This window comes from Oreochromis aureus, linkage group 4, assembly GCF_013358895.1.
Source record: "Oreochromis aureus strain Israel breed Guangdong linkage group 4, ZZ_aureus, whole genome shotgun sequence".
In the NCBI taxonomy this organism is placed as follows: domain Eukaryota; kingdom Metazoa; phylum Chordata; class Actinopteri; order Cichliformes; family Cichlidae; genus Oreochromis; species Oreochromis aureus.
The window spans coordinates 26,338,362-26,472,398 of NC_052945.1; the positions used below are offsets into that span (position 1 = coordinate 26,338,362).

General features: G+C 43.9%; 4 protein-coding genes, 1 long non-coding RNA gene and 1 pseudogene across 9 annotated transcripts; 4 read left to right on the forward strand and 2 right to left on the reverse strand.

The window, feature by feature from the left end:
- The first annotated feature begins 1,616 nt into the window (after positions 1–1,616).
- On the forward strand, positions 1,617–11,642 carry wipi2 (WD repeat domain, phosphoinositide interacting 2). Of its 2 annotated transcripts, none has more exons than XM_031749488.2 (12): positions 1,617–1,882; positions 2,678–2,760; positions 5,756–5,925; positions 6,045–6,141; positions 6,861–6,958; positions 8,021–8,113; positions 8,260–8,330; positions 8,428–8,541; positions 8,648–8,812; positions 9,691–9,798; positions 9,887–9,984; positions 10,202–11,642. In XM_031749488.2, exons 1-12 carry the CDS (start codon positions 1,809–1,811, stop codon positions 10,312–10,314), a joined length of 1,284 nt encoding a protein of 427 aa, XP_031605348.1. In that variant the 5' UTR covers positions 1,617–1,808; the 3' UTR covers positions 10,315–11,642. The 2 variants fall into 2 exon arrangements, with proteins under 2 accessions (XP_031605348.1, XP_031605349.1); XM_031749489.2 differs by having other exon boundaries at positions 8,428–8,535.
- Positions 11,643–13,381: 1,739 nt separating this feature from the next.
- On the reverse strand, positions 13,382–41,387 carry LOC116327837 (annotated as a pseudogene).
- A 3,609-nt stretch (positions 41,388–44,996) lies between these two features.
- On the forward strand, positions 44,997–46,876 carry LOC120439762. Of its 2 annotated transcripts, XR_005612741.1 has the most exons (4): positions 44,997–45,056; positions 45,762–45,920; positions 46,261–46,344; positions 46,551–46,876. It is a non-coding gene; the product is annotated as an uncharacterized LOC120439762 (long non-coding RNA). The 2 variants fall into 2 exon arrangements; XR_005612742.1 differs by lacking the exon at positions 46,261–46,344.
- A 2,470-nt stretch (positions 46,877–49,346) lies between these two features.
- smurf1 (SMAD specific E3 ubiquitin protein ligase 1) lies at positions 49,347–65,136 on the forward strand. 2 transcript variants are annotated; one of them, XM_031749498.2, is made up of 18 exons: positions 49,347–49,642; positions 56,187–56,225; positions 56,740–56,848; positions 58,486–58,619; positions 58,732–58,797; positions 58,932–59,007; positions 59,237–59,448; positions 59,539–59,623; positions 60,807–60,953; positions 61,159–61,393; positions 61,517–61,620; positions 61,794–61,908; positions 61,990–62,168; positions 62,291–62,428; positions 62,563–62,683; positions 62,859–63,060; positions 63,344–63,428; positions 63,522–65,136. In XM_031749498.2, the coding sequence occupies exons 1-18, from the start codon at positions 49,588–49,590 to the stop codon at positions 63,619–63,621; spliced, it is 2,202 nt and encodes a 733-aa protein (XP_031605358.1). In that variant the 5' UTR covers positions 49,347–49,587; the 3' UTR covers positions 63,622–65,136. The 2 variants fall into 2 exon arrangements, with proteins under 2 accessions (XP_031605358.1, XP_031605359.1); XM_031749499.2 differs by having other exon boundaries at positions 63,353–63,428.
- Positions 65,137–72,490: 7,354 nt separating this feature from the next.
- rnf216 (ring finger protein 216) lies at positions 72,491–94,080 on the forward strand. 2 transcript variants are annotated; one of them, XM_039610897.1, is made up of 17 exons: positions 72,491–72,637; positions 73,663–73,796; positions 74,556–74,686; positions 74,795–76,144; positions 76,299–76,375; positions 77,456–77,564; positions 78,544–78,705; positions 78,795–78,903; positions 79,028–79,161; positions 80,481–80,531; positions 82,805–82,942; positions 83,359–83,507; positions 85,122–85,200; positions 91,030–91,127; positions 92,039–92,261; positions 92,670–92,739; positions 93,159–94,080. In XM_039610897.1, the coding sequence occupies exons 2-17, from the start codon at positions 73,730–73,732 to the stop codon at positions 93,566–93,568; spliced, it is 3,357 nt and encodes a 1,118-aa protein (XP_039466831.1). In that variant the 5' UTR covers positions 72,491–72,637; positions 73,663–73,729; the 3' UTR covers positions 93,569–94,080. The 2 variants fall into 2 exon arrangements, with proteins under 2 accessions (XP_039466831.1, XP_039466832.1); XM_039610898.1 differs by lacking the exon at positions 72,491–72,637 and adding an exon at positions 72,683–73,067.
- Positions 94,081–100,390: 6,310 nt separating this feature from the next.
- Positions 100,391–118,459, reverse strand: fscn1a (fascin actin-bundling protein 1a). Its single transcript, XM_031749542.2, has 5 exons — positions 117,241–118,459; positions 106,491–106,647; positions 105,278–105,399; positions 103,151–103,318; positions 100,391–102,847 (listed from the first exon to the last, which is right to left on the reverse strand). The coding sequence occupies exons 1-5, from the start codon at positions 118,079–118,081 to the stop codon at positions 102,639–102,641; spliced, it is 1,497 nt and encodes a 498-aa protein (XP_031605402.1). The 5' UTR covers positions 118,082–118,459; the 3' UTR covers positions 100,391–102,638.
- Positions 118,460–134,037: the final 15,578 nt, after the last annotated feature.

A 134,037-nucleotide genomic window follows, 5' to 3' on the forward strand; every position in this document is an offset into this window, starting at 1 on the left:
AATCTTTGTAGGTATACAGAGTAATTCATTACACTAAAAGTCTGTCACAGTGGACTGATTTCTGGTTAAGGTATGTTTAGTTTACTTGTGTTCTTGTTTTCTTTGCTTTTACCCCTTTTGCCAACCAGGTGACAGTATTTCTACCTTATACACTTCCTTTTTGTTTTCCCAGGAGATCCTCACTGATAAACTGTCTGGATATACTGTCTCATCCTGGTGTTTCACTTTACCTGTCAGACTTGCGTGAGTGAATAATTTCCACTCCAACATGCTCAGACTTACACCTGAAACTCCAGTGAAACCAATACACACACAAAAATTCTATGACTCATGCTCTAAATTACATTTCAGTCAGCGGATGGGATCACTCGCTGTTTCCTTTTCATCCCACGCCTTATACTTTGTTGTTCCAACTGCCAGAATTTGGGACTTTTGTCATGCTATGTGAAAGTTTTTAGTCCGGTGCTCCCACGTGAGAATTTACAGAGGAAAGAGAAAGTTGTTCATTTGAAGTCACTGAAGGCATTTGCAAAAGCACAGAAAGCTCCAAATTAGTGGCGTTATTAAACCTCATTTGCTAATTTTTCAGTAATATGGCATACTAAAAGGAAAACACTTGGGCTACTCAGACATATATGTAATACAATTTTAATATCTGATGTTCACATGTGTTGAAAGCTGCTCTACATGATCCTTTCAGCATTTGTTCAAATGTTGTAAATTGTGGCACATTAACTGAAGAGGCAACAAAAAAATGCTGATGTATGAAATGTTGCAACTCTTTTTTTAAGGCATTACTTAGTTTGTACTCACTTGCCTCTCTCTAACACAAAGATCTGACTATATGAAAGTGAAAGTGTCAGTAAATTGAGTTTTTCAAATCTCACACTGAGTTGTGTAAAACACAATCAGTGTTCTTTTAGTTATTTGGAGGCTTGCTTTGCAATCGAGTGTAGAGCAGTAACTGCACTCAGTAAGAAATAGGAAGTGCAGAAATTCATTTTTAAAAAGAAGTGAAAAATAAACACAAAATTTGCACAAAAATTGTAGATTGGAGAGGGTTCAAACTGGGGAAAAAACTAACTTTTTATCGTTTTAAAAATTCACAATAAACGATCGTCATTTTAGGGAAGGGTCGCGTTGCCTCGATTGATGATTGTTTATATATATTTAATAATGTTAAAAAAAGAATAAAAAGAGGTTAAAAATTTAAACTAAATTAAAGCTAAAATAAAGATACAATAATACAATTTTTCATGCTGGTGTTATGAGGAGATGGGAACTGTAGAATAAATACTTGCTGGCAGCGCCTCCATTGTAGATGACTTTTACACAAAGTAACGGTGGGGGGCGCTGGTTCTCTGAAATCCTCAATATACAGTGAATGCTTCTGATAGAGCCGTGATTGGTCCTGTTTTCTGTCTCCCTATTGGCTTAAACAGGACGGAAACCGAGATACCAGTGTGTTTACCATTGTACCATATTTTTGTTTGTGGGGTTTTTCTTTATTTAATTTTTTTTGTTTTTGTTCATTTCATATTTTTGTTTCGTATCGTTTCCTTTTTAGAGTCCGGGGAGCTCATTTATTAAAATCTGTCATGGCCCTTTAAAGAAACTGCATGCTGTGCGCATAACGCATGCGTATTGGGGGTGAGCAACAGCTCCTGTGGAAAACAACAACAATCGTTAGAGCAGAGCAGCAAACAGAGATGGTTCCGTAAAGCTCAACACTTCTGGTCCTTACCACTGTATTCAGTCCAGCTGCTGCTATTTCTACTGAAGCTTTATACGTCGATGGTGCCGAACCCATGAACCTGGCCAGTCAAAGCGGAGACGCTGGCGGAAGCCAGCTGCTCTTCGCCAACTTTAACCAGGACAACACGTAAGGCAGGGCCGGGGAAAGTGGCTTGGGATCGGATGGCCTGTGCTGTGAAAATAGCTAACGCTAGTTAACACAGCTTGGACTTGTCTGGACGCCTAGCAGGGTCACAGGGTGTTTTTTGTCATGCTAGAAAAGACTATCGGTAGGCGTAGTGTTTTGGGTTAGCTACTCTTTTAAACTATCCAGTTACCTTTTATTTTATCAGATGCTAGCATAGTTTGCTAGCTAGCATAGTGCTTTGTGGTCCGAGGCTAACTAGCTACATGTTCGTAAATTAAGTGTGCTGTAGACGCATATTTGCTACGATTGGTAATTGTAATTACTTATTCAGGCTAGCCGTAGATATAAATAGTAAAAGCCAATTTGATTTTTTCTGTGTTTTGGACTCAGTGCTGGCGAACAGCTGGAAGACTGCTGGAAATTGTTGTAGGAAATTGTTAGCCTCGAACTGGGTCACTGTATTTGTTTTAATATGATTAAGATAGACATGTCGAATTTAAACTCGGTCATACACTGAATTTGCCGGTGTTTGCTCTCAGCAGCAGAGGCCTGATATTATTGCAACACAGCGTTAGTCGTGTGATCACAGTCACACTGAGACCACAATGACCAATGTATCTAGGTACGCAGAGTTAGCCGAGATCACTGAAATTAGACCGAACCCCCCTGTTTTTCATTGTGTAGACGAATACAATGTGGCTGTAACAACGACCACAGACTGCATTGTTATTCAGTGTGTGTCTGTGTGACACCGTGCTTGGTCACTGCCTCGCTTCCTTTCTGTGTTATGTACAGGTCCTTAGCTGTTGGCACCAAATCAGGATACAAGTTTTTCTCCCTGTCCTCTGTGGACAAATTGGAGCAGATATATGAATGTAGTAAGTATAAACTGACCTCTGTTCTGGCTTTCTACTACCATCTACTCACCCGTTTGTGTTTCTTTACCTCATCCAATCACTAAATAGACTGCACACAAAGTAGTTGCATGCAGTTAGCTGTTTTGTGTTTTGTTTTAAAGGCATGCATGTTTTTTTTGCTTTGTTTTTGTGAAAGTGAGACTTGGGTGTAATGGTGGTGGTAATGGTGCACGAGGCTGCATAACATGAAACTCTTTCCAATAATTTAACCACACATGTGTATGCTAATGGCGTAGACAGAGTAGGCCCCTGTTGCGGTGGTCCTCGATGTCGCTCTTCCTCTGCCTCTCCAGTTAGTCTGCACTCCCAGGCACAGATTCCATCTGTGCTGCCTATGACTGATGCCAATGACGGCGATCGACTGCACACTGTAGAGCTGAACCAACCGAAACGTTCAACAGGTAGATAATCGGTCCATGCGGCGTAACGCGAAAGGCTGCACAGGGGAAGGAGGACACTGCAAGGTTTGCCTGTTATAAAATGGCCGACTACCTTTACCAGCTCCAGTCTGAAGCAGTCCTTCTGCAGGACAGAGACTTGCTGGAGAGGCAGCCAGATATACTTTTATCTAGTTGTCCAGATGTAGTTGGCCATTGAGGTATTTGCAGTGGAGCAAATAATTTGTTTTAAGGTAGTTGGCTTTAAAGGTACTTGTCTTATGAAAACTGTTACTTCATTGCTTAATTATATTTTATGAGGTATTACTGCATTCTTTCCTGATAGGTTGGAGTCACTATACCACTAGTGCAGTGCTTTTACTTTAAATAATTAATGAAGTATGTCTGCCCTTTCCTCTCACTAGTATGCTTAAGCATCAACCTTCCTCCTCGTATATGGACGAAGGTTACATATGATTTCTGCTGCGTCCCTTTTATTCACTATATGTTGTATTCTGACCTTTTTGCTAATTATTTTATATTTAAATACCAAAGAAGACAGGAGTAGGTGATTTTAAGTTTTATAGTCAGCACAAGAGAATGGGAAAGCCATTGCTACAATTTCTGAACACCGCTCGTTCGACTCTTTCATGAAACAAAGTGTTAAAGGCTAGCTTTTTGTTTGTTTTTTGCACCCTAGATAAAAGAAGGAAAGAAGTTCACACAGTCTACCTATAAAATGCATAACCATCCACATCTGTTCTACCGAATCTTCTTAAGCAAGACCAGACAGATTACAGCCCACTCTGTATTTTTGGATCATTCCCTGGAAGTCCCTTTCTGACCACTGGAACTGTGCACGCTGCAATTTCACCACAGACCTCAAACTTGCAATCAGATAAACACTGACATTTTTTCCCTTTTCTTTCTTTCTTTTTTTCTGACAGAAATTTTGTTTAAGAAATCATTGCTCAATATTCCTAGGATCCTGCCTCATGAATTGTCCTCCCTCTGCAGAGCTCTGCACTCGGAGAGAAAATGTTTAGATCAGGGGTGGAATACTCCAGGCCTCAAGGGCCGGTGTAGATTTTTGATAGCACCCTAGGTCAACACACCTTAATCAAATGATTAGTTCATTACCAGGCCTCTGGAGAACTTCAAGACATTTTGAGGAAGTAATAAAGCCATTTAAATTAGCTGTGTTGGATCACGGAGACACCTGAAGCCTGCAGGACACCGGCCCTTGAGGCCTGGAGTTCCCCACCGATGGTTTAGATGAAAAGCCCTGAACTCACCCAACCAATTTTCACTCACTACGTGGACCGCTTGGCTTCCTACAGCTTGTTCCACTCTTCAAAATGAAAATAAAGTTTTAAGGATCACGTTTTGAGACACTGGAGGAAATCCAGCAGGTATTACAGAGGCGCAGATGCAATGAGACGTAACACGACTTCCATGGAGTGATCTAAAAATAGCAGTCACACTGAAAATAATCAGGTTTTTTTTTTTTTCCACCAATATCCCCAGTCCCAGAATGTTTTGCTCACACTTCATACACACTGTTACATGGTGCACATTAAACATGGTCAAAGTTTAAAACTAGGAGTAATCTGTGCACGTAATAATTTTTTGCTTTTGTACTTGCTCTGGCTTTGAGACAGCAACCCATACCGGCGGCTGTTGAAACCTTTTGTTTTCAAATGTCACCCAATCAGAAGACGGGTGGCATGTCCCGCTTCCACAGCTGTGCCCTATATTCCACAAATGTTATTAATCATCACTAAAACAAAGAATCCAAGCTGAGATTTAGCGAGATTAAGTTGAGTATGATAGCAGTAGAAAAACATGAATTCAGCTTTCCTTCATTTAGTAGTTCTTTCAGTTATCAGTGATGCTACTGTGGTTCTTTGTTCCACTGTAGGTGGATATGTATATTTTGAAGTCTGAATCACACAAAATAACTTGAGTAGAGTCCAAAAATAAAGATTTAGGGTAGACACATTGGTGTAAGTCTTTAGCTATGAAGAAAATCAGCAAGTGAAGAAGCAACAATGCGTAGCTCAACAGCAGTGACTGAATGTGTAGGTAGAGGCTGATTGGTTGAAAAGTTAGCTTAACTAGGAAAGGGAAACAAGGTAGAGCTCACCACAAAGAGGAATGGGGAAAATGCACTCACTGGGAGCAGATATAAGTTACTGTTTTTAACCTTTGGTTTCACTTCACTGATGAGAAGTTTTTTGTTATTTCTTCTGGATGGCACGGGCTATGCTAACAACAGCGTAGCTCGTATTTCCATTGTTGTATTTTTGACACTGCCCCCTGGTGACAGTAAACGGGTATGTGGGTCTGCACAGCGCTCTATGGCACCTACAGGCTACAAATGCACTATCATGCTTGGAGCTTTATTCCTTTATTCATCAGCTGATTACTTATTACAGTATTGGAGTTATTATGGGATGCTTTAATGTTTAAGCCCAAATTGTAAAACTGTTTAAGATGATCTAGTCCTTTAATCACATAAGTGATTATAAAATGTCAAAGCACTGATGAAATAATAATTTTGTGTCCGTCTCCTGCAGCTGACACTGAGGATGTGTGCATTGTGGAGCGTCTGTTCTCCAGCAGCCTGGTGGCTATAGTTAGTCTGAAGGCCCCCCGGAAGCTCAAAGTCTGTCACTTCAAGAAGGGAACTGAGATCTGCAACTACTCCTATTCAAACACTATACTGGCTGTGAAGCTCAACAGACAGGTAGGCCAGGGGTCGTTTGCAGTGGCAACGTTCATGAATACGAAGAGGATTATTTACCCTCTAATGACGACTTTGTTTGCTAAGTACACACAAGTTGATGTTGTGTGGTTCCTCCGCAGAGGCTGATTGTGTGCCTGGAAGAGTCGCTCTATATTCACAACATCAGAGACATGAAAGTGCTGCACACTATTAGAGAGACTCCACCTAACCCTTCAGGTGAGTCTGGAGAAACAGTCTATCATCATCATCGTCATCATCATCATCATCATCATCATATAAATAGGAAAATATAGTGAATGTAAATTTTTTAATATGTGCTTTTTATAAAAGTTTACCTTTTTTTTCCCACTTTACATGTATGTGCTTATATTGGGCCTCATCATGAATATTTAGAAATGGACAAATATAGTTTTGTCCTTTTTGTGTGTCAGTGAATCAGAATCATTTTAAAATGAAAGGGAAAAAAATCTTGGGCTTGGGCCTCCATGACTGTGTATGTAGATCTGGACTGTGGCACGGGTTTAAAAAATAAAAAAATAAACCAGATCAGAAGAGGATAAAGAGCTGGAGTAAAAGGACCATCTGTTCAGTTAGCCCAAGATCATACGTAGCTATTCAAAATGTGTTTGCAGAGTACGACTCAGATTTGCATGTAACATGTGTGCTCACGCGGTTTGTGAGTGAGGCCCACTGAAAGCAGTAATATGCCTTTCTCATATCAGCAGAGAAGTGTCTCCTCTTTCATTTTCTCAGTTTATTTTGAACAGTGTTGTTTTGTCTGCCACTCTTAACACTAAGACTTTTCTTTTCTTCCCCTTTTTTTTTCCATTTTCATGTTACGATACTGTTGTTGTAGTTGGTTGGTTTGACACGTTTTGTTTTTTTCTCTCCATCTTTTTACTGATTAGTTTGTCTTTGTGCTCGTATCTCTCCAGGATTGTGTGCCCTTTCCATCAGCAATGATAACTGTTACTTGGCATACCCAGGCAGTGCTACGATAGGAGAGGTCCAGGTGTTTGACACAGTCAACTTGGTAGGTGAACCCAGACAATGATACTTTCTGTGCTTCTGTTTTTAAATAAAGCCATCGTCAGGATTTATTACAAAGCATTTTCCTATTGGGGCATACGCTTGCTGTGCCACAGTAGCGTTTCAGTTTCTGAAGAATGTCTGGGTAGATACTCAGTCGTCCAGGTCATGGTAGCTTTGAGTGCTTGAAAAGAAATCAGCTGGATTTCTTTAGGTTCATCAAAGAGGCTTCCCCAGTTTTAAAACTACTCGGGCTGAGAGGTGTTTAACACCTAGTGGGGGTTTTCCACTAAGGGTTGTTGTTAATCATCAGCCAAGCTGTGAAAAAAGACTGGGTCATTACCATCACTGAGCACCAAGTGTGAAACCTCTGTGAGACATTCCCCCGCCCAACCATTGTGTGGCTGCTGAGGTCTCCTGAGGCACAGTGTGAGTGCGAGCGGGGGTTGAAGAGCCTGTAACAGCAGATGTAGTCGCTCTAGTCGGGGCACAGAGGCGTCTGCCTGCAGAGAGCTCTGTTGTCAGATGGAGGGGCAGTGCTGTTATTGGTCCGTCAGCCAGCTGCAGTGAAGAACCACAGTTATAACCTTTAAAAGTGTTGCTGGTGAATTCAGCTGTCGCTCCTTGATCTAGTCAACCCCACTTGTCAACCAATCACCATTCAGCAAATACTTAACTCAAGCGCTTCCAGCAACACACAGTGATGGAGTCTTGGAGGACTGCACGGCCCCTGTGTCTGACCGGAATCACAGACATCGTTAATAGATGGTCTTTCATAGTGGACGTGGATGACCTCCTTTACTTTTCCATCTTCTCAGCCTAAAATGCGAACATTTGCATCTTTGAAAGAGCGACCTTTGTCTTTAAAGTGCAGGCTTAGAGTTGAGTCTTTTCCTCTTCAGCTGGTTCTCCTGTGTTGTGCCATGTGTTTTGTAAATTGGTAGTTTGGCTTCTATATAAAGGTCTGAGCACTACTGCATTGTTGTGTGTTTGGCTGTTTTTGTCTGAAGGTGTTTCTGGGCCTGAAAGCAGGTTTGTAAAGTAGTTAATCTGTGTCGTTTTCCAGAGAGCAGCAAATATGATTCCAGCCCACGACAGCCCATTAGCAGCTCTGGCTTTCGATGCTACTGGAACTAAGCTGGCTACAGCATCAGAGAAGGTAGTTCAGCTGCTGTGCAGGACATTACCCTGTCATCTCCGCAGCTAATTTTGTTTTCCACATGAGGAAATGAGGATCTTGATTCGTGCATCCTGTAATAGTGTTGCAACTCTGTACATCTTGTGCCTTTTTTCACTTCCTCTCAGGGTACAGTCATCCGTGTCTTCTCGATCCCAGAGGGACAGAAGCTCTTTGAATTTCGACGAGGAGTCAAGAGGTAGATGGCTCATGCACTGCAGTTTTGATTCTTCGTAACATCTGTGCATGCCTTTGTACGTGTTTACCATCTCCTCTGTGCACGCTTGTCTTTTCAGGTGCGTGAGCATCTGTTCGCTGGCGTTCAGTATGGACAGCCTGTACCTTTCTGCCTCCAGCAACACAGAGACGGTCCACATCTTCAAATTAGAAACACAGAAGGAGAAGTATGTGTACGTAGCTGTCTGTCTTTGGATGGCTTCTTTCCTAGTGACTTATTAAACAGTCTGCTTCCTCCAACGAAAACATGCATCTCACATTCTGTGCGTGTACGCTCAGGCCAGCCGAGGAGCCCACCACGTGGGGAGGTTACCTGGGGAAGGTCTTGATGGCGTCCACCACCTACCTGCCTTCCCAAGTCACGGAAATGTTTACCCAGGGGCGAGCCTTCGCCACCGTACGTCTACCCTTTTGCGGACATAAGAATATCTGCGCCTTAGCTGTGTGAGTACACACTTTACACACTCGCAGTTAGACATTACAAATTGTTACTTTTCTTATCACGCCAGAGGAAGAAAAAAAATGTGATGAAGTAGCGGCGACTGAATTTACAATCACAGGTCATGCAAATTTTCTAGCACATTTTATTTACTTTGCACTTTGTGTGAAGTTTTAAAATATTGACTGATTTTAATTTTTAGTCTTTGGTCATCTTTGACCTACTTTTTTTCAATTTAAAGTTGTAGCGAGTAGATCAAAAACAGAGGTGGGTAATGTTCCTTTTAAAAGTTACTTGATCCATCACAAGATTGTTGCCATTAAAAAGGAATCTCTAAATTCCAGCATTACCCCCTCAGAAAAGTAACAGCACTTTAGTATTAAGATAAGATAACCTTTATTAGTCCCACACGTGGGAAATTTGTTGATATTAATAATAATCCAAATAAACCCACCCCCTCTTGCAAGTTTATACAAGGTGGTTTTCCTGAAGATGTGCAGGCTTCTGTAACTCTGCCTTTGTACCACTTTGTATAGAGAGCTGAAGTTAGTAGCATTTCCATAATAGGTCCTGAGCTCCTGACAGGCACTTAAAATAATGCAAATACTTGAGTAATGTAACATCCGTTATCTCTGCCACTCCTCATCTGTGTGCCAAGGAGTCAGCTGAGGAATCATTGTGAATATTGCACCTGCTTTTGTCCTTCAGTCTGAGAATAGGAAACTGGAAAATATTAATGAGCTTGTAGGATTCTTATTAGCTGCTTGTTATATCACATCTGGTGCTGAAGAAGAGAAAATGCTGAAGAGGATAAATGTGATCGATGTGTTGGATTGGATTTGTTGACCTTTCATGAATCTCCATTTTTATTGTTAAAAATTAGGATTCAGAAGATTCCCAGGTTGCTTGTAGCAGCGGCTGATGGCTACCTGTATATGTACAACCTGGATCCACAAGAGGGAGGCGAATGCACACTAATGAAGCAGCACAGGTAACACAGCATTGGCAGATTGTGGCTCGCTTTAGCTGGTAAGGTAAATTTTGGGAGTTAAACTGAGGATTTCCGTCTTTGGCTTCAGGTTAGACGGGAGTACCGAGCCCCCCAATGAGATCCTTGAGCAGGGGTCACATGATCGCCCACTTGTGGCCCAGACCTACAGTGCTGCTGTCTCAAAGGGTAGGTGACACAGTGTTGATATCTATCTTTCTTTTTTCTGATTGACTAAAGGCAATAAATAAAAACTAATAATAAAAACTTTTTTCTTTTTTGTAAAGATGGCTGTTCTGGAGAGACTGTCAGTAATTAAGTTGTGCAGAAAGGCGGGACAAGTTTGGAAGTGATCCAATCAGAAGAAATCTCCTCAATGTTTGACTTGTGAATTCATGTTTCCTAGGTTACTGTGAAGAACAGGGCGCTGTGGGAGGGGTGGGGCTTGACGACGACCTCAGCGACCTACGCTTAGAGGAAGACAACGAGCAACCGCCGCTCATCCTCGAGACCGAGTGACTGGACTGATGGCTGTACCCACCGATCAGAGGGCTCCTCTGGTGCTGCTAGAGACACGTGACCCCGAAAGGGGCGTGGACAGGATCAAAGATGGAGGCGGGGAGGGGGGAGTGTCTTTGTTTTTCTTTTAAAGTGTTCAAGAGCCTGTCCGCCAGTTTGTCCGTGCATCTGTCCGTTCACATTCACGTCTTCTTTTTTTTTCCTTCTTCTTCTCCCCCCCTTTCCCTCCTGCGCTCCCTTTTCCCTCAGTTTAGCCTGAGCAGGCCAAACTGAAGCTTTGCATGTACATGTGCCAAAAGCTTAAGTGTGAAAATGAGTATCTGAGAGTGTGATTGTCATTTAAAAAATAAAAAATGTAGCTGTGTCTCCGTTAAAGACACACTCTCACACACACAGCGAGCCCTGTGTGTGTGAGTAGAAACCGATTGTGTAAGTGCCTCTCTGCCCCCGCTGTGACGGCTTTCTTGTGTTTGAGAGGGGCGACCTCTTTTCATTGGCTGAATAAAATCTACTTTCACTTGTTCAATCTTAATCGAGGGTGTGTGCTATCTTTTCTGACCCCTTCCCCTCTCTCACGCTCACACACACACTCTTGTACACTGTCCTGCAGAGGGCGGGGCATCAGTCTAAGGTTTTTGGCATGAGGCAGAGGTGTTTGCGAATATGTGTGCGTTTGTTTGTGTGCGTGCGTGTGTGTGCTCGGGCATGTACATTAGCAAACCATCTAGTCATAAGCTTTTACACCTGCCCCTGCTCACTTTACCTCATCCAAACAAGAGGCTCAGTGGACCTTCTCCTGCCCTCTCCTCCCTGTCCTCAGGCCTGCAGTCATTGGTTAATTTTTAAACTATCAATCTTTTTTTTTTTTTTTAAACTACATAGCTAATCATAACCAATGATGTGTCATGCGTATGAAAACATGCATGGTGTTGTTGATGTGGTACTGTGTCCATACATCTAAGATGTGGTTGGTGATGATCGATGGAGAAAGGCAGGAAGCTCGCCGGTCTCCTCTTAACAACTCATCCTACTGTATCTTACTCTGTACATTATTAGATGTGGCGAGATATCACTGTATCACGCAGGGATAGTGAGTGTTTGGCCAACGAGCAAGCTGGGCATCGTCATTCGATTGTGATCTGGAGGTCGGGCTGAGCCTCATCTGGTCCGGGATGCTGCATAATTCCCCAAATAATCCTTTTCAGTGTGTGAAGCCACCGAGTAAGGATTGGCTGTGGGAGTTTGGAGTGTCGGGCATTTTCTAATGATTTTGTATAAAATGTGAAACGTTCATCTGAAACTAAAATAAATTCATGTTGATGTATGAAGTTAGGTGCCTTTTGTTCTTGTTGCACTGGCATCTTGCATTCATTATAAAGAGCATCTTAGGCCAACTGAATGGGAGGATGTGTGTTAGCCAGCATCACTGTTACTGTAGCAATAGAAGTCGGATAAAAACCAGCTTTTTTTATTTTATTTTTTTAAGCATGGGAATTTTATACTTTTAGGTGTTACCACATAATTTCAGACATCATCTATGCCACACTGTCCTATTACTACAACATGTATGTGAAAGATTTACCCCTGTTAAGCAGAAACCTTTGACCTACAGACCAGAACGCCTGAGTGAGAGCAGTGTGTTGTAACATAACATCACATCTAAAAAACAGGCATGCTTCCCATCTCAGTTTTATGCCCTTCCTACTAAAAGAGCATGGGAATGTGTGCATGCTCTGTACATGTCAGTGCTGACTTCATGTGGGACTCGAGCCCTGCCCTTCTAGGTGAAAAATAATTTTTAGCTTTCCATTGCACAACCACATGTGGCTTTGTTTTTTATAGTACCCCATGTTGCTCATATGTGATGTGGGTTCCCCTTTCCAACTGCCTCAGTCAGAATATGCTTTTTTTTCTTTTTTGGTAATGCCGGATTGGTGCTGCGGCTGCAGTGATGCGGACGCTGCACCGGTCCGTCGTGGTGAAGAGGGAGCTGAGTGTAAAAGCGAAGCTCTCAATTTACCGGTCGATCTACGTCCCGACCCTCACCTATGGCCACGAGCTGTGGGTAGTGACCGAAAGAACGAGATCACGGATACAAGCGGCAGAAATGAGCTTCCTCCGAAGGGTGGCTGGCCTCTCCCTTAGAGATAGGGTGAGAAGTTCGGCCATCCGGGAGGGGCTCAGAGTAGAGCCGCTGCTCCTCCACATCGAAAGGAGCCAGTTGAGGTGGTTCGGGCATCTGACAAGGATGCCCCTGGGCGCCTCCTGGGTGAGGTGTTCGGGCATGTCCCACCGGGAGGAGGCCCAGGGCAGACCCAGGACGCGCTGGAGAGATTATATCTCTCGGCTGGCCTGGGAACGCCTTTGGTGTTCCCCGGATGAGCTGGAGGAGGTGGCTGGGAGAGGGAGGTCTGGGCTTCTCTGCTTAGGCTGCTGCCCCCGCGACCCGACTTCGGATAAAGCGGATGAGGATGGATGGATGGATGGATGGATGGTAATGCCAAGAGCCATATTGTCAAGTTATACTGACAATACTTTGAAGTTCAAGGTAGTCCAGAGTTAAATATTATGCAGCTGGACGATGAGCTGAAGAACAGCAGCAAATCTATAACAGGATGGTGCTGCAGTGGTCCAATGAAAGTCCAGACCTCAACCTGATTGAAATGTTATGGTGAGACCTTCAGAGAGCTGTGCATGAACGAATGCCCACAAACCTCATTTTTCTCTGTATTATTGTAGGCACCTTGACGCAACTGTTGTTGTGATTTGGTGCTATATAAATAAAATTGAACTGAATTAAACATATTTCATGTAAAATTTCAGGACGTGAAGGACCCACATTTGTCAGGATCTTTTGTAGACACTTTAAACACCACTTTAAAGGAAAGTCGACAAGCAAAAATAGATAAATACAATAAAATACAAATTTTCTGCTTCTAGAGTAATAATGTGCTCGAAAACTTGCTTCATTGCAGTTTATTGAACTTTGCAGCAGGTCACACACACGAGGGTGGACTCTATCCTTGATGTTAGACCAGCTTTACTCTTTCCTCGAGGGCTTATGCACCAACACTGAGATGATATAAATCACATTCCACATGTACAGAAGAACATTTCAAACATTTTTCTGGTATGTTAATCGACAATACAAGAAACAAAAGCTTTGCAAAACTTTAAGAGCAATAACCAAAGCCCCAAACCTGGTGTTCCACATGTAAACACATACAGGATATTTACAGCACATCAGCAGAAAACATCAACAGCATGCAGGTTATTTCCTAAGACTATACTGATTAAGACTATCAGTGATGTTAAAGACTCTTAATGAATTAAGACCTTTTAAGGACTCCATCAGAGACTTTTTTAAGACTTTCCTCTGGGCTCATATTTTCTCAAGCGAGTGTCCTCTGCTGGTCCGAGTGGGTGTGTGTGTCACTGTGAAAACACAACACAAAACAGAGTAGATAATCTTGTCCATGCCAGTGTGTACAGAAGCATGCGAAGATGACGTCTAGCTCCGCTGTTTGTGTTTAAATTCCTACCTGCAAGCTGTGAGCATGTGTAATTCACTCTCTCTCTACTCTTCCTGTCCGCCACTTCCTGTCAGGGCCGTCTCTGCCACTTCAGCCCGCTCCTCAGCATCGTCCAGGTCATGGACGGTCTTCTTGTATTTAGACAGGCTGCTGTTGGCCTGCTCTTCTTACAGAAACACACAAATTTACTTTTTTTGTTTGTTTTAGATATTCTTTTGCAAATTCCTTCAACCATTATCTAAAAATAGAAAGACAAGTATCACTAGTCCTACTCACAGTTTCCTCTATCTGTCGATTGTAAGACTTGAGCTTGTTCTGGAGTTTCTCCTCAATCTGGAAAATCAGCTCCTTGAGTCGGCGCTCCCCCTTAAGGAGATTTTTCACTGTCTCCATGTGCCGCTTCTTGTCCAGCTCATTTTCCAGCTCCTTAATCTACTTGAAAGAAGAACGAACTGACACAACAGGCAGATCCTGAAGCTGCTGTGGGGTTTACATTTAATAAAACTGACCCCAGGTTCCAGTTTCTGGATGGCGCGTCTTCCAGCCTTGGTGCCTGCTGCTTGGCCCCCTCCAGCTTCAGCGTGAGATCTCTGAGGTTCTGCTCTTGGTTCTTCTTGATCTTCTCGAGGTGGGAGCTCCATTCCTGCTCCTGCTGAAGCTCCTCACACGGTCGCGTCGCCTGGATCCAGACGTATATCTTTCAGTTTCAGCGCATCACTTACAGCAGGTATGTTTTGGTTTATTTTTGTGGTCGTTTACATCAGTCACAGCCTTCTTGGATCTCTCTTCAGCAGCGAAACGCTCTAGTTTTCCCTCAGGATGCTCAGACTTTGACTCTGTGATAAGAAAAGAAAAGTGCAGCTGTAAGAAAACAGCCAGTGTACGTCCGTCTGCATGTGTTAATGTCTCTGTGTGAGAAAGAGGAGGGTGGCCTCCTCTCATCTCCTCCATCTCACCTCCATGAGACAGAGACGGCGCTCCTGCAGGCTGTACTTCTCCCTCAGCTCCTGCTGCTGACGGGCGTCCTCATCCATCTGCACCTGCAGCTCCTGTCAGATTGGAACACCAGGATTACTGCCGTGGCATTTCTTTCAGGATGGCCGTAGTCCTCGTCATAATTTTAAAAATCCTACTTTGATCTGCTGCTGCAGCTTTTTGAGGGTTTTGACCAACTCTGCTTTGTTCCGGATAGCATGCTCAAGCTGAATCTCCACATCATTCAGCTCTCCCTCCACTCTACTGCACGTGCACAGTTCTGTCTACAAACAACAGAAAACTCAGGTTAGTGCTTGTAAAGTGGAGTAAAATCAGGTTGGTGGTCCAGTCCATACACTCATTTGTTTAATGTTGAGGAAGGGTTGTGTGGATGTTATTACCAGTGTTAATGAATACTGAGGTTGGATCATCTGCAGTTATGAATTAAATTATTTACATGAAAAATAGTGGCGGGAGGTTCAAGCAAAGAAATGGAGTTATTCAGGAAAATAGTCGTTAATGACATTGGGAAAAAAACAGTGTTGTGGATGTGATTGTTTTGGTTTTCTGTACTGAAAGGACAACAGCCATACTATCTTGTATGAACATCATGTAAGTTAGCAGGTGTGTAAGGTGATCGTGAATGTGCTTCTGTAAAGTTACTAGAGACTGAAAATTTTACAGCAGAGCAAGAGCAGACCTTAAAAAAGGCATCAGAGCAGCAAAACTGGACTACTCAAACAAGCTATCAGATCACCTCTCTGATAACAACTCCAGGAAGGTATGGGAGGGCCTGAAACACATCACCACAAAGCCAATGGGACAAATATAGATAACATGGACATCTCGTTAGCGGAGGAACTTAACCACTTTTTTGCCCGCTTCAAGAAAACTGCAGTCACCCCCACCATGCACACCACCCTGCCCACAGCGTCCTCTGAGCACAGCCCCCACACATTTAGCCTCCAACAACATCAGGTCCGCAATGTGTTCAGAGCAGTGACTCAGAGGAAAGCTGCTGGCCCCGACGGAATACCTGGTAGAGTGCTTAAAGCCTGCGCCGACCAGCTGGCTCCTGTGTTCACCAGACTATTCAACCTCTCCCTGACACATGCCACTGTCCCTCACTGCCTGAAATCATCAACAATAGTCCCAGTCCCCAAGTCCACCACCATCAGTATCCTCAGTGACTACAGACCCATCGCACTGACTCCAGTGGTTGCAAAGTGCTTTGAGAAGCTGGTCCTAAAACACATAAAGGACTGCCTCCCACCCAGCTTCGACCCCCACCAGTTTGCCTACAGGGCAAATAGGTCCACAGAGGATGCAATTTCCACTGCTGTCCACTCTGCTCTGCATCACCTGGAGAATCCTGGGACATCAGTAAGGATGCTCTTTGTTGATTACAGCTCGGCCTTCAATACTATCATCCCAGACATTCTTATAGACAAGCTGGTAAACTTGGACTTCCCCCCCCTCCACATGTGCATGGATCAAAAACTTCCTCACAGACCGTTCACAATCAGTCAAGGTTAGCAACCAGCGATCATCCACCCTGTCGCTCAGCACTGGCTCACCACAGGGATGTGTGCTGAGTCCACTATTATACACCATCTACACCAGTGACTGCACCCCTACGCACCCCTGCAACATCATCATCAAATTTGCAGACGACACCACTCTGATGGGGCTCATCACCAACGATGATGACACCGCCTACAGGGATGAGGTCCAGCGGCTGTCAGAATGGTGTAACTACAATAACCTCACCCTAAACACCAAGAAAACCAAGGAAGTGGTCATGGACTTCCGCAAAACAAGGACTGATCCCCCCCCCCCCCCCCCTCTCCATAAAAGGTGACTATGTGGAGAGGGTGTCCTTCTTTAAGTTCCTCGGCACCCACATAGCCGAGGACCTATCCTGGTCCACAAACACATCAGCCCTAGTAAAGAAAGCCCAGCAGCACCTCCATTTCTTGAGGGTTCTGAGATGGAACAGGCTGCAGACTGAACTCCTAGTGTCCTTCTACCGTGCCACTATGGAGAGTGTGCTGGTGCACGCCATCCCTGTGTGGTACGCTGGTTGCACAACAGCTGACAAGAAGAGACTACAGAGGATCATCAGAACTGCAGAGAAGGTGATCGGCTGTCCACTCCCCTCCCTGGACTTAATTGCCAGCTCAAGATGTCTCTCCAGAGCCAGGGCAATTATAAAGGACCACCTCCATCCTAACCACCACCTCTTCAACATCCTGCCCTCTGGAAAAAGGCTCAGATCCATCAGGTGCAAAACCAACAGACTAAAGAACAGCTTCTTCCCGTGGGCTGTCAGAACTATTAATGCAAACTAACAGTGTGTAAAGACTTCGCCAACACATCCACTCTGACACTGCTGTTGATCATCTATGTGCAATATCTCAGTCTTTCCATGTTCTGTGCAATATTTTTGGCTCAAGTGCAATTATTTTGGTCCCAGTCTGTTTCAATGTTTCCTACACATACACCATGTATATAGTTCCACTCACACATGTACATATATACACTGCTTTTTAATTAATTTATTTTATTTTATTCTATTTATTTATTTATTTATTTTCCACCTTCGATGTATATTGGTTTCTCTTTTTCTTACTTTAGCACCTTTGTGGTCAAGCTACCCAATTTCGCTGTGCAAGAAACTGCACAATGACAATAAAAAGCTCTAAGTCTAAGTCTTAAAAAATACTCTAAAAAACAAGTATATTGCAAAGAATATATACACTAAAATACATTAAAAGGATGATTTTTTTAAATATATATGCATAAAGTGCAGCGAGAACAATAATATATGCACATGTACTTTTCTTTAGTGGATCTCTATCCTGTGTGCGCACTGTTCAGTGTTTCTGCTGTCAGGATGAAGGACCTGTGATAGCGCTCCTTCCTACACTGTGGCTGTAACAGTCAGAAGGAGCTACTCGGGGCCTCCACAGTCTCACGCAGAGGGTTAGAAGTGATTTCTATAATGAACATTAGCTTGGCTAACATCCTGCTCTCACCCACCTCCTTTATGGAGTCAAGGGGGTTGGCCAGGACAGAGGTGGCCCTCTTCAGCAGTCTATTAACTCATTTCCAGTGTTGTGGCAGAAAGTGATGGATGTTTCTATGTGTGTTTTTTATGTGTAGTATCTTTGCCTATATCGCAAAATAAGTTGTATTCAACAGGATTTATGAAGGGGTCATGATAGGTTTGTAGCTTAAACCTATTCGCTGGAACGTTAAAGGCAATGTAATAACACAGCAAGCAAGACACGAAGTAGGCAAAGTTCTTTGTGTCACTCATGCATGAGGGAGGCCTGCCTGGAGCCAAGTGTCGTTCCACCTACTTGACCTCCATCAGACTCTCAGCCAGGTTCCCCATAGCACTCCTTTTATTGAGGTTACTTGAATATGCATAGGGTCATTAACATATGATGTATACATACACAAAGAGTACCTTGCCTGTGGTTTTGTAAGTGCGTGTGTGTGTGTGTGTGTGTGTGTGTGTGTGTGTGTGTGTGTGTGTGTGTGTGTGTGTGTGTGTGTGTGTGTGTGTGTGTGTGTGTGTGTGTAAACTGCTGACCAAAAGGGTCATAAAGCAGGAACAACATTCTAGGTCATAAAGAGGGTAACCTCCCCACACCCAATCTATGGTTCACCCTAGATAACACAGTGAAGCCATACAAAGGGCAGGAAGTTTTACCACATCAAAAGAAGCAGATCTTCCAGATAGGATGTATCTGCAATAAAACACTATAGCCCCTCACCCAGAACCTCGAGAATCTGAGGAGGGGAGAACAAAAGAATTCCTTTCAACACACAGTTAAAGTACAAATGGTAAGAATAAAAATGACAAACATTTAACAATTCACTCTAACAGGTCATATGTAAAATAAAGAAATGACCAATTCACTACTTTTTGGCCAGTTCAAATATATTTATAGAACTATTACGTTATATTTCCGCTGCGACAGACTGGTGACCTGTCCAGCGTGTGTACCCTGTGGTATACTATCTATATACAGTATATATCTATATACTGTATATTTCTTTCTTGTCCATACCAACAGTATGTTGCCTTTTGTTCTTACCTGGTGACCTCAAACACTTCTTCTTTCTCGTGAATTCTGCGGTCGTTGTCAGCCTTCACCTGAGCCAGCTCCAGCTCCAACCTTCTTCCACCTGGAAACACACACAGTGTCTGCTTTTTTGTCACATGTCAAATCTTAAACCTTTCTAAATAATGTCATAATATTTTTAAAACACTGGGAAAATAAGGCACATCCTCATCTTCCGAAAGAGATTCTTTGTACCTCCAGTGAAGCTTCAGCCTCCTCCAGAGCCATCTGCAGCTCCTCTTTCTCCACCTCCAGTTTCTTCTTGGCTCGTGGACGCCTCAGCCTCCCTCCCCAAGCTGACAGTCAACCCCTTGATCTGTGGGGAAAGGACACAGAAATAAAAAGACAACAGTTTGCCAGTTATGATCAGCTGTAACTGGACAAGTTAGAAAGCATCTGAGAGGGTTTTGTTCTGCTTGCAGACAGTCATCAAGTGATCCTGGCTCTCCGTCTCCAGCATGTAGATCTCCATCATGTAGGAGCAGCTTTCCTTCTGGCTGTTCTCGAGTTCCAGTTGCAGCTCCTCATTCATCTCATTCTTTGATATATCATTACAGAAAGCATTAATATAATACACAAGTGCATTATCCACACAAAAGATGAGGATAACTGGATCAGAAATTAGTTGGGTAACTAAGTTTCTAAGTAATAGCTTTGAATAATCAGACGCTCCAGCATTGCTCTTGTTTCCAGTGCCTGTGAAGACATTTTGCTTGTTTGTTGGATTTTTGCCTCTTGACTGCTCTCTGCTGGATTTGTTTGTTAACAACTAACCTCATGTGTATGACCTCTGCCTGGTAATAGCCTCTGGTGCTTCTGTGTCCTGTCCTGCTTTGTTTATTACAGCTAGTCAAAAACATTAAGTAATATTAAGGCATTATTTAGGGCTGTACACATTGAGATTTTGTTTTTGTGCATGTGTACCTTCTCTAGGTCTATAGTGAGGTCCTCCACCTCTCCCTGCAACCTCTGCTTGACCTTTTCCAGGCTGGCAGCTCTGGCCTGAGCCGCCTCTGCTGCCTCCTCAGCCTCCTGGAGACGCACTGCAAGTTTGCGCCTGGGAGAGAGTGGGAGGAAAGAACCAGAGTGGAATTTAAATTAACATTTTATCACCATCATGATTCATAAGACTCTTTCTTTTTTTTTAATTCTTTTGAACCTACTTGGTCTCCTCCAGCTCCTCGGTGCGGTTTATGGCATCTCATACTTGCTCCTCCATGTGGTGACGTCAGCAGTGAGCTTGGACACAAGACGCTGTAGCCCCCCCACAGGATTCTAACTCCTCATCCAGCTGCTCCTTTAACACCGAGAGATCGTGCCGGGCATTCACCAGGGCCACGACGGCTGAGTTATGAGCCTGTGGATAAAGAGGGGAGAGACGTAGTCTCGTCTTAGTTGTAGATTTTATATCTAACTGAGGTCTGATTGTCATTATTTTAGTAGGCAAATGCATGATGCATCTAGCTCAACAGGGAACAGTAACGCATGCATCCACCTTCTCACCAGTCAGATGGATTTTGGCAGCACTGAGCTCTGTCTGAGTGCGCTCCATCTCAGCCAGGCGAGCGTTTGCCTCTGCCACGCTGTCCTCCACTTTGCAGGCATGGGCCTCAGAGTTCATCTATAAGAGTGGTTGAGCGTCTATGTTTGTGGGTGTTTTATTTTGAAAGAGTTAAGCGCACACGATTCTAAAGATCTAGCTTTGCTTTCTGAGCAGCTTTCACGCTGATGTTGAGATCTCCCACTTCTTCCGGTCTGTCACTGAGGTCCACCAGATCTCGTGACAGCTCTGCTCTGTGCTTCTCTACCTAACATGAAAACAACTTCACTCTCTAGCTGTAGCATAATGTCATATGCCTGCGTATTTATACTTGAATACGTATGTGTAGTGGTCAGGTTTGTATCACGTTTGGACTGATATAGCCTCTCAAAGATGAAACTGCTGGTTAAAGCTGTGATACAAGCTGTCCGTGTACCTTGGCTCTCATGGCTCGTTCAGCTTCCAGCTCCTCCTCCAGCTCCTCAATGCGTCCCTGAAAGAGGATAGAAAACGAATCAACGCGTGCATAATCACTCACAGCAAAAACCTTGCGTCTTTAAAGCCAGACTATTAATCATCACTGCTCTTTATCCTCTTTTGCTTCTTCCACTTTCCTTTTTCCAAATTTTCACATTGCAATGCTTCTTTGCTCCCATCATAGTAATTTTAGCCATCCGGTTAGCTTTCATTTGCTTTCACCAAGCTTTAACCTTTTTTTCTCTTCACTTCCAATAAAAGTTCACTTTTATCAGTGTATTTATTAGAATTTATCCTGTAGGGTGAAGATGCTATGATTCTTTTGGTGACCAGGATGGACAGAGTTACATCAGAGGGACGGCTACGGTTGACTCCTCTGGAGAGAAAGTTAGAGAGGTTTAGAAGAAGGTTTGGACATGTGCAGAGGACAGATAGTGGATATGTGTAACAGATGAGGATGCTAGGGATGGGGTGAGACGGAGGCAGATAATGTGTGGCTAACCCTAATGGGAGCAGCCAAAAGAGAATGAACAATCCTCCAACTGTTGGTAAGACATTTAATGGATAAATAGAAATTTAAGCTTCATTATGATGCCGTCAGAGAGGTCAGATGACCACCAGACTCAGAGTGTTGGAACTTGCTGTGTAAACAATAGACCAACCAGTACAGCCATCTGTGCTGCTAAAAATAATTTACAATTGTAGTTCAGGTTTTGCATAAAAAGCATCTACAACTGCTAAAGTGTACATCTTATATGGTGCTTCTGACACCCTGTTACCCCTGATAGAAGAAGGAACAGTTTCAAATAACCCTTATTAAGAATATAGTGAAAATAAAAAGCTATTGTAGTTTCACCAACCTGGTGTTCTTCTTTGAGTTTCCAGGTGAGCGTGGTGCTCAGAGCTCGCTCGTCCTCCTGCTTTGAGTTCATGTTGTTAGTTTCAAAGTCTCTCCTTTAAACACACAACAAACAGAGACAGCAGAACGTGAAAGAGGGTCCACTTCCACTGACAGTTTGTAGACAACAGGAACATACACAAATATATGTAGAAAATGGTATAATCTTTTTTTCCTCTATGTTATACTTACAGATGAGGTCAATATGATGAGACAAAAAGCATGTCTCTATAATGTCGGGCTTTAAATTTTGAGATGAAGACAAATTTTAGGTTACTTTTAGATTAGCCTTTCAAGAAAGTAGTAGTTATGTTTATCAAGTGCAAGTGTCCAGGAAATAAATGTAAATCCGCGTGTGTGTGTGTGTGTGTGTGTGTGTGTGTGTGTGTGTGTGTGTGTGTGTGTGTGTGTGTGTGTGTGCACTCTGCCTCCTCTCTCACTTTTCATATGCCAGCTCCCATTCGTTAAGTGGCAGGGTACACTCTGGACAGGTCACCATTTAGTCATAACCTTCAAATTTTGCATCAAATCTCCTGGTTTTGTGGTTATTTGTCCAAATGTCTGCAGGCACAGAAAATGCAAATGAATGGAACAAATGAGCTACATCTCATCAGCTGCTACATTCCCGTTCCCTGTGCCCTTAACCTGTTTGTCCTTCTCAGTCTTGGCCAGTGTAGACTCCAGGGAGTCCAGGTCTCTCCTCAGCTCATGCACTTTCCCCTCTAGCTGCCTTCTCTGGTTGTGAAGAGACGCTGTGTTGCCTTCTTCATTCTCCAGGCGCTCATTTAGATCCTAAATTCACAATTATTTGTCCAAACAAAAAAAAGGAAAAGGACTTTTTTGTGGATTCCAAGAAATGAAAAGCTCTAAATAATAATGACCTCGTAGTTTTTAATGAGTATTCGACCTTGTGTATGTGCTAAACATACACAAGGCCATTTTGCTAGTTATCCCAGCATTAAATTTTACTTCATTTATATTCATATATATACTGGTGATACAAGTTATTATTACTGACAAAAAATCCCCTTTATCCTGTTTGCTGCTGTATTACTGCAGATTATACCAAATGGCCTCCACTGAGCTCTGCTGGTAGATGCTAAAGACGTCTGTAACACAGTACAGTTCCTGTATTGCAAATTACCTGCACAGTCTCCTCCAGCTGGACCTTCTGGTGCATCAGCCGTGTGCAGCGCTCCTCTGCATCACCCACTGTGTCCTGCTCCTGCAGAGAGACAAAGGCACAAGAGAAACAAAGCAATTTAAAGATGTATAATATGTATTACCCTGATGTAACGGTAACACATGGGAACCACAAACATTGGCTCATAAGCATCCTTTACACTAAAGAAACAACAAACGCATCAGCCTTTTATTGTATTGGTTGTTTTACTGCGCTACTTTGCAGAAGAAAGATTTCCAATATACTACAGGAATTTAATTTGCAGGACTCTGAATGTAGCATAAATGCACAGAAACGTCTGCTAAGCAGTGCTGTGTGTAGACATAATGATCTACTTACTGCAGCCAATGACAGGGCAAGGTCATTCTTCTCTTGTGACAGAGTGACAAGCTTTGCTTCCAGATCTTTAATCTTGCTCTCCAGTCCCTTCACCTTCTCCTCTGCCACCCTCAGCTCCTCCTCCTTAGCTTTGAAGGTGTCTTCCTGACGTGCAACCATCAGCAGGGGCTTCACCTGTTGGCACAAAGCAGGAAATATGATGATGAAAATATAATGATGATGATTAATCATTTGTCAAGAGGAGTAATTTCAAAATTTGACCTTAGTATAGAGTTTCCACTAACCCCAGAAGCGTAACTGGAGGAACTTCCTCACATTGTGCTGGATACCCATCAGTGCAATTCTGTGACACACACACACACACACACACACACACACACACACACACACACACACACACACACACACACACACACACACACACACACACACACACACACACACACACACACACACACACACACACACACACACACACACACACACACACACACACACACACACACACACACACACACACACACACACACACACACACAACAGCTACAGTACTGTGCATGCACGCATATACAAACAGATGCACACACTGAGGGTCGATCCAGCATCTTCTTAAACTCAATCCTCATCAGAAATCCTCTAAGCTGATCCTGCAACATGGTTATGATCTTTGCCAGCCGCTCATCACGCATGTCCTCCAGCTATGCCAGGACGCCCGCCTTGAAAAAAAATCCTGGCAGGATGGGAGGAAAACACGGACAAGCAAAAGATGGAAAAAAGAAAGACAAAGAAAAAAGGAAATGACAGAAAAAACGAGGGCCTATGGTCAGTCTTTAGATACACAAACAGTTTGGAACTGTCATGAAACGCTGTGTGGCAGGCAGGAGTAGGACCCAAGGTGCAGACACTCAGACTCGAAGGATGAACTCAAAACTCAGCTTTATTGCTGGCAGGGGGAAAGCATACAAAACTAAACTGGGAAATATAAACTTACATTTGACGGGGAGGCACACAAGGAAACACACAGCTTGAGGGACGACGCGACACAGACTCAGAGAAACACAGGGTTTAAATACACTGGGAAGTAACGAGGGGAATGAGACACAGAAGGAGGGCACAGCTGGGAGAAATCAGGACTGACGAGACAGGGAAGCAAAGCAGGACACCTTCACATAAGACACGGACCTTCAAAATAAAACAGGAAAACACACACACACACACACACACACACACACACACACACACACACACACACACACACACACACACACACGCAAGGACACAGACTCGAGACGGGCTTCACACAGGGACCTGACCACACTAGAGGGATACACAGGCAGGGACGACAGAAAACAGAGGGAGCACAGAATGAACACTTGGGAAACCAAAACAAACTGTCATAATTCATAATATCAAAAATAAGAGTACAAAATCAAAAACACTGGGTCACCGACCCAGAACCATGACAGTACCCCCACAAGGGCTGGCCCCAGACAGCCCAACACAAGAAAACAAAAAACGACCAAAACAGAAAACAACCCGACCAGGGCGGGCGGCGGGGCCCAGGAAGGAGGGCCCGAGGCGAAACAAAACAGGAGCACCACGAGCCCAAAACGACACGCGCACAAAAACACTGGCGCACAAAGAACAGTTCAGCAGGAAGTCAGGGGCCCCACCGTGCGGACGGCAACGGCGGCAACAGAAAAACAGGTCAGGGGCCGACCCGAGGTCGCCGCACAAAAGTTCATAAGTCAAGCGGTCGGGGCCGACCAGGTGGGTGGCACAGGCGACAGAGCCGGTCAGGAGGCCGGCCATGCAGAAACCAACGGCCGCTGGCGACGAGAAGCAGCTCGGGGGCCGACCGTGCGGACAGCAACGGCGGCGACGTGGAAGCAGTTTGGGGCGGCGGCGCGGACGGGCGGCGACGTGGAAGCAGTTCGGGGCCGGCGCGCGACGGGCGGCGGACGTGGAAGCAGTTCGGGGGCGGCCGCGCGGACGGGCGGCGACGTGGAAGCAGTTCGGGGCCGGCGCGCGGACGGGCGGCGACGTGGAAGCAGTTGGGGGCGGCCGCGCGGACGGCGGCGACGTGGAAGCAGTTCGGGGCTGCCCTCGACGGCCATGATGCCGACTCAGAGGCCTGGAAAGCGGCCGGCGACGCCGAGGCGGCAGTTGGTGACCTGAGAACGGCGAGGCCCCGCAGCTCCAGGCAAGATAGAGGCGGCGGCCGAGGCTGATGCAGAGGCTGATGCAGAGGCTGATGCAGAGGCTGATGCAGAGGCTGATGCAGAGGCTGATGCAGAGGCTGATGCAGAGGCTGATGCAGAGGCTGATGCAGAGGCTGATGCAGAGGCTGATGCAGAGGCTGATGCAGAGGCTGATGCAGAGGCTGATGCAGAGGTTGATGCAGAGGCTGCGCCAGGCGGCCGGAGCCGATGCAGGTGAGGCTGCAGCAGGTGGCTGGACGGGCTCCTCGGGCCTCCAGCTGACGAGGCAGGAACAGGCGGGGCGTGGCAGCCACAGGACCAGGCGACGTTGAAGCCGAAGCAGAGGCTGGACCGGGCGACGTTGAAGCCGAAGCAGAGGCTGGACCGGGCGACGTTGAAGCCGAAGCAGAGGCTGGACCGGGCGACGTTGAAGCCGAAGCAGAGGCTGGACCGGGCGACGTTGAAGCCGAAGCAGAGGCTGGACCGGGCGACGTTGAAGCCGAAGCAGAGGCTGGACCGGGCGACGTTGAAGCGAAGCAGAGGCTGGACCGGGCGACGTTGAAGCCAAGCAGAGGCTGGACCGGGCGACGTTGAAGCGAAGCAGAGGCTGGACCGGGCGACGTTGAAGCGAAGCAGAGGCTGGACCGGGCGGCGAGGCTGAAGGCTCAAGGCTGGACCAGGTGAAGATGAGGCTGAAGGCGACGGCATGGAAGTCGGAGACTGTGGCGCCGCCGGAGACGGCGGCGCTGCCGGAGACGGCGGCGCTGCAGGCGACGGCGTGGGCGATGCAGCTGATGAGGACGAAGACTCGGAGGCTGCTGCGGACATGGAGGCTGAGGATGGCTGGACGGGCCCCTCGGACCCTCCAGCGGAGACAGGCGGCTGGACGGGCCCCTCGGACCCTCCAGCGGAGACAGGCGGCTGGACGGGCCCCTCGGACCCTCCAGCGGAGAAGGCAGGTGGCGGCATGGGAGCCGCGGAGTGCTGGATGGGCCCATCAGAGCCTCCAGCAGGAGCTGATGCAGAGCCAGAGGGAATTGGGACCCCTGGCTCAATGTTACGCTGGCCAGAAAACTGAACTGCTACGGAGAACTGGGCCAATGGGTCAGGTGCGAGCTGAGCTACTGGTGGTGGTGAAAGAGGAGTGGGTGGTGGAGTTGATGGCTTCACAGGGGAATGAACTAGGGGTGACTGCACAGGGAACCGAACTAGAGGCGACTGTACAGGAGACTGAGCTAGAGGTAGTAGTGACGGTTGGGGAGAAAGTGGAGCTGGTGGTTGAGTGGAAGACTGCACTGGGGAAGGCTGAACTGCCGGAGACTGCAGTGACGGTTGTGGTTGAGGTGCAACGGGTGGAAGGGTGGCTGAATTGGCTGCGGGCCAGGCGGCTAATGGCTCAGCTACCGAGTGCATTAATGGCAGGGCTATAGAGTGAATGACTGACTGAGTGGTAGCCTGGACGGCTGAGTGTGGTGATGATTGTGGTGGAAGAGAAGCAGGTGGTAGTGTGGATGATGGGGCTAAGGGCAACTCAGTGGCAGGCCGAACTGAAGGAGGCTGGGCAGCTGAGTGAGCTGCAGGAGGCTGGGCAGCTGAGTGGGCTGCAGGAGGCTGGGCAGCTGAGTGGGCTGCAGGAGGCTGGGCAGCTGAGTGGGCTGCAGGAGGCTGGGCAGCTGAGTGGGCTGCAGGAGGCTGGGCAGCTGAGTGGGCTGCAGGAGGCTGGGCAGCTGAGTGGGCTGCAGGAGGCTGGGCAGCTGAGTGGGCTGCAGGAGGCTGGGCAGCTGAGTGGGCTGCAGGAGGCTGGGCAGCTGAGTGGGCTGCAGGAGGCTGGGCAGCTGAGTGAAAACAAATGGTTCCAGAATGAACAGTCCCAAATTCAGGAAACTCTTGGATATTGTCTCTTTCTTTTACCACAGCTGGCGACTCAGAGGTCACGGGGTCTAGCTGTGGTGATGGACGTCGGCGGCGTGATCGCCGCTTCCTTTTTGATGATGACTCCAATGGGCCGGGCAGCTCCACGTCCGGCCTGTCGGGCAGGTGAGTTGTAGCAGCTGGGGGATGAATGTGGAGCTCATTTAGGATAAAATCCTGTTCGAGCGGGTGGAGCGCACCGAGAAGCCAAGGGAGACCAGAAATCAATCTCTGTAGCTTAGTTTCCAAAGCGCAATGGAGCTCCTTCCCCTCATGTTCTAACCAGAGTCTAAGGAGTCTCTCCACAGAGTAAATAATGTCTTGACGCAGTTCTTCTGGTGGGTTGAGTGCTGCTGGGTCCATGTCTGGTCGCGTCGTTCTGTCATGAAACGCTGTGTGGCAGGCAGGAGTAGGACCCAAGGTGCAGACACTCAGACTCGAAGGATGAACTCAAAACTCAGCTTTATTGCTGGCAGGGGAAAGCATACAAAACTAAACTGGGAAATATAAACTTACATTTGACGGGAGGCACACAAGGAAACACACAGCTTGAGGACGACGCGACACAGACTCAGAGAAACACAGGGTTTAAATACACTGGGAAGTAACGAGGGGAATGAGACACAGAAGGAGGGCACAGCTGGGAGAAATCAGGACTGACGAGACAGGGAAGCAAAGCAGGACACCTTCACATAAGACACGGACCTTCAAAATAAAACAGGAAACACACACACACACACACACACACACACACACGCAAGGACACAGACTCCGAGACGCGGGCTTCACACAGGGACCTGACCACACTAGAGGGGATACACAGGCAGGGACGACGGAAAACAGAGGGAGCACAGAATGAACACTTGGGAAACCAAAACAAACTGTCATAATTCATAATATCAAAAATAAGAGTACAAAATCAAAAACACTGGGTCACCGACCCAGAACCATGACAGGAACATATTACAGACAGTATTATACTAGTACTATAATATTATATACTATACTATATCTGTACCAGATGTCAATAGTAGATAGTATTTAACCGTCATAATCATCACTTATGCTTTTTGAAGATTTAAATCATAAGGAAATATAGCCAATGTATGATTTTATTGAAGTGAAGGAATATTGTAGCAAATTATGACAAACTTTACCTTTTAATAAACTTGATTTATACAACATACACATCATGTGTTCACCACTCTGTTAGTCATAATGCAGGTGTGTACTTGCAGGTGTACCTCGGAGTGGCTCCATGTTATCTAGGCCGATGGAATTTAGGATGAGCTCAGAGGCCTTCTTGTTGTCAACAAATCCCTTGAGGATGATGTGGGTGTTGAGGATATAGTACCTGGACATATTACAGAGAAGACCAGAGAGGAAAAAGAGTAACAAAAAAAATGATCACGCTCAAATGATTGCTTTATTTTATTTATATAGCAACAACAACTTTCACTTCAAGGCGCTTTATATTTTAAGGTAAAGACTCTGCAGTCCAAGATTGAAGTGCTCTGTTGGGATTGAACTAACTAAACTGTAGTTACATTGTGTATGTGGGATAAATACAGATGTAGTTAGACCTTGGTTTGAACTCTGGGTACTGTAGTCGGTTAGGAAATCCTTTCCCTCTAACACCCCACTACAGGCATGCTGGTGCAGGATGAGAAGACTGTCTGTCACACCTTTGCAACACAAACAATAAAGAATGAAATCACGAATACCAAGATCAGATTTGGAAACTAAAATTATTCACCGATGTCTATGACAGAGTTCCCAGATTCATCACTGTTTTTCACATTAAAGCAAAACTCACAAAGACTTTTAGCCACTGACCTGACTTCTTAAACTCAATGGGCACAATGCAGCGAACAAAGTGGGGAGGAGTGCTCCACAGGGTGCTCATCAGCTTCTTGAGTTGTGCCTATTGTACATAAGTAGTTAAAGGTAGACTATGAGCAATCTATGACATTTGCATTGTTCTTATTTCTTGAATTTTACGTTTTGTATTGTCCTTAAGTCCTTTTTTACCCTCTCTTACTTTATGGTTATCGTGCAGTATCTGCAGATGTGTATGTGTTCCTGTGGATGTGTGAGTTGCTCTGTAGAATTTGGAGACGGTTTGGAAGGAAGACCCTTTTTTCTGTTTCTTGGATCCTCCAGAAGTGTCCTCTTCTTTGAAGAGAAGGGCCAGCAAGGGCATTGACGACTTCTGGAAGAGTCCCACCACTGTCTCATTCATGGGGGGCTTTGTTCTTATCCAGCCACCCTGTTATATTGTAGCCCACCTATGAGAGGTAAAAACAGCTTAAAGTCACACATTAGCATTGATTTCACTGACAGAAGCATTTTGAAATAACTTCTAATCAAAGCTTTATTCCATCACATACACATGTTTGGAGCCATTCGTGTATTTACCAGCCAGTAATCTCTTAGGAAGTACTTGCAGTGCCAACATAGTGCATCAGTGGGCTTTGGCCAATTTCTTCCCCCCTTCTGGCTTGAGGAAGCTGGAGGACTTGCCCAGGTGGTTTTCATACAGACCTGCTTTGAAAGTTGCATCAGTTGGTTTTAGAAACACACACTGTTCCTCCAAGATGGAGAAATTCCCAATAGGCTGGAGGGGGGATAAAATACATTAAGGTGGAAATAATGCCCCCTGAGTGCATACAGCTTTTCTGAGAGTATGTTTGTGTTACCCTCTGCAACAGGTCCAGGCCAAGTCGATAAAGGCCCTCCTACTTGTACTCTTCCTGCTCCATGTGGTGGTTAAAGAACTGATGCAGCTTCTTGTTGGTGAAGATGATGCACAGCTGCTCAAAGCTGTTGAACTGGAGACAAAGCACAGAGCACGACCCTGTGAGCTGACAAGGGGACGTAGCACATTGTAGCTTCTGATCGAGACCACTCTGCCAAAAGCTTACTTCAAAGATTTCAAACCCAGCATTCTCTAGCACTGTGAAGAACTGCCGCTGCATCTCGGTGTCCAGTGTCTTATTAATGCGGGTCACCATCCACTTGAACATGCGGTCATAGGCGGCTTTTGCCAGAGCATCGATGGAGTACACACACTGGTCTTGGTTCTGACTTGAAAATTCAAGCTCAAATTGGATGGTCTTTAAAATGTGAATGAGTCCATCGGCACCTTTGTTAAATAAGTAATTACAAGGACCTTTAGTACTGAAGTGTTCTCATAGCTTTGGTCACAAACTCATTGCCAACCTTGACGCGGGGACATGTTATGCCCTTCTGCAGCTCCCCGGAGTTGATGGCCATGAGGTGGGCAACTTTGTCAGCCACTTTAGAGGAGAGAGAGGACAAGGATCTAATTACACAGCTGAAAAATAGGCTGCTGCCAAGACTGTGATTAATGGAAGCAACAAAAAAAAACAATATGCAGTGGATGAAAAAATATTTGGTTGTATGTCAAAATGGAAGGGCATGTTTTAGGAGCAGGAGAGAGCTAAAAAGAAGAACTGGGGTAGGCTTGAGAGAGGGAGGTAAACTTTCTCTACCCTCAGTGGAGTCCACATCAGCCTGCTCCTCTCTGGGTTTCTGTTTGAGCTTCATGTTTCCAAAGTGCATTACACTTCCGATCAGTTTGTAAACGCTCATCTTCTCCTCAGGAGTGAAGCCCAGGGCATCAGAGTCCTCCTGTGGACACACAAGCAGAGAGAACAGAGCGTACAGGGAACAGAGTATCAGAATAAAGCTGTACAAAAAGACGCAACAGCACCATCAACAGGCCAATACGTTTGAATAACCAAATGTTGATACAAACTCTGAATGAAAGATAAAAGCTTTCGGTGTGAGCACAAGAGTGAGCGCACGTCAGTGAGCAGCAGCTCCTCGCCGTCGTCCACCAGAGTGACTCCCTGACACACCCACACTGTTTCGGGTAAGGTAATGATACTTTACCTTTTTGTTATAATGAAAAGAAACACCACAGTTACTACACTACAAGATTTTATAAAATATTGATTTCTTAAACTATGTCCTTTAGACTCAAAAAACAAACTTAAACTCATCAGCACACCCAAATATGTTTAGCTGTACCAAAAAATAAAAATAAAACTGTTTATGGCCTGGTACAAAACATCCTTTAATTAAAGTTTAACAGGGGTGTGGTCACTTTGATCAGCAGGTATATAAAAACAAGGAGGCTAGCTACTAGCTGTCTGCAGTCCTTCGTCACAGATAAATTAGGCCACTAATTGGTGCTTTATTTGCCTTTTTGAGTTTTTAATGCAATTACACGATAGTTAAATAAATGGGTCCATAGTGTAGTAAGGTTTCTACATTTGCTTGGTTCAGCTTCAGTCAGCCACACAAGTCCACTTTGGGGTTCTGTTAGCGTGAGCATTGGGTGCAGGTAGCCAAGACTAGCTGCTTTTTCTTTTTTTTTCTTTTTTTTTTGTCTGTCCCATTTGGTTCTTAAGCCGTCAGAATTGTTGTCTGAAGACCAACAAGGATACCAAATGGATTTATTTTGCCAAATGGATCATCATGGCATTGCCGTATTGGTCCATTTGATCAAACTTTGTTGTTATTATTTATTTTATTTTCAGTTGTTACAGATGGGACAGACATGACTGGGGGATAGGAAAGGAGAAAGAAAGAGAGGAAGGAAAAGAAAACAGAAGGAAAAGGGACAGTGAGAAAGGGCACTTACAAAGACAAAGAGAAAGAAAAAAAAAAAAAATCTCCTGGATCACCTGTTGAGAGAAAAAAAGAGAAGACAAGCAGAAAAACCAAACAAAACAAAGCAACATACTAAACACAACACCATCACGTTAATCTAGCTGAGTGTGAACAGCAGTAAATACTAAATATTGAAAGTTGTTGTGCAGCACGCAGGACAGACAGCGCACAATGTGCTTTGAAGTAGCAGCTAAGAAAGGTGTAGTTTATGTTCACGAACAGTGAACACCCGTGTGCACACCTGTGTGGATCAACGCGCTTGTATACAAAATGTTTTCCCATGTAACGGTCTGCTAGAGGGTGTGGAGGCCCATAGCCCCGTCCCCAGGGCATGAAGCAGGCATGGAGGAGATCCAGGCTCCAGACATCCAGAGGACCCAGAGTGCGAGAGCCCAAGGAGGACCACCGGAGGGGCATCCGTGCCACCTTCCTGGGAAGGGCTGAGGAGATCCCCAGACGAGGGGTCACCCAGTAGCCACGGAGCAGAAGCCAGAGGGGCTGCACCGGCGTGCCCGCCGGCTCTGCCGGCAGCCAGCTGTGCCAGAGTGAACCGAGTTGCAGGCCCCGAGGCCGGAGGCCCGAGGGCCCCTTTGCCCGGAAGAGGCCTGACCGAGCAACAGGCATCGGGCCCCGCCAAGTAGCCACGGGAGTGAGCGGTGCATACCTGAGCGCCCAGCCCCGGACACCAAGAACCACCAATGCACCAACCCCTGAGGGCATCAGTTACCAGCAGGGAGTGTGGTGAGGGGAGATAGGCCTCCACACTTGGAGGGCCTGGGAGTACCCAGGAGGTGGAGTCTAAGACCAGACCTGACATATAGACACAGACAAACAGGCACATACAGACATAAACATGCTTTCCCACCCTCATGCACACATATACAAACACTCAGCACTCACCCAACGTAGGGATAGACATACATAGACATGTACACACAATCATACTCCCCAAACATACTCTATGCCCTGGGTCCAGGTACCCTCGCCCAGAGGGGAAACGGCACCAGACCCAAGAGATGTGACCCTTTCCCCGGGGTGGAGGCAAGCAGACCGCCCCAGGCTCCGCAGCAGCAGGGAGGCCAATCGGACAGCCAACACCTCCTCCCAGCCCCCGCCCGATGGCTAGTAGAGAACGGGGTGTGTGAAGACCCCATACCTCCCTCCTCCTCCCGCCGTGTGTAGTGTTGCTGCGTGTTGTTCTAAAGTGCATTTAAAACAAGGAGGGCATGGTGCTGCTGCCAGACAGCAGCAGGTGTTGCACGGCCCCTCCCGAGAACCCTCAATGTCTACATGGATTTAAAATTGAGAGGTGGGCACGGCGCCAGAGGTAGGGTTGAATACACAGACCGTCCTCTGGACGCCGTTAACGTGATCACCCTCAAGGCCTATATATATATATATATATATATATATATGTGTGTGTGTTATGAGAGTGTGAATAATGTGGATGTCTAAGTTGTGAAATAAAATTGAGGCACAGGTGGCCAGAAGGGGACAGAGGGGGGAATGCCTCCCCTGCACCCTGGTGACACACCCGCACCCCAAGGCCCTACCTGTGTGGGTGGGTGTGGTGGAGCGGGAAGAGGGAGGCAGCCGGGATGGGAGGAAAGAAGGAGGGGCAAGATGCCCCTCCTTAGGGCCAGCTCCCGGCTGACCCCAGTAGGCACCCCCGTCCTCTAGTACCCACCAAGGCAAGGGAGCCCAGGCCCATCCCGATCGGGGCCCACAGCAGCAGCACCGCTAAGCCCCACAGGACCTGGGGAAGCCCACCCCACCCCACCGCAGAGGAAACTATACCCACCCCAACATTCAATCATCTCCAGACTACACAAGACAACAGACACCCAGGTTAGGTTTATTCTCCACCTCTCCTGTGTCTCTCCCCACCTGCAGAGTGGACTTCTGCAAGGATGGAACAACCTCCCTGCCAGTTGAAGAGTCCCCAGTTAGGTCGATGCACCAGAGGCCCCTGCGCCAGGGCTGAGCCCCGTGCACCCACCGGCCCACAACCTCGGCGACACACCGGCGAGGACCGAAGCCCCCAAGGCCCAGCCAGAGCCCCATCACGGAGACGGCACCCCGAACCCCAAGCCCCCGCCTGCCCCGGATCCACTCAGGGGCAGCCAGGCTACCAGGCCAGTAACCCACGTCCGCCAGTACAGACCATCCCCAGCCCCGCTGCACGCAGCCACAAGGAGAACACCCTCTAAGAGCGACCAGAGCCACTCACCAGGTTATGACCACAACCCCCCGGGTTGTGCCCTCCAGGGATAACGTCTCTAGGGGTTCTCCTGGCGCCCTAAGCCCATCCCAACCTCCACATCAACCACAATAGCGAAGGCAGGACCAAACCATGACCCCCACCCCACTAGGTGATGAAGCCGATCAAAGGAGCCCAAAGGGATTGATCAAATGTGGTGGCAGAGGCTGTATCAAGACTAATGTGATCTATTAGATGGTTTTTATATTGAACTGTTTATGGCCTGGTACAAAACATCCTTTAATTAAAGTTTAACAGGGGTGTGGTCACTTTGATCAGCAGGTATATAAAAACAAGGAGGCTAGCTACTAGCTGTCTGCAGTCCTTCGTCACAGATAAATTAGGCCACTAATTGGTGCTTTATTTGCCTTTTTGAGTTTTTAATGCAATTACACGATAGTTAAATAAATGGGTCCATAGTGTAGTAAGGTTTCTACATTTGCTTGGTTCAGCTTCAGTCAGCCACACAAGTCCACTTTGGGGTTCTGTTAGCGTGAGCATTGGGTGCAGGTAGCCAAGACTAGCTGCTTTTTCTTAACTGATAAGTAAATACCCTGTTGTAACTGCCCCTAAGACATTTGTCCTCCAGGTTTGGTGAATGAAACTGCAATTATTCAGTCTTTTAATAAGTGAAAGCTGCAAACAGTGGTTTTGCCTTTTCATGAGGTATGCTAGCTAGATAGCGCTAGACCCTCTCGGCCAAACATAGTGACTTCTGGTTCCAAGTAAAGTTACTGGTTCAAAATGTAAAATAAGTGTACAAATCAACAGATGGTGTCACATTGGCTGAACTGCTGAATTTACTTGTATTTCAGTATTTTTCAGACATATTAAATTTGTGTTAATATTAATACGCATTCTTCGCTGTTTCCATTCATATGTAATTATTCAATCGTGTATTGCTTTACTTTTAGTTTCAACCTTTAATCTACTGCTTTTGGCGGGTTTCACTATTTTCTTTTAGCTCCCTGAGTCTTAAAGCTAACATAATTAACATTACTCCAACCATGTTACGTTATTGAGTCAGCAGTCTACTCACTTGCTGACTACTTTTCATTTACTAAAGCTACAACTTATTGAAGTAAATGCATTTAAAATTCATTTTAAATTTATTCCATTGAATTAGCTGAGCTACACCTCGAACTCTCCACATGCTACCTTACAGCTGCACTGGTATCTCCTACAAGTTTTCATGTTGGGAATCAGTCATTCAGGTGACACTTTTTCAAAACTGGGACTCTAGAAAGCTTAAAAAACTGATCCTATTAAAATAGATTTGGTGGCTCCACAGTCAACACATTTGACTAACACACAAAAGACCCCTGGTTTGAGACCAAGAAGAGGAACAAATCACAAGATAGTGTACTTTTTTTGCTGGTCTTACGCCTGGATAAATGTATGTTGTGTCACAAGGGCAACTGGTGCAAAATTTGACAACTCAGACACGTGGATAAATTCACCACGGTGACCCCCTGGGAAAACAGAGAGTACCCACAAGAACATATCTCTGTGACCCAGGGATAGTCTGTCCTTCATGATATCCCAAAATGATTTAACGTAATAATATTTTCATTTTTTTTCTGGTAACATTCCTTTTTATTTTATGAGCATTAAAACTGTGGAAATTAAAAATGAAAGAAACACATTTCAATACACACAAAAAAAACTTCTCTTAGTCAAGCTTTTTGGTTAAACTGCATTCAGCACCTAACAGGCACCTGAAGCTGTGCTTTTATGTCACCTCACCGATCACACTAACAGTGATTGTGCAAGATGTGACAGAGGGCTGAGTGAGGCAGAAAGGATTTTACTCAGAATTGTGGAAGGTGAGTCAGACTTATTGCTGTCAGGGGATGGGGTGGAGGAGGGCCAAACATCAGAGCAGGAAGGTTGGAGCTCAGAGGAGGACATACCAGCTTTTGAGAAGCCTGAGCAGGAACAAAAACGTGACACCGGGAGTCCATTATAGATAAGACGTGTTGTGTAAGCTACGGTACCTGGGTCTGGATCGAGGATATCCGAGTCATACTGTGAACATACACATGCTAAAAATGCTTTCAGTTTTAAAGCTGCCTTCAGATAGCAGCACCTCCTTGTAGTTTTATGTGCTGTGACTTGTTTTGTTTTTTTTCCCACAAACCTGGTTGCTTATTAACTGTTTGATGTAATCAAAGAGCCTCCAGTTTTGGTGGCTGTGGGCAACATTGTCCTACTTTTAATTTTTCATACTGTAAACTTTTTTTAAACGCAATTTTAGGAGGTTTGAAACAGAATTGATATGGAAAGAAGAGCTGGGGTTTAGAGCACCTTTGGGAAATATATTAATTATATAAATCAGCAAAGCAAATAGTTTAAGAAACCAAACTTTTATTTTATTGTATGTGTGTGTGTGTGTTCCACTTCTACACATTGCAATGTGAAAAAACTTCAGAGCCCTAGCTTACACGATGCTTTTTACCTATAATGAGCAGCGAGCGTTGTCGCTTTGTCCCTGCTCAGGCTCCTTGAAAGCTGGTATGTCGTCCTCTGAGCTTTCACCTTCCCGCTCTAATGTCTGGCCCTCCTCCGCCTCATCCCCTGACAGCAATAAGTCTGACTCCCCTTCTACAGCTCTGACTAAAATCCTTTGTTCCTCACTCAGTCCTCTGCCTTCTGAAGCATGGACATATTGCAATGGGAATTAGTAAGTCCTGCTGTCCACTGTTCAATTAAACTTTATTTATATAGAGCCAAATCACAGCAACAGGTGCCTGAACTTGCTTTATATTGTAAGGTAAAGACCCTACAATAACACAGAGAAAACAGTGAAAGAACGCTACAAAGAACACCGATTAAAAGCTTTGTTTTGAAAGCGTTATAATTTCTGTATATTTCTGAAACTGATGTTGGGAATCACATATAGAAGAAACAGATTTTTAGCAATAGAAACATAATATTTGCAAACACTGTATCACTTAACTTCCCTTGCTGCTGTAAAATGTGGAAGCTGCAATGCCCGTCATTTTGAAACCTCCACAAATGTGGCATCAATAGGAAGCCCAGGATCTCCTCTTGACAGTACAGCAGGAATTAATGATGATTGATGCAGAAGTCAGAGACTCATGTCTACTACAGAGGACAAGAATGAATTGCTGGATCTTAGGCTTATAGGATTAATAATCTCCTAAGAGTGGAACTGCATATATCCACACAAACGAAGCCTTTGCTTTTAAAAATGCTACAAGTGTTTTAGTTTTTAAAATGTTGAATTTTAAATTATTTATTCATTTTCTTGCATATTAGCATGCAGCATGTGACAATATTAAAACATGTTTTTTTTTTTCCAGTCTATCGTTTCACATTTTCAGTCATTTTAATTCCATCCACTGCAGATTTATCTATTTTACCTATGAGCTCTGGCTTCGTTCCAGAGAGGAGCTGGTAGAATATGTGAGATCCTCTCTCGGCAGCCTGCTGGGAAATCAGTCTTGATTTTTCGAGCAGATCTACCACTAAGACAAACGCAATTCATAAGGGCCCATTTATCCAAATTATTTTCATTTCTCACTTGATGTTTTGTCACGGCGTGACATCTTCATGTCACGGACGACGGCACATAAAAAGCAAGGCGTGTTATTTTTAACAAGGCCCCCTGACACTGACAAGCCTGATCAGAAGTAATGCAAGAGTAACATCCACTCACAGGTCTCAATGTCAGCGCCAGCCGGCTTAGCTGTCGGGCCAAAGGGGATGCGGATAAACTTTTCCTGGAAGGAAAACAGACAAACATATTCATACAGTTTTTCTATTTCATTTCATGCGAGACATTAATCGTTTATCTGATTATTTAAAATCTGATCACTGCAAAGTGCAAGGAGTTGTTGTTCCTGATGGCTTTACCAAATGCCTCCAACACTGAGTTGGCCTGTATGATCTGGTCCTCCACTGAGCCCTGGAAGCAGCTACATTCAACTGCCCATTATTTGAGCCTTGGAGTCTGAGGCTTTGCTCCCAGAGGCTCCAACATTGGCAAAGTACTGGATAACCTGTTTTCAGTCTTGCCTGCACCAATTCTCCACTGATAGGAAAGGACCAGAGATCAAAAGAACAGTGTGATTACACGGTGTACATGATTTTGCAGGGAACTCAAACTCGAAAACAGGAAGACACGTGTTATCCTTACGTGATCAGCATAGACTGGTGCTCGCGCTCTGCGACGACAGGACATGAAAGGGGGCAGACAAACAGAGTGTGAGAGAGGAGAGTAATTGCTGCTGATTTCCCTCTGAGCAAATCAGACGACTGGCGATGTTCTCCGTCAGCACTGTGAACAACACAGACAGCTGTCGGCTCTCCCCCGATGCCACATAATGGCCGCAAAACCTTTTTCTACTCCCCGAACGAATCATCACATGGCACACTGATTACACACCTCCAGCAACTACCGTCTTAAAACATACAACTGTCTAACAACAGGCCACTTGCACGCTTCTGCTCTTTGCCGACTTTGCCTCCCTCTCACCCACCTCTCACTGGCATATGGCTGATTAAAATGTCCTCTTTCCCTCGCTTGCCCCTGCATCTTTCTCCCAATTACTGAACTAGATTTTTCACAGCAGCCACTTTTTCCAAATAGCAGATAAACTCAGGTGTTACTAATTAAGGCTCTGAAACTAAAGAAAGCAAAACGTTCATTAATGTGATTGGTAACATCCGTCTTTAATGGGTGAGCCACTTATATGGATTGACTGTCACACAGAAGAGGCCTGTGTAGGTCTAGAAGTGGGTTTAAAGGTTTAGGGATGCTCAGTCAATGATGTTAAAACATGATGGAATCTTTACATGGCATCTTTACACATTGATGCTATTTCCTGTACTGTGTTAAAAAATAAATCTTACATTTTTAGTGTAATTTAACCTCCTGCATGTAAAACCTCATGTATCATATCTGATACATGAGGTTTTTGCATACTTTCGATTCTTTTAAATCATCAATGTATCATCATAATTGCACAATTTATTTTTTTAAGCAGTAAATTGCAAATGAAATGCCAGATGTAGCAAATATGACACAGATTAAGACCTCTCTGCATTGAATCATATCTGTTATTAATCTCTGTCTTTCTTCCACAGCATGTCTTTTATCCTGTTTTCCTTCTCTCACCCCAACCAGTCGCAGCAGATGGCCCCGCCCCTCCCTGAGCCTGGTTCTGCCGGAGGTTTCTTCCTGTTAAAAGGAAGTTTTTCCTTCCCACTGTCGCCAAAGTGCTTGCTCATAGGGGGTCATATGATTGTTGGGTTTTTAGCGTCTACCTTACAATATAAAGCGCCTTGAGGCAACTGTTGTTGTGATTTGGCCCTATATAAATAAAATTGAACTGAATTGAATTGAATAAACATGAAATTAATGTATACTGATACTTGCGAGGCAGATGCAGATGGGCATCAGCTAGTTTAAGGGGGGAAAAGAAGTTGTCACGTCTTACAATTTTTGGCATTCTTAAATTAAATCCTAATTATTCTTATTAGTAGTAGGAGGATTTTATAGTTCACAAATAATACATCACAAACAATCGTGTTTACTAATCAGTTATTATTTGGTTGTAATCATCAAACAACTATTATAACAAATATCAAATGGATATGGATTTTTAAATCATACATGAATATTATTTGAGTCTTTGTTAATGAAGTTACATCTGAAGTTGAGCTTATTAAGGACTTTGTAAAGCATAAATATGCCTTTTGGCCCTCATCCTCAAATCCACACAGACTTATGGAGCACTGCACCACAAATAAACAGGACGGGCTAACGATTGATCAGAATTGTAATAACAATAATATAATAACTAACATAAGGTAAAAATTGTTTTTTATTTTCATCACAAGTTCGGTTTCATTTTTACTAAAGATAAATAAAGAGTATAAGATATAATTCCATTGTTTGTTAATGAAGTTTAATTAATTACAAGGTTACAATTTATTAACATGAGAATTACATGGTGTTACCCCTTTTAGGCATTCTGGAAATTTTCAGACTTTTACTAATTGAAGAAGCAGTAGAAAGCTACACGTGTAGATTTAATGCTAAATGTGATAAATTACAGTTTGTCATCAAAGAAATCATCAGTTGTATGAATAATCTCAAGTGACTTTAAGCTTTCATAACCCTTATGGCAAAAGAAAAGGGGGCGGGGGATGCGTCAACTACATAGCTAAACATAATCTTTATGATTGATGAGGGAAACCAAAAGTAATAAATAATGGTGCTGTGGATTACTCAGTGCTGTGAACCTGGCTTATGTAGATCCTTGTGCTGTGGAGGTTTTCCGAGACGCTGGCTTCGTTGAGGAACGTGTGATCAGCCGTGTCACTGGCTTGGTAGAACTTAGGCGGGTTCATCTGCTGGACATCATCTTTCCTCACTTTCACCATCTGGTTAGAGAAGATGATAACAATAAGAATGCCGTCCGTCATCTTTGAGCAGGGGCGCTTGATGTCATATGGTTTATTCATGGCATCCAGCCCTCCAAGGAACGGCATGGGGTCCACATCATCCCCACACTCGCTTTTATACACACCAGGCATGCTTGCTGCCGCCAACACACTCAACCTAGTGACTGATCACTAGCCCAGCCCACTCACCCACTGGCCTCAGCAGAGACAGACTGGGCAGTTTAAAGAAAGCAGAAGCAGAGTTGTTAATTGGAGTGAGAGAAAGGACAGTAGATGTTGATCCAACAAGAGCTAGTGTTTGACTCAGGTACTCACCAGTGCAGGAGGTAAGCTCAGGAGCACTATAGGTGTGTGCAACTGGGCTGCATGGTTATATATCAGGCTGCCTCCTTCCTGATATGGTCACAACTCAAAAACCAGCAGTAACCTCAAGGTCTCATCCCAAGATTTGTCTGTGAATGTGGGATTTGGAAATTCTTCAGTCTGCCTTGGTTTCCCAGGGTTTCCCTGGAAAGCCATCAAAACCATCTCCTTTTCTCAGCCCATTATTTTATTTATCTTCCCCGATCCCTCTTGAATTCCACCCCTCCAATTTCATTCCCCCATGTGTCTGCTATTAAGCAGCTATTACTTTATCTCTGTGTGTGCCCTGTGTGAATTAGGATGAGCAAGGTATCTTAAACTGAAACCACTGATGTGCCATTGGGCTGTTTTCGTCTATCAAATTCAAATAGACTTTTGTCCATCTTGATTATTTTGAAATACCTGCAGCCAGATTAAATCCTTTATATTAAAACAATGATTCCCTCAGTGTATTTTGGTGTGTAAGTAATTACATTTTGATTTTTTTCAGCTAGGAACAGCTCAGGGTCAAGTATAAAAGAGCTGATGTTTTTTTTCCCAGGATGTGTAAATTCCAGGATGTGAAGAAATATTCCAGAGTATACCAAAAGTTGCCGCGCTGCTTTCCCATGAAGCTGAAATTTTCTGACATCACTGCTTTGTTCTCAGCGTGTAGCCTCACTCCCAACTTCCTCTGAGCTGAAGTAGCCGTTGCTCCGGTTTCCCAAAGGGGGCACTCACACAGCGAACTGACACAAAGACACAGAGAATGAGCCTCAGGGTCATAATGCTTTGACTGTGTTCCACATTCTTCATCATTTGCTTCACAGCATTTCAGTCATATTATTTTTTCCAGCTTTCTAAATTGTGTTTTTGTTATTGTTTTAAATGACTTAACAGATTCTGAGGAGCCTCTCTTTTACGTCTTGGTATAATTTCATCTTCTCCCCCGTCTTCTCATGTCTCAGCTTCTGATTTTTATCTCATGTTTTGGCCACCCAGTACTATTCACTGCTCAGTTAAACAGAATGACTTCATCTTTGTTAACTGTGTGTCTGCTTGTCCCTGCGGTTTTATTCTGTCTCCATGATAGGAATGATTTTGTTGTGAGCACACTCAGCTGGTCTCAGGGGCTGTGGAGCCCCTGAGACCAGCTGAGTAAAAGATACACCCACATAATCACATAATCATACTAACAGCTGTACACGATGGCTGGATGGATAGACTGATTTGTGTGTGTGTGTGTGTGTGTGTGTCCCCAGCGTGACTACAGCCACCTGTGGAGTGTTGACATAGTTAAACAGACAAATACAAACATCATCTGGGAATTAGACAGATTAAAGGTGGAGGAAAAAATGGGGAAATACATTAAAGACATAAAGAGGGGTGCTCATATAAAGAGGAAGGTGGAAAGGTGTATAAATTATTGGTTCCACCTGTATCTCTCTCTGTTTAAGGGTTTGTGGCCAATGGGCAGAATATGAAAGAGTTGAAACTGCAATCTGTGTTTGTGTGTCTGGGCCCTGGGACGTGTGCGAGTCATGCTGCTCTTGCTGCTTATATGGATTTACTGTGGTGTGTAAACAGGACGGTGAGAGGTACCATTGTTCCCACTGCTAATACTGCAGCCATGCAGTTAACTGTGCCGCCGCTAAAGAGCCAAATCCCAGCAGCTATAATCTCAGATCACCCAGCTTTCCTTCAGTCTTTTAGTGTTTTAGCTGCCTGCACGCTTCATGTTCCTGCTAAACATTTCCTAAAGCCCGTCATGCTGCTATGATGCAAATGGTGCATCCACTTGAACTTATTTTTATGTCACGTCTGCCATGCCTTTATTGTCTCATTCCTATTCTCACCAAAGTTATAATTCTGTATAATTCTGTTATAACATTTGTGGGTCTGAGTGAAATATCTTAGGAACTAAGGATTATAATGAAATTTAAATATTGCTGGGGTGAACAGCATTCAAGACCTAAGTTTAGAGGAGGATCATCATCCATTCCTATCAGTATATATTATCATATATTACCTATTTTTCCACAGCATTTGTCTGAGTTTTAATTAAAATGGGAGCTCTGTCAAACATCTGCAAAGCTGTTACAAACGTTTGTTGTTTGCTTTTTTTATTAGTGATATTCATTGATTTTTGAATAAGAAATGTAAAGCAGAGTTGTCGAAGGGTTAATTTACTTACTACGTTTTTTTAAAAGTTATTTTTAAAGTGAGCAATTATTGACAAAAACCTAATCAACTAGGTTTGGGTTGATGAGGTTAGCGATAAAAGTGAGTGATTCTATGTAGGGATATTGTTAAAGAAGAAATTAGGTAAAAGAGCGCTATATTAAAAAGTAACTGCTATGACATTCCATAAATATATTTTAATGTAGGCCTATGTCTATCTATTTATTATCATATTTGATTCATTTTTCATTAAGTAAATATAAAAAAGAAAGAAAGAAGCAGAATTAAAGCTGCAAGCAGCAATGAGAGGGCCCTCGCACCCAAGCGCGTCAAGCCAAGCCCAACACCTACGCCCAGCAGGTGGCGATGGAGATTACCGTCCAATCTGATGTCCCACTGATGCATATCATGAGTAGAACCACCAGTTAAATATTCATCTCGTTCAATTATGCTTATAACCCACTTTGCATTTCCTCTTCCCACTAGACACTGCTCTAACCATTGATGATAAATGGCACATTAATCAGTTCGGGGCTGGACTCTCCTACTGCCTGTGAAGTTTGAGAAAGATTGCCCAATGTATCTTTTAGTTACAGTTAAATGCTTCTTCTGATCGAAGGTCGACGTGTTGCCATGACCACCTGGTTTCACGAAACGTGAAAAGCCTTGCAATTTAGCATCACCAAGGTCTTTAGATTCCACTCTTCGAAGACCATGTCAATGTGATGAAATCCCTAGGAGGAGTTCGTTAAAGTATGAGGCCTGAAAACATCTCTCAATTTCAGACACGTAGATGAAACATAGGGCAGGGCTGGTCTTCTGAAATTTTGTAGGGGGTGCTGTGGAGCTATTTTGCAATATTCCATGAAAACGACCATATAACAAGAAAGCCTTCCTCACGTTGGAGGTGTGTTTCAAAATTCAAGAGTTTTCGAGCTTTCCAAGCCCCTCAAAAGCTACTTTCTGTTTCATGGCGAATCACCTTGCCACCAGGGTGCGCCAGTCAATAAACTCACAATTTTAACACTGAAGCACGATGAGGGACAGATGTTAATCCAAACTCCAGATGCTTTTCTTTCCAAGTTCCACCAATGTCCACTGCTTTCACGGTGGATGGGCTCAACCTTTGAGGAGCAGTGCACCAAAGTATAAGACATGACATTTCCTGTTCCCAATAGGTGGCGCTCTGACTATTCCTGACAATGGGCATAGCAATCTGTTCTGGGTGGGAGTGTTATCATGCCTGTGAACTTTGTTAGCGATCGGACTGGATTTCTTTTAGTTATAGCAGTTTTGTTCTTCATGGCGAAACATTGAATTTCGCTAATCCGCCGGGGTCACGCCGTTTGACGAAAACTCACAGTTTTCAGTGTAACCCAAGACCAACTCCTTAAGGCTTTCCTGGACAATTGTGAGGTTGCTGGGGCCACCCACCTCTATACTGTACCCCAAAGTGTAAAACATGACATTTCCCATTCCCACTAGGTGGCGCTGTTGCTGATGTCAAATATAGCACATGAAATATCTTCAGGGGCGGAGCCTTATTATATGTGAGATGTCTGGACGAGATCGCAAAAAGTATGTGGAAATCAGATGCTCGCTGAAAACATCTCGAAACAAGTGGAGCACTGTGAGTATGACGGTTAAACTTCTCACGTCAATAAGCCCGGGCTAAACTAGGCTAACTTTGTGATAGCGGTAGTTTAGTGCTCTTCATTATGGGGCGACGTTTGTAAACTGAATCATGCTGAAATTAATGGCAACATTTTTCCACATTTAGCTCAAAACCTTACAAAAACATGTTTTTTCGAGTCATTTTTTACAACATTTACCAAAATATTTGTAGCTTTTCACATTTAAAACACAGTTTTAAATGTTAAATCTAAATGTTAAATGATAAATCTAATTATTATATTTACATCTAAATGTCACGGGAAACTAAATATTTAGCTAACATGCAAATTTATTGTACAGGTACCAAAATAATAGGAAAACCTCCGGCGCTGAAGTGTGCCGTGTAGTCAGTTTGTGTGTCTGCTCGCCCCTGACGGTCACTTCTCACCACCATGAGCAGCCATCCAAAGGTTCAGCAGTAGTGCACCCTCAGCAGCTGCAGTCTCCACTTCATGATCGCTGTGTTTGTAAGGTTTTGAGCTAAATGTGGAAAAATGTTGCCGTTAATTTCAGCGTGTTTAAGTTTACAAACGGCGCCCCTACTTCATGCTAAGCTTTACGGTTCATTGTTTTACTTAGCAGGTATGAAAATCCACACTGTCGTCTAATTATTGTTAGAGCAGATGAAGTGTACGCCATTTCTTTATGTTTTTGTTTATAGTAAGTAAAAAAGACGTTGAGTGCCTTATCTGAGACTTTAACATGCTTATGGCGGAGTGTAACAACTCTGGAAGAGCAGTGCACGGTCTGGACAGAGGGACCTTCCTAAGCATACTACACAGGATCTTTGGGCTGACTGATGACAGGATCACGGGTAGAGGTATTCAGTTTACAGTTATTTATATTTATTTATTTATTTACAACCCAAGTTCCAAAAAAGGTGTGACGCTGTGTGAAATGTAAATAAAGGCAGCATGCAATGATCATTTTGAATTTGCATAAACTGCAGATGCAATTTTTTTTTGTAGATTGGCAAACCTCGACCCATCTTTACTTCTGAGGAACTCCGTTTCTCAACGATACTGTTTTGGGTTTTTTTCAATATATATCCAGTCATGTATCCAGTCATCCTCTGTTGGTAAAACCCTATGCTGACTTTTGTTAGTGACCTACTGCCAATTAACCTAAAGTTGCAAAATGTTTCTCTGTTTCTTTTTTAGTACCACTTACTTTTGCACCCTACTGTTGCCTTCTCAGCTGTCTTGAGATATGTTGGTGCCATCAAATTCAAACTATTAGGAGACGTGAGTCGTCGACCCAGAGTTTTGAGTTTTGTATTGTACTTTGAGTTCTGCCTTCTAGTTTCTGATCTGTGTTCCTTAGTTGCTTTTTCTCCCCTGTCTGCTGTATCCCCTCGTCAAGTCCGCGTCTCTGTGTTATGTTTCCTGTTTTAGTTTGAAGGTAAAGTTGCATTTCAGTTCACCTTTTTACTCCGTGTGTCTGCACACAGCCTCCACATGACAGAAGATCGCATCCAGAACATGGACCTAGCAGACCGTGAGCTGTATGAGCGTCAGGAGGCAGCCTTTGGCCAGCTGGAGGAGGAGCTCCGTTGGAAGCCCTGGCGTGCTCCTGACTATGATCGTATCGTCTATGGTACTCGTGTACTTAAGCCCTGTGTTTTTCTTTGGTCTTTGGTCCTCCACATGACACAAACAGAGCTAATATTGTTTTTGAAATAGTAAAATGTCAATAAAATGGTGGCAAGTAAACTAAATCTCCAAATTATCAACAACAATTCAACAATTTCTTCAGTACGAACAATTAAAATCTAAAATTAAATCCAAGACATGTGGTGAGTGTAACTGTCTGTCATTCAGTCTTCACTACATAAGACAAAGACGGCGTTGTCGGCATGGAAGAGTGGATTGAGGGACTGTCTGTTTTTCTTCGAGGGACCTTGGATGAAAAAATTAAATGTAACTCCGCAATCATACTTTTTTTGCTTAAGCTCACTCTCACACCTTCACATATGTAGCTTATCTGCCTAAAAAAAATTCCTGTGTTTGGCTGACATGGTAGTTTTTTCTGTCCTCTTTCTGTTCCTTTTCTCTCACTTTGCAATAATAAAATGAGACAAAAAAGTCTTAACAGATGAAATACAGCTGAAAATAAGTATTCTTCAGAACTCGAGTGCAAAAATCCACATCATTTAAAAATGATCCTAGTCAAATTAAAATAAAAGTGCCAAAGGGAAATTGTGAAAATGTACAAAGAAACAATGAAAAGATGTAAAGTGACTAGTTGTGTGTGTGTGATTATCTTAACTTAGGTTTGCTTGGACTAAGGTGGAACTAAGTTGTTGTTCATTGGAGTGGTGGATTTTGTGAGGCAAAATCTAACCTATAGATATAAAATTATACGGACTTAGCACACATGCAGCACACCACCATAGAAACTTTTCTCATCCATGTGTTGCTTTGCTGAGCAGAAACAAAACCAAATTATTCCGAAGGTTCTTCAGACTTTGCCAGTTAGGCATAATGAACGGAAGGAACTTTACAAAGTAGACCTCTGTGAACTCTTCGGCAGGATACTCGTCCAGGGGCCGGTACTCCTCTACAGCTCCATAGAGGGCACACAGCTGAATCAACTAAGTTATAACCCCAATTGCTGGGACCCCTTGGACCATCACGTAACAACTCTCTAAATTTATGGTGTAAACCTGCAAATAATGCAACACTTGACTGTGGTACAATGGTGCGAAAATGTTTGTGTGAAAACTGCAAATAGTGGCTATATTTATCGCCCATATCATACATTTTAGAGTGGTGGCACATTTCTGTGGAGACATTTTGGACTGTTTAACCCTTCTGAAACTTTTGAATGTTTTCCCAAAGTTTTGGGGATCATCAAGATGTGGTGTGGCGGATGTGAGACAAGGCTTTTTGTTCTTTGTGGTCAGCAGTGGTTTTCTCATTGGAACACTTCCATGGATGCCATTTATGCCCAGTCTCTTTCTTATTGTTTAATCATGAACTCTGACTGAGGCGAGTGAGGCCTGCAGTTCGTTAATGTTGTTCTGGGTTCAGTTGTGACCTCCTGGATGAGTCGTCGATGCACTGAATGTTGGTAGGCCAGCCACTCCTGGTAAGGTTCACCACTGTTACAAGTTCTTTTCCAATTCTGGTTAATGGCTCTCACTGTGGTTCACTGGAGTCCATAAAATCCAGAAGGGAGCAAATGCTTTTTAACAACAATGTAAGTGACGTTCCCCTGTAGCAGGGGGTGTCTCACATCTTAAGATACCCAATTTTGGTCATATATTTCTAAACAGAAGCATCTTCTTACCTTAACTGCTTTGGCTGCTGGCCTGGCACACACAGACCATATCGATCGACTATGAGTTTGTTTGCTAACACACTTGGTGTTAGCTTGCTTGACGTGTTGAACACGAAAAAGAAAACTATGTGAAAATTGTGTTTAGTAATCCTGTTTAATCCATAGCTGTCACTTTTAAAAAAGCAAAAAAAATGCTTTTTACACCACCCCTTGAAGCTAATATCCCTGAACAAGTTGAGACAGCCTAGCTAACAAACCACCTAGCAGTATCGTTTCAGCAGAATTATTGAGTTTTGTTGAGTTAAACGATTTTTAGCTAAATGTTGGCCCGTTCTGTGTGTTGTTCTATTTTTGTATTTTTTTAACAAAATGAATGCTGCTGTAAATTAAATGGCCCAGGTGTGTAGTTGACACTGACCAAATATGAAGCTGACCTGATCAAATCCCTAGGAGTTCGCAAAAGTATAACGCCTGGAAATGGCAAAATCGGCGCCAAAATCTCACATTCAATTCAAAATGGTGGACTTCCAGTTGGGTTGCCGTTGATGGGCCCAATTATTTTTTTCTTCGTCTTGGCATGTTACACGTGTGAGCCAAATTTCATTCATGTAGCTCAAACTATATGGTCCTAGGACTTTATTTAACAACTCATAGGTGGCGCTCTAGAGCCATTTTGCACCGCCCATATGCGAAACTATTAAAATACCTTCTTTTTTTTTTACCAGACCTGAAACGTGTGCAATATTTCTTTATTTTTTCTCTATTTTTTTGAATATGTTAAAGCCCTCAAAAAGCCACTTGTTTTGTCTGAATAATAATAAACGGAGCAATTCCAATAGGGTCTTCGTACTTTTAGTCCCCGGGCCCTAATTATTTAAGTAAAAACCAAAACAGAATGTCTAAAGACTTGAAAGAATCTGATCACCACGGGCACGCCCACGCTTCCCGGAGCGAGCACGTACTGTACAGACACTGAGAACAATACGTCAGTACGTGCTTGAGCCTGCCCGAAAATGTTCTCCCGTGTTGTCGGATTTCGAAGGAGCGCAAGACTTTGCGGTGAAATAATACATTTTTATCCGTGAGGAAACCAAAAGCAAACCGCATGTGTGGAAACTGAAGTTATTCGCAGTTCCATTACTTGGTGAAACTGTGATATTGGCTGGCTCGAACGGGAAGTTTGTGTGATCGTTTTTCCCGGAGTGATGTCGAATCCTGGGAGTCGGAGGAACGGGTCCAGCATCAAAATCCGACTGACAGGTAAAAGCGAGAGCGAAAGAAAGAGCTTACTGTGCACGTTTAAACCGGAACTCAGTGTTTGCTCGGTAACGTGTTGATTTTAGCAAACCTAACGAGACGACGCGAAGTGTCTTTGAGCCTCTCGAGTCTGCTGTTCGCCCAAACATCCGGTTTTTGTGTGGCAAACACCAGCCGAGTGCTAGCTCGTTAGCTTAGATGCTAAGTAAATTACCGAGAGGACAGCCAAGGAGCTGTTCACTGTCCTGTGAGTTTTGCAGCTGAGACAGGCGACTAGTCCACTGGTCTTGGTGAATGCCGACGCTTGAAAGCCACGTTCAAAAACTTTATCAACCACTAACAGTGGCTTCTTAGCCTGCTAGCTAATAGTAACATTGTGGTTAATGTTGACCGCTAGCGCTTGCTAGCTACACCCTTTTTTTGGGGTGCTGACCACCAGCCGAAACCTCCGCTTCAGCCGAATGCGGCGAGCTCTGTAACGCGGGGGGGAGAGCAAATGTCGAGCGGCAGCCTGTATGAAAATTGATCTCCCGCTAGATTTGACATCCTAGTCCGGATTACCAATGAGTATCGATTGGCATTTCGCTGCTGTGTCAGCTGTAGCTGCACAAATGTCGGACTCGTTGAACTTGTCCCCACTGAAGGAAGTGCAGCATGTTTGTTCTTCAGGGGTCATTTATTCAACCGAATTGAAATATTTTTTATTTTATTTTTCAGTTTGTGGGTCGGAGTCTGCCCTGTAGGTCATATAGAAGTTTCCTCCTCCGCTCCACATACAGTCACAGCTGGAACAAAGGTTCCTACTGTTGATAATGTAACCCCACTGGGCATCCAGGGCCCTCTATTCAAATGGAAATGACCCATCTGAGCCACTGAGCAGACGCCTTGTCCCTCTGAGTCAAAAATGAGCAATAACACACACTAAAATTTGCTTTCCGTCAGACTAAATATTTCTTTGTGTGGTTTTCATGGAGCATTGCAGCAGTGTACTGCAAAGGTATGATTGTGATGGATGTCTTTTAAAGCAAATGCCTGTCAGCACTGATGAGGTGAAGTGCTGGCTGAAAATGCTCCCCACATGCTGTTTACTTACTGACTATTCCTCTAAGAGTGGATTTCAAGAAATAAGGACGGGAATCAGACTAACAGATCCAGCACACTTCGTCACTTATCCCACTGTTTATACATTTCAGTTTGAGGTTATCTGCGCTTGACGTTATCACCGAGTCTCACTTAGCCACGTAGATCTGCAAAAGAACAGTTCACCACTTCTTTTGTTTGAAATAATAACAAAGGACTGATGTCACTCTTAACATTCAAGAGTGACACTGATGTCACTCTTGACATTCAAGAGTGACATCAGTGATCAAAATAGATTATATCATTGTATCTACTGTAAGCGGGTATTTTATATACTACTAAGATTGGTAGATTAACTGATAACAAATCGTTTTAATCAGAATCAGTTAAAACACTGCAGTCATCTGGGATTATAATAGATCGTGTCCTCTTATGGTAAAGTTTACTGTAAGCGACTCTGGTAAAATAAGCTCTACAGGAAGTATGTTATCATAAAGTGTTTCATCAGATGAGTTAAGACAAAAGCAAGCAAAGAAGGTATGTGTGTGTATACTAGTCAACCATTTTTCAACTTGTATGCAACCAGAGGTTATTGCCCCTGACTGTGCCCCGCCTCCACAGGTATGAGTGGAATTCTAATTGGGTAAGGAATGTGCAATGAGCCAATGGGAGTGCAATGCTGCCAGGCTGGCCAGCTCTGTTTAGTCTGCCAGAAAGAGTTGGTTGTTTCCCCCCCCCAACATCAGTATATCTGAAAAGCATGCACGTGTGTTTGTGCAATAGGGACATAAGCATGTTTGACACTGGCTCAGATCTGAGGGACTTTGTTGTGTTTACAAGTGATTATTGTGTCTTCCTGTCTTCGTTATCTTTTTCTTAAGCTTAGGTATTGCTTTGAATAACATGGAAGAACAAAGGAAGTCAAATACTTAATGAAAAAGAAAAAAAAATTAAACTATTTTGAAACTTGTGTAATGCGGTATAGACATTAGTTTAGGAAGCAAAAGGATACTGGTTGAATTCCAGCCAGAGACACATGAATCCCTGGGGTTGCATTATGTTGGGCATCTGGCATAAAACTCTACCAGATCAACCTAGTGCATCCACTGCTTGTGAGAAGGGAACAGTCAGAACTAGCTTCTGTACTGAAACCAATGTAACCAAATTATTTATGTCGTACACAGTGTTAAATATTTTGAAAAAAGCACCATATGTTTGATCATATGCTTATTTTGTGAGTTTTGATACCAAAAACTTGCAACTGTAGTAATATTTTTTTTAAAAACACACTACAGCTAGCTGTTTTTGTTTATCTCTGGTTTTTGAGCGTGTGAAACATAACATTTGAATGCAAAAATACGGTCAAGGCAAGATGCAGAACATAAGTAGGTCAAAAATAGTGGAGAAAAGGGTGTTTTTGTTTGTAAGTGAATGGCGTTTTATTGTGGAAAATGCCATGAAAGGAATTAAAGAATCAGTCATTCAGTAGGATAAAGTTAGTGGACGCAACACGTGCTGCTCAGGTTTTGGTGCCAGTCTGTCGGATTGAGCGCTTAACTTGCCCGAGCTGCAATACAGGGCAGCGTCGGGACAAGAGGTTACTTGAGAGGGAAGGGGTGAAGGAGCTGAAAAGAGGAGGACAGAAGGGTGAGGGAATGAGGAACAATCAAAGAAAAGGGGGGAAAAAGCAGTGAAATAAAAATGAGAGTGAAAAGGTGTTTGTGTGATGGATACAACAGAGGAGAGAAGGGGGGAAGTCAGATTCATGCTTACTTAGGAAGCAGCATAAGCATTTCTAATCCCCTCACTTACTAAGCTTGCAGTATGTGCAGAAAAGCATGCAAAACAGGATGTAGAAACATGGATGAAGAGGTTAAAGAGCCTCGGTGTCCACTTATTCTTCATTACAGAACCATTGTCTATGTGTTTTTGCAGTACACAGACGCAGGACAACAGAAGTGTTGTCCTGCGTCTGTGTACTGCAGGCTACTTGTTATTAAGTAGGTGTGATATTTGCTCACATGTCCACCAACCGCTGCTTTGCCGAAAGAAGGAGGTCATACAGGAAATGACATCATCATAAGCTCACGAGTTGTTCTGCTTGTAAGGCTGCGGGCGCTTGCCGAGACAAGAAAGTATAGACCGCTCTAAGTTTGTCAGCATTCATCATGTTTTTTGACTCGAGCTGTGATCAAAGTGCAAAGCGATTGCACTACCTTGGAGCACTCGGGCCATTGATGGTGATTTAGGAAGCTTTAATTAGGCGCTGCAGTTGTGCGTTTCTGGTCATTATCTTAAGAATATCTGCTGTCAAAGAAGTGTAGAGCAAGTTTGCTAACGTCTGTAGGGGATCGTTGATTTTCTTGAAAGGGTGATGTGATTTTTATATTCCTTATGTAGCTGACTGACTGGTGCAAAAGAGGCTCACTTTTTCTTCACCTCTCTCAAACTGTTTCTGCTTGTTCCATCAAGATTGGATGAATAGAACCCCCGCCATCACTACCCCACTGACTGTCTAGCTTTTTCATACTTTTTTTTTTTTAAACAGAAAGGCAGTAAATGCAAATAAAAAGAAAGGGAAATGACACTGGGGAAAGAAACTGAGAACCAGCTGAGCTGTTAGGCTGTAAGCTCTGTGTGTTTTTTACCAGCCATGACCTTCGCAGAATGAGGAATTTCCTGAGATGCTGAGAAAGGTCCTGTCACACATTCAGGGCCACAGAAGAGCAAGTCAGAAAACACATTGTGGGAAGAATTGGTGAATAGCACAGCAGGGACAGCGACAGAGGCTTCCTTTACTTCCAGTCTGAAATAGGTGGCAGACTTTAGAAACTCGATTCCCTCCCTCTCCTCACACACTGCGTTTCTTTCATTACGTCTGTAGAAAAGATGAAGTCTCAGTGTGGAATGTGTGAGTCAGGAGGAGAGGATTGGAAGAGGTTGACAGGGAACAGGGAAGGATATCCTGAAGCCATTCTCCAATGGTTAATCACAGGAAATGGACTAGGCAACACCAGACACGTACGTGCCACTCTGGTCACCACATCCGAAACCACTGACTGCCTGACTAACTTCCTAGATAGCTGTCTGGGCCAAACCGAATCAAAAGGCAGTTTAGGTGTGTAGCAGATCAGTTAAGATCTAAGGTTGTTTTCCCCTGACGGTACCAGCAGTACTTACCTCTGAAATGTTCCCAGTGTCTCACCAGCATTGTTCAGTTAGCGTAGATTGGATGGAGGACTTTTGAGATTACCTTTATTATTATGCAGAATACTTTTTTAAATCAGTTTCTAAAGAATTAATTACACTGATCTAGTCCAGTGCCTGGGGTAATAAATGAAAATATTGCTTTATCAGGTCAGCAGCGTGAAGCTCAAAGATTAAATCTATTAATGGACACAAAACAAGAAAAGCACCAAATTTACATGTTGAGGAACGCAAATATTTGGTCATTTGGGTAAAAAAAAGAAAGAAGGGAAATAATTAAGGGATCATCAAAGTAGACTAAATGCAGAGTCAGCTTATTTCAACTTGCCATGAAAGGTAATTTAAAGTTGCGGTAGATGTGTAATGGAGGCCACAAAAATCCCTTAGATGTGTGGGATGACTCTCCTACCCACTTCAAGCACCCGTTGCTCCCCTGCCAAGCTCCATGCAGGTGATTGATTGGGTTACACATTCTAACTCAGATCTGATTTTGACCCCCCCAACCCAGCCCAATTCATTTTAATATGAAAATGAACAGCAGAGAAATGAAGCCACATTATTTTTCTAAGGTTCTGTCAGGCTGTCTTGTTTTTGGCTACAGAGCAGGCCGTTTATCTTAATTACTTGTCATGTCAAACAGTCTGAGCTGAAACTTTAGCAAAAGAACTCATAAATACTCTCTGGTGACATTTATGTTGATCCACAGTGGTGTGTATTTTTAATATTTAAAGAATAATCAAAAAATAAATAAATTGTGCTGACATCGCAGTCCAGCTCAAGAAATGTGCTGTTCACGTTAGATTTTGCATTTACTTCCTTAAAATATCGGTGTGACACTGAATCACCAGACTGACACTGATATTCTGCACTAACACAGGAGTAAATGCGCAAAATGACACCAACGGAAATCCTACTTTATCCACACATAACCTATATGTTGTCAATAACCCAGTACAGTGGCTTAACTGTGTGGTTTTTTTCTGCATTGACAGCAGTAGCTAGAGGCATTGTGACTGCTGTGTTTGCCTGCACGTAGTCACTTTCACTCAAGCTGTTAGTTTTTAGTTGTAGCTGTTAGTTAGTGCAGCTTTAGTGATTTCCACTCTTCAGTGCCTTCCAAAGCAAACGATTACTGATTATGGCAGAAAGTGCTGTTTGTATATTTGTGCTGTTGCCCACGTAGTCATGACATAGAGTGTGTGGATTCTTCTTTTCCTAACAACTAAAGTTAAAAATGACTAAAACTAAGTTTAGATCTGTCGTCGTCTGTGTCAGCATGAGAAGCCAGAAATACTACAGTGTCTTCTGGACGCTGATGGTGACTAAATGAAGCTAGCCCAATACATTCTTCTTTTTTTAACCGTTAGAAATGTTAGAGCACCGGAAGAAGATGGTAATCTAATCTTAAGTATACTGACTGTTATGACACGTTGAAATAAGAGATCAAACATTAGGACAGTTAACTAAAAAAAGCCGAACTTTGAAGCTCCTTTTTAATGTACCGTGATCAGCTGATCTTTACAGATAAGTGTGTTGAACAGCAAACACAGAGCTCACATGCAGTCAAAACAAAAACCTTACTGTTTCTTTAAAAAGCAGAGCTCACAGGTATACACCCTACATTTTACTTACCAGCCCAAATAAAAACAATGCATATAAATTTGACAAAGGCCCGGTGTACTTGATTATCCGTGTTGATTACAGCTTACCTTTTGAATTGCATTGCATCAGCTGTGAAAACCAACATGCAGCTTGTTTGTGTTCTGCCGTGAAACAAACACTTAAGTGTATTTCTAAAAAAGAAGAAATAAATAGCTGTGAAGTTGTTGATCTCTTGTGTTTTCAGTGTTAGAGGAGAGCTAGCCTAGGGTGTCATATGCCAGCTGTCTAGGGAAACAAATAACCAGACTTTGTGTACGCCCACGTACACGATAAACAATACTTTGCACACACTTACAAATTCTCAGAGTCTTGGTCAGATTGAGCTTTGCTCTCTGACTCTACAAAGATGGTGTGGGTATAGAAAGTGGTCTGCCGCTTTATCCGTGGGTGGTCTTTGAGCGTGTCTGTCTTTGCGCATTTTGCCTGACACTAGCCTGTACTTCTCTGTGAGTGTCATATCTACTTTCATGACCGTCCTCTGGTATTCATACATTTATCCTAACCCACATTCTTTCCCCTCGGATGGGTCCACTGTGTCAGCCTACGTGCTGTAATATTACATATATTTGTGTAATTTTTTTTCTTCTTTCTCTTGCAGTATTATGTGCCAAGAACCTCGCAAAGAAAGACTTCTTTCGTAAGTACTTTGATTGTGATCTTTTTCACATGCATATTTCTGGCATTATAAAGAGCCCGTGTGACATAGGAGCGACTGTGAAAACAGAGTGCCATTGATGTTGCTCATTTGCTGTTCTGAGGGATAACTGTTGACCTGTGGTAGCGCTGGAATACAACAATGACCCTGACTGTCACCCCACAATCAGGGGTTTGTTTAAGGCTGCAAAGCTTCTCCGAATGTGCCCAGTTTTGTTCTTGGTCAGAATTTGTTAAACGCTGCCTGGATTAGAGTCTTCATTTCCTGTCAGATTAGATGGTGAATCTCAAGTACTGTTAATAAGAATGGCAAACAAACTGAATTTCCTGTTTGTTTTTAAACTGCAGGCCAGAATTAGTCTAGATACAAATACAACAACTCCATTTACGTTAAATGTTTTATCATGGAGATCATGTTATGAGAAGCACCTAAGCCACTTTGGATTTTGAGAGACTTTATGGGGAACAGATTTTTAATTACAAGTTTTTGTGTGCAGGTCTGCCAGATCCTTTTGCCAAAGTCGTGGTGGACGGATCAGGTCAATGCCACTCTACAGACACAGTAAAGAGCACACTGGACCCCAAATGGAATCAGCACTATGACCTGTGAGTCTCCTCCACAGCTCTAAAAACAAATCTACTTTAATTTTACAATAAAGTAATTTCTGCTCAGGTATAGATATTTAAAATGAATGACAATAATTAGTTTAACATAGCTATCCATCCATTTTCTACCACTTGTCTGTGTTCAGGTCACGGAGGCAGCAGTCCTCTGTCGTGCTTTTTAAACAGAATAAAATGAAACAACAGTTTTTGACTTCTTATCTTATATCAGCACAGATGTGGTGGTGTTGTCTGAGTGGCTACACCTATCATTCATGAAAAGACTGTAGCAGCTGCCTGTGCCTTATCACAGGGCATGAATAGAAGTGACTGTTAAAGACATTACCGGCAGCACACAAAGCGATAAACGCACCAGGTATACTGGGGACTCAAACAGAGAGACCCAGACTTCCCTTGCCCTGGCCACCTCTTCCCAGTCATCACCAGGCGACACTGAGTTATTCCCAAGCCAGCAGGTTGGACCCAGCAAGTTCTGGGTCTAACCTGAGGCCCGGTCTCCAGGAGGCATCCTTTTCAGATGCCCGAACCATTTCTTTCAATGTGGAGGAGCAGTGGCTCTATTCTGAATCCCTCTCAAATGACTCAACTCCTCACCCTGTCTCTAAAGCCTGCATTATGCTCTGTTGGGGACACGGACTGCTGGAGACCCTACAGCCAAATATTCATTCCTGTTATAATTCTTTGAAGTACGCTGCTTTGATGGGATGCGTCATTGGTGGATTGTAATGTAAATTCTCTGCAGATGAATCTGTGCGGTTACAAAAAACAGGCAGGTACGTGGATGCCTGAGCCGACCCTCACACTGACTGTCTGATGATGAATTTGAAACTCACAGACACAGAAAGTATGAAATCTGTTTAAGTGAGAGCCTAGCCACCCTCGAAGGAAACTAATTTCTACTACTTGTGTCCGCCACCTCATTCTTTCGGTCACTACCGAGAGCTCATGACCATAGGTGAAGGTAGGGGCATAGGTCAACCAGTTAATCAACAGCTTCAGTTTTAAGCTCAGCTCTCTCTTCATCACCACAGATCAGTACAGTCTGCCCCCAATCCCTGCGTCAGTCTCACATCTCTGGCTCTCTTCCACAGCATGTCTTTTATCCTGTCTTCCTTCTCTCACCCCAACCGGTCGCAGCAGATGGCCGTCCCTACCTGAGCCTGGTTCTGTTGCAGGTTTCTCCCTGTTAAAAGGGAGTTTTTCCTTCCCACTGTCGCCAAAGTGCTTGCTCATAGGGGGTCATATGATTGTTGGGTTTTTCTCTGTATGTATTATTGTAGGGTCTACCTTGCAATTTAAAACGCCTTGAGGCGACTGTTGTAGTGATTTGGCGCGATATAAATAAAATTGAATTCAATTTAATTGAATTGAACTCGTGAAGACCTCAAGACACTTAAACTCCTCCACTTTTGGCAGCAACTCATCTATTCTTTATCATTTTTATTGATTGCCAGTTTCAGTTTTATGTAAATGTAACAACTCATTAAAGATGCAGAAGATCTACAGATGTTGATTGTTTCATTCATTCCGATCTTTGACCTGTAAAATGGCTCTCCTTCATACAAAGCTGGATTAAAGAGACCTGTTGCATGTCACTTGTTTTTTTTCTTTTTTTTAAGCTACATTGGTAAAACAGACTCCATCACCATCAGTATATGGAACCACAAGAAGATCCATAAACGACAGGGGGCAGGGTTTCTGGGCTGCATACGACTGCTTTCTAATGCCATCAGCAGGCTAAAAGACACAGGATGTAAGGCCGTCGTCTTTATCTGCTGCTCTGATTTTAAATACACACATTTTCACACCATTTATTTAGTGCTGCTCTGTCAAGAAAATAAAAATGTATTTGCTTCCTGTTTCAGACCAGCGTCTAGATCTATGTAAGCTGAACCCCTCTGACAGTGATGCAGTGCGGGGGCAGATTGTAGGTAAGGCTGGACAGTGATGGAGCGTATGTACAGATTAGTCATATTGTTGCTTTTCTTTCACTGTGTGCATGTTCTGCACTCCCCCCTCTAACACGGCGTCAACTCTCTGACCTGTCCGTCCTCCTTGTTTACAGTGAGCCTGCAAACACGAGACCGCATTGGCAGCGGAGGCCCTGTTGTGGACTGTAGAGGACTGTTAGAAAATGATGGGTGAGTGTCACCAGATGTTAACCCTGCTAATATCACACACTAACTTTTAAATACAAGGCTGTTGTTTGGATCTCATGTGATGTTACACAACGACCTGTTTTAGGTCAGAGGATTATTTTAGTGCTGTTTGTTAAGTATTTGTCCCTCCTGCTGTCTTTGTTGCGCTGAGTTTTAAATAAAAAGCAGTTGACCCGTCATGTGATTCCAGTGTGTTTCTCTTTGTGTGTAGGCCTGTGTTTGAGGGATGTTTCAGTGAAGAACCGCTGCCCTACTCAGACTCCACCGGTGCCGCGGGAGGCGGGAACTGTCGGCTCGACTCTCCCAGTCAGGAGAGCCGTCTTCAGACCCAGCGAATCAGAGGGCAAGACTCCAGAGGTCATGGCCACACCCCTCAGAACAGACCACATGGACACCAACCGCCTGACCTGCCAGAGGGATACGGTCAGTGATGAACTCCTGTTGTGGCTATAGATATTTGTTTAACCTAAACCTCACAGTCCATTGAATGGTTTTCTTTTCTTGTTAAAACAGAGCAGCGAACAACAGTGCAGGGCCAGGTGTACTTCCTCCACACACAGACAGGCGTCAGCACCTGGCATGACCCCCGGATACCACGGTATGACTATGCTGCACTTCATTTAGTCCAAGCATAACTGGAAAAGAGGTGAAAGCCCACAAAGAGACTTAGCCATTGCATCTGCAGAGAGACTTAACTCTTAACCCTTAAACTACTCCACTCTCAGCGTTATACTCAGGATTGTATAAAATGTTTGGCTTAACAAGAAAAGCCTGTTTCTGTGAGTGAGTGACTGCATTCACATGTAGGTTTAGAAGTAATTTAAATATGTAAAAATAGGCCCTTTTCTTTGCATGTTAAGAGGGAGTTCTTCCTTCCTATTTTTGCTGAGTGCATGCTCATAGAGGACCATCAGATAGTTATATCCCAACCATAGTGATATGGTTGACTTGACAATACACTAAATTTAATATTTTAAGCATTTGATTTATACACTCAGGCTAGCATTTTAGGCCTTATCTACATCTTATATCATACTTTATCTATGCGTTATACTTTGTGTAGATACATCTTGTTTTATGACCTCATAATTTGTGCTAATGGCTGACTGTGACAGTTTTACACCACTTACAATTCTTAATTAGTAAGATTTATGGATGGTTTTGACAGTACAAACTGCCCCCAGTCATAAAAATGTCAGCAATATTAATTACTGCTTACTATAAATCTGTCATAACAGACCATTACTTCTGACCCTATATGCTGACCTTATTCATAAACATGTCAAAATGAGTGTGTTTTAAAGTTTATGATTGAAGGGTTATGTAAAAAGTGCCAAAAAATGAAATTCAAGTGTTTTGTTTCACACTGAAGGAAAATGCAAAATCTGTTATGGTGAGGTACTGATCACAGTAAACATGTACAAGTATTTCTTCAACAAATGTTTTGGTTTTAATAAGGTTCTCAAAGTTTTCAGCCCAAAGAGGTTTAACAGTTTCTTCAAATTTGTGACCCGACTCTAAATATACAGTTCGACCCTGTAATGAGCAGCGATATCTAAAATAAATGCACAAACACTTTGCTCCATGTGTCTTTAGAGCATGCCCAGTGTCTTTTTTAGCTCTTATTTAGCAGCAGATAAATAAAATAACTCTTAGTAGCTTTTCATGGGCCTTTGGGGTCCAAGTTTAGTTCAGTATGAGGATTTCACTACCTAGTATGCATGCTCAGAACAGGTGGAAATGTGGTGCTCTGTCTCACTGTTTACGTGTTACTGGTGCAGGGATTTGGCCAGCGTGAGCTGTGAGGAACTCGGGCCTTTACCTGTAGGCTGGGAGGTCCGAAGCACTGTGTCTGGCCGGATCTACTTTGTGGACCACAACAACCGAACCACACAGTTCACAGACCCACGCCTACACAACATTATCAGGTAAAACATGGACCAATCTAATCTGCCACCGACCTACTAACGCTGCTGACTTGTGTGATGTACATAAACATGAGCTTATGGTAGATTTCACTGCTTATGCTGAATGGGAGGACTGTGTGTAATCCACTCTGCTCTCCAGAGTATCGTTCTTCCACAACTTCATATCTCTCTTCTGTTCTCCTCCTCTACTTCTTCCCACCTCCAGTCAGCAATCGCAAGTGAAGGAATCTTCCCAGGCCCCCCAGATGGATGTGGGGGGTGAGGAGGGGGGCGGTGGAGGAGTAAGTGGTGGCGGTGGAGGAGGAGGGGATGGAGATGTGGCAGCGCGATACGAGAGAGATTTGGTGCACAAGTTAAAGCTGCTCCGCCATGAGCTGTCGCTGCAGCAGCCTCAAGCGGGACACTGTCGCATAGAGGTGTCCCGAGAGGAGATCTTTGAGGTGAGTGCAGGTGGAAGCGGAGGAAACACAGAAGCACTGGCTGTGAATATTAATTAACCGATTAACAAAGGAAAACTGATCTAAACCTGATACCCTGTAATTAAAGCTGTGTGCGTTATACAGGAGTCATACCGGCAGATAATGAAGATGAGGCCCAAAGACTTGAAGAAACGACTAATGGTGAAGTTCAGGGGAGAGGAAGGCCTCGATTATGGTGGAGTGGCCAGGTAATTTGCTGCGCGGTGCTTTTATCATGCCTGTTTTTGTTTATGTTTGTTTTTGTTTTTTGACAGGGAAAATGCTAACCAAGCCAACTGCTTAATAATCAAATGGAAACTCACCTTTTATTGGTGGATTAGTGCTACTTCATCTTTGTGATCATTGTGGTGTCTTTCTGCAGGGAGTGGTTGTACCTGCTGTGTCACGAGATGTTAAACCCCTATTACGGCCTGTTCCAGTACTCCACAGACAATATCTACACACTACAGATCAACCCAGACTCCTCCATCAATCCTGTGAGTACACACAATTAAACCCACATACTGAATAATACTAATAAGTCCAGACTCTGTGTCTCACACTGTCTTTCTTTTAAGGACCACCTGTCATATTTCCACTTTGTTGGTCGTGTGATGGGCCTGGCAGTTTTTCACGGTCACTACATCAACGGGAGCTTCACGTTGCCCTTTTACAAACAGCTGCTGGGCAAACCCATCCAACTCAATGACCTGGAGACCACCGACCCTGAGTTGCACAAGAGCCTCGTCTGGATATTGTGAGCAAAAGCACCAATAAACAATCCTCTCAGCCTGGCACAGGCAGACTGCTTAGTTTGTATCCTGCGTGCTTGTGTACATAGTTTCCGTTTCAGCTTTTACTTTGATGTTTTGTGTGCAGGGAGAATGACATCACTTCAGTACTCGATCACACGTTCTGCGTAGAGCACAATGCCTTTGGGAAGTTCTCACAACATGAACTCAAGCCTAATGGCCGTAATATCCCCGTCACTGAGGAGAACAAGAAGGAATATGTAAGGTAAATAACCCACAGTAGCCCTCTAAACTCTCTGTCGGATACAGAGTGTAAACGTTGCTTGCAGACATCTGCCAGACGTATACTTATTTGACCTGTGTTTTGCTGAATTTTTTATTTTATTTGATTCATTTCAGACTTTATGTGAACTGGAGGTTTATGCGTGGAATTGAAGCCCAGTTTCTGGCTCTGCAGAAGGGGTTCAGTGAGCTCATCCCACAGCACCTCCTCAAACCCTTCGACCATAAAGAACTTGAGGTACGCGTTTGATACGTCAACAATATACTAGTACTTATTAAATATTTATATGACTTTTACCATATCTGCATGTTGGATTGGTAGTTTTGATTCATTTTCTTCTTCTAATCTATTATCTAATTCATTATATCCATCTCAAACCCCTACCCACCACCCCGTCTCTAAATCTCTTCAGTTGATCATTGGTGGACTAGGAAAAATAGACCTTGCAGACTGGAAGACTAACACCCGTCTGAAACACTGCACAAGTGAAAGCAATGTGGTGCGGTGGTTCTGGCAAGCAGTGGAGGCCTTCAGTGAGGAGAGGAGAGGACGCCTCCTGCAGTTTGTCACAGGCTCCACCAGGGTCCCCCTACAGGGATTCAAAGCGCTGCAGGGTGGGTCATGCACTGGTTCAAACACAACATACACCTTTTGGTTACACTTTGCTTATGCTATTCATTTGATGGTAACATTTAGTTCAGTTTTTCAACACATAACTCATATACAAGGCCTTTAAATGCAAACATTTTAACCCAAATTAGAACAATATTAGCTTCATGTGAGAACGGTTAGATGCAGGTTTCAATCTGAAACCCATTAAAAAGTGTTGAGAGCTTTTTCTATTTAAAGTCTTTTCTGTGTACCAGAGCAGTGATAACTAGAATGTATGTGTGTAAGGCTCTACAGGTTCTGCAGGACCAAGACTCTTCACCATCCACTTGATAGATGCTAACACAGAAAACTTGCCCAAGGCTCACACGTGGTAAGAACCAGTTCCTCTTAGTGTGTACATATTTGGGTTTTTTTGTTTTGTTTTGTTTTTTAGGTAAGTAATTCACTCTTTTTCTGCCTCCAGTTTCAACAGGATAGACATCCCTCCCTATGAGTCTTACGAGAAGCTTTACGAGAAACTGCTGACTGCTGTGGAGGAGACCTGCGGCTTTGCTGTGGAGTGATGAATCCACGCACACTTGGCCCTTGCACGTGCACACGGACTATGTGACATTTTACATATATGCACACACACACAAACCGAATATCAAGTATACACCAAGTATACAGAGCAGCCAAGCATCACAAGAACACACTCACTCTCCTGCCACCCCTTCACCTCCCGAACCTGTTGGAGGTTAAAGGAGGAAGCACAGCGGGAGGAGAAAAAAAAAAAAAAAAAAGACCAAAAATAAAAGGACTAAAATTTTTTCAAATGTTTTGAAGAAGCATTTTTATCCTTCAGTTTTAACAAGCTATGATGTCATCCTTCAGAATGTTTAACCACCACAGCGAAGTCTCGGGACGGAATCAGCCAATCGCATACGAGGCCGGGAACATAGAAATCAGATTTGTGAAGAAGACGACAAAACAAAAAAAGAAAAAAAAGACAGAGCCTGTTTGTCTTTCTGCCTGACGAGTCGATTGATTGACTAGTATTCACGCTTCGTGTTTAACCACTGTCGTGTCTCAGAATGAGCGCATGTATGTACACGTGTTTGTCTGGGTGTGTGTGCATGTGAGCGAGTGCAGATCCATGTGTCTGCGTGTTTTTGTGTTTGTGTCAGGCATGACACTCGGTTACGCTGTAAAAATGATCAAATGAGCCTGCTTTTTTTTTTTTTTTTTTTTTTTTAATCTTAATTCCTTTGTTTGTATCTGCGACCACTCTGATCCACTCTATTTTATTATTTATTACTAAGTGATTACTGACCAAGCTGCTATATGCTCTGCGTGGAGCCCACACTAATGTCCTCATCACCCCCTCCCCCATAGTTGAAGGGTCAATTCACATGCAAGTAACCCACAAAGTGGGTTTTATTGAATTTTGTTACATTTTTTTAACATTCGTATTACTGCAGAGAAATACTCCTTGTCATTGTATGAAACCTGCTACTGTTTTTGGTGTTTTAAATGCCCTGTTACATCTGTTAAAAATGAAATCAAAGTGGCTTTCCCAAGCCTTGATTTAAAAAAATTCTAACTCTACTGATGTTATGGAGAGGTCATCTGGATTTGTTTTTTGTTTTTTTTAAACCGAGGATTGAAAGAACGTGTTTCTGAAATTCTGTATAGTTACATCTCCTAAGCCTTTTATACAAGTTTTAGCCCTCATTTTACCTGCTTTTTTTTTTTTGTGGCCCTGATTTTTTTTTTTTTTTTTCCCCACACCCCCATTTCTCTCCATAGCCTGAATGTTGGCAAGAAGTCATCTTCAAGACCACCATGAATGAGTTTCTTAACAGTCATTAATGCTCCAAATTGAAAGAAATCAGAAGCTTAGAAGTTGAGCAAGCAACATAGAAAGTTATGTTTTAAATTGAAGACTGTTAATAAGCAGGACCATTTAAGTCTGTATTATCAAGGGTATGAGTTCACTGTGTAATGGATGCAGAAGTATTGTAACTTACTATGTACTAAACATTTATGAAAAATGCGTTGTAAATAAGATTATATTAAAAGAAATTACATTGAAAATACATTGCTTGTGTCTTGTGTCTCTATGGCTACGTTCACACTGCAGGTCTTAATGCTCAATTCCGATTTTTTGATCAAATCCGATTTTTTTGTCTGCGTGTTCACACTACACATAAAATGCGACATCAAACGCGCTCTAGTGTGAACGCTCAAAGCGGCCCGCATGCGCAAAAGAAGATGTCACACACAACTCGCTCTGTTTAGACCCAGAGCAAACAATATTGTTTGACTGATTGCCCTTAATATAAAGACTTCGGACTTTATGTTTCCAGATTTTTGCTTTAAGTTATTTTGTTATTTACATAATAATGTAGATGACCTAATAATGATCCTTTTTGCTGTTTTAGAGGAGCGGTGCTTCAAAGGATAGTTGCAGATTTCTGTCAGAATCTGCAGAAAATACAGTAAAAATAAAATGTTCACATTTCTCCAACGTTGTCTTCCCAACAGTTTCACCGGATGGTAGGAAATCGTTCGCGATGTCCTATCGGGCGCTTCTCCGGCGCTGATAATTGGCGTCTGTCTTGTGTCAGTGACGTAAAAGACGGATTTAATGCGACTTGACCGTTCACACAGCAGTCGCTTTCTAAAACATCGGATACGTATCGGATTCAGGACCACATACGAAAGTGACCCAGATCGGATTTGAAAATATCGGATTTGTGCCGTTCACACTGTCATACCAAGATCGGATACGGGTCGCATAGGGGCGAAAAAATCGGATTTGATGCGCTTTCGCCTGCAGTGTGAACGTAGCCTAAGTCGACACTTATGGGTCTAATTAAACCAAACACATTTATTATATATATTCTTAAGCAGGTTTCCATCACTTCAAATATTAACATGAATCAGAGTATGTAGGCAAAAGACCCCTGCTTTGTTCTTGGACTTTGCACGAATCACAGAAATCGATTCAAAATGATTAATATTTGCAGTAAAGTTTAAGTATTTGGACATTTTTGCCTCTGTACACTACCACAGTGGATTTTAAAGGAGCTGTGATTGAAGAGCACGCTTTCAGCTTTATTCAACATGTTTAACCTTGCGTTAACTGTTAAGGAATTCGGGCCATTTTTATACATAGTGCCCCCATTTACAGAGACTCTAAAGTAATTGGGCAAATGACTGACAAACAGTTTTACAGTCTGGTGAGGCCTGTTCCCTTGGTATTCCATAACAGCTGAAGAACAGAAAGTATCAGGAGTTTATTCCAAGTGTTGGATTTTGTAGCTGTTTACTGGATTTGTCAAAATGAGAGCCAAACAAATGTTGATGTAAATGAGGGAGACCTTCATTAGACTGCAAAAATAAAACAAACAGCAGGGAGAGAGAAAGAGAGCACGAAACCTGTAGCAGTGCCCAAATCAACCATCTGGTTCATTTGTAAAAGACGGAACGTACTTGTAGCAATGGGAATTGCATTTACCTGTGTGTTCCGCCCGGAGTTTAGAGAGTGTAACACCGGAAGGTGAGAAGTAGAGACTCCTGACTGTTTATTAAGAGTTTAATAAAAGTTTACCTCGGAGGAGGGAAAGTTCAACCGAGCATCTTGTGGAGTTTATGGAGAGAACAAGATGAAACATGGTGGCAGCGGGGTCTAGAGTGATCCACACCGCGCTTTGATGACAACAGATTGAGCGGACGGTATCGACGCGTCCAGCTAGGCTAGTTAGCCTCGGAGGTGCTAACGGCTCAGGATAGCAGGTGAGACGCTGACGAGAAGAGCGCAGCGGCGGCTACGATGGATGGATTGAAGCCACCCGCACAGTGGAGTATGGATTCAGTGAACCTGTCTAAGGCGTGGAAAACATGGAAAGAAGAGTTTACACTCTACACGGAACTAGCTCTGCCGGATGCTGAGGAAAAGGCGAGAGTGAAGTTGTTTTACTATCTGATCGGGGAACGGGGCAGGGAGCTCTGTGGAACGCTGATCGGAGCTGAGTCAAGAGTAACAGTAAGTGAGCTGATGAAAAAAATAGATGAACACTGTAATCCCAAAGTTAATGAGACTGTCGAGAGATACAGATTTTTTGCACGCAATCAGGCTCCTGGAGAAAATATTGACAAATATGTTACGGACCTGAGAATGCTGGCGAGCACCTGCAACTTTGGACAATTAAAAGACTCACTGATTAGAGACAGGATCGTCTGTGGCACGAACAGCTCCAGTTGGAGGGAAAGGTTGCTCAGAGAAGAGAACCTCACATTAGACAGATGTCTAGATATTTGCAGAGCAATGGAGATTTCAAGAGAATACAACAAAACAATAGCGGGACAGGCTGTAGAAGAACTGCATGCAGTAAAACAAAAAGAGAGAAAAAGACTGGATAAAGAGATATCATGCAGATTTTGTGGAAGAGCACATGAAAGACTCAAATCAAAATGCCCAGCATATGGAAGAAAATGCAAAAATGTGGCAAAGAAAATCATTTTGCTATAGCATGCAGGAGTAAAAGCAGACAGAGTGAACATGGAAAAAGGTTCACACAGTGACGGAGCAGGACTCTGATTCCTGTGAGGACATAATGACTGTCACAGCTATGACACAGACTGCAGTAGAAGTGAACCAGATCAAAGAGTCAGACATGATGAAAAACGAGAGCAGCTGTTTGCAGGCATGATGATTGGCAACAGCCTGGTCAAGTTTCAAGTTGACTGTGGTGCAACATGCAACGTTATTCCCATCAACCTGTTGAACCCGAACATCAAAATGGAGCACACAGACAAGGTTCTTGTAATGTACAATAAGTCAAGGCTGTGTCCATTAGGAAAGTGTAAGGTCAAGCTGACAAACCCAAGAAACAACAAAAGTATAGAGTCGAGTTCCAAGTGGTAGAGGAGGATTGTAAGGCGCCTCTACTTGGGAGAACAGCTAGTGAAGCGATGAAGCTAATACAAGTTAGATATGATAACATCTGTGCATTGGACAGCTCAGTGACAACAGGTCCATCAGAGAAAAACACATGGTTGTTGGAAGAGATAAAGACTGAGTTTCAGGATGTGTTTACAGGAGATGGATGTTTGCAAGGTGAATATGAGCTGGAAATCGACACAACAGTGCAGCCCGTCAAACTGCCAAAACGCAGAGTCCCAGTGTCGATGATGAAACCACTGAAAGAGGAACTGATGAGCCTTGCAGACAGACAAATAATAGCACCAGTGGATTGTAGTACTGATTGGATCAGTGGGATGGTGACAGTGCAGAAGCCAAACGGCAAACCCAGGATATGTATTGACCGAGACCGCTCAACAAAGCTTTGAAGCGTAGTCATTTCCGTTACCAACAATAGACGACATCTTGCCAGATGTGTCAAAAGCTTAAAAGTTTTCACAGTTTGTGATGTGAAACATGGCTTTTGGCATGTGAAGCTTACAGAAGAGTCAAGCCATCTCACGACATTCGCAACACCATTTGGTCGCCGGTGGCTGAGAATGCCGATGGGGATCAGCCCAGCGCCAGAGGTCTTTCAGCGCAAACTGATGCAAGCGTTAGAGAACCTGCCTGGCACATACATCATAGCTGATGACATCTTGATCACTGGAAAAGGAGAGACAACTGAGTTAGCAGAAATGGATCATGATAGAAACCTGAGACTTTTCCTGGAACGCTGCAGAGAGGAACATCAAATTGAATGTGGAAAAACTCAAGCTTAGAAGACAGGAAGTACCATACATCGGACATCTACTCACGGCAGAGGGGCTGAGAGCTGACCCAGAGAAGGTGCGGGCCATCACAGAGATGCCAGCACCAACTGACATAAAAGGGGTGCAGAGACTAGTTGGAATGGTCAACTATTTATCAAAGTTCTACAAGCATCTGTCGGATGACTGTGAGCCTCTCAGACAACTGACGCACAGAGACAGCCTATGGGAGTGGACAGACGTGCAGGAAGATGCATTTAAAAGACTGAAAGAAAAACTAACACAAGTCCCAGTTTTGAAATATTACAGCCCTGAAGAAGAGCTGACACTGCAGTGTGATGCCAGCGAGACAGGGCTGGGAGCAGCTCTGACTCAACATGGAAAACCAGTGGCATTTGCAAGTCGTGCACTGACGCTCACGGAAAGAGGTTATGCACAAATTGAAAAGGAATGTTTAGCTATTGTGTTTGGGATGGAGAAATTCCACCAATATACATATGGTCGTCTTGTGAGAGTGCAATCAGACCACAAGCCACTCGAGAACATTATTAAAAAGCCACTGTTACATGCACCTAAGAGACTGCAAAGGATGTTATTAAGGCTGCAAAATATGATATAACCATAACATATGTTCCAGGTCGCGACATGCTACTCGCTGATACGCTGAGTAGGGCCTACCTGCAGGACAGCATCAAAAGCCAGACAGAGTTGGAGACAGAATGTGTCAACATGGTGGATTATGTTCCTGTTTCAACGGAAAGCATGGACAGAATACGAGCAGGGACAAGAACCGACCACACACTACAAACGCTGATAAAAACGATACAAAAGGGGTGGCCGGCCTGTAAAAAAGATGTACCTGTTGAAATAGCCCAGTTCCAATCTTTGCAGGATGAACTGAGCACACAGGATGGATTGGTCTTCAGGGAGAGAGAGTGGTGATTCCACAAGCACTCCAGGCAGATATAACACAGCGAATTCACTCAACACACATCGGAACAGAAGGGTGCCTCAGGAGAGCTAGAGACTGCATCTACTGGCACGGTATGAATGACCACATCAAAAAGTACATCGCAACATGTGACATATGTCGGTCTGTGGATGCAAAACAACAGAAAGAGACACTAAAACCACACGAGCTGACCACTAGACCATGGACCAAAGTTGGGACAGATTTATTCAACTTTGAGGGTAGGGACTACCTAATAACGGTTGATTATTACTCCAACTTTTGGGAGATAGATTATCTACCTGATACCAAGTCGAGTACTGTGATTAGGAAACTAAAGGCTCATTTTTCGCACGTCAGGGAATCCCAAATATTGTCTTTTCTGACAACGGGCCCCAGTACAGCTCGACAGAGTTTGCCAACTTCAGCCGGAAATGGAATTTCAACACCATACCTCATCGCCTGGCTATCCACAGAGTAACGGCAAAGCTGAGTCTGCTGTTAAAACTGCCAAACGACTCATGAAAAAGGCGAAATTGGCTGGACAGGATCCATATCTGGCCTTATTGGACCACAGAAACACCCCAACACAAGGTTTGACTACCAGCCCTGCACAGAGACTGTTAAGCAGGAGGACGAGGACACTCCTCCCAATAGGAGACAGACTGTTGCAACCCAAAGTGACTGATAACAAGGTAGCATTGATGAAAAACAGAGAGAGACAAACAAAGTACTACAACAGGATGGCGAAGGACATGGACACATTAAACCCAGGGGACTTGGTGCGAGTCCAACCTTTTGAACCACACACCTTATGGACCAAGGCTAGAGTGTGTAACACTCTGGGAAACAGATCCTATGATGTGGAGTTGGACAACGGCAGAGTCCTCAGAAGGAATCGTCGCCATCTGAGGCGAGCTGGGGAGGTCAAAAAGGACATGTCGGTACATCTCCAGCCTGAGGGACAGGACATTACTGTGCCGACACAGAACAAAGAGAACACACAAAACAGTACTACCAGGTCAGGACGGGTAGTACAACACCCTGGATATCTGAAGGACTATGTATGCAACTAAGGGGTAATCTGTGAGGTATATGTTGTGATTTGTTTACTGGTCTGAGGAAAGACAAAAAAAAAAAAAAAAAAAAAACCCATCTGTGACGATATTTTGAGTTATATGTTGTGATTTGTTTACTGGTTAGAGAACAGAACAAAACAGCTGTGATAATATTTTGAGTTATGGCCTTGTGATCTGTTTACTTGTTTGAAAAAAAAAAAAAAAGAGAGAGAAAGAGAAACGAAATGGGGAAAAAAAATGAATAAAAGTGATAATAAAGGAAAAGAAAAGAAAAAGGAAAAAAAAGCTAAAAATGTAAGTGGAAGGAAGAAATTTTTATTTTTGAAGAAAATTGTGTCCAACAAAGAAATGTCATGTCTAAGTTTTGTTCCAGTTGCAAACTGAGTTCTCAACTTATGAATAGTTCATTGTCTTTGTAAAAGAAAAGGGATGTAGCAATGGGAATTGCATTTACCTGTGTGTTCCGCCCGGAGTTTAGAGAGTGTAACACCGGAAGGTGAGAAGTAGAGACTCCTGACTGTTTATTAAGAGTTTAATAAAAGTTTACCTCGGAGGAGGGAAAGTTCAACCGAGCATCTTGTGGAGTTTATGGAGAGAACCAGATGAAACAGTACTGTCCTGCTCAACAACACCGAAGGTAACTCCCAAGGTTAAGAAAAGCAACTTACCTCTTCCAGGGTGTTCTTGAAATCTAACAAAGTCGAGAACACCCTGTAAGAGGTAGGCATATCTTTATCAAAGTCTACAATCAAGAAACACCTTCATGAATTAAAGTTTAAAACAAGGTGCAAACTGTTGGTTACACCCATGAATAAGACCAGATTAGACTTTGCAAGAAAACATCTAAAAGAGCCTTCTCTGGAAAATAACAAAATAAATAAGTTCTATGGACAGATGAAACCCAGATGAACTTTTACCGGAATGATCCGAAAAGTCTGGACATGAAAAGAAACAGTTCATGATGTGAAACATACCACATCATCTGTCAAACGTGGTGCATGTATGGCTGCCATACAGTGTTTATTGAAGATGTGACAGCTGATAGAATAAGCAGGATGAATTGTGAAGTGTACAAGGCTATGCTGTCTGCTCAGATTCAGCTAAATCCTGCAAGATGGAGCTTCGCGTTGCAAATGGATAATGACCCAAAGCAAACTGTAAAAACAACCCAAGAGACAAAGGAATTGGAGATTCTTCAGTGGCTGAGTCAGTCATCTGAAACAGAGTATTTAGTGCAGTCTGTGGGATGACTTGAACAGACACTGAATTGTTTATTTATGATTATTTCATTCATTTATTTAATTCACCATTGCAATAGAATCCTATAAATGTTAGGAAAACATGAAAAGCATAGCTGGTTTCCTTTAAGATAGCATATAGAGTTACAGATCATTTAAAAATACAGATTTGATAGTTACATATGATTTTCATATTCAAAGTCATTTTAAATATATTATTTTGATCTGTTGTTTGAGTATGCTTTTCCTTCATCCTAACTATAGGGAGAGAGAGAGAGAGAGAGAGAGAGAGCTAATAGTTTAAAGTTTTTCTGCTTCTTGTTTAGGGAGCCCTACATATAAATACAATACCCCAGGCAGAAGATAACTTGTATTTCACGACAGAATGGGTACGTTTGTATCTTGGGCTTAACGCTTGCTGAAGAATCAGTGTGGGTGGGACTACATTTCCCACAGGCCGTCTGAACGTGGTGACTGGGTGTTTTTAACGTCGTGACGTTTCTGCTGTTCTTGTTTTGGCAGTTTGTTTCGTTATTCACGGTTTGTCACTTGACCAAGAAGGCGTATTGTACTCGTGAACCAAGACGGAGCTGCGGTATAGTACTTTTCTACATGTATATTCTCGTGTTGTGACTTGGAGCCGTGTGGGGACTGTTTGAAGCGGTTCTGTGGACAGGAAGCCTCGCACAAGTCAGCTAACTAGTCTGGCTAGCTAGCATGCCAAGCTAACGAATGCTAGCTTGGCTAAGAGCAGTTTGTTCTGTTTGTGTCAGCGGAAATGATCGATAGCCGTGATGGGATGCTTGTTTTCAAACACCGCCTTAAACTTGATGCTAAAAAGGCCGTGTTAAACCTAATGTCACGGCGGGGAAAGCGGTGCAAGTGCGGGGGACGAGTGCGGGGGACGAGTACAGGCAGCTTGTCGCTGGGTTAGCGTGTCCTGTTTTAACAACACAGAAGATTTGTGCCACCTTTGATCAGATCGAGGACGATCAGAGCTGCGCCCGCAAGTAAAGCCGATACAGGTCGTTAGCACATATTTGTTTACACGACTGTGCTGGCGAACACATCAGTAGTAACGCTAATGTTATTCCTCGGCGGTGATTTAAATGAGCCCAACTCAGCATTCTGTTCCCCCGTGGAGCTTCCGTCTTTGTTGAGTTCTCTTTAGTAACGTGTTTGGGGGAGTCACTGGTGTGCTCCTGAGTCGTTAGTAGCCTGTGCGATTAGATTAGTTGTGTTCTTAGGGTGGAGTCCAGCTCTCCTCGTTTTCTGTAAATGTGACAAATGTTAAACTGAAACCATTTGCTGGATTCCAGGGGAATACCAGCAGGGTGATAGTGTTGTGCGCGTGTCACACACGCTAACGATAGAAATTAATGGTTATATAAAGTCACATTGAAGGGACTTGCCTCCTTTTTACGAGAAAAAAATAATAAAACAAGTTCCCATAACACGAATCTATTTTCGTTTGAAGAGTTTGTTTGTGGTAAGGGTTTAAAAGGCAGTGATTATGGTTATGGTAAATCTGCAGGAAAGTAATGTGAGTGTATGTAATGTCCTCTGATGGAAACATAACTCTCTGTATGTGTGTGTGTCTGTCTGTGTGTGTGGGCGTAGATGTTACTGATTGAGCAGTGATTGTGTATGTGGGCTGATTCAGGGAGCTGCTAAGTGTAGTTTCACAATGGCAGATGGAGGCAGCGATGATGACGTCATTCACCTGGCAAGCTTCAACGTCCACCGCAGCCAAGGTGAGACTTCACATCCACACTGGCATGTAGACACAATTGTCTGTCTCCACGATACATGATTATAGTTTATATCCATCTATCCATTTGCTTGCTTCTGCTTATCCAAGTTAGGGTCATGGAAAGGGCTAGAGCCTTTCCCATCTGTGGCAAAGTACACCCTGGAAGGGTCAAAAGTCTGTTGCAGAGCCAACACATAGAGGCAGACAACCATTCACACTAACACTCGAATTCTACTCATTCCGTAAATCTCAATCAGAAGTCTAAATCAAGCTTTATGGTCAATTTAGAATTTCAAGTCAGCCTTACAGCATGCATGTTTTTGCATAAACTACATAAAAAAAATAATTTGCTGATCTAATAAACTCGCCAGCACCTTTATAAAGTTCAGGTTAGTAACAGTATGTTAATAAAAAGCTAAAAACAATTATCAAAATGTGCTTGAATAGCTTGACTTGCAGAGCTTCTTATTTAAAGATGTAAATGTTCTGCTTATGCTTTGAGAGGTCCAACAACTTTCTTGTATTTGACCTGTTGCACACACGCATCTACACCTCATGTTTGTGCTTTTTAGGAGGAAGTGCAGCACCTCTGCTAGTTGTTTGATGAACTAACAGTTTCTGCAAAGAAATACAGCATTAGCTCATGTTGCAATCGCTCATCTCTTTTGTCTTAAATTTCCACACGATGCAGTGAATGTCCCTTTTTACATCCACTGTAAATGCATCGTTTAATAACTCCGCTGTGCGTGTGTCTGTGCAGGCTCACGCTCCCATCTGAGAGAGCTCATCACTATTTCTGATGACTCGGATGAAGAGCCTGTGACTCTTGTACCCAGCAGTCCCGTTTTAGTCCCCGACGATGCAGATGACGACGATGTCAGCATATTGGAGGTAACTGATGCAGATTATTCTTAAACCTTTCTTTGTGTATGTCACTTGTGACTTATTCATATATGTTCAAATAAATTTTGGGGGGGTTTTATTCTGCTCTCTCTTCAGCCGTTAACGCCTGCGCGCAGACATGTGATCCGCCCAGCAGCGAAATGGAGCGGGGCCTCGCACAACCCAATTAAAGTTGTAGGTCAAAGTAGCGCATCTTCTGGGGTTTCCGCAGGGGACCCAGTCCCTGCCTGTGCCCCCTCTACCTCCAGAGATGCCAAGGGAACCACGTCTCCCCAAGCAGCCATAAAAGTACAGTTTCTGGCGCACTCGAGCACATCTGGAAACACACTGCTGGATCCCGGCCCTTCATCACTCTCCCAGCCAAAACTGACCACAAACTCACAGCAGCATGACGGTACATCAGCAGACACAAGCGGGGAGCTCCATGCATTTTCTTCTGTCCACACCCCATCTACCTCCACAAATGCCAAGGCCAACACCATCTCATCCAGAATACCTGCACAAGTACCTGAACAAGTGCTTGTCCAGCCTCAGCCTAGCACATCTGGACTATCGCATCAACAACCTGGCTCCTCAGCACAGTTACGTTTGGAGCATCACGCAAACTCCTCTGCCAGTGCCACACACTATATTTGTGCTGCTGCAGTGACTGCTTCAAGTTCTTCTACAAAGACTCAAGCAAAGGCTGGCACCAGTAGCCTTACGCAAGACAATCCTCAGGCCAGTACTTCGTCTGCACATCTTCCATCTCGTATACGGACACACCCTCAGCCTAGTACTTCACTGTTCCAGTCTGGTGGAACAGTGTCAGTGCAGCCCCACCTCATCCAGTTGAAGGAGGTGAAGCTAGTTGTTCTTCCACCACAGCCAAATCAAGCTTCGGCTCTAATAACCCAGCCCCAGGGTCTGCTGCAGCCTGTGCCAGTCAGACAAATGCAGGGCAATCTCATTCAGATTGAGCCGCAGCCCCTGGCTCAGGCCCCTGCCCAGGCTGCAGCCCAGCCTCCTCAACCTCCTCAGGTTATACCAGGGATGCCCCCTGCTGTTCTAATAGCTGCAGCCCCAGAGAGACTGGGTCCTCCAGAAGCAGGTCACCGGATCATCCTGGGGAGCCAGGCACCCAAAAATGCCCTTCCAAACCCTCCAGCTCAGGCTGGTCCCTCGGGTGTGCTTCAGCCAGCCAACAGACTTAACATTAGGGTACATAATGTGAACTCTAACCCTCCTCCTGCTCCCCCAGCTCCTCCTGCTCCCGCAGCTTCAGTCCCCCACAACAGAGAAGAAGCACGTCTTATTCTGGGTCAGAACCCAGAAAGAGTTAATCTGGTCGCAGTGCCTCCAGCACCAGAGGAAATTCCCCAGATAGAGGATGCAAGGCCTGGACCCTCCGCACAACAGGAGAGACCAGAGCACCAGCCTCACGTTAGGGCCCTTATCAGTGGTGTTGTGAGTATCTCATTACGAAAATTGTTTGCATCTCTATTATCTGTTATAAAGTTAAATGAGTGTAATTGTGCTGTGTTGTCTCTCATTTCATCCGTTCCAACCCCATTCTTCTTTTCGGCCATGCTCAACTCAACTTTTTGAATATCCTCTACAGCTGGATCTACTCCCAGACGTCCAAGAAACCTATGTAGCAGAACTGATCCAAAAGAATAATGTGAAAGACTTGAATGTGTAAGAATCATCTTATCTAATTTACCTTAATGTAGAGCTTTAAAAATAGATACATATATCTTGTTGGGTAACCATGTTCCAAACAATGTGACACATGTGAATTTTAAAACAGAATGCAGTGATTTGCAAGTCATATAAAGTCTGTGATTAATTCAGAATAGTTTAATACAAAAAGGAAATAATGAGAAATGATGAAACTGAGAAATCGCATTTTCTTTAAATACACTTGTTCATTTGGAATTTATGCCAAGAACGCATTCAGAAAAAGTTGGGACAAGGTCACATCTACCTCTCTTTTGTGTCACTTCTTCTTTTATCAGCACTTTGCAAGTTTTTGGACACTAAGCTGCAGTTTCAAGTGGTTACATGTATAATATATAATAATGTAACAATAATAATAATAATAATGTATACTTTATTGATATCATTTTTGTGCAACATGTGGTTTCCCATTGTCTAGCTGAAATAAGCAGAACCTTCTCCAGTATTAGTGATGCCTTCATATATGTACGTCTGTATCGTCACGGATCTTGGGTCTTGATCTGTACACTGATCAAAATAGCTGATTTAAAACTTTTTGCTTTAGTGCAGAGTACACGGTAAAGATAGTTACTGACTGGTCTGATCACAGGGCACTTTTCCCCTTTTCCTCAGAGCCCAGAGTCCAGAGTAGTCGGCAGCATCTCTGGCATAGTCGAGTTTTAACTTTCATTCAAACTCTGTCCATCACTTAGGCCATGCAGTGATTGGGTTTTTTTGTTTGTTTGTTTTACTGCAGAATTGTGAAGATTGTGCCCCTTTAATATTATTGTTTTGGGGCTCTGGACTGATAGTATAACGATTTTTCTCGATTTTCTTGATATTTGTCAGCAGTACAGTTTGAAACTCTCTGGTAGTACCTTTATGCTTCGAAAGGATTTGCAAATTATTGCATTCTGTTTTACGTGTATGTTACACAGCGTCATAAAGAGGGTGTAGGTGGTCACATATGAGATGATTGCCGTTGTGCACAGTTGTAACTGCGTGAATGTTTGTGAGAGCTTGTACACATGCAGCCCCCCCCCTCTGCTCTGTTCCCAGTATCTGTAACCTGCTGTTGGAGACTCAAGATTATCCGAGGAAAGACACGGCAGCGGCCACATCAGCTCCCACCAGCATCCTACTAGAGTCTGGAGGCACCCAAAATGAGGCAGGTGTCTTTGTGTGTGTGTGTGTGTGTTAGATGCACAGAAAATGTGTGTAAATGGTGTTAATGTGCAAACAGTAGAATTTCAATCAGTAAAAAGTGCAACGTAAGCTAGGCTCTCGCACTGTGGGTCAGGGTTTAAAAGCCCTTTTAGGACAGTTATGTAAAGTGTAGATACAAATTAATAACAGAGAGGTTGTTCCTCGTTACATGAATTCAAGCTGAGTAGACCATTATATTTTCTAATGGAACTATTTCTGGTATCAGATTATGTCTATAATGTGGTTAAAGAGTGTTGACACATTTGTTGTAGAATGAAATGGATGTGCTGAGGCTCCGTCTAGAAACAAAATTAAATCAAATAAACGATGCTGTATGTAAATATAGACTGTATATAAAAGATGGATGTAGCCATTGTGACATCACCAGTTGGCTTTAGACTCTGCATTTTGAAGCCTCAGTTGTTTTTTGGGTTCTTTGGGGGATTTTGATGTCAGAAGTGATTATATTAAGACCAAAGGGTTGAGTGCTAAGTTATTAGCTAACTGCAACAATCAGACCATAATATCTACTAATTGGTGGACTTCTGAAGTAACAGAATTTCAGTCAGCAAAACTGAGGGACAATCCTTTTGGATGGGCTGTATCTCAGAGCAGGTCATTTTATTTTTGAGCTTATTCAAAAAAAAATGTCCCAGATGGCTCCTCCGATGTAAATGTAGGGAAGAGGTTCACTTCGGTGTACAAATTGATGGAGGTGAGGCCTAGCAGACAGCTATTAGCTATGACTGCCTGTGTCAGGGTGTAGCTGTTAGTGCAAGTAAACACTGCAATTTTTCATTGTTGAATTGACTTTTAAGTGCTGGAGGCTTAATGATATTTATTTATTTTACCTTTCCACTCAAGCCGATCACTCACTACAGCTTCATATTATCTGTGAATCCTATATTTAAGTGTCTGTTTTCATGTTTGCGGTCTTTCAGGTGACCGAGGACTTGTTTGATTATGGCAAGCTGGGCGCGGTGGGACCTGAAGTTGTGATGCAGGCCGCTGACTTGCTCATGGCAGATTTCAGGATGCTCAGCTGTCAGGACATTAAATGGGCTCTCAACGCCCTGAAGGGACACTATGCAATCACACGCAAGGTACCTAAAGTCCCATCTGAGAGTGCACCATGCTTCCTGTGTCTTCTTTGCTGTCGTACCTTTCAACTCTCCCTGGCTCTTCTTCCCAGGCCTTATGTGAAGCTCTGAAGAAGTGGCAAGAGTCAGGGGACCCGTCGGGAAAGAAACGACGGAGCAGGACCTCGGAACGCTGCTACGTCGATTTCCACTTTGAGCACGGTGAGAAAACTTTTAGCATGCACCTGTTTTTGCATCTTTTACTTATTTCTGTTTTGCACATTCAGAAATTGCTTTCACAAGACAGTGGAAACTCTCAGTAACTGGTTTCTTCCTTGTCCTCCAGGTTCGGTTAAGTTTGACAAGAGGATGTACTTCTTGGAGAATGACCGTCGGTACTGCAGGACATACAGCAGTCTGGAGGCATCTGTGCAGAAGGAGCTTGCATTCTATCAGCAGAAGGCCAAGGAATGGGCAGAGGTACACACACAAATACACTCACTCGGGAACTCTGTTTTCCTTCATTGTTGCATTTATCGTAATTTTTATAGCCCAGAATGGCCCTATGTGGGGTGGGTGGGGGGGGGGGGTGAATTGAGCACAACAACCATAATTGGCTCATGGAGTATAAAGGAGGCAAGTCTGTGTTACCTTACATTCCTTGCGAGGGTGTTTATGGCTGTGTAAAAACCTCTTTGTTGTCTGCACCAAGAATTCCTCTGTGCAAGAAAACCCTGAACTCTACAAGCCTTCTTTTTTTAACAGATAATGATATATTTCACTTATCTAAACAGTAGCTTTCTAATGCATTAACTCATTTGTATAGCAAGCACTCTTTCTAGCTTTTCCCACTGTACCCTTCCCCACCCTGCACCACTCTCTCAAAGACTGGATAGCTTTGGCTTTTAAAGCCCTCGGGTATATGGGGCTAATTATGTTGCTTTAAATCCCTCTCATGTCCTGGAGCTCTCTCCATCCAGTATCCAAAGCTCGTTCTTTTTTTTATTTGGTCTCTTTCACTCTCCCTCTTCACCTTCTTTGCTTCTGTTTACCAGACCTTTTTTTTTTGCTGAATACAGTTTCCACTGTCCACTATTTCCCTTGTCTGTGGTACATTACCAGTAGCTATCCTCTCCCTATTTTGTTTGTGCCATCAACCATTTAGCAGGTGATAGAACCGCATAGTGAAGCTGAAGCTCATAGGAACTAGTCTCGAACTTCATATTGTGCAGTCAGCTTCATGATGATTATTTCTTGCCTTGCACAGGCGGTTGTATTTATCTGCCACTTGAGGATTTAAGTTACTAATTGGACAGCTCCACTGTTAGAAGCTGCATTTGTTCGAAGACCAGGGAATAATGTGGTGCTGCTCAGTTAGTATATTAAAGGCGTCTTGCATCAGCGAATAGAATAATTATAATGGTTGGATATGTTGCATAGAGCTGCTTCACAAATGTTGATAACCTTGTGATGTGCTGCATAACATGGAATACAGAGATTTCTGAATTCAGTCATTTAGATTTCAAGCACTTAGCGGGTGAATATGTCAGTCAAACTTGGGCACAGTCAGTAGGTAAATTAGCATACACCAAACGCCCAGCAGCGGAGCCAGTTCAGTCCCAGGGACTCTGTTTTCAGGTCACTCTCTGCAGAGTTAGAAAAGTGTTACATCATGTTGGCTTACACCTTACCTCGTGCACCCGATCTTCACCAATTAACCAACTGCCTCTCTCTCTCTCTCTCTCTCTCTCTCTCTCTCTCTCTCTCTCTCTCCCTCTCCCTTCTGTCTTTGTGTCCAGCATGAGGACTTCCTCCTTGCTCTTCAGGTCAATGAAGATGAGTATAAGAAGGTAGGATTCATCACATTGCATCTCTATCTGTTGATTCAGTCTAAAGTGGCTTTTCAGTGATGTTTCCAGATAACACTGTGCTGTGAATAAGTCTTGAGACACCCCGCATTTCTTTTTATGGTGTTGCCAAAGAGCCAGATGTTTTTTTGTTTTTTAATTAACGTGGTTTTGAGACTTTCAAAAGCTCTTTCAATGCTTTTCTTTGGACATTTGGCTCCCTTTTCACTCATTTCAATCAAGCTTTTAAATAATAATAATAGTATTAAAGATAATTATAATGATAAGGCAGCTTCTGTGACACCAGTGTTGTGTCTACACATAACAGAAAACTTAGCTTAGAACCAGTTTTATATTGTATCTTTAGCTACTTTGTTGCCAGCAGTCTGTCACAAAAAACGTATTTGTTCCCATTTCTTTCACTGAATCTACTAAAAAATATCAAATACAACACAGTTTGACAGGTGGTAATACTTTGGGAATCACTTTATTAGAGCAAAAATACCAAAGTATTACCTGAAAACCTGTCCAGCTTGGCTTGGTCAGCAGTGCAGAAACTGGAGAAGTTGAGAATGAAACAAGAAGTGGTAGGTCTAAAGAAGTATCTATAGCAGATTTCAGTATCCGAAAGTTGTCCTGAAGAAATAAGCAAGGATCTAACACACGACCTGAGAGATTCATTTAGCCCTTTAATTAATCTGTCTAATCCATCTACTGTTCACTGAAGGATCATCAGAAATGGTGTTAGTGGAAGGGTGGCTGTTGAGAATAGAATAGAATAGAATAGAATAGAATAGAATAGAATAGAATTCAACTTTATTGTCATTGCACATGTCACAGGTACAGGGCAACGAAATGCAGTTTGCATCCATCCAGAAGTGCTTTAGCCATGATATAGATATATTACAATATATATTAGCAATAATATAGATATGTAAGTATATTACAGAAATGGGTCTATTATGGTATGTTATAATGTACACGGTATGAAGTATGTTATGAATATGCTATAACTATAAGTATGTACAGGCTGTAGTGAGTACAAGCTATGTACAGGCTATGAACAGGATATAAATATGAAAAAAAACTAAACAGAATATGAAATAAAAAACTATACAGAAATATGAGATATACAGTTATACAGAAATGTGAACTATGCAAGTTATAAACAGTTGTAGGTAGGATTAAAAATTATTGTATGTACAGAATGATTATTTACACAGAACTATACAGTAGTGCAGTTAAGATAAGTGAGATATGTGGATAATTTCTACAGAGGCTATATAAAGTGCTAGTGGTTGTGAGTGGTGGTTCAGTCCAAGCTGTTCTTCAGGAAGGAAAATGTGTTTTAAAAAAAAAAGGAAAAAGACTGAGGTATGCCAGATTACACAAAAGCTAGACTGAAAATCAGTGGCAACAGGTCTGATGGAGTGACAAATCCAAAAGTAATTTTTTTTGGTTAATTATTTCAGTAAAGTTGTGGAGAGAGATCTGCAGTACATGCTGGAGGTCTGTGATAGTTTGGGGCTGCATTACAGCCAGTGGAGTTGAGCATCTTAGTCAGTATCTAACCTGAAACAGTTAACCTTTGAGCATGACAGTGATCCCAAACACACCAGCAATGCAGTTAAAACAAACCTAGATATAAAACACGCAATGGAAAGTATCAGTCATGGATTGGAACAAAAGGCAGTCAGCGTCCAAAGAAGAGCTTTGAATGTCCTTCAAGAAACCTGGAGAACTATTCCTGAAGACAATTTAAAGAAATGACAAGAAAGCTGCCTAAGAGAGATCAGACTGTGTTGAAGAATAAATGTGGTCGTACAGAATACAGAAATTTAAGCTTTTTAGAATTCTACAACAGGGGTCCCCAACTCCAGGACTCGAGGGCCGGTGTCCTGCAGTTTTTAGATGTGTCCGTGATCCAACACAGCTGATTCAAATGGCTAAATTACCTCCTCAACATGTCTTGCAGTTCTCCAGAGGCCTGGTAATGAACTAATCATTTGATTCAATTGTGTTGACCCAGGGTGAGATCTAAAACCTGCAGAACACCGGCCCTTGAGGCCTGGAGTGTGGGACCCCTGTTCTACAATGTCTGTTTTTGCCTCATATTCTGTATTTCAAAAGTTTTTGTAATAAATTCAGTATAAAACTTGTTAGCTTGCAGAATGTACTGGTTTCATTTGAGGTTCATTTTAGATATTGTCAGAATTTACACTTTTCTGATTAATGTGAGGTTTTTGACTTATGATGTGTTACGATTGTTTTTCCAGGATGGTCAGCTGATTGAGTGTGGCTGCTGTTTTGGGGAGTTTGCTTTTGAGAAGATGACGCAGTGTTCGGACGGTCACCTGTTCTGTAAAGAGTGCCTGGTCAAATACGCTCAGGAGGCGGTGTTCGGCTCTGGGAAGGTACGCGCAGACATTTTCTGTTTTCAATATGACTTAACTGGTAATGTTGCTTGGCAACTATAAATGACTAATGCTATAATAATACACACCTCTTTGAGTGATGAGCTGTCAAATAAATGTCAAGATTGAAAATGAGCTGGGGCGCAGATTTCGCAATATCATCAATGTTTGTTGTCCACGTAGCATTGTGAAATAAAGGCTTTCCTATTTATTAGGTGCCTTGTTGCTGGTACTGGTATTTATTGTATTGCATTGTTTTGGATTAAAAGGTTGTCGTGTGTTTTTCATCCGCCTCATCTGACCGCACTGTTGTACCTAATAATGTGTCATAATAATGGTCAGTTAAACTGGAGGTGGCTGTGAACGTGCAGCGTCTCTGCTCTGTAATGAAGTCGCGCTCCGTCCTCTTCTTGTAGTCGGACCTGAGCTGCATGGAGGGGGGCTGCCCGTGCTCCTACCCTGTGTGTGAGCTGGAGAAGGTCCTACCAGAGAATATACTGTGTAAATATTACGAGAGGCAGGCGGAGGAGGCGGTTGCTGCCACCTGTGCAGATGAGTTAGTGAGGTAAGTGTGTGTGGGGGTAGCTCCCAGATTTATAGGTATAATAAAGTAACTGATAACTCGAGGTGCCAGTTTGTCCACAAACAGATTTTTAATTGACTTAATAAAATTGAATAAAGAGATTCCAGCAATGTTTACAGATGCATAGGGACATAAGGCTCATCTTTTAGCCTGGTGTCCAATCTTTCTACTAAGTTAACATCATTAAAAAGTCAGTTAATTTGAAAATGCACCATTTTAAAAATGAATAGTGGGCCTTTTAATGTTTGTTCAATATTTAAAGTCCTTCATTCAAGGCCTTGAGTAAGTAGACCCTGTCTTATCTTAAAGACCTCACAGTACCATTCCACCTCAACAGAGCGCTCTCAGACTGCTGGTTTACTTGTGGTTTCTAGGATATTTGAAAATAAAATGGGAGGCAGAGCCTTCAGCTTTCAGGCCCCTCTTCTGTGAAACCTGCTCCCAGTTTGAGGAGACAGGAGACAGACATCCTCTCTACTTTTAAGATTAGGCTTTAGACTTTCCTTTCAGATAAAGCTTGTAGTTAGGACTTCAGGTGACCCTGGTGACCATGCTGCAATAAGCCTAGGCTGCTTCCCATGATGCACTGCAAGTGTTTCTTCTTCACTCAGCTTTTTTCACTCTCTCTCTGTTTATACACACCTCTGTATGCAGTCATCAGTTATTACTAATCTCTGGCTCTCTGTCTGTCTTTTGTCCTGTCTCCCTCTCCTCACCCCAACTGGCAGACAGCCACCCATCTCTGAGCCTCGTCCTGCTGGAGGTTTCTTCCTGTTAAAAGGGAGTTTTTCCTTCTCACTGTCGTCAAGTGTTTGCTTTGAGGGGGTCGTTTGATTTGTTTCGTTGGGGTTTTCTCTGTCCTACTGCAGGGTCTTACCAAGCGCCTTGAGGCGACTGTTGTGATTTAGTGCTATAAAAATATAACTGAATTAAATTAAATCATGATAAATGATAATCAGTTATTTTTTAATAACTGGCTCCTGAGCCCCCTGTCATTTTGCAGAAGTGGCCTCCAGCCTTTATGCAGTGATTAGCTCTGTGCATTATGTCATTTAAAAAAATCAAACTTTTTAAATATTGGCTAGAACTTAGGCTAATGGGCCAATCATGTGTTCAAAGCAAACACAAAGCATCAGGATTAGATTCAAAGTCTACACGACGACATGAGTTGGTGGAAATTCAAATCAGGTGATGGAAACAGGAACAGTAGAAAATATTTCAGCTGTAATGCAAAAGCCAGTCAGCTGAGATTTTCCCACAGACTGTGGATTTGTGTTCAGTATGGTTCATCTTCACTTTTACAGAACGAAAGGGAGGGGGCTTAGAGAAATTGCCGCAAGAAAATGGTCGGCAGATTGATAATCGCTAGCTGCAGCCTAACTTATTTATGATTAGCACTTTGCCTCTCCTACTGTGGGATGTTGAAGATCTGGCTGCTTTGTCTAGCTCATTTTTAGTCACAGAGTTGCTGAATTATGACGGGAGTCATTTAATGTGTGACTGTCTCTAATCGGCTGTCAGCGTGCCATCATCTTATCATATACAGCTGCCTTGTACGTTTCCTCTCATCTTCCTTTCCCCTCTGATCTCTTCCAGGTGTCCGTTTTGCAACTTCCCAGCGTTGCTGGACAAAGGCATGTCTCTGTTTAGCTGTCCCAACCCTCGGTGCCGCAAGGTGAGTCCTGCTCTTCTGCTCTCTCTCTGTTTATAAAGTAAATTAAACACTCTCTCAAAGACGTGTACACCAAAGTAGGTCGACACTCATCTGCACATCTTCTGGTGTGACCCTGGGTAAGAGTACTTACAGCACAGAAGATCTAATCTAAATTTTCAAGCCAAGAGTGGACGACTGGATCGTGAATAATTCAGAGCGTCGTGACAGCAAAATGGTGTCTACCTATAAATCATCTCCGTGCAGCCTAGACACGAAGCCGGACAACCATAAGAGAGAGAGGCAGAGGAGAGATTGATGAGCAGCTTTTGGAAATGATGAACCGTTCCATGTGGCGAGGTCGCCACCTCTGGCTCCCTCTCTGTTTATCTCTGGGCCTCCTCCCTCTGTCTGAGGAATGCAGGGGGAGGCGATGCTCTTTGTCTGCCGGAGTTGTCACACAAATTCCAAGCCAAAAAAAAAAAAAAACTTCATTATTTGGCAGAAACACACACAGGCTCATTCACACTCTTTCCCTACATAAATACAGCCCTCCCGTTTTCCTCTGTGTTTCTGTGAGCTCTGCTTCTGTAAACATCTCGCACTCACACCTGCTCACAACCGTAAGAGAAGCAAACACACACACACCTCTGCTATCTTTGCATTCCCTCAAAGGTAGGAGAGAAGTTGGGGGAGGGGGTTATGTCAGTACCCATACAAGAAAAATGTGCACATGTGACTCCTCGCACAGTGGTATAGGGTCAAACCCTTCATTAACTGATGGGCTCGCATTCTTTCAATTCTCATGTCAAACTGAAGGCCCGTGGGCCAGATTTGGGCCATTTGAAGATTTTAATCTGGCCAACAAAACATTGCATATGCACATGATGAAGAACACAGATCAGGAGCACCTTCACCAAACCTGTAAGCTAACAAAGTAATTGACAGAAAAAGGCTAAAAAAACAAGCAGAAGAAAGAGAAGCAGGAGTAGTGCAATCGCTTTCAAACCAATTTGTAGCCATGGACAGAGAACATGGGTATAAAGCTGGTGAGCTCAACCAGTTTCATGGCAGAAAGCTAGTCTGTACAGTGCAGGCAAACTGCATGATCTTGCCCACACAGATCAGGTCTGTGAGACTTGTAGAGACACGGTCAAGAAGAAAAGAAGACAAGGTTTAATTTCTAGGTGCAGCCGATGGTATCGAGTTCGGTGGTCTCAGGATCACCTCTCTGCTTTTTGCAGATCAGGTTGTTCTTCTGGCTTTATCGGGCGAGCCCCTCCAGCTTGTGCTGGGGCAGTTTGCAGCCAAGTGTGAAGTGGTTAGGGGCGGATTAGCACCTCCAAGACTGAGGACATGGTTCTTCTGGTGTGTTCTGTTTGAAGTCGGAATTTCCAAGGTCCCAATTGAAATTTTCGATTCGAACAGTCCTTCAAGTCAGACTTCCTACTCGGAAAGTTGAAGCAACCCCACCAGCCCCAATTTAACAATCCAAGATGGCGGCATTGTACATAAACATTAGTAAAACTGTAAAGCTCGCAATCTGTACAGCCACTGTTGTGTGACTGAGCAGATCTGTGGTCACAAGCTCTGGTGACAGTGGATGAACGAATGAATGAACGAATGAGTTCGCAAATACAAGCAGCAGGAATTAGCTTCGTCTGAAGAGAGTCTGAGCTCTCCATCAGGGCCAGTGGGATGAGTGCAGGCGTTTGGGGAGGGCTCAGAGTAGAGCTGTCACTCGCAGCAAAAGTAGCAGGTTGAGGTGGTTTGGAAATCTGACTAGGATGCCGGACCCCCTCACAGGTGAAGTGTTCTGGGTACCTCCTAAAGAGCGGCGTCCCTGTAGTAGGGACAGTGGACAGACTGAATCTCTCAGCTGGCTTGCAAAAACCTCGGTGTCCCCTAGATGAGCTGAAATAGGTGGACTGGGAGAGGAGGGTGCTCTGGGTGTCTCTGCTGAGAGTGCTCTTGACAGAATCTGAACCTGGACCTGGAGAGGTTGTTGTGAATTGGCTGTATGGTGCCCTCCGTGTAGCATGTCTCTGTGGTGCGAGCCCATATTTAAAAAGTCTCTTCCAAAGTGTAAAAAAAAGTTTTTGTCGTTTTCTGTTTTGAAAATGGGATATACTTATCCTTTTAACTTGTTTTCATACAAGAGCAGCACTTTGTCTTTGTGTTTGAGCAAACTGTGTTTTAGTTTCAGTCGGAGGCCTGTGAGACATCAATGTGAGACTTGTTTGCCCTTTAAACAGCTCTGAAAGCAGTGCAGACACCACATTGAAACAGTAAGAAATGAGTCATGTGAGGTATCCTCCTCAGCATTTTTGCTGCCTTGGTATTTTAGGGTGTTTCCAGCATCAACTTTCCCAGAGGCCTTTTTTTTTTTTTTTTTTTTAAGGAACTCTGGAAGAAACTAAAACTGAGGTTTTAACCAGATTCTTAATTACACCTGAGGTTTTCCATCTGCCAGCTGGGTTTTTCCTCCATAGCAAACCTCTTCTGTAATCCTACATCTGCTGACTTGGCCCAAGCTGGACTAGTTCTTCTTACTTGTGGCTCCACAGTAGCGTTTTGTCTTTGCCGTAGCTTCTCTATTAGCACGTGGCTCTCAGATGGCTCCTTTTGGCTCAGCTTTATGCTTGCATTTATTGCAGATTTTCCCCTCAGGCAGTGAAGAATAGAAATGCAATGCAATTCCTGCCAGCAGCCTGTAGGTGGAGCCATAGGCTTGCAGTGGCTGGCCATGCAGCATCACTGCACAGCTGCACCTCATTACAAGCTCACACACCCAGAGACTTAAAAGTTAGACATGCTCCAGATAACTTTGGGTCTGATCCTTGCTCAGTGATTCATCTGCAGTGCAAAACGAATTCAGTCAGCTTTTAAAGCCAGCACGTTGAAGCTCAGAGTCCATGCTTCACAGATATGTTTGCTTATGTATGCCACAAAAAAAACTGCTTCCACTTCCACTTAGAATTGGGATGTGTGTTGTTACCTGGAAACCCCCATCACACACACACGCTGGTATTATCACCAGTGTTTAATAAGAGACGGGTGATATTGAGGTGTTAATTCCTCTCTTGCTTTCACGTGTGTGTGTGTTTTTTATTTCCATACACACTGTACAGTCTACCCCACAGCCCGCTCAATCTCAAGCAGGGAGGGGCCTCATTATGTAACTGACACACTTCCGTAAGCCCACCCGCCTTCTTCCGCACTGCCGTCTCATTGGCTAGCCACGCTGTCCACTCCCCTCATACTGGTTTCTGACTGGTTGGTCACACTTCCTCGTCCATTTCAAATGTGGTTCACATCAAATTTGACCCAGATTCTGTCCTCTCCTTCTTGTTTTTTTTTCCTTTCTCCCCTTCTGCCCTGGCTCTGTCTGACCTACACAAACACACAATGCTGTGTGCATGCCACGAGTCATTTAATATATTCCACATGTGGTTGTGAGGACATTTGCACAGGTTTGTCCCCGGCCTGTCCATGATTACTCGCTGTGGAATGTGATATGTAAGACAATGGAAGTGGAAGCACTGTGCAAATCTGTGCACTGCAGTCTCAGTGTTGCTGTTCCTGCAGATCAGATGAATTTTCTCAAAGGAGCAAGTCCTGTGACGGGTTTGCAAGCAACAAGCTTATGGCTTGTCATGTCAGGTTTAACCCCTTCCTTCCTGCTGTTCGAAATGCCACTCGAGTTTGATTGCAGCAAAAGCCACACACACAGACAGACACACACATCCCCTAACAACCCCATCAGAAGCTGTGCACGTCCTTATAAGGGCTGCTGTAGTGTCCACCGCAAGAGAAGAAGAAAAAGATTTAGAGGGGACGCAAAATATGAATGAAAGTAGGAAGGAGGTGCTGTTAGGGAGTGGCACGCAGAAAAGGAGAGCAGTGAATGAAGGAGTAAGACGAGCTGGAACATGCTGGGGGAAAAAATAGTAGGAGCAGTGAGTGTGAATTAATGAATGGAGAGAGGGGGGAAAGACAAACTTGTGGTGGTGCTGCTGCTGTGTGTTTATCTCTGTGACCTCTGTCACATTTCAGCTATGCTCCAATTTTTTTTCGTTTCTTTTTCTTTTCCTGTGTCTGTGTGTAAATGAAGGCGGGGACGACACACCCCCTACGAGGTTTGGCTGTGACATCAGCAGCTGTATTTTTAGCTGCGCTATAAGAACTCAGGTGTGTTCCTGGTTTTCAGTGTCTTGTCAAACAGGTCTCGGACAGGCGCGCTTGCTCTGCTCTCCTCGTTCCTTGGCCTCGATGTCACCACTAGGGGGCGATCTCTCATCGTTCTGTCGTTCTCGCCCTTGTCTGGCTTTGTGTGAGCTGGCGTTTTCTTGTTTTGATTTGGGGTTGTATTTTGTGACACTTGAGTCCAGGAATGTTCACTCTGGCTCTTTTTTTGAGGTTTAAGCGGAATATTTCTTCCACCTGAGCTTTTCCTGCTTATTCCTCTCTTGTAATCTCTAACAGTTATTCTCTAACCACAGACTAAAGGGGTATTTTCCTCTTTAGCTTTAACTCATCCCCATGATTACATCAGCCAGCCTGCAGATTAACATGTTTTTTGTGACGTCTGGGACATCATATTTTGTGTGTGTGTGGATGATTTTCTTGACTTGGTTGTGTCAGGTTGAGTCAGCACCTTAAACACTTCCTCGGGGTCCCGGAGATGTTCCAGTTTTGCAGTTATCTTGTTGGGAGACCACTGCCGTCGGAATCGACTTTTTGGCAACTTATTAGCTTATTAGCAGAACACAAGTTACAAGATCAGTGTCACACAGTGTTTCTAATGTCGTGGCTCCTTGGTTAGATAAGTTAAGATCACTTTTATTAGTCCCACAGTTGGGAAATTGACAAAATGCAGCCCAGATGGGATTTGAATCCACAATCCTGAGCCCTGGACGCTGTTGGCTTATCCATTAGGTCACTGGGTCTTTATAATAATTGACATCATGAACCCCAAACCTCCATATGGTTTGAATCCCTGCTTTTCATCTCTATATCAGTTTTATTCAGAATGTTTTTTTCTCTTTTTGAAGAAACTACTAAACTGGATCCAGATCTTGTGCCTTTTTTAGGGAGCAGTCATCACTCAAACACCAGCCAAAACCATAGATTCTCCCCCACCAGCCTCTGGCTGACCTTGCTCACGCAGAGCTGTCTCACTGAATATTGTGAGATCAGCTCTGACTTGCATGCATGATAACAAAAAAAAATCCCCCCAGTGAAAGAAGGATGTGTGAGGAGGTCACAGGACACAGAGGGAAGGTTCAGCAGCAGCAGCGGTGGAGATGTGGATCATGCTTTGCTGCATCAGCTGTCACACTGTTTAATATTAGATGAGGGGCTCAAATATTTATGGTGACACCACTTAGCTAAGGGTTAGCAAGAGTGGGAGCCTCAAGCCGCCTGCACCCCGCCACTCCCCAACATCCCTTTAACTTGGCGCTTTTGGCTGAGGAGACGAAGAAAGGTTGGAGCCTGGAGTTGTTGTTTCTAGGCAACCGAGCAGTCAGCGGCGAGCGCTCTCGCTGCAGTGACGCAGAGAGAGAGCCACACCTAACCGTGCAAGCCCCGAGTCCCTGCAGTGGCAGCACCAGCAGCATGCTGAGCAGAGGCAGCGGTGTGTGTGTGTTTATGTGGGGGGGGGGGGACGCTCTGACTGCAGTGTAATATCCCCCTACACCACCTGCTCAGCATTAATGGGAAAACTATGGGTGGATGCATCTCCTCACTTTTGATGAGATGCTAAGAAAGGTACAATTCCAGAAAAGCACAGAAGCACTACCCTATTTCTCAACATCCCCTTCCTGTCTTTTTTCTTCTTCTTCTCTTTAGGAGAGCTGTCGAAAGTGCCACGTCCAGTGGAAGCAGCATGTGGGGAAGACCTGCGAGGAGGTCCTGGAGAGAGACGAGATCCGCATGAGGGTGCTCTTGTAAGTGGGTCACAGGAAGCCTTCATCAGTAATGTACAGAGTGCTCAGGATGGCTCAGATTTTTCATGCATTTGATGGGATTTTATACCATTTTCTTCTTTCTTGACTCAAACCAGCCACTTTAAGGATAAGATGCTCATTTCTCCTCTGCCACCACAGACAGTCAGTAGGACTTTTCCACATTTCATCTTCATTTCATCTTCTGCCTGTGATCGTTCAGGCACATTTTTTGGGGGGGGGGGGGTAACATCTGTAACATCTAGCTCCCCTCTTACCAGAGAGGATGCTGGGTAAACACTTTAGTTTCCCGGACAACATTTGAGGAAACTGAGAGGCTGGCTGCTTCCTGCAGGCCCAGCGGGCCCTGAGGCAGTGCTTCCTGTTTTGAGCCGGTCGCAGATCGTCTTACTTCCGGGCGCTGAAGGAGACGGGAAGCGGCCTGGTAGACAGATCAGAGGATCAGGGTCTGATGATTCTAACAGGACAAAACTAAAAGGGAATCATAGTAGCAGGAGTTTGTTCTGCTCCATTCAGAGGAACAAACCCCACATTCAGGGCTCATTAGGGCAGGATCGCTTCTCATGTTTTTGTTTTTGTCTTTTTTTGTTTTTTGTCTGCTTCCAGAACAGAAGCTCTTCTTCTCTGCCCTTTATCAGATAAATAACAAGAAAATTAAGGACTGCATATCATCAGGACTGGTGTCACACAGGCATCCTCTAATAAACACCACATGCTTAAGCCTTTCATCACATTTCATTTTGTGTCCAGCATGTATTTTTTAATCCTAATACACTTCTAAAGTTATCTTTGATATCACATGCTAGTCCTGCTGTTAATTTACAGAAAATGTCTCTGTCCCAAAACCGATCCTCTCCTATCACATTTTCCTAAACTCTGTCTCTGTGGTGCAGCGAGGAGCGCATGACGGCAGCTCGGGTGAGGAAGTGCGTCAAGTGCGGGACGGGCCTGGTCAAATCGGAGGGCTGCAACCGGATGTCGTGCCGCTGCGGCAGCTTCATGTGCTACCTCTGCCGAGAGCCCATCACCGGCTACAACCACTTCTGCCAGCACGCCCGGTCTCCCGGCGCTCCCTGCCGCCACTGCCGCAAGTGCTCCCTCTGGACCGACCCCACGGTGCGCTCCAAACTCAAAACACTCACATAATCACAGATCTTAATTCTTGTTCTGTTTCCCACTGCACTTTGACCTTGACCATCTGAGGCCGTGGCTACCCACAGCGGCCTGGCTACAGAATCACTGGCAACCAAAAGGCAGCCATTAGTTTCCAGTCAGTTAATGAGCTGGAGAAGCTCCAGCTCATCCTCTACTGTCCTCGGTCACATGTAGCACAGAGCAGGAGGTAAAGCGTGCTCTAGCTACTGGAAATAGTTTGGTTTAGGAAACTACATAATGCAGACTTTGTAGTCTGGCGGGTTAACGACCATTTAACACACGAACCAGCTCAGCCGTTTAAGGTCAAGTAATAATGGCAACAGCGTTTTTGGAAATGCGTCAACTTCTCTGTGTATTGTGTTTTAACAGCAAGATGACGAGCGAATCATTCAGGAGATCCAGAAGGAAGGGGAGGCGGAGCTGAATAAGAAGTGCACAGGTCAGTAATAAAAACGGGCTCTGAAAACGATGAGCTTTAGCTCATACGGCGTCAGGCTGAGTGCAGTGGCCCTTTTGCTGTGTCTCTCTCCGCACCGCTCTCTTCTTCCCTGCACTATATAATAACAGCAAAAAGCCCCTAATAATAATAACAATATTAAATAATGCTGGCACTCATAAAACTGTTATTAATCGCTCAGTTTGCACTGAATTATGTTCTTTGGCAGGAAACTGTGGCACTGCCACGACAACACTCTTCCTCTCTGCTGCTTCCTCTTCATCTCTTTGACTATTATTTATTCAGGCGTGCTGGCAGCAGTTGCATGACTGTATCCTGTGTGTGGTTTCTGTGAAGGACAGGCGCGAGGGAAACATTGTGCACCTCACCGATCCTTTTATTTATTTTCATTCTCCTCTCAGATAATTCAGGGAAGAGAGTCGGCCCTCCACCGGAGCCCATCGCAGACACCAAGCGGCCCCGTGTCGGTCCACCCGCAGAAAACCCACCCATTCCCAACCCCCCGCCCGCTCCTCTCCCCCAGGCAGTGCAAGCTCCCCTTTTCGTCCCTCCGCGTCCCCGCTACCCACCGGCGCCACCGCCGCACTACCCCCAGGTGATCATGCCACGGCTGCGCCCGGCGCCCTACGTGCCCCCGCTGCAGCACCTGCCCCCTCTGAACAATAACAACAACAACAACCACCCCCACAACCACCACCATCACCACCACAACCACAACCCCGGTCCCTTCAACCTTCATCAGCACAACATGGACGTGATGGACATGCCAATGCACTACGGGCCGCCGCACCGCTACTACAGACGCTTCTAACGCGGTGGCATGAATCCCGCTGTGACCCGGTGTGCCCCTGCACACACTCATGTACCCTCACTACAGTATTTCAGTAAAGTTTTTCCCTGTCTGGTTATTATTTTTCGTTCCTTTTATTGTGCATTATTGTTTTTCATTATAGTGTTTTCATCCGTTTTGATAGCTCACATCTGCGAGCCAGCCTCTCCTTATCAATTCAAATAAAGAAAAACACACTGAAAGTGCATTTTTAGAGAATCACACACACACTTTCAGATACTTTTGCCTTCTCGTGTTGCTTTTGGGCTTCAATAATGGAGAGATCCTCTTGTTACTCTTTTCCACCCTTTTTTTGTTTTCATTTAAATGTTCACGGACAGTTGAGAACCTTGAGACAATTTATTTCCCCTTTATACAGATATTTTTGAGTAATAAAAGCATAAAATTAAAAAAATATTGTTAGCATTTCCTCTGTATCTTTTGTGTAACATGTGAGACTGCAAACTTTTCTAATAAAGTCCTCTGTTCACATTTTTAAGACCTGCTGCTTCGTACAAAAGCCGATGTTGGGAGACATTTCTCTCTCTGTCTTAGCCTCTCTTTCACCCCCTCCTTCCTCCTTCAGCTCATGTAGAAAAAGGGGCTGACTCATGATAACTGCCCGCCCCCCCCGGCCCAGGGCTATGCGCCAATCACATGACAGACGGAGTGTTTTCCACCAATCGCCGTGTCGCGACAGCCGGGCTTTGTGATGTTACAGACAGAGGGGACTTCTTTGTTCAGCCAAGCGTGCTGCAAGTGTGACAAATCACTTTGCTACACACACTCACACACACTTTGCTGTCTTCTTATTTCTGCATGCACACTCTAAGAGAAGCAAACAGCAAAGCTCCATTTTAGCCTGGGGGTCCTAATGGTTTTAGTCATGGGTGGTAGGAGACAGACTTCGAGGGCTGGAATTAGACTTTAATCAGACTCAGCATCTTAAACCAGCCAAGCCGACATGAATTGAATCGTGTAAATGAGGCTCACAGCCATTTGTGTTGTTTTTGGGACGTTCAAATTAAAAGCATGAATGCATCATTTTATTCATTTTTTTCCCTCAATGCGATGATGTAACTAAAGTTATGTGAAACCGTTTTTTTTTTACTCTAGCTGAGGTTTCGACTTAACTTTAAGAGATTTGAGTGATACATTATATTAGAGTTTAGCATTTTCACTCTTAATCTTGACCATATGTTGCTGAGGGGGCGGAGCAATAAGTTAGTTAGCAAACATACATGTGATAGCACAGACGATACATCTTGCATGTTTCCTTCAAGGCAGTTCAGCTCCTAATTTTGGGGAATTTTCAATGACAACCACAAATGCAAAGTGGAAACTGCCTCCTGTAAGTTCTGGTATCCTTCCAGTTAGGCCTCCATGACAGCTAAAATAACTGAGCACTTTTATTATACTAATGAACTCAAAAAAAGCTCTGCTGACATCACTGTGACATCATCACTTTATTTTCCAGATGTGATTAAAAAGCCTTTCCAAAGACATGGGGGGGTGCTGTTTTTACAAGCTGAGTGATGCTCTCACGATGACTGACTCTAATGTGTAAACTCATTGGACTGTACCTTCAAAGATTCATTGTTTCCAGCTACAGCTGGTAACCCCATGACTGCTGTGGCCACCCTCTGTTAGCCCTGACCTCAGAGCCTGTAAGAATTCATCCCGACTGTCACTGCTGCCGACATCATGAGTCTGAATCCCTGAGAAACAATCTTTCCTTTTCATTAGAAATCCCGTCCTACTCTTTTATTCTTTTCTAGTCCCCAAAGACACCCCAGGGCCTGCCAGACGAGCGTGTGGGTCATGGATTACAGTTGGATAGCATTAAAGGGAATTATCTGCTAATGACTCATTTAATTCAAACAACAAAGGGCGGGCTTAGCTGACATGATTAGATTGAATAAAGGAGATTTCTGGCAACGCAGTCAATGCTGTCACTTACACAATTCAAGCTCTCAATAGTTACCCTGGTATTATGATTAAAACACTGTCATGGATGGAGGCGCGGCTTTTCACAGTATTAGAGGTGTAGGTACACAAGTATAGCAAACATACTGAAAAGTACATCTGAAGAGAAGGGTGTGTGTGTTAATGTGCTGCCCGTGCAGTAAATGGACTCGGACTTGTAGAGCTTACTGAGCACCTTCTGCTATGAGCGTCACTCACAGTGTGCTTTTATTCTGTGCCTCTAAGCACTTTATCTAACATTCACACACTCTCAGACTCTGATGGATGCATTGAGGGTAATTCAGGATTCAGTGTCGCCATGCAGAGCCAGGGATCAAAGCTTCCGATTGGTGGAGGACCCCCTGTACTTCCTGTCCCACTGCTTCAGTAAGGTTGGCTTGAACCACCAAGTCAGCCTCAGCCGTGCTTTCTGCTTAGATAACAGCATGCTAATGCATCCAGACCAGAGCCTACAAGAAAAATAAACAGATCGTCCACTGTGGGCTGCTGCATTTGGCCCAGTCTGTTTAGATCACTATATAGTTCTAGTGCTAATTACATAGCAGCAGCTGACAGAGGGCTTCATCCACAGAGTAGTGCTTTACATATTTGGCTAACAAGCAAAAGATCCTGCTTCAGGTAGGAGACACAAATCCCTTTGACTGGGGGTGTTTGCATCTGGTGCAAACGCTCTGCTACATCCAACATGTGGAGCTGTGTGAATAAGGAAGCAGACAAAAGTAGCAATAATAGAGGATTTCTTTCACAGCAGCAACACAGATGTCCCTTATGTTATTGTATGTGATAGGTGGAGTACCTTGAATGCTCATTGTGTGCAGAAAAGGTCATATAAATATACATGGGTCAGTCCTTAACTGCACTGATGCATAAAAGGGTAAATCAGGAGTTCAGTCAATACAATAACAGCATCGCCGTCATCTATTTAAACCTCAAATACATCAGCGTTTTCACTATTTATCCTAAGGTAGCGATGCTTTTATTATCTCCAGCTGTGTTACTGTATTTTGCTGCATATCTTTACTAATATGTCAAAACCAGACTTTCCAATACAGTTGCCGACCCATTCAAGTTGTTCTGGAATAACAGTATAAAAGGATATTTCAATATGAATTAGTTAGCAGCAGCTGATAGAGGGTTTCATCCATAGACTAATGCTTGGCTAACAAACAAAAGATCCCGGTTTAATTTCAGGTGGGAGACGCAAATCCAGTAAGCAGCTATGATTAGAGGATTTCATTTATATCAGCAACACCGACTGTACTTTTAGTTTGGAGTCCTGTGCGTGGTAGGTGGAGTACCTTGAATGGTCATTGTGTGCAGAAAAGGTCATGTAAATATGCAGACTGTCCTTATCTGCAGTGATGCATAAATGTGAACAATAACAGTATCGCCATTAACTATTCAAGCCTCTAAAAGACAAACACCGAGCCTTTTCCCTGAATAGTGGTTGTGGATCCGAGCCTCTGAATGGGATTGAACGATGAAACGGATTTTAAATGCGTCGCATTCTGGCAGGCCTGAAAACACAAACCACAGACGTGACCTACATATCTTCTGGGACACCTGTGATGGACAAATAGTGCCTCAGCTTCCTGCTGCTTCCTGTTATTTTGCATCCACGTTCCTGTGCTCACACTGCTGTATACATATTGTTTGCATGTTACATGGTGACCAGCACAACCTCTGCACACTATGTGGAGCAGAGTGAGAGTAATCTGGGATTTCTTCTCGCTCCGAGTCAGGATAAGGAAATGCATCATATAAACAGAGGTCCTCACAAAAATAGAACTGCAAACGTGTGTGTGCGTGTGTGTGTGTGTGCGCATGCATATTGGAGCTCCTCCTCAGGGAGCGCTGGTGTCTGGCAGCATTTGGTCCCCTGATGGTTTTTGCTGCTCCACCTCCGCTGGCTTTGTTTGTGTGTGTTATCGTCTGTGTGTCTCTTTAATGGCTCTGTATGTTTTTAATGAGCGTGTGCTTATGCAGCTGTATCCCCTCAGTACAGCTACCTTTACCGTCAACCCACTGCTGTACTCGTAAGAGCCGCTGTAGATGTGAAACTATGCAGAAAGCGCCATTCGAGCCTTTGATGGCTGATTTGTAAAAATGAGTCAACCTGCTATTCATCCTGCACAGACCCATATTGCTCACATCCCCTAAAGAGATTACACGCTGACCCACTGACCCACTGCCTGAGAGCGGAAAAACATGGTGATGGTGGGTGGGGGTGGGAGGTAGATTTGATCAGAGCGGAGAGAGCTGATAGCAAAGGTGGAGGAGAGTGTACGTTCACACAGGATGGATGCAAGAGGAGGAGGCCACACAGTAGAGCGTGGCTCAATGATGAGCTGTTCTCTGATCAAAGGGGGACCTCCTGCTCCTCCTCCTGGTGCTGTTCCCTAAAGGCTCCTCACCCCTTACCCCTCAGTGCAACCCCACCCCCTCAAATTAAGCCTAACCAGGCCCGAGCATCAGTAATGCAATGAAGGTTTTTGACACTTCACGTCCTCACAGTGCCCCACACACACACTATCCAAGCTTTAGCAGCTGGTGTTTCCATGGTAACACTGCTGGGGTGCACAAGAGGATTCAGATGTGGGTGGAGACAGCGGCCATTTCGCACACAGCCTCTCCTCCCTTTCTCTCCCCCTCCTGGCAGAGAGAGAGAGCCAACCCAGCTCCGCCTGCAGCCTCACACTTCACCCACAAACCGCTGCATCCATTCCTGGGATCTGGGTCATATTCTGAGTGACTCATTTTTTTCAGCAAAATCATTCAGCAGCTGGAGGAGGAGGAGAGATGGGGAGGTTGGAGGGCGGATTAGACAGGGTGGTGTATGTTTGTTTTGCCATGTTGGGTGTTCCTCTGGGATCTGCAAACCTGACAGGGGTGGGCGGGGGGGATGGGTGGATGGATTAGAGGGCTGCTCTGGAGGCTCCAACATTACATTACCACCCGAAATGTGCATTTGTGTGTGTGAGCAGTTGCCCTTTCTCTGTGCTAGAATAAATGTTTCAACACAACGGCTCCATTCAGGAGACAGGAAAAAGTGTGTGTGTCTGTGTGTGTGCGCAACACATGGAGCTGCTGTGGTCAGAAACTGGCAAGAGACTAAAAATGAAGCTATGATTACATGAGAAACGAGCAGGGAAAGAAAAGACTAGGGTTTCCAAAATTATCCAGGTTGAACTTGGAAAATGTCGTCTTCTTGAGGATACAATAAATACATAAATCGGTTTGCAAGAACAAAAGAAGAATTTAGCCTGAGAAAGTCTCGGGCTTCAAAACAAGCTTTAAATGTCAAGTAAAATGTGCACAGACTTTCTCCTTATATGCCTGCCCCCCAGTCTGACACATTCATCGTCCTGATCGGTCCTGAAGAAAAAGTGAAGAAAGACAAAATGTGTGAAGCTTTTGGATAGTTTTCTTCTTTTTTTTTTTTTTTTTTTTTTTTTTATCTCCAAAACCGGTTTACCTTCACAATAAAGCATTTGAAATGAGACCATCAAAGTGCAAGATGGACACGAACATCGTCTTATTTCCTCACATTTCACATGTTGAAATATAAAAAAAAATGTAAAGGGCAAACTAGATGGCAAGAACAGCCACCCCTCCCAGAGTCTGGTTCTGCTGGAGATTTCACCCTGTTTTTCCTTCCCACAGTCAAAGTGTTTGTTAATAGCTGATCATCTGACTGTTGGGGTTCTCTCTGTATTACTGTAGTCTTTATGTTACAATATAAACCTTTGAGGCAACTGTTGGTGTGATTTGATGCTATATAAATGACACTGAATTGAGATGAAGACCTGTGAAGATCCCCCTTTGACATGTCTTTACTGGAACCATTTTTTGCTGCTGTTTGTAGGTCTTTGCAGCTTCAGCAAGTGAGACAAATGCTCTATTGCATTGTGAGCTTAGCAGTTTTAAACTCCCCAATTTTCCTAAAGAAGCACTTGGATTGTGTTAGAAGCAGCCCGCATGTCTCTGAAGCAGTGTCCTATCAGTTTGCGGCGTCTCACTGAATCTGTTATGAAGTATAGCTCTCAGATCCGGATCCAATCAGCAGCCACAATATCAAAAAACACAAGTGATCCAGTTATTTTGGATTGCCCACACCTCCACCACGCTTCAGATCAGGAGTACTTTTCCAAGCTTTTCTCTTCCAATCATTCTTGAAGTTAATCTTAATTTTATTTTGTCCATATGTCAGTCCATGAATGTCTTTCCTGCATTGATCCGACTGTTTAAATCTTGCCCCTACCTTTTTGTGATGCGATACCACTGGTTTGTCAAATAGCATTCTCCTAGTTTGAAGTTTTGACATTGTTTTTCTTAACCATGGAAATAATTCTGTCATCATGCACTCTTTTTTCGTCTTTCAGGCCTTTTCAGGAGTTTTTGATTTTAATAGGCTTACTTTCCTCCATAAGCAGATTGTCTTTTTGAAAATATAGAAAATTTATTAAAAATATCTGCAATTCCCCAGCATTAATGCAATATTTACATTAAACCCCTCAGACTAAAGTTTAAAGCCTGCATTCAATCATATTTGACTGCTTGTTTTACACAGAAACCACAACTGACCCAGTATCTATTCACCTTTCAGAGATCTCCCTTTAAAGAGTCATCTGGAAGCAGCAGGTGAGCTGCATGATCAATGTAATCAGAGCTGTGAGCACTACTACTGCAGCAGATGTGCACAATTTTTATTAAAATATATGCAGTTCAAAAAAACGTTCTGGAGAGGAGGTCACTGAGGACACCAGGGTTTTGTCTGAAACTTGCCAGGAAATGAGAAAAAAATACCATTGAGCCACGTAGCGTTCCAAATCCCAGTTTTATTGGTCGTTGGATTTTAGGTGAACCAATGGCACGAGAGAGAGAGAGAGAAAGAGAGATTAATCCACAAATATCAAAAAAATTATACAAAATAATACAAAAGGAAGTTCCAGTTATATAAAGCAAAGATGTGGACTTTTTTTTTTTTTCTAATTTGTCTACTGCCCGAAAACTCAAGAGTAAGGCACAGTCATTACCACATGTTTACCCTTCCACATCCGTTTGTCTAAGCCATGTCTTGGTTACCTTGGAGAAGCTGGTTTCTCTGAGGACAACTGCTCCTTTTATTCACTCGAGATTCTCAACCATTCATGCCAAAAAATTTTAAAAAACCAAAACAACAACAACAAAAAAAACCCTTCAGAAAGTTGTACGTGGGCTAAGCAGTGATTGGTTTTCCATACTGACCTCCAGATCAGAGGAATGCTGCATGATGATGGGTGGAAGAGCCCAATAATTCAGGTGGGGGCGGGGGTGCACGTGCCAAGATCATCTTTGCTGGATTGTTAAAAAAAAAAAAAAAAAAAAAAAGAGCAGCAGATAGAAACTTTCTGCTTCTGTTAGTATGAATGCAGACTGCTGAAGGGTGGAGAATCGAAGAGGAGGTGGGGGAGGACCCGTGGGTGCAGCGTGCTACATGACTGCATTACAGACCACTTCAAATCAAACACGAAACCAAACTCCTCCTTTTAAAACAAGTCTCTTCTGAACTTTCACCAACAGTTCAGACATAAGAAAAAAAAAAATCCAACGCAAACAGAAATGAAGACGTCGCTGTAAATGCGGCCACGGCGCTGCTCGGACCGAAAAGAAGCAACAAATTTAGGGAATGGGGGACGGGTGTAGAGGTGGACAGGCAGCAGGAAAACCGTCCCCGGACGGTGTGCGAGATGCTCGACGGGATGTTTGTTAGTAGCACCAGGTTCCAGTTTTTGTCGGTTCCAGTATCAAAGGTTTGGTCTACACGTAAAGGCTGAGGAGTGCGCCAGGTCGAGGGAATCGAAAAAGCAGCTTTCAAAGCATTTATAAATCATTTTACTCCAGTTTTTATTTTTTAGGACTACCTACTGTACACTTACCCATGATAATGTCTGTGCCTCGGACATGGAAAAAGAAATGAATCCAACTGTGTTTCACAGACTTTTTTCCTCCTCCATTAAACATACCGCATGTGGCCCCACCATTTTTAATGCTTCACTTAATTTCTTTACACTATTCTTGTGACAATAGCGTCAACGATCAACTTCCTACTTCCCACCGTTTGGTCTAGGAAATCAGACTTCCTGCCAAAACAATGAGGAAACAGCTAGAGGAACTACACGGGAAACTGTTTGGACATTTCCTACACTTGAGATGAAAAACGGGCGAGACTGAACCCTTCGATCAGAACATCTTCAACATCTTTATCCAATCAGATCCACTCCAGTTGCTTCACAGTCATCACAGGCACACGAGGCCCGCTCATGAGAGAGAAAAGAAAATTAAGAAAAAAGAAAACAGCCTGGTGAGAAAACCAGTTTCTACAAGAGCCAACCACCAGAAAAACAGACCCCCTCCTTCCTATCTTACAACCACCTGACAGGACACAGCAATGAGGTTTGAGTCTGTTTTCAGAGATCAGATCAAGTAGAAAAAGGACTCTACCAGATCAGCTCAGACACCATAAATACTGCCACCGGTGCCGCTCACACAGACAATAGAGACGAGTGGAAAGACGAGGGGGTTCACTCAGAGAGGAGGGGGCTCTTTAAACGTGGCTCTGCTCTGCTCTGGGGGGGGGGAACAGCCCAATCGTAAGGCGAGGACGGAGTGAGTGGCGGAGGACGGGGGGGTGGGGATGGGTCGAGCAGCAAACCAGATTGGAGCAGAAGAAAAGTGCACAGCCCCGTGGTAACTATGGCAACAGATAAAGGTCGGCACTGCAGAGCAGAGCTGGAAAAAAGAGAGGAAGGATAAAAAGGAAAGGAAAAAGGAGCGTCTCCTTCTTTCCTCCTTCTAGCCTTCCTGTTCTCTCTGTGCAGTTCATCAACATATAAAGTTATAAGTACAGGATATAATGAGGAGCAAGAGGGGAGGGAGGAGGGGAGGGGAGGGGGGTGAGGACACCTAGATGTGTGGACGGGTGGTGTCGTCGAGCCGCCGCCGTGCTCTCGTTTCCCTCCTCCGGCATCACGGCGGCAGGCGACCACATCCCCGTTCGCCGCGGGTTTCCCCCTCCGCTTCCCCCTCAGTACTCCCACAGCGTGGCGGTCTCAAGGTCGTCGGCGTTGGCCTTCAGCACGCCGGCGTGGTCGCCGCGCAGGTATTTCCCGTCGGCGGCGTGGCAGATGGCCAGCTTGTTGTAGTCGCAGAACTCAAAGAGGAAGTCGACGGGCGTGTCGCTGCTGCTCACCACCGACTGCTCGTTCCCCACCATCCAGTATTTACCTGTGGAGTCTGCAGGAAGAGAGTGGAGGGGAGGCACAGGGGAGGAGGAAAAGGGAGGATTAAAAATGATAATCATGGGGAAGAAACAAAAGATTCAAATCCGTTTTTGGCACAGACGCCTTGTGAGTGCTTGCGAGTGGGAGTCCATAATGAAAATCTAAATCTGTTGGAGAATAAATGATTGAACCCCCTGTGTCTGTGTCTCTCCACATACTGACGTATAGCATCAGCCTGCTGACTCTTTAAGGCTACTACAAAGTTTCCAATAATGCGAGTCCTCCACAGCAGAACCCAGTTGTGTCAAAAACGGACCTTGCAGGCTGTACGCCCCATCTCTGAACTCCAGGGTAAAGTAGTCATAGGAGGAGCGGTTGGAGTCCAGCGTCCCGGTCACCTTCCTGCAGCCGATGAAGCCGTGCTCCCCGCGCAGCACGATGATCGGGCGGTTGATCAGCTTCATGATGAACTCCTCAGACTCGCCTGAAAGAGACAACAGATGTGTCAGAGCAATGTGTGCGTCTTCACATCAGCACACTGTGCTTCTTTGTTTTGCTGGAATGCTGCTTATTAAAAATGCTGACTCTTTGTTCTCAAAAAAAAAAAAAAAATAACGCATGTGATGCAACTCGTGTCAGAAATCGGTGTCAGCGAGTGCTCAAGCTGCCAACGCCTCCCGAAAGAGAAACTGCAGCACAAAGCAAAAACGCTTCAGCTTTGATCCGCCAATGCTGGAGACCAACGCCCGATCTATAAGCAGAGCATCTTGTGATCCGCTTGCTGACTTGTAGTTTCTGTCAGCCTAAATTCTGTGCAAAAGCTTGGCATTTCCTTTTTTAGAACCTCTGTGCCACCAAATAATGTGAGGAAAAAGGTGTTTGCAGAGGGGTTGATCTGCCTATTAAATGCTAATGTTACAGGCAGCCAGTTAGCACAAAGACTTTCATCGTGTACTTGCAGCCAAAGTAATAAACACTTATTAATAAAATCTTATCTGGCCAAGCATTACACTGAATTTTTATACATGTAATGTCAATGTAAGGACATCAATGTAACACAAATCAACCGAACTACTCGACAACATGTGGCATCAGTGTCTGAGGAAAATGTGCAGCTGTTAGCTAGCTGGTTAGCTTAGCTGGTTAGCACTGACATCAAATCTGTCTACACCTACAAAAGTTGTTATTTCAACATTGGCTTTTTATATCTGACCATTTTCACAGGGAAGATTTTTTTTATTTAAAACTATGAATCATTCAAGCATGAAGAAAAGGCTCCCAACAGAACCCATTTTAAATTACATCTTTAGGCACTTTGTTGCTAGCAGTCTATTGCAAAAACCCCCAAAACAACACACTTGTTTCCATTTCTTTTTGCAGAGCTCATAGGTGAACAACAAAAGGCCTGACACACGACCTGAGAGATGCATCCAGAACTTCACCTGACCCATCTACTGTTCACTGATGCCTCACGAGAAATGGTCTCAGTGGAAAGGTGACTGTCAAGACGTCATTCTTACTGACAAACGGGGAGAAAAGGCTGTAACAGGTATACCAAACTACACAAGAACTGGACTGAAAATCAGTGTCAATGCCCTTATGGAGGAATTAATCCACATTTAACATTTTGGGTTCAAGCCAATGTTACACTGCCAGTCATGGATTGGCCTCCCCAGAACCCAAACCTCAACACCATTGAAACAGTGTGGGATCATCTTGACAAAGAACAGAGCAAAAGGCAGTCAACATCCAAAGAGGCGCTTTGAATGTCCTTCAAGAAGCCTGGAGAACTATTCCTATACCTGTCCAAGAGAGTTCAGACTGTGTTGAAGAATAAAGGGGATCATACCAAATACTTTCAGTCTTGAATAAACTCAGTTTTTGCAGTACTAGAAGAGCTTGAAATATTCAGTGTTTGAAGGTAACATAAAAAAAATAAAAAAAAACAAACAAAACTGCATAATGTCAGCATAACCTGTATTTTCTAAAATGCCAATATAACAAGTTGGGCGATGTTTCACTTTCCATGTTGTGGCTGATAAAGAGCACATTCATGGCTGTGAGAGATATAAAGAGGTGTTTGTTTTTGGTCAGCAGGAAGCTTTTCACTCATTGCACAACACTGGTAACAAAAGCCAGCCCTTATTTATTTTTAGTGTCACACACACACTCTTGCTTGCTCAGGAATTTTCTCATGATGTTTCCAATCAGCACCATTAATTCAATACATCGAGTAAGAACTTGGCAAAAACGAAAAGACTGCAACAGAGTTAAAAAGCATTAAACAGCTTACAAAACAGAACCACTTCGCTCTCAAGTGCACAACTGGAGCCACAATTGAATTACTTCCACTGCACTGAAATTCCACCCGTCACTGCAGAGGTGTAAATTGGTTAGCCCCCGTGCGTCTGTTTGCACGGCCGTATCAACACGTCGCACTGACCTGCACTGTCGATGGTGGCTGCCAACTGGCCGTTTTTCTTGGCGGCGACGTATTTCCCATTAGCAGCCCGGAACGTCAGCCTCTTGCCGCGCCACTCAATGTCAAAGTAGCAATTAGCTGATCTGCAGAGACGGAGAGAAAAGTAAAATGCAAGAGTTAAAGGAGTACCCAAAAAACCTTACACTGCAGTCAAGTATGCAGTAATGCACTCGCAGGAGAGTCAGCTAAAAAAACCAAAAAAAAAAAACACATCTTCACAGGCTGAGACACTCAGCAGCTTTATCACAGTGTAAGTAACTCTTGGGTAATAGAATAGGTAGGATCCGGGCAGAGGGATAAGCTTGTAGTCTTTGGTTAAGTGGAATCAAGTAGCTTACTAAATCCTTTCACTTGGCAGAGGATTTTTTAAGTTGGGTTTGATTCTCTGAAGCTCAGAAACATTCTCAAAATGTTTTCAGCAGACCACAGCTGGTTAAAAAAAAAAAAAAAGCACTTTGGTGGTCTAATCTGCGAGAAGTAAACAGAGGGAAATCTCAAGAATGTGATTGAGTAATCTGGTGAAGTTCCTGCAGGCCCCCCTCAGTGTCGAGGATCTGCTCGGTCTTATCTTAAAAAACAGAATGGTCTGCTTCTGAGCTCCCTCATAGCGCATGCTTGTGACCGAGCTGATACCGGATCAGTTTACTGCTGTCCTCTGCATCATTCCTGCACATGTGCAAACATGCTAACGCTAAACATCTGCAGCTCCTGCTGATCACCGCACATCGTTTCCTCAAGAAAGAGGCTTTAAAAATAAAGCTCTCTCTTAATACTGAAGCATGACATGTAAAAGAGACCAGACTCCCACTCCTGGATCTGTCTGGGGCCTCACAGGGAAGTGACTCAAGAGCATAGGGTCAAAGGTCAGGGGTTAATAGCTAGCTCTCTGGTTGGACTGAACTACTGTACATTAAAGCAAATGACTCCACAGGTTAGGGTTGCACACAAATGCACTTCAACTCCCACAGCATGCCACAGCTATGAACATGCCATCAATCCCTCCCACACACACAGGTCAAATTACAAGTGAGGATTAAACACCAGAAGCTATGATGGACCAGTTTGAGTTTTCCATAGTCAGCAGACACACACACAGAGACACACACAGACACACACAGACAATGAACGGACAGACTGGAGCAGGTGTAGCTGTGATGATGTGTGCGATTCTTACTTAGTGGAGGCTGTGCACTGCAGGCCGCCGTTAGCCGTCAGGGTCCAGTATTTCCCAGCGGCAGTCCGGAATGCGCACTTCCTGTTTTCGCGGCAGATCTCCATCTGGAATACCTCCTGGTCACTTTCTTCATCCTGATTGGCTGACAGGTCCATACCTGTGCGGGGTTAAAATGTTGGGGAGACCTTGTTAGGCTGATGAATATGAGAGGGATGTGAATAACCACAGAAGATTTATCATTAACCACACACACACACGGCAGGTAACCGTATAGTCTTCTGAAACTTCTATACAAACACTCTCCAATAGCTGCATGCACCCTTGCAAACACACTGGCACACCAACCCACCCACCGAGGTATGCACAGCCCACACGTACACATCCGCTGGTCAGGATCAGACGTACTAAATGAACAACATCAGTCAGCTTAGATTAGTGAAGGATTTCACACAGCTGCACACAAACCCACACCCGCCCACTCACATCTGTCCTGGTCTAGACAGACCCCGCTACACTTCAAAGGATCAGGCGTCACGGTGGACGGTCACAGCACACAGAGAAGGCCACAAGAGCTTAACATCTGAAGCAGTTTGCTAGCCAGCGGTGACAACAGTCTCCACGGAAATCTGAGAAGGCACAGCAGCACTAAAGCTAAATACTTACATCTGCATCCCAAAATAATGATAAAATATTAACATGCTTCCATTTTTAGCATGAAAACATCATTACTCAACTAAAGTATACGTTGTTGGTTTTGTGGGAATTCAGTATTTCAGAGATTTTTTTTCCCCCCACTCTGCATGATGTCAGTGAGAACATATCCCTAATATGGTCATCTCAGGCACACAGAAGCTCCACCCACCTGCTCTCCAAACCTTCTGTTCATGAGGGGCAGCCAATCAGATATCAGTAGAGAAGTGCAACAAGGCCCAGTGTAAGATAAAAGGATTATTTTGAACTGTGAATCATGCAAAGCTACTATAGCAGATTCCAAGAATAAGAAACGTGAGTGATGGTGTACCGAAGGCAATGGGAACTATCTGAATAATTTGATTGGCTATTTAATCAATGGCAGCTAGCCCTGACAAAATTTGTAGGCTCAAAAAAAAGAAAGAAAAAAAAAAGCTCAAGCTCTGTGAACATTTAAAATGCATCACATTTATCCCCTGCTGTATATCTGTAGTCCAAAAAAACTACAAAAATCTGTGAGTGCATGTGTGTTTGTACAGGACAGCAGACCTCATTAAAATCAAATCAACCTTAGTCAGGCACTCAAGAGCAACAAAGAGGTAAACACATGAGTCAACTAAAAGAGAGAAAACCCAGACGCATAAATACAATCTAAGCAGCACAAAGCCTGCTATTGTATATGATGAAATCATACTGTGCACTGACCTATAGCCAGAGGGCTCTAAAAAAAAAAAAGAGAGAGAGAGCCTGTGTGCTATGTAAATGTGTGCAGAGCGAATCAGGAGAAGAACAACAACAAAAAAAAAAAGATGGTTTGAGAAAACAGCCTCACAAGTGGCACAACACGTGTTTGTGAACACATTAAGAGGGGAACCTTTACCCCAACAGTAACTATTCTGCCAGCAGCACTCTGTAGTAACAGTATTCACACAGAGCCGGCGTTACATGAAGGTGTGCAACAGTTACTGCTCACCGACTGCATCTGGCGCTCACTAAAAGTCAACTCGGGATTGAGTTTCTGCAGAAAAATGCAGAGATGCACACATGTGCACACACACAGATGATTAAGAAGGAAAATATAACCATAATGGGAACCACATGGTGGAGAGGAGGGGGTACGGAGGAAATAAGAATGTTCATTTAGAAGGGTTTGAGGAGGACAAGGAGAAAGAAAAATGGCAAAAAAGATCGGTCTCCTCCAGGATGGGACACGTCACTGAACTCTCCTCTAATGCTCGCTGCTTCCTGCTCAGCCAACGCAACTCTGCAGTAGCAAAGCAGAGCCCATTTATTACCGAGACTGCGGCTATGTGTGGATCAAACCATCTGCTGGAGGTTTTGACCCACGGCCAGCTTTCGGCTGGTATTAGAGACGACTTTACAACGCAAATAGCAAATGTGCTCATTTTAAAACACTACAAAAGACTCTTATAAAAGTCATTCAAAACTTCATGTTAATATGAGTTCTTTACTTTAGAAATTTTGACTTGTAAATGATAACAGCAAAAAAAAAAAGCCTGTCAAGAGTGAGTTATGTCATCTGGGCTGTGTTAACCTGAGCTGTTCATTCAAAGCAGTAGCACAGGCTCCGTTTTAATACGGTGTCGAGGCGGCTCTATGAAAAACAAGCAGTTTGATAACCAGCTCAGGAGGTTAGGGGTCAAACCAGACAACCAGGGCAAGGCGAACAAATCAGTGTGGTAATTACTGAGCTTTAAAGAGGCTGGTAGGTTCGACTTGTGGACAGAGCCAAGCTAGCTGCTTACATCTGTTCAGTTCAAGCTAACCTGGTGCTGACCTCAGCTTCATACAAATGTGATAGATTACATATGAGACTCAGCACTCAGAGTCACTGAAAAGAAATCTATTCAAAGGCAAAGTTGGTGGTTTTCTCACTCCGTCCTCCAAAAGAACCAATCAAGAGCCAAATCTGGAAACCTGAGCCACTCATCAATGACACATGGAGCACAGGTGTGGTGGTGGCCATATCTATTCATTATTATGCACTTCCTCCTATCGTTTTCTTTGCCGGCTGTGTCCATATTATGAACTGGCATGGCTTTTTAAATCAGTGCTCTGGTGAGAAGAGCCAGATATGTTCATGTGGTGAAAAATAACTTGCTTGAAAACCCTTTAAACCTTTAACTGTTTTAAGAAGACTGCACACTCACTGGCCACTTGTTCAACTCCTTGTTATTGCAAATGTCCCAACAGTCAGCTACATGGGAGCAACTCAACACACCCAGGCAGGTAGATGTGGTCAAGGCGACCTGTCGAAGTTCAAAGCGAGGATCAGAATGTGGAAGAAAGATGATGTAAGTGACTTTTTATACATGGCACGGTTGTTGGTCCGAGTATTTCGGAAACTGCTAATCTGCTGGGATTTTCCCACAGAACCATCTCTACGGTTTCCAGAGGATAAGATATCTCTGGATAAAATACCTTGATGATGCCAGACAAGAACGGACAAACCGTTTTACGCTGAGGAGAAGGCAACTCCAACAATCACTCGTTGCAACCAAGCCATGCAGAAGAGCATCTCTGAATGTACAACATCAAACCTTTGAGCAGATCAGCTACAGCAGCAGAAGACCACAGTAGAAGAAAACCCAGCATACTGATGCTAAAACTCACACAAGATCATTAAAATTGGACAACAGGAGACTTGGAAACTGCTGCCTGGTCTGAGGAGTCTCAGTTTCTCCTGCGATATTCACATGTCAGAGGTAGAATTTAGCATAAATAACATGAAAGCATGGATCCATGCTGCCTTGTACCAGCAGTTCAGGCTGCTGCTGGCGGGGTAATGTTTTGGGAGATTTTTTCTTTTGGTTTGTGACGCGACTGGTGAAATTAGATTACAGCTTCAAAACGTATAACTGTGTTACCACGTATCTTATCTGACTGTCATCAGTCAAGAGGATAAGCATACTTGCCAAAATGGGGAATTTTTCAAACAAACAGTCTATTCAGTTGCGCTCTGCCCAAGCAAAACAGCAACTTCAGTCTAAAATAAAACAACTGCTGACACCAACTCATCACGAGGCTCGAATACGTTCATTTCAGTGATCGATGACTTGGGGTAATATCGAAACTTCTGAGAAAGCATCACACATTTTTAAAATCAGTCTAAAAATATTGAATAAAAGTTCAGCAGCGTTTACTGTAGCTTCTGTTTTTCATTCTCAGTTCAATGTTTTCCATTTACTTCATTTTTTTACAAATCTAACACGTCTGATTTTTATGTGCATTTTCACATAAACACTGAAAACCGGCACCGGCTAACGTCTGGCGTGAGTTTGGAACTGTTAGTTTCAGCGGAAAAACAAACATGAATTTCACTATATGGAAATCAACCCGGAAACTAAGACGCCGTTTTGCATGCTGAGCTGATTTGAGTAAATGATTCTCCGAATATCTGATTTGAATAAACTTCAGTCAGCCTTGCAGATGGTGTCAGACACTTTCACACATTCAGCAGCCTTGTCTTGAGTTATCACAAGGACATTAAGAGAACTACAATAAAAACAAGACTGACAGACAAAACAGTCACCCTGAAGGCCGTGCAGCCTCAGCCGTGACCCAGAGAGAGGCCGAGGCTGCTACACAGCCAGATCTGTCCACACTGATCAGTCTTGAAGCTCACAGGGTTATAAAGGAGGACAGAGAGGGTCTGCAATCATGTACACACACCAGCAAACCACACATACCGAATCCTCCCAAACCTCATGCACACACTCTACTTAAACAACCCCTCCATCTTTCTGTCCACTCCACCCGTCGCACTCAGCCTAATGGCGGCAGGCACAGATTGTCCTCAGTGAGCCAGCACCAGAGGCCTGCTGTGAACGCACGCGATTCTATCAAGCCTACTTTGTGTGTTTGTGTTTGTGTGGCTCCTATTGTTCACCAGGCCCTGACTGAGGAGGCGACCAGCTGGGGCACAAACAGAGAGCCAGATCATCAGCTTTTGTTCTGATCCAAACACACAGAGTGTAACCAGCCGGCCCACACTGACTGAAACACTGCTGCTTCAACTCAAAAAAACAAAAACAATACACATGCATGCAGAGAAAAGGAGGTCAGGCATGTGAGAGAGTATCGTGCTCGGGGATGCGCCAAATCTTTTGGCAAATTGATTCAAACTGTGTCTCTACTGAAGTACACTTGAGCTGTAAACTCGAGGACAGGGATGTGGAGACACACCCAGAGCACGGCAGGATGACACGCTGGAGACCAGCTGAACCCTAACCTATAATAAAGCGCAGACATCGAGGAGGAGAGGTTCCCCCCCTCGTGGGTATGCAGCTGACGCGAGGCCGATCCTCTGGCGCGCTCCCAGCACACAAACACGCAGAGGGTGTGCAAACATTAAAACGCCAGCGTGCCCACTCAGTCACAGCCAGCGAGCATTACCGAGGACGCATAAATTAAATGCTTCCCATCTTTTTTATCCTACTGGCTGACCGTGCTGCAGTCAGAGAAGGCAAATAGTCGCCCTTCACCCCGCGGGGATTATCGCACACCAGCCAAGGTCAGAGCTGCGCCTCTCACGTCTCATTTCCTGCTCGCAGGGGGAGGATGAAGGAGACAGAGGGTGTCAGGGCTGACTCGTGGCCAGACACAACATGGAGCCAGTGTTTCTGTTTCCTGAGTTTACCACACATTACACGGTTGGTTTCAGCCTGATTAATGCGCAGACTTAAAAATTATTTATGAATTAGGAGATGAGGATTCTGTCAAATTAATGCAAAGCAACCACAGATGAATCTGTAATACTTATAGATGACTTTATAGGGAGAAGCAACCATTTAACCAGAGTGAGCTTTGTGAGGCTACAGAGATCTTTAGGCTGGCTACATTTAAAGCTCAGTTTGTTCGATCCACAGGACTGTGCAAGTGTCTTTAGTCACACCTCATTTTCTGATATTTTGCTTCCAAGGAGCAGAGTTTTCTTAAAATATGTCATCTTCAGGCTGTCTGACGCTTCTTCAGAGTTTTTCGTTGCATCAGTTGCAACTGATCACTTTTAGAGAAATGGGGTTGTTTTTTTTGTTACTTCTAACTGAATCGTTCAAGAGATTTTTTTTTAAAAAAAAAAAAGACTCCCGGCTCTAGAGATAAACCAGCATAGTGTCTGCACATACTGGACAACTTCGTATAGAACAGGTTTTACATTTTTGCTAGTAGCCCGTCGAAAAAAAGAAAGACAAAAAAACTAAAAAAAAAACTCACATTTTGTTTACTTGAATCTCTGAAAAATGCCAAAAATAAAAGTTATGTCATTAAGAAATAGGGGTGAAAAAAAAATTCCAAAGACCTGACACAGGACCTGAGAGGCATGGATTGGCCTCCCCAAACCTCAGACCTCAACCTTATTGAACATTATTGGGATCATCTTGACAGAGAACAGAAGAAACAGCAGCCGAAACCCAAAGAACTTTAAATGTCCTGAAAGAAGCCCTGAGAACTATTCCTGAAGACTAGTATTTTGTAGTACAAGTATTATATACTTATATACAACTATACACATACAGTATAAAATATTGTGTGTACATATACAGTATTTCCATGTATGTTTGCATGTTTCAACAAGCTGCTGCACTTCTTTCCCATTTTCCTAGCAAATTATAAAGATATAAAGGGAGACTTAAGATGGTACACAGTACTGTAAGCTAACTGTTTCACAATGGGGGTTGGAGGTGGGGTTGAATCCAGTTGTTTTCATAGTCCTTTGGGTTTTATGGAGACAGCAGGAGCTTTGTCACCAAAAACCAAAGACCCCCCTAGTCACTTCACCTTTGCCCCTCAGGGGCCAATTGTTCCTTACAAAGAGCAGCCAGCACTCGGTGGTCACAAAGCAACCACCGGTCGCCAACAGGATGTGACGGATTCTTATTGGTTTAGCTGACAAACCAGCACTCAGTCTTCACTCACACTTGCCCTACAGTTTAGAAGAAGAACAGGCCACTTAAGAGCCACCGAGCTGCAGGCTAACTGTCTGATAATTGCGTCTGAGTCCATATGAGGGTCGTTAAACAGCCTCTCTGAGAATTTGTGACCAGAGACGAGAAGAGTGGATGTTATGAGCCGGAAACAAGCAGCAGCAGCACCGAGTCGGTTTAAAAAGCAATTACAAATGCTGTGAGTTCAGATTAGTGAACAGCAGAAACTGTGGCACCGATGTGACATAAATGACTACTCTACTCTTTCCACACAAGACTGATTTCAGCAACTTTGAATTGAATGAAGTTTGGGTTTTATTTAAAGTCACACGATGATGGACATCAAACTTAACGTGAAGCAATATGAAATATTGGATTTATTAAAACACTGCTGGGCTGTAACAATAAAATAAATCACAGAAGGGAGTTAAGAGTCAGCTCCTCTCTTGTAAAAACAGAGTTATTTGCAACATTTTAGATTAACGGCAGTCTCACGATGAAGTGCAAACAAAAGCGCTGATAACGTTTCTAATCCCATTCAGCTCAGAGTCTTCGGTAGGTGTTTTTGGATGAGCTAACTTAATACCATCAGCTGAAGCTGCATTCATAATATATTAACCATCTGCACCGTTGAGGTGTGCGGATGCAGATTCCCATGACGTAACCACAACAAATCAAACATGCTAAACCTGAAATGAGCAGCTGAATCTTTTTCCTCCAGTGAGCTCCACTGTAACACGGTGTCTGTGCAAACTAACCTGCAGTAGCCAAAACTGAAAACACACACAATACAGACCATAATTTTATCTTAAAGAAGGGTTGCATGAGAAAGATTTTTTTTTAAAAAGGAAAAAAAAAAGGAGAATTTCATGACTCAACAATCATGGCCGACTAATGAAAGGATGTCTAAACTGGATTTACCGCTTTTGAGCGTGAGAACTTGACAAACAGCAATTAAGTGCGAGTCACCAAATCAACAGTTTTGACTGGACAAAAGCAGCTTTCAGAGTGACCCGACTGAGCTGGCCCGGGCCAACCCCCCCCAAAAACACCTAATGAAAGCCAGCCGATTTTAACCATCATCACGGCTTGGGTCTGTCAGCCGAATAGCTGCTTTAGAATGGAGTGGGGGGAGACTATAAGCAGCTGTTGGTTTGAAAAAACATCTGGAGGCAGTTTAATTCCACTCGGCATTTAATCTGCATCACAATGATCCTGTTGTTGGCGGGCTGAACGTGGTTTTCCCCCTCTCAAGATTCGGATCTCCTGCTCATTACAAGTTCTGGCAGTCAGAAGGGACGACTTGGGTTGAGTCCCCCATGAGCAAGGCATCATGGGTACACGTCTGATATGATTTCCAATATTTCAGCATAAAGCATCTAAGGACATGAGAAGCAGTCTGATAGCAGTGCTCCTTTCCCTGCACCTTTAAGTTAAAGCAACACTGGGTAGCACTTAAAAGTGACTCACACCACCTGTGACATCACTCGCTGGTTTGTAGACGAGTTCTGGCTGTCGCCACCTCGGTTGTTTAAAACCAGCCATCGCTGGCAAGAGGTGGATCCACAGAGTTCATGACGGGGGAGAGTGCACGCTAGCTAGCGTGGGTGTAATAAAGGTCAAGACATTCTGAATCCAACACCTCTGTTTGACCTTGTTCTCACTGAGAAACATCGAGTGCAAGTAAATTTGTGTTTGCTTACAAGGTAACCATCAATGCAGATCCACCACGCTGCATCCAATACCCGATGTGTCACTCGAATCATAAAGAGATGGATATGACAAACTGTACTTTCCTCGATTAAAAGTCACTTAGTATCTAAAATTTAGTAGTAGTTTTAGTACTAAAATTTGCTTAAACACACGCCATGTAAACAGGATACTGCACCTTCCATAATAAACTGTGGTGTAGCAGCCAGCCATTCAGACCACAGTGTGATTGTTTTTGTGGTGCATTATTAAAGTTCGTGCTCTCGTTGCAGGGGCCCATCATTTTAATACCGCAACCTCCACCTTCAAAACGGACCACCATTTTGTGGGCTGGGACTGAGCTTGAAGGTGGGAAAAAAAAAAAAAAGTAGCAACTCCTACTTTGTGAGTTGAGGATGAATATCTCTGTGACAAGTAAACAAAGCAGGGAGACAGAGCAAACATGCCCGGGGTGTGACAGAGATGAGGGAGGAAAATGAAAGGATAGACAGATCACACTTTGTGAAAACAGAAGAAGCTGTAGTTAAAAAAACAAAACAAAAAGCGCCACTAAACCACCAGTCTTCTCAGCAGACGCCAAATATTCAGAGCGATTCAGAGAGCATCAGTTATAAGTCGTTCATTACTTTCAGAGCCTCGCAGCCTCATGCAAATACTCAGAGATTACTGCGCTGGCTCACAGTGATATTTAGAGAATGATTCACACACTCTGACTCTGATCTCAAATTTCTGCTGAGTTCATCATACTTTTTTTGTTTGGGATTAATGATGGGAAAAAGGATATTCAGGCACACATCAAGGCTGACAACTGTTCAGCACGAGGCATGCCATCGATGACGACTGCAGACACACAGCAGCCAAGCCTGAAGGCTTGGTATGAGTGGGGGAGGGGGTGACAAGGCAGGAGGAGGGGAAATAAAGAAGAGGTGTTAAAAACAAAGGTTAGAACAATAAAGGAGACAGAGATTGGGAAAAAATAAGGAGGGGTGAGGAAAAAAGGAAGGAAGGAAGAAGGTGGAGGGAGAAGCTTGTGTCCTTGCCCAGTCGTGCAGCTGAAAATCAGACATGCATGAAGAGCATGAGCTCTCACTCAAACAGTAATGGAGGAAAGGGGGAGTAGATTGAAGAAAAACAAAAACTATTCCGCCTTATCGAAGCTAATAATCACATCAGCAGTGGGTGCTGCTGTGCATCTCTCAATGAGACACAAAGGCTCCAGTTTCAGCTTTTCCATCCACATTCACTGGACAGCTGAGACTGTGGAGCCTTTTCTGCTGCACAGATGGTGAGGACTCTAGTGTTGCATTTTTAAATGCTCCTGGTCATATCTGTCAGAACCTCACCCGACCTAAATTAAGCAAGCTGTTTTGGTATAAAGACAAAAGTAGCAGTTGCCTACCAAGTTTTCAGTCATCTTCTCCCCTTTCTCTAACTGTGGAGCCATTCTGCTTTGGTGGCACGGTCAGCCTTCCAGTTTAAGACTGTTTTACATTTGAATGAAGGCACGCGTGCACACGGTGCTCTGTGTGTAAGAGGCTGAGATCTCTGTGTACATGGTGGTGGTTTGTAAAGTTTACTGAGCATAGATGATACAACAGTGCTTTTAATCCGCTACAGCCTGAGGGGGTTGGGAATAGCAGGGGAGGGAGAAGTCCACTGTATTAAGTCCCAGAGCTCATGATGGCGTGGATGGCTTGCAGTATTTTGTAGAAGTGGGCTGATCGATCCAAATCGATAGTCTCGATACCAACACTGGTATTGGTATCAGATACTAGTGTGATAGGATCAGTGCTTCAGTTTGTAGCCCAGTAAACTGTTAAATTAATTTTTGGAAATTACCCAAAACATGCACTATGAAAAATGTAAAAAAACAAAAACCAAGTTTCAGAGCACATGAAAAGCTGAAAGGTGGGTTTTGTTGCATTAGCGTTAGCCAATTATTGTGGAATGTAAAAATCAGTGATTCGGCGGTCATTAAAATGTGCTCAGAATTTGCAAATTAGAGATTCCAGTCATAAATCATGACATACTGCTCTCCCCTACATAAGCTGCCATTATAGGTTAAAAGTATTGGTACTGGTATCAACAACACTGGCCCTGTATTTGCTTGGTACCGCACAACAGGAGTATTTTTTTATACAAGGAGGGTGATTTGGCCCAAAAAGCATTGTTTAAACATGTGTAAGTGCGCACAGGCCTCTGGTGTGGGACTAAAAGTCTAGGCCACGCTCTGTGTCCATCAATCAGTGTGTGTATGTGCGTGTGTGTGCGCGCGCGCTGCAGGAGGGAGATGTAGTCTCAAAATTCCATCACGTTAACCCTTCCTCTACCAGATACTCTTTCCACACACACAGACACACACACTCAGAGGATCTGGACCGGACCACCACCACCACCTCACCCACCTTGCCGGGTGGAGACGTTCCTCTCGTTGGCTGCGGTGAGCACGACCTGCGGGTGGCTCTGCTCCAGCACGAACATCTCGTCCTTGCCCACGCGCGCGCTCTTGCCGGACTTCATGGTACCGGAGGGCCCGGAGGGCGCGAGGTACCTGCCGCTGCAGTCCCTGAAGGCCACCTTACCGGAGCGGAACTCCAGCGTGTAGCCAGTGCTCTTGTCCGTCGTGGCGACCAGCGCGCCGTCGTTCCTCAGGAAGCGGTTGTCGGACGTCTGGAGGTGGTACCGCTGATCTCGGAACACGAGCGTGATCATGGAGTCCACTCCCCACGGGACATCCCGGTCGATGGCGATCTCGTCCACCTTGTCGCTCAGGTGCGCGTACCGCTTGCGCGTCACGCTGAAGATGTTCACCTGCGGGTGCATGGCGATGTGCACGCTCCATTTCTCCGCCACCGAGGCGGTCTGGGCGAAGCAGATGATCCGGTCCTCGGTGCCGCCCAGGTAGCGGCCGTGCTGCTCGGACTGCAGGGACCAGCGGCCGTCGTCGTGAGCGGTGATGACGAACCGGCATTCCGGACCCGGGGTCTCGCTGTCTCCAGTGACGTTCCCGTCCTTGTCGGCGGCGATGTACCGGCCCAGATGTGACTTGAGGAAGAACACGTTCCCGCTGGAGTCATCGCCGCTCTGCTCCAGGGTCCAGATCTGCTTCTTCTTCATGGTCGTGGCGGACGCATTGATTTTGAAGCCGAAGGTCTCCGCCGTCAGGTATTTGTTCCCGCAGTTGATGAGACCGAACTGGATCTGCAGCATGTCGCTGGTTCCGTTCGTCGCTCCGTTAGTTGTCATTGTCGCTTCTGTGGGCTCGAGCCTCGGAACGGACCGGTTCTGTCCTGAGAGGGATGAGAGAAGAACGAGGAGGAGGAGGAGAGGGGAGGAGGAGCGGTTCTGCAAGTGAGCTCGCGGCTGAAAGGGTGGGATGCTGTGCAGCCTCGCGTGCTTCTCTTTGTTTGGGGGAGTCTGTGAGCGCGCGCCGCCGGTCCTCGGTGCTCTGCCTGTCTCAGCAGCGCGAGACCGCCGCCACAGCTGCAGCCTATATAACCATCAGTGACGTCGCACATCAAGCCACGCCCTTCAGGATGACCAGCAATCTGGAAGCAGAGCTCGGTTGTCTCCTCTGCTCGAACCCTGTTGCTTTTATCCGTCTAGTTTAGGTATTTTCCCCTGTTTTCCCGCTTCCCATCAGAACTCCATAGAAGTCTAATTGCGAACAGTGTGTGTTGGTACAAGCTCCAACTCAAAATGCTTAAAAAATTCCCCTCTATTTTAATATCTAGCGACTAGTTTTCCACCCAAACATTAAAATAATATCACTTTCTCTCGCTTTCAGACACACATGAGACCGGCTCAGCATTCAAATCATGAGGCCCGTGTGCGTGTGTGCGCTCACAAAACAGCTCTATTCATGGGCCGAGCACGCACATCAGAGGGCTGGAAACAAAGAGGCCAAACAGATCACACTGGCATCTTCTCAGAGCATGTGCATGAGTGAGCACTCGCACTCTCTCTCTCTCTCTCTCTCTCTCACACACACACACACACACACACAAAAGTACACAAAGTGCGGAGGTCATATCAGCACTATTATCTGCACACTTTAAAACAAAAGAAAACATACAAACAGATAAAGGCCAAAGCAGAAGTAGCTCATGGCTCAGTGAAATTTCAAGAGCAGTTGTTCCAAACATGACCCATGCGCGTCCATGGCACAGCGCCATGAGAGCGACAGCGCTGGAGTTTCCAATCTGGGTACATTAAAGAAAAAAACACAAATATTCTTTCCACCTGTATAACTATGCAAAGTAAGATCAATCACTAGCTAGCTTTGCTACCTTTCCAGCTGGCGTCAGTCATGATCAGAGATCTGTTGAGCTAAAAAACAAAACAAAAAACAACAAAAAACTCCCCAAAAAACAGGAGAACAACAAAAACTATTTCAGAAATATAAAATTAGCACCACAGTGTAAAAAGTGTTACACATGTACTTTTAAATCTGTTTATTTACACTGGTAGAGAAGATGTGTTAAAAACAACTTCTAAATATGCATTATGTATTCTGTTATTCTAATGTTTGAATGTTATTACTAATAAAGTTTTGGTTCTTTTTAACTTTGCCTACAGGAGCAGAGGTTCAGCGTGCCTAAAGCCCCCCCTCCAGCCAAGCACTAAAACCTCCCAGCACTGTGATTTTTTTCTTGTATAATCATATTTTTATTTAATGAGTGCTTGAGTTATATTTATAACAGACAGTGGCTCGGTTTGTCATCTGCTGTGTCTGGAGCTGAGGAGTAAAGAGTGATGTACTCCCACTCACTTTCATGAATGAATGGCTGTTTGTGTTGTTGGATCATTCATACAGTGCAGCTGGCCGGGATGTACATCACACTCTAGTCCTATACATCTTAACCAATATAATACCAACTTTAATAGTTAGAAACACACAGGATTTTCCTTTTTTATTAAATAAAAAAACTAATAACTGTCACATCCGGTAAGCTGTTCATGAGGCTCCGAGGTCTTTGTTACTCCCCTCTCTGCTGGGTTTGCAAACGTAAAGTAATCTGACCCCTAACCAGTAATCTAATCACTAGTAACCTCTGCCTTTCTCTCCCGCAGTCTGAATAAATCCAATCTTCAGACAGAACATCTTCAAACAAATCAAATCTCTGTGTAATTTCAGCTCCACTCTAATAAAATCACCACACTCGTTCTCATGTATTTTTTTTCCATTTTGGGGCTTGTGTTGTTTTCATTTCTAACAGCCTTATTTTGCAAAACTTAATTTTAAAATGTGCGTGTAAGGGTCTGTGAGGTATCCATATGTGTGTGTGTGTGGTGAAGCTGTGACTTTAAACCGCAGATCAGCAGCTGAAACATCATCTTTTGAGTCTTTGCCGTTCACACAGAAACCATTTGCATCTGTACTTTTGTACAGCAGCTGTGGCGATCTCAGTGGAGCTTCCATGGAAAGATTAACAGCATGCAAAAAATGTGTCAGTACAGCAGCCTCAACTATTTTCTATTTACTGGGTCACGCATGCACAACATGAAGTACAACAGGTACTAAGCTGGACTCATTTTAAATACAGCTCCAAGGAAAGAAAAAGTGCAATAATCAAGCTTCCCATAAAAGCTCAACATCATTCAAGAGTTCAGTTTGTGAGGTTTTTCAGATCTTGGTAGATTCTTTCTGTTACTGTGGACACACTCAAGGTAGCTGTTTCCAGTCTGTAGGTTGAGCTGAGCTAGCCAATCCTTTAAAGCTCGTGTTTCAGGCACCCATCCATCTTAGAGATAGTCTTATCAGTAGGACAACTTGTGTTGCTGAACTGGAAAGAATCGGCTGTTTTTTTTGGTGGGGGGTTGCCTGCCTGCAGCATCATCAGTGAGCTTTTTCTCCTAAGTGCAGAATCCCTCTCATTATGTGCTGCCAAACGCAGCTCAAATTAACTAAGAGGATTCAGATGAATAATTGATTCGGGCTTGATGTGGGATTAGCAGAGATGTCAACAATCACACATGCTCCCCTCCTCTCTGAGGTTGTTTGCTGCTCAGAGAATTTCATCCCCTTTACCAAAATCCTAATTACAGCTTTAGTTTGCGGCCATACCCATTGAGGAAAATCATCTTAAACTACTTTGTGATTTTTGTCATCATGCCACATATTGGGGATGTTTTTTAGTGATGTTTTTACTTACGTCTAAGTGCGTGGAAACGATGAAGTCACTGACAACAACATTCACAAAGGAATAACCAAGGAATGAAAAGTGCAGTTCCTCTAATGGCCACTGGAGGCTCACACCAAAAGTAAATCGAGCTCATAGACAGAATAAAACATGATGGATGGAGTTTTCAGGTGGGGGAAGTGAAGCCAGTGCCGAAGATCCTTAAACCTGCAATCTATCTGAAGGCCACCAGATGGCGATAGCTGTGGCTCATAAAAGACTTCCAGTCCTATAGAAGTCTATGAGAAAATGGCTTTCTCAACTTGACCTCTGTCAACACTTTCCTGATGTGTTTGTGGGCTCAGTCATTCATTTTGGATCATGCTGAATAGAAAATGAAATCGATTTTGTACGTTTTGGTCATTCTATGTTTCAGAAAGAATATTATTATTATTATTCCCATTGGCTAATGACTTATGGCTGACAAGTCATTAGCCAATGAGCAACACTCACTAATTCTGATCACATCCAGTTTTTTTTAAACTAAAATGACAAAGTTGGAAATGCTCATTTTAAACAAGACTTCAGAAACCAGTGGATGAACATTCATACAACATTCAGACGTCGTTACTTGTGCCGTGCTTATTGAGATGAAGCAACAATAATGACGCCAGGGCAGTAAATCTGAGGTATTTCACAGTAATTCATTTCACAGCAACATAAACGTGTAACACAATCAGACGTTGAGTGACTTTCATCCAAGTAGCAAATTCATTCTGATGACTGTGGGTCAGCTTTGCATGACAGTCCTCCGGGAGCCTGAAACACACAGGTGAGACGTTTCACTTTTATAAGTCGGGGACTAAAATCAGGGTCTGTAAACTACAGTGAAAATGTGGCTTCACACAGACAGAGGAAGAAACACTTCTTTAAAAAAACAAATACAAACAAAATAATAACGGCTCTAAATCAAGCCTTCAAAACACGACTTCATTAACCAATCAGCTACATCGCAACAGCTATGCCATCTTTTATATACAGCCTATGGGAATGGCATTTCATTACTGTAGAGTGTGTGAGTGAACATTTTACACCTCTCTCACCCTCTGCATGGTTGCCTCCATTGATGCAGCTTAAAATTATGTTTGGGAGAGAGGTAGTCTCACACACACAAACACACACACACAGTCTGATTATGCATCTCTTACAGATGCTGTGGACCTGATGAGAGTGGTAATATTTGCAGTGTTATCTTATACCCCAGTCAATCACCCATCAGCACAAGCCTCTGTGGAGACTCAGTGGGGGAGGTAGGGAGGGAAAGAGAGGGGGACGCCATCTTTGTTCTCAAAGCAGCTTTGAGGATGGTTGCTATAGTGATCAGCCTCAAATCTGTCAGTTGATGAAGGGCAGGCACTCTGCTGTAGAATGCACACACACACACAAACACACGCACGCGCTGCATTCAGTACCTGCAGACGGCGCAGCGCTGCAGCACTGCATCAGAGGACGCTAAGCTGACCAATAAGCTTCAGTCTTTGACACACACCTCTGGACTGGAGCCAATGGCACCTCCTTTTCCACAGCTGCATTATGACATCAACCAATCAGGAAACATCTTTGGATAAAACAGCCAATCAAAGGGAAGCCTGGGAGACATTTTTATTAAAACAGAGATTTTTTTTTTTTACATAAGACGCCTGAGTCTAATTAAAGTAATGGTAAAATTTTCCCCCGTCGTTGTTTTTGTCTGCAGCTGTGGAGAAGTTGTTGCAGCGTTTTTAGTCGTGACTCACTAACCTGATTGAAACCGAACAAAGAAAATAATGTGGGGAGCAGGAAAGGGACGGATATGAACAGGGTGAGAAAGAAAGGGAGAACGATGGGGAGAGCAGGGGGACTCTCCCTCTCCTCTGACCTATATTTACAAACCCCAACTAGCGGAAACCATTGTTTGATGGTGAGTGTGTGCGAGCAGGCAAGCGCAAACCAAACTGTATGGAGTGTCCTCGCTCTACAGATCTTATATTAGGTCAGCTGGGGTTGTATCAGGTCTGAGCAGACATGCACAACTGAGCGCAGAGCAGCTTTAGCTCGCCAGGGACGGCAGAGCAATAATGAGAAACCGGCTGGATCAGAATCTGCGTCACCTCTCAAGCATTAACCTATATTTTACAGTGAGCATTGACCAACTCAGTGAAGACATGAATGAACTGTCCCACTTTTCCTGCTGCAGTAAATCATATGAACTGTGACAGAAGGCTGTAGCAAACATGCCAGCATTTCAAGACCGAGCGAATGATTTCTTAGCCTCCCATCACTGCTCGATCCCTAATGTGCTCCAGTCTAGTGTGGGAGACATAATGACCTGAATTTGTTCTACAACAGGGTCCTTCCATTGATTGTATTGATCACTTTCCTGGTCATTACAGTCTTGTGTCATGAAACCAACAAATGCCTGTTTTCCCTCTCTTTGTTTTCCTGCCCTCATGAGTCTTCCTCACAAAGAAGAGCTTGGAAATTGGTGAAGTTCACCCTAAAAAATGCTAACGACACGTTAAAGCCCCCAATAAGGGCTTCTATAGTTAGCTCTAATGTCTGAGAGTCACATTTCTTAAGCAATAACTGAATCTAAATAACAGATAGTGGAAATACTTTAACTTAAAACCTCAAACCAAATCTGTCTCATTATCAAAGGTGAATAAAGTTAGAAATGTAAGAGGGTTTTTTTGTTCTTATGCTTTATGTTGGCTTTGATTTCAAGCAGCCATTGACAAATTAAATACTTGATATTCTTAAATTCTTGAGAAACCGTTCTCCAGATTTCATGCTTCAGGTTTGCTAAATGTCCAGTCAGTCATAATTAAAGCCTTTTAAATGTTTCCATAAGTACTGTTATATGAAGAAAACTGCATAAAAAAAACTTTTTGAAAGATGGACTGAAACAATCCTGAAGGTGGATGTCTGAGAGGGTCCTGTGTGTGTGTGTGTGTGTGTGTGTGTGTGTGTGTGTGTGTGTGTGTGTGTGTGTGTGTGTGTGTGTGTGTGTGCGTGTGTGTGTGTGTGTGCTAGTGACTCTTGCAATCAGTAAGGAATGTGTGTGTGTGTGTGTTTTCTTGTGAGTGTGTGCACACAGCTGCTGCCCTACTAAGGGCCTCCTCTCCACCAACAAAGAACTGGAAGCTGAAGCCACTGGGCAACCCCCCCCAACTTGCCTTCACCTCCATTCTTCACACAGAGGTCAGGTCAAAGTTCAGCATGTGTGTGTGTGTGTGTGTGTCGATGTGTGTGTGTGCTCTGGGGGTGTCCTCCAGCTCTCTGTGCCCTCACATTGTCATGGCTACAGAAAAGCAGCTGAACTGAGATCAGCAGAGCTACTTCACAGCCTCTCTCTTCGTTTAACACATTACTAAGTGTGTGTGTGAGATTCTGTGTGACGGCGACGCCTGAAGCCGACAGAAAGATGCAGGCCGCTCGAGGAGAGACGGAGCAATGAGGCACAAGCAGGCCAGCGCAGGTGCATGCGTTTGTGTTGCTGGCATCACGTATTATCTGTTGTTCTGTGTGTTTTTATGCTGGCGTGACGGTCAACTGCGGGTGCAACTGTCACATCTTCTCGTTTTCAGGCCCCTCCCCCCACACTCACACACACACGCTGCTCTCCCCACAACTCAGGAGAAGCCAGAGAGCTCTGTCTTTTGTGTGTGTTTGAATTGATTGTGGCATGATTGGCGCCTTAAGGGAAACCTGATCGGGACCACTAAAAATACCTCTTCCTGCCTCACTGTGAGAGCCTGTGACATCATATCCTGTCCTTATGAATGAACACTGTAGCCCTGATAGATCTTTCTCCTGACTAATTTCCTTCCTTTTCTTCCAGCCTTAATTCTTTCATCTCTGATGCAGTAAACAGCTGCACATTTTAAATCTCTCTCTGTCTTAACAAACAGATACTCAGCTTTTCTTTTCCTTCAGACGGCATCATGTCATTACCCTTACAAAGCCTGCCCTGTTAAGGTTTAGTCAACTTATTTAGAGCTAAACATTTACTGAAAGACTAAGTGTAAACGTAGCATTAGCGTATTATCAGCTTGAGTAAGCAGGTACCTGATAACAAAGCTGGCCAGTTTCTGTCTCTGTCCTTATCTAACTTGGAGCTGGTGACCACCAGATGATTGCTAGTTGTGTCTTTGAGCGGTTTGGTGTTGGACAGGAGAGCGGGGACAAAGCAGTAAAGCAGAGGTACGTAAAACCAAAACAATGAGCCGAAAGACATTAAAACACTGTGTACAGCATTGGTGGGAACGGCACAGGTGCATATGTGTATGAATGTAGTGGTAATATTACCCCTATTGAAACATGCATCCAATAAAGCCCCCAAGGCTACCCAAGCTTACCTCAGAACATGACAGTAAACATGAACTAAAGAAATACCGGCTCCTGTTAAAGAACCAGGGCCCACTGATGAGAAGTGGGCTATTGGACAAATCTAAATTCATGGGGAAAAGGCTTTTGCAGGACTAGACCTCTGTGGCATGAATATTATTTCTGGGAGAAAAAAATATTTCCCTCGACTTTTCGAGAGCTTGGGCATCCCTGATGATATATCAATCACTAAATGTGCCCTGCACCTGAAATTGCTTTGTTGCCTCAGGGTAATAATGTGCTATAAGGGTACAAGAACATCACAGTTTTCTGTATATACTCATGTTGTAGTTGTAGTAGAAAACAAGCAGTTGGTTCACTACTTTCATTTCATTTTAACAAATAAAGTTCACATAACCATTTAATCTAACAACCAATTTGTGTGTGCGTGCTCGTGCATGCAAGGGTTTGTCTGTATGTGTGACTGGAGGACTTTGTGCCTCGTGTGTCTGACATTGATAAGTACTCTGCAGAACTCGATGAAGCAGAGGCGGATATCACATTTCTATCATTTGACTTTTGGAGTACCAAAACATCCTGTTACCTTACATAAACTCCTCTCCAAGCTCCCAACACAGACAGACAAGTCACCATCATTTATACACACACATTGCCCTTAACTGACCCCTGACCTCCCAACTGTTTCTCAAACTTGATTCTGGGGTCCACTCTTAGGCCTGATTTAGACTGTACTCACTGAGGGAGTGAGCCTCACTGTCCAATCACATGAATTGCTCTTTTCTTTTCCATAAAAAGTTCTTGTCAACATTTCCTGTACGTTGGTACAAATTTATGTTAGCACCTACTGACAAATCCCACCACTCAGGGTTATCATGTGAGCCAAATCCCTGCTCCTGCGCACCTGATTCAAATGATCAGGTATATATTTAACACCCCAGAAATATTTCAGTAAATAAAATAAATCTAAATCTGTCTTTAAACAACCAAATATACTTCTTCAGATAATCATGTAAGTTCACATAGTTTTATATAAACATCATATTGCTGCGTCCCACGTGGATGTGATCCCTGAAAGGATAGCTTAACCCACAGGTCAAAGGTCGATTCTTCTTCTATTCTCCATTTTACCAAACTGTGACATGTCCTATGTCATTAAGTAGATACAAAATTTTAAGGGACAGTGCAACAACAAAAAGTCTGGTCTTTTTTATTACACCAAATCACCCTAAGATCCGCTGCCTGCCTGTACAGCACTCAGGTCAGTCTAAAGGAGCTCTGTTGCTCCACCAACTGGCGACAGCAGCATACTACACAAGTTAGATCATCCACCAATTTCATGGTTCCACGCCCACAGCTCTGCACAGACACACAGCAACACATGTGTATCCCCAGTGGACGGCTGAACACACACACACGTACACACAGACAGTCCATTTGTCTGAAGTGACAGGTGTTGCCGGTTATTGCCACCACTTTCCTGCTGTACCCCCACCATCGGAGTCCCCTCCCTCCTTCTTCTCCATCCCTTTACCTCTCTTCTTTCTCTCTCTCTCTCTCTCTGTCTTCTTCTCTGTCTCTGACCTGCTCCCTTCGTCTCGCCTCAGCTTTTCATCTCTCTTTTTCTTCACGGGCAATGAGGAGTTTTAGATGCTAATGATATGCCCTCTCTCAACAAAGGGTTGGAGGCCCCCTCAGAGAGCCTCTTTGGACACACACACACACACCAAACACCAGCTGTTCTCTGCTGGCCTCTTATTACACAGACCCCCTGAAAGATTTAGCTGTTCTCGCTTTGTTTTCTTCTTTTTTGGGACACACAGACAAATACACCAGCACACATGAATAAAACACCACCCTAAATTTTCCATGCTCATAATATTTATGCAGTTCTATCAAATTTCAGGTAAAATGAAATCGAGCTGGCAGATTCTACAGGAAACACGTTTTTTTTCTCCATTGCTTTCAGTCTCCTGGTGTGAATAATTGATGACTGGGAACTGATAATGGAAGAAAATGTGTGTGTGTCTGTGTGATGGACACACACCATCTGCTGACACACACATGCACTACACTTGCACACGGCCACTGTACACACAGGGGCAGGGATCGTTAACATCTGGCACACTGAGCTGCCACCCTCGTGAGCCAGACTTCAGGGTACACTGGTTTCAGCCCAGCGTAAGGTCGCATACAGTAGGTACACATCATAATAGAGTAGAACACAATGTTTTATTCACCCATGATGCTACAAAGAAATCATTAACCTCTCTATCATAAAATTTATCACTTTATTAATTACAGGAAGTTACATTTCCTACTAAAAGGCAACTGTAACATGACCCCAATGAGATTCTCTGGAATACCGCTTTTAGAAACACTGTTTTTATGGAACATCTTGCAGCTTTCAGTTCCTGGTACAGCTCAAAAGGAACCAAACCTACATGCAAAGCTGAGAAAAACAAAACAACTTCAGCTTAATTTAAATATGAGTTACATAATGCACAACTCAGTGTTTCCTACTAGACCAGCCTAACTGTTTCATTGCTCAACCTAACAAGTTTCAGTCTAAGTTTCCAGCTGGGATTAGTCACATATCACCTTATCCTTAAGAAAAGTACTCTCATCTGTTACACCAACAAGCTTTACTTACAACGAGGTATTTATGGTGCAAAAAGCTAATAAGTTGCAACGGGATTTATTTATAAATGCAGCACCATTTATTCATGTATACACAGTCAAGCCAGTGAGCATCATAATGAGGAAAAAAGGTGATTTCAGTGACTCTGAACATGGCGTGGTTGTTGGTGCCATATTGGTTTGAGTATTTGCAGAAAATGATCATCTATTGAGATTTACCCACACGCTCAAGCTCACAGGAAGGCAACGGTACCCCAAATAACCATTGGTTTCAACAAAAGTACGCAGAAGAGCATCTCTGAATGCACAACAAGTTGGGCTACAGCAGCAGAAGACCACACCAGGTGCCTCTCCTGTCAGCTAAGAAAAGGAAACTGAAGCTTGTGGTGATTGTGTAATAATGTGGGGGATATTTTCTTGGGACTCTTTGGATCACTTAGCAACAACCGAGGATTTTTTAAAATACTACTGACCCTTTATGAGTTTATCCATCTTTAGATGGCTGCTTCTAACACACAGGTGTCAAACTCCAGGCCTCGAGGGCCGGTGTCCTGCAGGTTTTGGATGTGTCCAACACAGCTGATTTAAAGGCCAAATTACCTCCTCAACATGTCTTGAAGTTCTCCAGAGGCCTGGTAATGAACTAATCATTTGATTCAGGTGTGGTGACCCAGGGTGTTATCTAAAACCTGCAGGACACGGGCCCTCGAGGCCTGGAGTTCGACACCCCTGTTCTAACAGGATAACATGCCACAAAGCTAAAATCATCTCAGTTCGCTGCACTCAAATGACCTCCACAGTCACCACATCTAAATCCAGTAGGGTACCTTTGGTATGTGGTGGAACGGGACACTTACATCATGGATGTGCAGCAACTGTGTGATGCTGTCACATCAATATGACCAAAATCTCTGAGGAATGTTTTCGGCACCTTGTTGAATCTGTGCCATGAAGAATTAAGAATTAAAGCAGGTCTGAAGGTAAAAGGGGTCCAAATAGACACTAGGGAGGTAGACCTAACATTCATATCATATTTTAGTATATACTCTAAAGTCATTTTACAACATTTCACACATCATCGCTCTATTTTTACAGACAGGAATCTTTTTTTTAATCTCTAAATATTTAAGAGGCAGAATAAAAAATCTGCATATTATGCCACTCATATAGTGAATGATGCATTCAGGGGGATGACAGAGTGCAGGGAATTTCTATTCAAGTTTTGCTTTTAATAATTATGCAACCAAGACCACAATTCCCCATTAAACTGCCCCTCCACGCCCATTTTCGCTTCTGAAATGATACAGGACTTTCCATTAAATAACTCTGTGGGACATTCAGCGACCTCTAACGTATGTCAGCTACACCGATTCAATATCAGGCACACGAGCACATGGTGATGTTTGTTAAAATCGGGTCAGAATAAGGAAGATGAATTAGAGCCAGACGTACAACATGTTCCATTTCCTCTCAGCTATAGTGTGGTCGCTCTGAAAGCACACACTGGATCACACATCCAAGCAGATTCTTTCACATGAAGTAAATGGCAGTGTGACTAACCCAGTTGTCTGTGCTGTAGGAAAGAAAATGGGGGAGGGGGCTGGGGGTCAAGACAGAAATGAGACTGCTGCTTACTGTGTCTCACACACACACTCTCTCTCAGGGTGTCCCCTATCCCTTATGTAACAGCTTGGTAGTATGTTCCAGGTTATCAGCTTACAATCAGATGAGCCAAGAAAGGCGTAACTACCTCTCTCAATCCCTCTTCTCATCCTCCGTCTTTGTCCAGTTTCTCCACTTTCCCCTTCAAGCCTTTCATAACACGGAGGGGTGCGTTCAAGCGCAGGAGTGACAGGAAAGCCGACGAGAGAAATTTGGAGAGCTAAAAGCTAAAATAGGCAAAAAAAAAGGGACGCAGAGGTGTAGCAAAACGAATGGTCACATGTGTGCATGTCCGTGTGCATGTGTGACAGAGAGATAAAGATAAAGAGAGAGAGCGAGAGAGAGCGAGAGAGATTTACAGCCGGTCTGTTTCCTTAAAAGGCAATCCAGTCCAGGTGATTACCTGCATTCCTCAGCCAATGACAGTGCAGGGAGTCATCTACCTGTAAAAGCCCAATCTCCATTTTCTCCTGTCCACTGTGGCCATATCTTAACACGGAGCACACCCACACATACAAAGCTAAACACCCACATTGGATATTTTCATATCAGCATGTGTAGAACAATGACACCAGCGGACGCAGCTGCAAGTGAAGGCCTCACAAAGTGTTTTTACAGTTGCTTACACTGGATTCCTTCCCTGCACATCAGCACAGTCACAGCTAATGCTTGTGTGTGAGTGTGTGTGTTCAGGGTTATGCAACATTGCTAGGAAAAATGCTGCGCCTCTTGACCTACATTTTTGGGGTGTTTGGTAAAATGTAGCTCCCCACTGCTTAGGGAATCCCATATGTTTGGCTGTAATGCACGCACACACAGATGTTTTTACATACGTGTAACAGTATACGGACACAAACGCACACACAAGGCTCTTTTCCCTGTGTCTCCTTAGCCAGTTTCTCTGCTAACTTCTTCCCTCTTTGCCTGCGCTTCCAATAAAAGACACGCTGAAGCAGTAAAGTGTTTTCCACTGTAACCGCTTGACAGGAAGTGAATATGTGCCCACACTGAAAAGGGAAACGGGAGTGCAACTGGGTCATAGGTTTGTGCGAATTTCTTGCTTAATACAACAATGCAGAGGGGGGAGAGAAGACTTGGAGCGAGGGAGAAGAGGAAAGAAGGGGTGTTTTATTTGGACAGACTGTCAAACAAAGAGAGAGATGGTGAAGTTATTTGGCATCCCAGAGAAAAGTGCCAAAGTCTTGGAGATCCTGTTTGAGGTCCCGTTTCCCCTTTGGCATGTGTGTGTCCAGACGGAGGGTTGAGGTGGGATCTCAGCTGTGTGGCCTGGGCGGGAATAGCTCTGGGATGGGAAAGGAGGAGGAGCAGGGGGAGAGGTGGTGATGGGAAAGAGGTATGACCGAATTCAGATGAGTATCGATAATGTATCCAAGTTTTCTCATGCTGTAAAAGCCCGGGTTAGGCAGCGAGGTGGCGGCCTGAGCACAGAGCTGAGTCAGCGCAGAGGGTCCGACAGAAGCCTGAATCCGAATCTGTTTATGGATTTCCCGTAGCATAACACCACACAGCACATTCCTCAGATGATAAGAATTACACTGAGTTCATTCATTTTATCCCTACTTCATCTCAAAGGAATTATTCTGAATGCATCACATGCAGGTGATGTGCCGTAAGCTGGTCAGTCCAGGGTGAAGTATTTCATAACCATCTGATTTTCTACACACCCCGGACTTCAGACTCTCTCCCTCAATTTACATTCTGCGTTGTAATGAAGTGTTTACCTTTCATGTTAGCTACAGAACCTTACTGTAGTTATGTGCGGCCTCACAGATACATTCTGGTTAAACTACAGGCTGTTTAAGTTAACCACACTAGACACACTAGCTGAAAAGAAAGCCTGGTGTTTTGTTTGCTGGCAAAAAAAAAAAAATTCTCTTGCAAAAACAAGTAAATGGCGTCAAGCAGGGCCGACCAGTTATGCAGTCCTGAAATGAAAATCCTCAACTCAGGAATATTTAAATGAAGCTAAAACAGAAACCTATCTAATGCTGTTGGTCCAGTTTAGAAAAAAACTGGAGCGTACATGTAAACGGGTACGCTGAGGACAGCTAAGGCAGGCATCGGGTTGTTGCCTCAAATTTCCTGTCCCCACGATGACTAACACGCATGCTTGCAGATTCGCAGCGATGAAAGAAAAGGTGGTTTATACAGCCTGGTTTTTTACCCAGATATGACTAACGCATTTGCCATAAGTGCTCGTGGTTGAACTTTGAGTGCGAAGTAGTGGTGTCTACCTGTCAAAACGTTGACCTTATATGGTGCCTTGTAGTGAAAAAAGAGGAAGTCCCTTTGTGTGTGTAGCAATAAAAAAAGTGACAACCGTGTGGTTTCAGTGGAGGATCAGCAGCTGTAGGAGGCACTACAGAGCAGCATCAGCATGTAGCCCACACGGTCAGCTTTAGGAAGTGGTGTGAGTGCTGATTTTCATTTCTACATGACCACAGATGTGTGTTACAGGTCCACTCTTCATGTATGCAGGGCTCATCATCAGGATCTAATGGTTTTATTACTGTTTTCCAGCAGCTCGTAGACACATCAGTGTGCCGATCTGTGTAACATCAATGGGTTTGAACCCACCCATCTTTGTACTTAACTGACAGGCGTACAGGCCGCACATGAAGTACACAATCAATCACACACGAACACACACACACACACACACATAGAAGTGCTTGTTCTCTTGACAGAGAAGGAAATTGGAACGTCCTCCTCTGCAGTTTCCAGTTACTGAAACACAACTGAACGAGAAGTGAAATCTCTCGAGCTGTGAATTCCCCTGTAATGTAGCAAGCACGCACGCATGCAACAACACACACACACACACACACACACACACATGCACGCACAAACACATGAAGTCAAAGAAAGGGGAAAGTTACTAAAATACACAGAGTAGCACTGTTCATCAGTAACACACTGATACATCATGTGTCTACACAGAGCACATAACTAATAAGACAAACGCAGACACACACGCACACGCACACAACACAGTCCTTAGGGGGTGAAGCTGATTTCCTTGAGATGGCATCCCATGTGACTTGCATTCCTCAGATTGTTGTCATGTGACAAACTTAAAGATCTCCTTTTATGGACGTCAGTCTTAACAAGAGGGTGTGGCTTCACTAATACACACCCAGGTCACACGGAATACGCACTCTGGCACTGAAACCGATGAAGAATGCACTCAAAATGTACTCTAAAATACCTCACGCTCCAACCCGAACACAAACAAACCCCGCAGAGATGGATGAAAGTGCTGCAGGAGTTGTGACATCAGACTGGCAGCACTGTCATCCTCTCTGTCACAGTCACTTTGCAGGTATTACCAGACTCCAACCGCCCCAGGGTTTCAGGCCAACTGCTTCATTGCGTGACACCTGGATCATAATAGTGTACCCATTGTAACTGAAAAAACGTTTAACTTTATGTAACAAATGAAAACATTAATTAAGCCCATTTTATTTATTGATCATTAATCCCGCTATAAATCAGACAATGAACTTAAATCATACGAAAGGCGCCCTGTTATGTTGCTTTTCAGCTCATTCATTTAATAAGGGAGTGATTTGGAGTTTTGTTTTTGTTATTTAAGCCTGTAAAGAAGTGGGATAAATCCAAGAAGTGCTCCTTCTCAAGAACTCATTCATTCCTTTGGACTCTGTAAGGGTAGCTTTGCATGAGTCGCCATTCAAATTGATCCTCATTTAAAGCAGGCCCTCAGTTGATCATCTGTCTGAAATAAGCCCCTCTCTTCCCAGAACCTTTAAAGCTGGCTGTCTTCTGACTGGCTGCCCCTCGTAAAACAGAAGATTTGAACAGCGGGTAGGTGGGGCTGCTGTGCCCACATTTGTAATATCACACAGAGCTTTAGTAGAAATAACTGTGTAAAACTGAGCATTTCAAACGCTCTGAGGCCTGAGCTTTTGGGCTCACAGGGATATTTTTTACATACACCTACCTAGTAGGTAACGTTTTCAAACACGAGTCCCCTGACAAGCTTCAAAAATCTGAAATTTAACAAAGGCTACTCACTAGAGCTCAAGTTTCAAAACTTCCTGGAGGCTGCCAAAGCTCATAGGTTGACTTGGCTGCCATAGTCCTGGGAGTGGGGGCGGGTAAGTGCAGATTTTGAGTTTATCTTTATAAATCCAGACTGGATTACCACAGCAGTGGCAGGAGACTATTCAGACTTTATAAATAAAACTGCGGCCTCCATCTTACATCCCTCAGTCTGCACAGGAACCTCCACGCTCGCCTTCCCCCTGTAATCTCTGCTGGATGTTCAGATGTGGACAGAAGAAACGGAGAGCTCTCCTTTGATGCCTCCCGCCGGCGCGTTATGTCACGCTTCACTCGTGTAAATCTTTGTTG

What these genes read in the sequence shown, in the direction of transcription:
- wipi2 (XM_031749488.2), top strand. Translation starts at nt 1,809, where the DNA reads ATGAACCTGGCCAGTCAAAGCGGAGACGCTGGCGGAAGCCAGCTGCTC. An exon ending in TTTCGACGAGGAGTCAAGAG is followed by an intron (nt 8,331 to 8,427) that starts GTAGATGGCTCA and finishes TTGTCTTTTCAG; the next exon opens with GTGCGTGAGCATCTGTTCGC. An exon ending in ACACTAATGAAGCAGCACAG is followed by an intron (nt 9,799 to 9,886) that starts GTAACACAGCAT and finishes CTTTGGCTTCAG; the next exon opens with GTTAGACGGGAGTACCGAGC.
- smurf1 (XM_031749498.2), top strand. Translation starts at nt 49,588, where the DNA reads ATGTCGAATCCTGGGAGTCGGAGGAACGGGTCCAGCATCAAAATCCGA. An exon ending in CAGACTCCTCCATCAATCCT is followed by an intron (nt 61,909 to 61,989) that starts GTGAGTACACAC and finishes CTTTCTTTTAAG; the next exon opens with GACCACCTGTCATATTTCCA. An exon ending in AACAAGAAGGAATATGTAAG is followed by an intron (nt 62,429 to 62,562) that starts GTAAATAACCCA and finishes GATTCATTTCAG; the next exon opens with ACTTTATGTGAACTGGAGGT.
- rnf216 (XM_039610897.1), top strand. Translation starts at nt 73,730, where the DNA reads ATGGCAGATGGAGGCAGCGATGATGACGTCATTCACCTGGCAAGCTTC. An exon ending in CTGGAGGCACCCAAAATGAG is followed by an intron (nt 77,565 to 78,543) that starts GCAGGTGTCTTT and finishes GCGGTCTTTCAG; the next exon opens with GTGACCGAGGACTTGTTTGA. An exon ending in CGGTGTTCGGCTCTGGGAAG is followed by an intron (nt 82,943 to 83,358) that starts GTACGCGCAGAC and finishes CTCTTCTTGTAG; the next exon opens with TCGGACCTGAGCTGCATGGA.
- fscn1a (XM_031749542.2), bottom strand. Translation starts at nt 118,081, where the DNA reads ATGACAACTAACGGAGCGACGAACGGAACCAGCGACATGCTGCAGATC. An exon ending in CAGTGCACAGCCTCCACTAA is followed by an intron (nt 105,400 to 106,490) that starts GTAAGAATCGCA and finishes CCGTCTCTGCAG; the next exon opens with ATCAGCTAATTGCTACTTTG. An exon ending in TGGGGCGTACAGCCTGCAAG is followed by an intron (nt 102,848 to 103,150) that starts GTCCGTTTTTGA and finishes CTCTTCCTGCAG; the next exon opens with ACTCCACAGGTAAATACTGG.